The sequence below is a fragment of the Andrographis paniculata genome, unplaced genomic scaffold (genome assembly GCF_009805555.1).
Source record: "Andrographis paniculata isolate CXL003 unplaced genomic scaffold, ASM980555v1 Contig66END, whole genome shotgun sequence".
Lineage (NCBI taxonomy): Eukaryota > Viridiplantae > Streptophyta > Magnoliopsida > Lamiales > Acanthaceae > Andrographis > Andrographis paniculata.
The window spans coordinates 1,290,518-1,433,290 of NW_026137602.1; the positions used below are offsets into that span (position 1 = coordinate 1,290,518).

At 33.0% G+C, this 142,773-nt stretch overlaps 6 protein-coding genes and 1 pseudogene across 11 annotated transcripts; 3 read left to right on the forward strand and 4 right to left on the reverse strand.

Annotated features, from left to right (window-relative positions):
- Positions 1-1,513: 1,513 nt before the first annotated feature.
- On the reverse strand, positions 1,514-3,391 carry LOC127263177 (40S ribosomal protein S14). The gene is made up of 6 exons (XM_051292186.1): positions 3,313-3,391; positions 2,741-2,860; positions 2,614-2,659; positions 2,086-2,171; positions 1,867-1,996; positions 1,514-1,772 (listed from the first exon to the last, which is right to left on the reverse strand). The coding sequence occupies exons 1-6, from the start codon at positions 3,313-3,315 to the stop codon at positions 1,705-1,707; spliced, it is 453 nt and encodes a 150-aa protein (XP_051148143.1). The 5' UTR covers positions 3,316-3,391; the 3' UTR covers positions 1,514-1,704.
- A 118-nt stretch (positions 3,392-3,509) lies between these two features.
- On the forward strand, positions 3,510-5,596 carry LOC127262780 (mitochondrial import inner membrane translocase subunit Tim9). The gene is made up of 2 exons (XM_051291594.1): positions 3,510-3,710; positions 5,180-5,596. Exons 1-2 carry the CDS (start codon positions 3,616-3,618, stop codon positions 5,364-5,366), a joined length of 282 nt encoding a protein of 93 aa, XP_051147551.1. The 5' UTR covers positions 3,510-3,615; the 3' UTR covers positions 5,367-5,596.
- A 44,641-nt stretch (positions 5,597-50,237) lies between these two features.
- LOC127262762 (uncharacterized mitochondrial protein AtMg00810-like) lies at positions 50,238-51,329 on the reverse strand. The gene has a single exon (XM_051291575.1). It carries the CDS (start codon positions 51,327-51,329, stop codon positions 50,238-50,240), a length of 1,092 nt encoding a protein of 363 aa, XP_051147532.1.
- Positions 51,330-63,564: 12,235 nt separating this feature from the next.
- Positions 63,565-66,065, reverse strand: LOC127262763 (protein LONGIFOLIA 2-like; annotated as a pseudogene).
- A 17,675-nt stretch (positions 66,066-83,740) lies between these two features.
- Positions 83,741-95,612, forward strand: LOC127263002 (truncated transcription factor CAULIFLOWER A-like). 5 transcript variants are annotated; one of them, XM_051291907.1, is made up of 9 exons: positions 85,886-86,211; positions 86,294-86,370; positions 86,873-86,954; positions 91,844-91,908; positions 92,013-92,112; positions 93,524-93,565; positions 94,338-94,379; positions 95,029-95,138; positions 95,280-95,612. In XM_051291907.1, exons 1-9 carry the CDS (start codon positions 86,122-86,124, stop codon positions 95,398-95,400), a joined length of 729 nt encoding a protein of 242 aa, XP_051147864.1. In that variant the 5' UTR covers positions 85,886-86,121; the 3' UTR covers positions 95,401-95,612. The 5 variants fall into 5 exon arrangements, with proteins under 5 accessions (XP_051147862.1, XP_051147863.1, XP_051147864.1 ...); XM_051291908.1 differs by having other exon boundaries at positions 85,890-86,177; positions 86,302-86,370; XM_051291905.1 differs by lacking the exons at positions 85,886-86,211; positions 86,294-86,370 and adding an exon at positions 83,741-84,062.
- An 8,980-nt stretch (positions 95,613-104,592) lies between these two features.
- Positions 104,593-106,209, forward strand: LOC127263141 (uncharacterized). Its single transcript, XM_051292119.1, has 3 exons — positions 104,593-104,770; positions 104,892-104,944; positions 105,564-106,209. Exons 1-3 carry the CDS (start codon positions 104,668-104,670, stop codon positions 105,858-105,860), a joined length of 453 nt encoding a protein of 150 aa, XP_051148076.1. The 5' UTR covers positions 104,593-104,667; the 3' UTR covers positions 105,861-106,209.
- A 28,922-nt stretch (positions 106,210-135,131) lies between these two features.
- Positions 135,132-136,444, reverse strand: LOC127263032 (dof zinc finger protein DOF5.4-like). Of its 2 annotated transcripts, XM_051291953.1 has the most exons (2): positions 136,279-136,444; positions 135,132-136,209 (listed from the first exon to the last, which is right to left on the reverse strand). In XM_051291953.1, the coding sequence occupies exons 1-2, from the start codon at positions 136,342-136,344 to the stop codon at positions 135,664-135,666; spliced, it is 612 nt and encodes a 203-aa protein (XP_051147910.1). In that variant the 5' UTR covers positions 136,345-136,444; the 3' UTR covers positions 135,132-135,663. The 2 variants fall into 2 exon arrangements, with proteins under 2 accessions (XP_051147910.1, XP_051147909.1); XM_051291952.1 differs by having other exon boundaries at positions 135,134-136,442.
- Between the last annotated feature and the right edge of the window lie 6,329 nt (positions 136,445-142,773).

Here is a 142,773-nt window from a genome sequence, read left to right on the forward strand (position 1 = left end):
AAATAAGTATTTGTACATGAATCAACAAATGATTATATTTTATATTTAAATAAATGCCAGCGACAGCGACTAAAATTCAGCAAATGGTGTGCTATTATAGTTTTAAACAAAAACATATGCTATATCGTGGATTGGATTGTCTAACAACATGCAATATTATTACAGACAAGATAATATACTCCCTCCATTATGTTATATGTAAATTTTTAAATATTAATATTATATTAAATTGTAGTAAAAAAAAAAACAATAAATACCCGGTATAATATAATATAAAAATAATAACATTTATATAATATTTTACAAATTGAAAAAATATTTATTATGATAAGTAGATAATACAAATTAAGAAATAATAACCTTATTTTGGAATGGACAAAAATGAAAAATAGTAACTTTTCAATAAAAGAGATGAAATATTTGTTAATATAATACAAATACAACACATATTAAAAAAGATACATACCTTTATTAGAAACAATATATACGGCATATAATAATAATGTGTGCTATATATATAATATGCTGAGTTGATGCTGATTTTTTTTAAATTCAGCACTCTAATCATCCCCTAAATAAATATAATACTTCTTCCGTCGCATAAGTAAATATCTATTTGCTTTTTGCACAATTTTAGAAATATTAGTATTATATTAAAATATAATATAAATAAAACAGAAATAACTAAAATAACTATATATGTGATATAAAAATAATAACATTTGTATAATGTATTATAAATTATAAGAGTATTTTTAATATTAAATAAATAATATAGTTACTAAAAAAAATAAATACTTTATTATAAAACGGACTAAAATAAAAAAATAAATACTAGACGAAAAAAGTATAAAAGCATTAGATACCTAAAATAACATTGAATGCTGCAAAAATTGCCCCAAGGAGGCCAGATTAATGTAACCATGAAGAAAATAAATTAAACCCTTAGACTATTGAAATTAAGCAACAATTACATTACTGTGTGCTGAACAGCATGAAATGAACCACAAAAAAAACCCCTATTATAAAAAATATAGTATAATTTATATTAATATAATACAAATAAACACAACTTAAAAAGCATATATCATATGCCTATAAAAACACATATTTTCTTATATCACATTTTAAATATAAACAAATAACTGTCTTATTTCACATACCATACGCTATCAACACTTGTAATTTAAATACCATAGCTGAATCTATCTAATTTAACACAATCAAATTTAAAACTCATACCATCGGGTATCATACAATAATTTAATTTGCAATTATCTCCAAAATTTCTTCAAGACATAAAACTAATCCCAAAACTCATGAGAATGTACCACCCACGAAAATCAACTGCAATTTTATGAATACAGCTGACAAAGTTGAGAGACGATTATAGGGAATTATACGCACCCTTCTGCTGTTAATCCTCCCAAAAGGGCGTACAGTACATTCCCAATTCATAATAATAATAATAATAATAATAATAATAATAATAATAATAATAAACCCCTAATCAGGCAGAAACACTAAAATAAAAACAAAAAAGAAAATTAAGCATTATTACAGGTCCATGAAATTCAATCTCATATTAAGTTCCAATTCAGATTTAAAACATAGAGAAAGTTCCCAAACAATATTACTAAAGCTTGTAACCTCGAAGAAAATAGTGTCCCAACAACTGGAAGCATTCGAAATGGCAAGGAAAGATTAAAGCCTCCTTCCCCTCCTGCCACCCTTTCTTCGGGTGCTGTCAGTAGGAATTGGCGTCACATCCTCTGTAAAGTAATGACAAGAATCAATTACCATGAAAATGTTGCCATGTGAATGAAGAGATAGTATAGATCAAACAAAAATAATCAAATCATATACCTATTCGGCCAATCTTCATTCCAGAACGAGCAAGTGCTCTAAGTGCAGACTGAGCACCAGGGCCTGGGGTTTTAGTCTTATTCCCCCCTGTAGCTCGGAGCTTTATGTGAAGAGCATTAATGCCCAACTCCTGTATGAAGAGTCCAGACCGGTTAGTAAATTTGTGAGATTAGGCATAGACAAGATATCTAAGCTAAAAAAGTCTTGACATCTTACAACCTTGCATCTTTGGGAAACATCTTGCGCTGCGAGCATAGCTGCATACGGAGAAGATTCATCCCTATCAGCCTTCACCTTCATGCCACCTAAATACAAACCACGACCAACATATCAGGAAGTAATTATCAATAATTAATGAGTTCAACAAGAAAGAATCAAGACCAAAGGGGAATCCATAAACTTACTTAAAAACAGTTCATAAAAGAGAATATGAAGCATACAGCATCATCTGTTACACACTAAAAGACAGGAGGGGGCAAATTTGAATAAAAGAACACTTCAAAATCATGTTTGATTGCAGCTCATCAACAATTTTAATCTTGCCTTCAAATTCAAGCCCACAGGTCACAATATGACATTAAAATGAATACAAATGAAATTTATATTAATGAATGTAATAAAATAATTACCCCCCTGTGTGCTCACTTTAGTGTTCACACTATTTCTTACAATCATTCTACTTCAATCCAAAATCTAAATTACCAACACTATAAAATTATTTTTGAACATACAACCACCTTAGAGTACCTGTAATGCGAACCATTGTTTCCCTTCCAGACAAGTCAGTGACATGCTGTGAGCAAAATACCGACATTAGGAATTACTGACAGATCACCACGACGACAACAAGCTTAGCTAGAGGAGCAATACTCACAATGAAAGTATCATTAAATGAAGCAAATATATGCGCCACGCCAAAGACCAATTCTCCATCCCTAGTCGCAGGTCCAAGGGTAACATTCTCTTCCTTGGGCTCTCTGGTCTTTCTCCTCGACTATTAAAGGCAAGATAACAAATTTTTTGTCCATAAGATACACGCAAAAAGCTATATATTACTTCAGGTCGTCCAGGATAGGATAGGGATCTTAAGAAAAAAACTAAAACTTGAAAAATAAAGATGAGAAATGAATGGCACGAAACGGATTTCAATGCAATATAAAGATTTCACATAAAGAGATCAAATTCTCTCACCCAACAAAAATGGCCTTCATTCAAACTGAGATCAATAAAATGCTAAACTTTGCACCAATCCTACGAAAAAAATTCACACAAAAACGGTCTACTGCGTACAAAAACGCATTATGAAGCGAGTAAAACAAATCAACAAACCAAAACAGGCCTGAACATATATTCCACAGAACAAATCAAAATTAAAACCAGATCTTCAAAGCTGCTCCTATGATAAAGAACAGAAACACTAGGTTCTGAAATTTTAGGGAAAAGTACCATGGCTTCAGCTGCGGCGGAGGGCGGCGAGGTTTCTAAGCTACACTGCTGCTGGTCGAATAGCAGAACCCTAATTGCAGCGTCCAAATTTATAGGCAGGTGTTGAGGTGAGTTAATAGTGGGCTTACTTTTTTGGGCTTTAAAAGCCCAATTAAAGCCCAAAAATATTACACTCTCATAAATGAAATTATAGTTAACGTCGGCCGTCCGAGATCTCGTTCCTAGTGCTCCCTCCTAGGGTTTAACAGCCTTCTCCCTCAATCTGAGAGTTGTAGTGAGTAAGCACTCGACAAGGCGATTGAGATGGACAAGAGCATGCTCGGCGACTTGGACGCTCTACCGGAGGAGGATAAGATGCGCATGACCGCCATGATCGACCAGCTCCAAATTCGCGACAGGTATGTGCGGTTTTTCCTAATAGTTTGGGTAATGAAAGGTGGACTCTGATGTCAAATGCGAATTGATTGAGGTAAACGCTTTAGGATCTGTAGAAATTGCGTTCACTTGGACATTGGAGGAAATTTTGAAACTTGACATGATTGAATATGAAGCGGGTGAATGAAACTGTCTCTGTATTTATTGTAATGTAAAACTATTAACTGAGGAATATTTATAAGACATGTTTCATTGGATTGATTTACTGTTTTTGTGTGAAATGGTATATGTGAATTTTTTTTATCTAAACAGGATGAATTGATTGCGTATCTTCGAGTTTCGGAGCTACACAATCCAAACATAATATCTCATTCTATTGATTTGCTTAGATAGGTTGAATATAATCATTTATTTACATAGTTAGGGTGTGTTTGTTTGGGGGTTTGGATTTTGAGTTGGGATTTGAATAGTAAAAGTTTTGAATTTGAATAGTTGTATGATGTGATATAAATAGGTTTTGACGTAATATTTTGAATGTAAAATTGATTTTTAAGTATAATATAAAAAATGAAAAGTAGGTGTTTGGTTTGATGTTTTTGGGGGAAAAAATTGGATGAATAGTGGAAAAAATATTCAATCCCTTGTCTGAGGATTTCATTTTTGAATTTGGATTATGATCCGTAAAATTTTGAATTTTAATAGTCGTATGATATCATACAAATAGGTGATATGCTATGTTTTTCATATAAAGTTGTTTTTTAATATAATATAAAAATTTGAAAATTTATGCTTGATTTGATGTTTTTGGAAGGAAATTTTTGTTGAACAGTAGAAAATCACAGAAAAATCGTCACACAAACACAACCTAAATTAGTTTGCTGAGTTGAGTGCTAATAGTATATGTTTTCATTTTGGATCTGCATACATGCAATCTGAGCAGTCTAAATCTGTAGCTTTACTAAAATTGATTGATTCATAAGCCCTGGGTATAGAATGAAATTTTTTGACTTCACCAAATTCGATTAAGAGAGTCTTTTTTTACTTCATGTAAGAAAAAAAATAGTTGCATTGATTCGCAATTCGTTCCTATGGATGTGTTTGGATAATGCTTCATTTAATTAACCAATTATTTATCATATGTATTTTTACACTACAAAATATAATATAAACACTTATTTTTTATTTAAATATTAAGTACAAAAATCATTTTACATTTGAAAAGTATCAAAAACTTATTTCAATTGAAATTTTTAATATTCGTAAACCATCAAATCACTCCCATATCACATCCAAACGATTGATTTGGATTCTAAATATGTCTTCACATTAGCATTGCATTAATCCTTCGGCTTGTTGAATCCCAGAATATGAAGTGGCTTCCTGTTCTTCCGGAGCCTAGAATTCTATTTCAGTGTATTCTGATGCTTTTTGTCCCCGTAAACAATGTATGATCTCCATGGTGGTGCTGAATGTTTTGTTTTTGATCATGCAGTTTGAGGATGTACAATTCGCTGGTGGAGAGATGCTTTACTGACTGTGTCGACACATTCCGGCGCAAATCTCTCGATAAGCAAGAAGAGACGTGTGTTCGTAGGTGTGCCGAGAAGTTCCTGAAACACTCAATGCGAGTGGGCATGAGATTTGCAGAGCTCAACCAAGGAGCTGCAACACAAGATTAAGTTGTTTTGCGAATTTCGGGCTTTGTTCCCATGCCGGGGGTGCTAATTCATTCCATCAATTTCTGCCTACTTTTGAACTTTGGCGATATATCATTGTTTAGTTTTGAAGATATTTATTTGAACTGGCAGGTCTTTGTTTCTTGTACTTTCTTTACGTTACAAATAAGAACAGAAGTCTCTTTTCTAACACCCTTTTGATACATTGCTTGTATACTATGGTTTCTGACTCATGGATAATGGTTTGTTCACTGGAGTTATATATATACATATACATACTAGTAGCTTGTTGTGCAGTGTAGCGCACATATTTGAATTTGTATTTTAAAAAAGTTATACTTTTACTATAATTTTTTAGGTTAACAAGTAAACAATAGTAGTATCGTGGCATCCAAAAAAAAAAGTTTAAATTGTTCTGTGTTTAGCTAATGATCATATGTCAGTAAAGATAACAAATGTAGAATGCATCGTGTCGTCAACCTAATTTACATGTAACCAATTTTTTGAGCTCATATCTAACTTTTACATTGAGAATTAATATGAATTTAGCTCTTTATTTTACATTAAAATCGAGGGAGTAAAACATGTTTATGTCTATATTGCCAATTTTCTTGTCTCTACGTATGATTTTTAGACCTCAATGTGTTAAATTATGAGTTTTTTTTTGCATTTCGAACCAAATATTGTAGTGGGAAGCTAGATCATATATTCAGTCATTTTAGTGGTGTAACAAAAATGGTCAAAATATACTATAAAATGGAAATTAAAATTGATAGTGAGATTATAGTAAATTTCATTTGTCAAAATGCACTTTCAAAGTAAACCAACACATTTAATAAATAATACATGATGGATGAAAAGCATCAAAAATTATTTGAGCCAATTGACAAATATTGAAAATGAAGTCACAGCATTACTGGTATCGCTCAAAATTGTTGATGACGATCCAATAAAATTAGGTTGTTCGAAATTGACAGGAATTGAATTCTCCGGCCTACTCAAGAAAGTATCCGAATTTGGTCTCGCTGTAAAAATTACCATGCAATATATTCGGGTGAAATAGATCGACAGTTTTAGAGTTATCTAATATGATAAAAATGAATGAAAATTGAATTGGATTGAGGCAATTAGATTGAAATTTTAGGAGCTGGAATGTAACAAAAGGCTAGTACTAAAAGCAACATAAAAAGATAGAAACACAAAGGTGCTATTTGGTTCGAAATGGAGCCAAAATATATGAACAAAAATAAAATTAGAAAGAAGAAAAATTATGACATAGAATAAAAGAAAGAAAGAAAGTAATCTGAAATTTAGATGTGTTGGTAGTTGAAGGATGAGTTGATGATGATCTTTCCTATTTTGGCTCCTTTAAATATTCATGGATTTGTCTTGTTTCCGATGTCTCTCTCAACTCCTCTACTCAACCACTTTGTTCTACAATTTTCTCCACTTTTATTCTTTTAAGAAACTATTAACTCACCTCTCCATCACCCAAGTGGGAGGTTGACAAGGTTCTCATCTGCACACAATTTTGAGCACGGTTGAAATTGTTTGGACTGGTCCATCCACTCTTCAGGGCTGGGCTTCTAATCACCTTCGGAAGCCCAAAAATATTTGAGGGTAACAATTACACAATAGGAGTTGTTGTTTAATCATGTACTTTCCAAAGCCCTATGATAAAAAGAAAGAATTGTTCGGACAGTTTATGAACTTGAAGAAATAGATCTTTCAACACATGGGCATTGGGGCAAGTGAAAAATTGCCTCCTGGACAACAGAATGTACGGCATTTGCAGAAAAATAGTATAGCACCACGGTACACAAATGGTCCAATGGGTGAATACTAAGGGAAGCGGTTTCTTCGGAAACTGCGAAAAATTAAAAATTTTCTTATAATTTTTACGAACAAACATAAAACACAATTCCTGTCCACGTAGAAACAAAATCAAAATCAACTTTCAAAATATATTAAAAATAAGAAACAATGAAAAAGTCATGAAAGCGCAAACAAACACCGTAACACGAAATCCAGTCCGATATCAAGAAGCAGCCAAATAAGACTACTTGCACATGAAGAGGTATAGAATAAAATGTTTTTTCATCAAGCCAGAAAGAAGCAAACAACATGAAAGAAGGTTTCGTGAATGGATGATGCATTATTATTATTATTATTATTATTATTATTATTATTATTATTATTATTAACATCCGTCGATCTGCCACTAACAATGAAAGTGTATAATGAGATACCAGTACTTCGATTGACAAATCTCATACAACTTGCAGTAGTATCTTGTAGTCAAAACAATTAACTACTATTTCACCAGAGCATCTGACAAGCAAACATCCAAAATTTAGAAATCAGAACACAACGAAAAATGCAGACAATTATCAATCTTCAGCCAATTTTAATACCCAATCAACCACAAATCCTCTATAATGAATATGCAAAACAAAGCCCGAGCTAGACGATGAAACCAACTCATGATCTCATATTGTTGGGACTAGGTCAACTCAACACTAGTATGATATTGTCCGCTTTGGGCTGAGCCCGCACGGATTTGTTTTTGGATATCCTTCAAAAGGCCTCATACTAGTGGAGTTCACTTGGGACTTATAAGGTGTGTAATTTTCTTCGCAACTTTCAATGTGGGACTTGGGCTTGCACTCCAACAATCCTCCCCTCAAACCAAGGACCTTCCCTGCCCACTTTATACCGCTTATCACAAAGGGACCTGCTGCCTGACCACCTCAATCGGGACCAACCCAACACCGCCAGGAGACTTTCAACACAAGACACATCCGCAGGTCACGTGGGCGAGCCCACTACCACAACCAATGCCCAATGCCACCCAGTCCACTTCATCATCTAACCAGACTCTGATACCACTGTTGGGACTAGGTCAACTCAACACTAGTATGATATTGTTCGCTTTAGGCTGAGCCGTATGGATTTGTTTTTGGATATCCTCCAAAAGGCATCATCCTAGTAAGGCGGCCCTAGGCCAGGGGTGTTCGCCCATGCCCAATCTAAATATGATCCATTATATATTTATGTTATATATACAATATTTATATATATATATATATATTATTTGATATTAATATACTAGTTGAGAAATATGACCTAATGGTTATATGAGATTTTGGGTTAAACCCATATATCCTCAAAATTTGTAAGTATTTTTTTATGCATTTGACAAAGTTAATATTAATTAATACTATAATTAATATTTTGCATATAAAAATATTAGAAATTTTATTATATTAACTATTTATATTTTATTATAGATAAAAAAATATATTATTTATAAATATTTTTTAGACAAAATTAATATTAATCCTATTATTGATATTTTATCTAAAAATACTAGAAAAAAACTATTTTATCTAATTATTTATATTCTATTATAGGTAAAAAATATATATATACTTCATCTGTCCCTTATATATTTATTTGATTGCTTTTTGCACTGAGTTTTAGGAATTTTAATATTATATTAGGGTGTGATATGAATAAAATAAAAAAGACTAATATAACTTTATTATTAGTATTGTGTGATATAAATGTAATGATATTTGTAATATATTGTAAACTCTAAGAGCATTTTTAATGTTAGTAGAAAGTACCGTTGCTAAAAAAAAATAGATATTTTTTATTGGACGGATCAAAATAGAAAAATGAATAAATTGTTAAGCGAGAAGGACTATATCATTTATAAGGAGTCTTTTATTTTTATTTTTTATTTTTTATTTTTTGCATTAAGAAGAAAATAAGTATTAGACAAAATTATTATTATTCTTATTAGTCAAAATTGTTAATAAACTCTCTTGTTGTTTTGAAATTTAGCATAAATCTTTCTATAATTTATAAATTGCATAACGCGCTGATATAGAAGATAATTTTTCATTTATATTTTTTTGTATGGTATGAGTTTTATATAACATTTGTTAAACTATAAAGGGACGCCATACAATTTTTAAAATACATGAAAATTTTATGCTAAATTTCAAAACTATATGAAAATTATGAGCAATTTTGTCTTATTATTATTATTATTGATATTTTTGCATAAAAATACTAAAAAAAAATATTTTTTATTATTTATATTTTATTATATGTAAAAAAATATTATACATATTTAAGGGCCCTTAATTTTTATTTTACCCCGGACCCTTCAAAAGTCAGGACTGACCTGATGATAAGTATAATTATGCATAGATAATCCAAAATAATATCATAATCCTATCCTGAAACCACAAAATGATCAACCAAGAGGAATCAGTAGAAATCTCATCTAAGAGTCGAAGCATGATTTTAGGCATAATGATAAATATCCATCGGTATAGCCTGCAAGGCCCGGTGACAATTGAACATGCTTTGAGAATCCTAAACTGCGTCCTACAATTGTATTAACCAAGTATGGTGAACTTCTTGCAGGTTGGGGACGGGTAGCTACTACGGCTGGCAAACAGATTATGTCAGGTCGGGTTCGGGTTCAGGTCAGCTTAAACGGGTTATAAAACCCTTGATCTGACCCATTTAATTAAATGGGTTGATATTTGTAATCTTAACCTGACTTTTTATTAATCGGGTCAACCTGAATCTAACTCGTATAACCCGTTTAATCTAAAAATTTTAAATTTTAATTTAAAATTAAAATTTATACTAACAAAATTTTTAAATGCATAATATGTACACATATTAAAGCAAAAAATTATTTATTTATATCATGAAACCGATCTTCAAGAATTGAATTAACAAACACTACATAATAGTACACAACACAATCCTTTATTTTTTATTGTTTATTTTTATAAAATTGGCCATAAATATTGAATTGTATTGATAAAATTTAAAAAATATATTTAAATTTAAAATAATATTAATTAAACGGGTTAGACGGGTTTTTTTCAGGTAAAAAATGTAGACCTTAACCTGACCAATTTAATTAAATGGGTTAAACGGGTTTGACCCAATTATTAATTGGGTCGAAAATCTCAACCCAAACCCAACTATTTCAGGTCAGGTTCGGGTCGGGTTATCAGGTCGAGTTAATTTTTGCCAGCCCTAGTAGCCACACATGGCCGGTAAACGAATCAGGTCAGGCAAGGTTCAGGTTTGGGTCAGCTATAAACAAGTTAGAAAATTTTTGATCTGAATCTAACCCATTTAATTAAACGAGTTTATATTTGCAATCTTAACATAAATTTTTATTAATCGGGTCAACCTGAATCTGATATGTTAAACAGTCTAAAATTTTAAATTTTAATTTTGAATTACAATTTGTACTAACAAAATTTCAAATGCATAATATATATACATATTAAAGCAAAAACTATTTCTTCATATCATTAAAACCGATATTCAAGAGTCGAATTAATAAACACTACGTAATAGTACACAACACAATCCTTTATTTAATCCTAATTTTGTAGAATTTTAGCTTAAATTTTACTTCATCCGTCCGTCTCTAAGTGTCACATTTACATTTTGGGTCATTTAATTAACATTAAAAATATTCTTATATTTGTATAATTTTTGGTACAAATGTCTTTCTATTAGTATTATAAGACATTAGAAGTATTTTTGCAATTTTTTCTTAATTTGTACTATGTTTTGATATAATAATTAATATTCAAATATTAACAAACAAACAGTAAATGAGACCCTCTAGAGCCGGACGGAGGTTGTATTTTATTTTATTCTTATTATTATAAAATTGGTCATGAATATTTGAATTGAATTGAATTGATAAAATTTTAAAAATATATTTAAATTTAAAATAATATTAATTAAACATGTTAGACGGATTATTTTCAGGTTGAAAATTTGGACTTAAATCTGACCCATTTAATTAAATGAGTTAAATGGATCTGACCTAATTATTAATTGGATAAAAAATCTCAACCCAAACCCAATTATTTCGGATTCAGATCAAATTAAGATTATCAGGTCGAGTCAATTTTTGCTAGCCCTACAAAGAAGGCCCTCCATCTACACACTGTTTTTTCATGTCAATTTTATCATCCCACGGGCTCACATCCAAGAGCACTGATGACCATGGTTCGCCGTCTGTGGAATGTTGTCGCAGATTGGCCTTTACCGTTCCAGATACGTCTCGGTGTATCGGTGCAACGTATCGGTCAATATATTTTTTATATATAATTTTTATTTAAAAAATAATAAATTATTAAAATATATCAGATCATATATAATTAATTTTAAAAATATATAACATTAAAAATTATATATAATTTAAAATCTTGTCTAAAAATTATTTTAAATAATATATTTACAATTAGTTATAAATTATTCTAGAATATTAATTTTAATAAAAAACCAATTTGTATAAATTAAATAAAAACCAAATATAATTCAAAATAATTAAATCTATCAATTAAATAAATTAATTAATTAAAATAATCTAATACAAAGTCCAATCCACAAATTAAGTAAATGAATTAATTTTATACTATATTTAAAAAAATTAAATTAATTGATATTAAGTAATTATTTGGGCATTTTCTAAATTTCTTAAAATCTATTTTTCCCCACTCGCATTTCTTCTTCCCCAACCCTACACGAATCTTCTTCTCCAACCCACCCTGTACGATTTTCTTTTCAATTCCTTTTTTCTCCAACTCTCCTTATTCACACACTCCTTTGGGATTCTACGTGCACTCTTACGTGAACCAATACGTACATTCCTACGCGAACGAAGCATCGAAGCAGAAATAAAGACAAACATACCTAGAATGCTAGAAATTAACATTTGAGCAATTTCAGAAAAAATTTAGAAAAATTTGATATTTTCTTCTTGCCGAGTCGGACTGGACTCGGCTGATCCATCGAATCATGCTGATGACTTCCCTGCTTAAACAACATTGCATTGAAGACATGTATGGTTGTTAGAAGACGATGAAATTAAACTAATATTTTCAAAGAGGGAATAGAAAATTCATGATACAACAAAATGAGGAAACACATATCTCATACATTATTTCTTCTCGAAGAAAGCCTTCATTTTTTCATCAGTCTCATCACCAAACAAATCTACATCATCATCATCATCATCATCGCCGTTTTCAGTAACAGTTGTGGCTTGTAATCCACTTTTCATTTCATAAATATGGTCATTAAGCTTCAGGAAATGCAACTAGACTCTAAAAAGTAAAGTCTAAAGCACCATCATTCTATAAATAAAAAGGGCATGGCACCTATTTACATATTTGAACATGGGCATTTCAAGGGGATTTCCATTGAAATTTATGTTAGTTTAATTAATCAATTAATCATATTTGAACTATAATTATTTTTTGATTATCTTATATAATTAAACTAACTCTAAATTGTGGTTCACTTTTCTCCTATTAAGTCCGTCACATTCAAAATATACGTGAGAAGTGACAGAAAAATCGTAATGGACGGTTTTTCTTTTTAATTATAAATACTCTCACATACGGGTTGCTAAACCTACTCTCAGAAAATTAGAATACACCATCGCTATTTGAGAGCCGGGGTTTGGCAATGTCATCCTAGGGTTCCGGGTTCCAAGATTTGACAACATCTTCCTAAGGATTCCAGAGTTTGGCAATACATCTTCCCACGGGTTTGTTTAAATTTCATTATTGGCTTCCGCTAACAATTTGATAATTTTTTTTTGCCTCTGCGTTGCTTTGAATTTTCTTCTCATCAAATTCTCGATCAAGATTCGCTTTAATTTCTTATTTGAAAATATTTTTTTTTTTATTTCCAACAATTTTTTTTGCGATATTTTCTTGATCAAGATCCGATCCTGCCATTTGAGAAAAATTCATTATGTTTTTAGGAAAATTTTGAATTTTATTTTGAAATTAATTTATACAAAATATTAAATTTCTGAATTTTTCCTCTGTTTTCGATGGAGTATTCAGATTCTTCTGTAATATCTTCTGTGCACTTCATATCTGTCTCAACTTGTATGCGCAATTAATTACCTTGAGGAAGCTATTCCGTGTTGAATTTTTTGAGATTAATTCATCGGATCAATGGATGTTTAATTGATCATTTAATCTACTAGAACAGACTTATTTTTACAGATTGATCTGTTTGCTAGATGTTGGTGTGAATTTTCATTATAAATTTGTCTATACATTATATCCGCCTGTCGTTGCGTTTGTATTCGCTTATTTGCAATCCATGTATATGATTATAGAATCGTGATCAATTTGATATCGTAAGATATCATAATATGTCAATCGAATTTGTGTGCATCTTAGTCAGACATGCATGATATGATTAAATATAAATTCAGGTGGTTAATCTTCTCACATCCATGTCCCTGCATGCAATCATATATGCATAGGTATATTTGATTTGCAAGTGAAAACAAATATGAACCAATTTATTCATTATTATTATTATTATTTGTAATCTTGAAATAATTTTCGCATAAGAAATTATTTTAATTCAAATGGCAACTCGATCCGAGAGGACATGTGGATTTCGTGTTGATGTTTGCACCATATATCTCAAAATTTTTAAATCAAATCCGTATCAATGCATATTTTGGTTTATTCATTTATTTATGTTATTATAAATTTTTGCGAACAATCTAGATCCATACTAATCCATATATATATATATATAGATGATGTTAATTGATGAATGTGTGCTGTCAAAAATTGCATATATGCAGTGTTGAAACTTATCAGGAATTTAACCCTAAGCCCAGGATCTACCGTGTTGTCATAATTAAGATAAAAATAAAGCAAATAAATCTAACCTTATTCCATTAGTATAGTCGAATTCAGATCTGCAAACAATGGAGGATTTTGTGTTCTTCAAGCCTATGGCACAATCCCTCATGAGAAAACCGCTAGGGTTTCTGCCGTTACTCCCAAGATGAGATATGGAATGTAATCGATATTGCGTCTAGACCTGGGATCACAACCCTATTTATATCCCTTATTATTAATTGGCCTCATCACTCAATTAATAATTTACCGGGTTTCTACACATTGGAGGCCCGCACTTACTAAACACATTTAAGCTCAATAAATTAATAGATCATTTAATATAGGTTTAATCTAATTGATAACCCAAATAGTTACATTTAACCCACAATTGAATTTTTAATCCAACAATCTCCCACTTGGGTAAATGTACACTGAATTACCTTATGAGCTCATGAATGTTTTTCTATCAGGTCCTTAATGTATATTACCAATCTTATATATAAGTCACGTCAATGCGGATCAAAGCGACCGTCACTGCATTTATCGCAATGGGACCGATCAGTGGTCACAACACCAATATAACCTAAGATTCGATCAAGTGCGGATGCACAACATGGAAATTTCATGTAATGTGATCTTAACATACCTATTTCCAACTGATCCACCTTAACTTTAATTCAGAACAACTAAATACTGAATTAAAACTGAACATTGCACACTGAATATTGAACATTGAATACTAAATTGTGCAGTGTAAACCAAAGTAACTTTAATAGTATTTGAACATTACTAATCAACTCCCACTAAACCGAAGTATGAAAATATGGTTCCACTATCAAACGAGCAATATGCTCATTATAGAACTAATGTGGAAACCCTTTACTAATTAAGCGGATCCGTAATCGTGGAAGTTATATGAATATGTTCAATAACTAATTCATGATATGAAGTCAGACTATTAAGTAAATGGTGATTATTATTATCAAATGATGCACTAGTTCCAATCGATTTTGAATTTTGGAAGAGACAAAACTTTATATTTGAATGAACAATAATAACTGAATTTGTTCAAAATAGAGATCGAAATTAAATTTTGACTGAAGATGGTACCATAAAAAATGTCTCATCCAAATTCAAATAGTAACGAGTACTCAATAATAATTTAACATTGTCAATGACTTCAACTTGAACTTTCTTGTCGTCACCCATATAGATGTATCTTTCAACATGAATTGATTTTGACAATAAAATAATCTTGCATAGACATACTGATGTGTGTTGTTACACCAAAATCCACCCCCAGGTGTGTCTATAAACTGAAATTAAATTAATTTCAAGAGCAAGACTAATAGGACAAACATGTCCTCCAAAATGTCTAACTTAAGTGCCCTCAATTTAGTAGCAATAGTAGACATGTTCATGATGTACTCCCTTATGTTATGTTTGTCGTTATACTTTATGGTAATGAGAAGAGTACGCATTTCTGCCTTATCGCTTTTGGTAAAACGTTTCTTAATTTCGACAAGGAATCCATATCATCATATATTGTACTCCTAAAAATTTATGGAGTGCTTTTCTTAAAGATAATTAGACTTAGGGGTTGGACCTATCCCACTTCTCAAATAACTACGTTCATGAGCAGTGTTTTTCGCCGTATGAGTGAGTTGGTCTATTATTAATGCCAAGTCATGATTCATGCAACCAAATGAATCATAATGAAGCTCAATAATAATGCATTTTCATCCCAAGACACTAAGTGCAACATCAATGATCAATATTTGGATCAATAACATTGATTGCTAGCAGTCATCTTGTTGCAATAATCACATACGGACAATAACTACTGTCAAACAGCAACCAATCTTTGGACTGATTTACCATTCACATAAGTTAAATCCATATAATCGTCCCATACATACTATCGCATATGTATATTTCATTCTGTCAATTACCGACTGCCTTTGGGCCGAAGAATAATCACATGAAGTAAAATACACATAAACACTTACGTTATCAAGAAAAAATCTTATATACGAGAGGTTACTTTGGCAACTTCAAATACTTGATCTTCACCATCAAAACACAGCATGCATTATTAATGAATTTATAATTTTCTTAACTAAATTATAATCAGAATCATGTTCAATATACACGGGTCTGATTCCATAGAAAATAAAGAATGCTTATTAGCAACTGAATGCACATGTCTATAAGCTATTGAATGTTTCGTATGTGAATTTATAAAATAAAGTAGCAATTATATCACAATTTATCGAGCAACATCAGCAAACGTCGTTGGACAAATTACTGACTCGCCAGTGATAAACTTATTTTGACAATTAAATGTAGACAATAAAGTAGTGTGTCAAACAACACTCCATCTTTGGACAGATCTATTATCCACACACAAACAATCAAAATTATCATCACCACATTCAATGTAACTAAACATGTATGTAACTACTTAATGACTGAGTTGCCTTTGGGTCAATCAGGAGCCTTATAAGTCACAAACACAACTTTCTAATACACAAAATAAACTGATTTACACAGCAGAGACTGCTTTGGCAACAAAACTGTTTCAACCAATTCATAAAATATATTATATTATTTATTGCTAATTCAATTCTCCTTAAATAAATCATATATGTATGTCCAATACATATTAAAACTATAACAACAACAATTAATTTATGGATTTATTAAAATAATCAAATAGTCCAAGAAAGTACTAAATGCAGCGGAATCACATACGCAAAAATATGTCACCCAAAGAGACTATAAATTTAATATAATGAATATTTATAGTCGAATTTACACAAATGAATAATGTCGAAAATATATGCTACTGTATCCCAAATTTCATTGGATTATTCAATGAATCACAATGAATATTCTATTATCACAAAAATTAGCGATAAAAAATAAATATGGTCTGCATTGATTATCCACGTAATTGCAACTTCAAGCATAGCATTAATTATTTGTACCAAATTGCCTGATTAGCTGCCAATTAATTGAATAAAATCCAATCTGATTCTATAAAGTACCCAAAAAAAAAAAAAAGATAAAAATAAACCATCGACCTGATGATGGATATGCATGTGCTATTCCAATTGCATGTATATAAACTTATAATTGCATACACATATGTTATACTTGAATTTGATTTTCATGCAATAATTAAAACGAAACTATCAAAAGTTTCAAGTAGCAACAATAAAAGAATAAATTTGAATAAATAAACTAACAGCACCGCCGTTATATACCTAATTGCAATTACAATGCGAATTCGAATCATTCAATTGAATTCCATCTTCCATCCAATCCATATTTCATTTATATAGATATATATATCATCGGCAAACACAAATATAAATACAGCGGCCGATCAGTCAATGCGATAACCCAAAATTAAAAATGCAAGTTTACTTGATTAGACATTAAATAATAGATTTAGATATCTAATATATCAATTAATAATACCAAATGTCCTATCATGATAGCCATAGAGATACACAAAGTGCATCCATATAGTCATATATTTGCACAGAAGAAAATCACACGTCATTGTTCAACTACATTTGAATGCATAGGCACGAATATCAAGATACGAATGTGCTGTTTTATGATCAATCGTCAGTAATAAACTTGAACCTAACTTATTCTTGACAGCCAGCATAAAGCACCAAAGCAATAAATATCATATGAAGAATGTATGCATAAATGAGGAATCACATGATTACTCAGCATCCGCATAGAAACCAAGAGAAATCAACCAAATAAAAATTTACTAGTTCCAATCATGGTTCCTCAGATATGGGTATGTATATCCTTTGCAAATACACAAATGTACATGCAACGGCGGTCCGAAAGTGACGACAATGATGACCCAAAATTTAGTTCCGATTAAATGCCAAGTGATCTAATAGAATATCTCAATAATTCAACACGAAAGAGCTCTGACACCAATTGTTGGAACTTATCAGAAATTTAACCCTAAGCCCAGGATCTACCGTGTTGTCATAATTGAGATAAAAATAAAGCAAAATAAATCTAACCTTTTATTCCATTAGTATAGTCGAGTTTGGATCTGCAAACAATGGAAGGTTTTGTATCCTTCAAGCCTATGGCGCAATCCCTCTTGAGAAAACCGCTAGGGTTTCTGCCGTTACTCCCACGATGAGATATGGAACGTAATGGATATTGCGTTTAGACCTGGGATCATAACCCTATTTATATCCCTTATTATTAATTGGCCTCATCACCCAATTAATAATTTACCGGGTTTCTGCACATTGGAGGCCCGCACTTACTAAACACATTTAAGCCCAATAAATTAATAGATCATTTAATATAGGCTTAATCTGACTGATAACCCAAATAGTTACATTTAACCCACAATTGGATTTTTAATCCAATATGCAGTTCATGTGCATATATATAAACCTGTATTTATTTATTTATTTTAGTTTAGTAATTTTGTTATTCAGTAATTATGATCTGAAAGTAGATTTTTATGTGTTTTGATCATCACCCATCAGACATAAAATGAATTGGATCAATATGAATGTATATTATTGATGCAAGTTCTGCATCTATCCATATGCAGTCATAACTATATATATATATATATATAATAGAATAGCAATTTTGATATAAGCAGATCGACTAACTTTGGTAGTATTAATTGATCTATTATCGAAGTAGTTGCAAGTATGTGAATAATCATATCTATGCAGTTTATATTTATTTTATTGTTATTTTTTATGAATAATCAGAACTACGGATTTATTCTATTATGTTTTATGTTGTGATAGCTAAAATTTGGAAATGGTTTATGTGTATACATTCACAGAGAATTTTCATTTGAAGAAAATAATGTGGTGAATTATAGAAAATGAGCAGATATGATAAAAGTTTGTGGTTGTAGACCCTGAGTAGTTATCATAATTATTTATACTCTTTAACTGGTGAGTTTCCAGGTCGAATACAGGGATTTTAAGTCAGGAATTCTCAAGTCAAGTACAGATTTTATAAAAGCGGCGGAAAATGCAGTAAAAGGACTCTCATTGCAGCGGATCAAAGTTTTAATTCTACGAAAAGCGGTAAGTAAAAGCGGTAAAGTGAGCGGAGGCGAGCGGAGCGGAGGTGAGCGGTGGAGTGCTAGTGATGGTCGAGCGAACGGGACATGAGCGGATAACACAATGTATATATGTATATATATTTAAGCGATAAAGAGTGAAGAAGCGGTGTTGTGTCTGAACTGTGCGTTACTTAATGGCTAGATTTTTCTGGATGAAATGAGCGAGTGGTGATGGTGTTTAAATGGACATATATGTATAATACAGAAGCGGGAGAATGAGCTGATGTAAATATATAAACCAGATTATAGAGAATCCTTATCACTTGTATTTGACCTTAAGGGATTTACAACAAGACTTCAATGACACCCAGAATCGGAACATTATAAGAAAGAAACCCTACTGTCACTAAGCATTTCTGCGACCTAATAGACCACCGTCTATGCCCCATTAATTATTCCAAATTCTGCCTCATTAGTGGCTTTACTCTTCTGTTACCTCTTTTTAATCAAAACTGAATTTAAACCACTAGTTAAGCAGGTCGACAAGGCTCCCACGTACTTAACTACATTGAATTACCTTGAAAATGCTTGTGACAAAAGACAAGACTTAGATAATCAATTTTTCTATGCTCTAAACCAGTGAAGTGAAATTCTTTAAAATCAGGGTTTATATAAGTGTGAAAAAGATGTGAAAGAAATAGAGATGAAGAACTGAATGGTATTTCATTACCTACTAATAAAACTGGAATTTCTAATTCTACAAAGCTGTAGATGAAAGCGATAAACTACACTAAGTAAGGTGTTGGCCAAGGGAGAAGGGGAATCCCCACTCCCTTGGTCATTCCTGTGGAGAACTCCCTTACATGGTTGGAACTCTCGGAAAATAGGAAGACAACTAGAATGCACAGAAAAGAAATCGCTAGTATACTCCAATCGAAGTATATCTATATACAAGTATCTGACCCTATTTATAGCAGGTAGAAATAACAGTTACAAGCAGTTACAAGGCGGTTTCAACTGCTAGGCAGTTAGGCAGTTGATGACGGTTACTCTGTTGGAGCAGTTGTTGGCCATAACTCCTAGTGTGCTCGCTTCGCTTGCATGGGTTTGTAAGGGCGCAGATCTTCCTCGCTTGACGGATGACTGGAGGGCATTAGCGCAGCTAGGCGGGCTTGCTTGTGCTGGCTGGTAATGAAATGACTGTACCGCTGCAGTTGGGACACTTAGTCAATATTTGAGTTGGGTTGCCGTCACTCTGCAGCGGTGGGTGTCTGGGGCGTCGCTTGCGAGCGGGAGAGGTTGCCGATTGCTAGCGGTGGAAGCTGCCGCTTGCCTCTCTTGCCTTAGTTTTATGGGTGATGGACTCACCGCTTGCGAGCGGAGGTGACTGTCGCTTGTGGCATCTGCCTTAGCTTTTCTAGCTCCAAAACACCGCTTAAAAAGGGCAAATATTGTTAATAATCTCAACAAACCAATTCTGGATCATGCCAAGCGATAGAGATCAATAAAGTATGCCATTAACCAACTATTGTGATAATTTTTATACAGAAATTCAAGTAATACGTAGTTTTGTCAAACGGAGAATATGCTTATATTTGGAGTCATCATGATGCAATTAAGTTTGTGAATCAGCATGTTATTTTGATCATATGCGTTTGTTCAAATTCGACTATAATTATTTGGTGTATTAATTTATAGTCTCTTTGGGTGACATATTTTTGCCTGTGTAATTCCACTGCATTTAGTCTTTCTTGGACTACTTGATTATTTTAATAAGTCCAAAAATTAATTGATGTTGTTATGACTTTCGTAAGATATACATATCAATTTTTTAAGGTGAATTTAATTAGCAATAAATATAATATAATATATTTTATGAATTGACTGAAACAATTATATTGTCAAAGCAGTCTCTACTGTGTAGATCAATTTATTTTATATATTAGAAAATTGTGTGTGACTTATAAGGCTGCTGGTTGACCCAAAGACAAGTCAACGATTAAGTAGTTACATACATGTTTGGTGACATTGAATGTGGTGGTGATAATTTGGTTATTTGTGTGTGAATAATAGATCTGCCCAAAGATAGGGTGTTGTTTAACACACTACTTTATTGTCAACATTCGATTGTCAAAATAAGTTTACCACTTGTGAGTCAGTAATTTGTCCAAAGACACTTGTTGATGTTGCTCGATAACTTGTGATAAGATTGTTATTTTATTTTATAAATTCACATACGGAGCAATCAATAGCTTATAGACATGTAAACTTCATATTGCATGTTCATGATGTTGTGATTTATTTTAAATTTTATTTAATTAGGGAATAGCCACAGTATCCTCGATTAATTAAACATTTATTCATGATTTATTTAAAATCACATTAATAGACATTAATTGTAATTATCATGTACAATGTGATGAGATCTACCCATAGGAGTCTTGTTATATTTATATAAGTAATTAGGATAAAATATCAAATTGTATTTCTTAATCTACCCACATGAGTTAAGAAAATGAACACAATCTGATAGTTTTATTGTTAGGTTTTGTTTGAATCTAATTGAGTAAAACTTTAGCCTACAGGCAAGTCTTATGTCTTTAGATTCATGTCTTAACATGTTTACATTGGTAGAACATGTAATTTATTTGTCTCGTTTATTGATGAGCATGCATATTTAATTTTGGAGCGTTTAATCCTATGAATTTCTTTGACATTAAGTGTGATATTTCCAAATTGACTAGTGATCTAAAGGAAAAGGTTTATATGAAACAACATGAGGATTTACCTCTAGTAGTGGAGAAAATTTAGTTTGTAAGCTTAATAAATCCATATATGGATTGAAGCAAGCTTCCTGCCAATGGTATTTGAAATTTCATGATGTTATCTCTTCATTCGGATTTGAAGAAAACGTTATGAATCACTATATATACTAGAAGGTTAGTGAGAGTCGTATTTGCTTCATTGTGTTGTACGTGGATGATATTTTGCTTGCAACTAATGATAAAGGGATGTTATATGAGGTGAAACAATTTCTCTCAAAGAACTTTGATATGAAAGATATGGGAGAAACATTTTATGTCATTGGCATTAAGATCCATAGAGATAGAAATCGAGGCATTTTAGGTTTGTCTCAAGAAGCCTATATCAAGAAAGTTCTAGAAAAATTTAATATGAAAGATTGTTCACTGAGTGTAGCTCCCATTATGAAGGGTGACAGACTCGATTTGAGTCAGTGTCCGAAAAATGACTTTGAAAGGGAACACATGAGAAATATCCCTTATGCTTCAGCAGTAGGAAGTCTTATGTATGTTCAGATTTGCACCAGGCCTGACATAGCATATGTTGTTGCAGTATTAGGGAGATATCAGAGTAATCTGGGTGTTGACCACTGGATAGCAGCAAAGAAAGTGATGAGGTACCTTCAAGGTACGAAGAATTTCATGCTCATAAATAGACAAACTGATGTCTTGGAAGTGATTGGCTACTCCGAATCGAACTATGCTGGCTGCATTGACACTCGAAAATCCACATCGGGTTATGTGTTCATGTTGGCTGGTGGAGCTATCTCTTGGAGAAGTGCGAAGCAGTCTATCACTGCTACTTCCACTATGGAGGCTGAGTTTGTTTCATGTTTCGAGGCTAGCTCGCATGGTGTATAGTTGAAGAGTTTAATATCCGGCTTAGAGTCGTTGACTCTATTTCTAGACCGATTAAGTTGTACTGTGACAACTCTGCTGCGGTGTTTATGGCTAAAAACAATAAGAGTGGGAGTCGAAGTAAACACATCGACATCAAGTATTTAGCCTTAAGAGAACGTGTCAAGGAAAATAAAGTGGTCATTGAACATGTTAGTACAGAGTTGATGGTTGCTGATCCCTTGACTAAAGGCATGCCGCTAAAGAATTTCAAGGATCATGTAGCAACTATGGGACTTGGTTCTACAATGTAGTTTATTTGACCACATTGTTATTTGAGACTCTTATTCAGTTTGATGTTTTCTCGCATTATTATACACATATTTGTTTATTATTGAGAAAACTCGCTTAAGTTTAACCTGAAATAAATATAAGATTTGTTCATTAAGTTGTGAATTTAGTTTGAGATGTTTGATATATCGTGATGCATGAAAGGTAATATTCGTTTATAGAAGACCTACCGCCATGATTTGTATGTAAAGTTTGTCGTTATGTTTTGATGGTCTGAGTGGGCCAAGTGAGAGAATGTTAGTTTAATTAATTAATTAATCATATTTGAATTTTGATTATTTTTAGATTATCTTATATAATTAAACAAACCCTAAATTGTGGCCCACTTTTCTCCCATTAAGTCCATCACATTCAAAATATACGTGAGAAGTGACAGAAAAATCATGATGGACGGTTTTTCTTTTTAATTATAAATACTCTCACATACGGGTTACTAAACCTACTCTCAGAAAATTAGAATACACCATCGCTATTTGAGAGCTAGGGTTTCGCAACGTCATCCTAGGGTTCCAAGATCTGACAACATCTTCCTAAGGATTTCAGAATTTGACAACACCATCTTCCCACGGTTTCAACCTACTGTTTGCTTGAAGAAGAAGATTTCAAGAAAAAATTTAATTTTTAGCAATAGCCGGAGGTTTGTTTAAATTTCATTATTCGCTTCCGCTAACAATTTGATAATTATTTCTAACAATTTAAGATTAAACAACCAAATAAACAAGCCTATGATTCTAGTTTATTAGGCTTGAACTCGAGCTCGAGTTTGAGCTTTACGAGCTAAGCTCGAGCTTGAATTTCAGCCTAATGAGCTAAGCTCGAGCCACTATTTTTGTTTGAATTTTTAACGAGCCGAGCCAAGTCGAGCTTGTACCATTAACAAGTTCGAGTCAAGCTCGAACGACTGATACTCGAGCTCGCTCGGCTTGTTTAACAACTCTACCTGTAATAGATGCTCTTATATAATATGCGAGTATAAAGAAAATATGTGTTTAAGGTAATGAATTTTAATTAATTAATAATAATGAATTATAATATTATTTTGTTATATATTTTTATATGAGTAGTATTGTAGTAATTTTAAAATAAAGATTAATATATATATAATTACAATATGTGTTTAAATATTTTAAATATGATATATTAATAAAGTATTATATAATATGAATATCATTTTGTATAAAATAAAATTTTAAACATTACAAATAAATAAGAAAATGTGTTTATTTATTTATAATTAAAATAAACTAATTTTATAAAAAATAAGAAATTTTAAATATAAATAAAAGTATTTATTTATCGAAAAAAATAAAAATAAAGAGATTTTGAATAAGTCCTACCTTATCTATTATTGTATAAGTTATGAAGTTAATTAAATTAATTTATATTTATTAAATATATTTTAATTTAGTAAATTACCAAAAATATAATATATCAATTGAAATAAAATAAAAAAAAAAATGAATCAACTAAATGAGACGTATATCATTTTTGAAATAAAACTAAATATTAAATTTAATATTAACATACAAATAAATAAATAATACTATACTATATTAATACCCTATATATATTAATTAGTAATATATTATTTGATAGAGTGCGAGTCAGCATCCACCAAACTCCTCAAATGTATATGTGCATACGATATGAATAATCCTCATGCCCTCAAATGTATATATTATACTCCTTTTGTTATATTTTAATTGATTTTTTTTAAATAATTGACAATTTTCTATTTTATGTATGATTTATTAAATTAAAATATATTTAACATATATAAATAAATTACTTAACTACCTAACATATAATATTATTTATCATGCAGGATCATTCAAAATGAATGCCATGGGTCCCATCTAGGAGGGCATTTCGCTGGCCTGCGCACAGCATCTAAAGTTTTGCAGTCAGACTTATTTTGGCCTACCCTACACAAAGCTGCAGATGCCTTTGCCAAATCTTGCGACAAGTGCCAAAGGTTGGGTTCTATCTCGAAGTGGGATGAGATGCCCCAAACTGGAGTCTTGTTTGTGGATATCTTTGATGTATGGAGGATAGACTTTATGGGTCCTTTTCCAAACTCAAATGGATAATTATACATTCTGGTGGCGGTGGATTACGTGAGCAAGTGGGTCGAAGCGTAGGCGCTCCCTGCTAATGATGCTCGATCTGTGATCCGCTTCCTAAAATATACCATATTACCAAGGTTCGGGGTCCCCAAAACGATAATAGGCGATGAAGGCACCCTTTTTGTAAAAAAGACATTGAAAACTTGCCTTCAACAATATAATATTCGTCAACATCTTACTACCCCATATCACCCACAAGCAAGCGGTCAGGTGGAGGTTTCAAATAGAGAGATCAAACACATCCTCCAGACCACAGTAAATAAAAGTTGTAAGAATTGGGCAGAAAAATTGGATGATGCATTGTGGGCATATCGAACAGCCTTCAAAACTCCAATTGGAATGTCTCCATACCGATTTGTGTATGGAAAAGCCTGCCACTTACCTTTGGAACTCGAGCATCATGCGTATTGGGCTATCAAGTATCTAAACTTCGATCTTCTCCCTGCACAGGAGAAGCGCACCAAAAGATTGCTCGATCTGATTGAGTTCCGATATCTTGCATATGTAAGCGCAAAACTCTATAAGGAAAGAATGAAATTCTATCACGACAGGAAGTTGAAGAAGAAAGAATTTGCTGAGGGTTCCAAGGTTCTGTTATACGATACTACGCTCCACTTGTTCCCAGGGAAATTGAGATCATGGTGGACTGGGCCGTATATAGTCAGGCAAGTTCTGCCAAGTGGAGTCATAAGGATAAGCAATGTGGATAACCCCAGAGAAAACGATTCCTTCCTTGTTAATGGAGCGAGACTGAAACCCTATATCGAAGGTCCTATTTTGCAGCAGGCTAGTGCATATATTAATTTGGTGGAGGTTCAGAAACTCGTCCCGTGATAGAATTACAAAGGAAATCCAAAAGCCCAATCTTAAAAACGTCAAATTTATAGCTTTCCTTTACTGCTTCTATAGTTAGAATTTACCGCTTTCATAGACAGATTTTATAATTGTCTTTACCGCTTTCGCAGTTTAAATTTACAGTTTTAGTTATTGCTTTCATTAGGATAGTATTATTGCTTTAAATAGCTAGGATTATTGCTTTTTAGAAGTAGTTTAATGATTCGTTCCTCTAGAAAAAATTAGAATTTTAACTTCTAACCTAAGCCTAACCCAAGCCAGTCATCGCTTCGTTTGTCTCACTCTGATACTTACTGGAAGAGCAGTATCGCTCACCCAGTACCGCTTCCATCACCGCTTGTGCGTCATCCATAGGTATTTAGGAGTATTGCTTTATCCGCTCACCCGCCCCGATAACCCACCCTTTTACCTTTATGTTAGTACAATGGACTAGGTAGCCCTCCGCTTACCCCAGTCAACAACCATTTTTCACTTTTACCCTACAGTAACTTCCTCAAGAAGCTTCAGTAACCGCCATTTCTCCACGCAAAAAGTTTTCAAAATCTCGATTCTTCAACCTATAATATCTCCATTTAAGGTAAGATCTAGGACAACCTTAGTCAATAACTTCGATTTCATGGTTGATTTTCTCTGATTTAACACCGAATAACACATAATCACAAATTATTTTCGCGAAAACTGTATGTTCTTCATTATTGCGAAAATGTTTATATTTTTTATTTATGTGAATCTTGGTTTGTTATCTGCTAGATTTAGATACAATAACTGATATACTTGCTTTGTATGGATCAATTTTACAATAATCTGTATGTTTAACGCTGTTTTGTGATTTTCTCCATTTTTCACAACGAAACACTCACTGTAGTGATCTGTTTCGTTGTGAAGGGGAGGAGTTAGGGTTCAAATCACTGAGATTGTGGAAATGATTTATTGTATATGAATGTTGTTAGCATTTTAGAAGTATTAAAGCAGGATTCATAAATTTCTCAAATTAAACAATAAATCTGAAAACCCTAGGTTCAAAACAAGTCTAGCAAAATAGATCCAGGCAAGCGAGAAGCGTTAGGAAAGGAGTTCGAGAAGGTTGGGGAGAAATTTGAAAAGAGAGTTCAGAGGATTAAATCCACAGACGGGCGGAAAGTGATAACCACAACCTTGGGGGCTGAATTTGTGGAACCAGCACCGCCAGAGGCCTATTACAGAAGGAGGAGGGTACTCGAGCTGACAGAAGACTGGGGGAAGCTCAGAGAATTGAAGTCAGTTCCCTTCAGAAAGTTCATCCTAGAGTTCTTGGAGGATTACCTTAGATTTGAATACACTGAGGAAACAGAGTAAAGGTATCCGGTGAGCGGCTGGTAGTTGGATTACGACGAGCTGAGGGACTACCAGCTGAAAGAGCTTAAAGACAAACTTGTCTGCCATGAGGCTGCAGAGAAGATGAAGGCGTTCAGGAGCGAGAAGATCTCCAAGAAGAACGCTGCCGATGTTGCCAAGGACGTGTTGAGGTCCAAACAATTCGACTTCCTGCATTTTGTAAACGTTGAGGCAGCAACGGCATACGAGAAGGTGAAGGCAATGGGGATCCTCTACTAGAGAGGATTTGACCCCGAGAAGATCTCAGGCCCGCTTGCCGATTGGCTGAGGGAGCGGGGCCTGACCTAGTTGATCAGGAATTCCTGTGATCCAGTGGATGTATCACTGATGAGGGAATTGTATGCGAACTTGAGCCAAGTTGAGAGTCTACGGAATGTATATGTAAGACGAAGATGGGTGGATTGCTCAGCGCGGAAGATCAACTGGGTCCTGGGCTGGGAACACCACAACCCCACCCAAGAGATGGAGGATAGACTGCGGGCAATGGAGACCTGCAGCTCGCTTGAGCTGCAGACGCTATACAGGACCTTCGCCACCACCCCTGAATATGATAAGAGGAACCTTAAATTTGGGTCGGTGGACGAAGAGAAAAAAGAATGGGTGAAGTGGTCGCTGAGCTGAGTGATGATCACCACGCACACCACAGACATCCGTCCTGACTTTCTCCTTGCCCTGCGCTTGATTTTGGAGGAGACAACCGATGTGGATTTGGGCGCGATATCGGAATAGACATCTGGGAAAGAAGAAATGGAGAGAGAACGCTGGGTCACGGGACCCTGATTACAGAGCTATGCTGATGCGCGGATGTCGATCTGCCCACTCCAGCCCCAGAATTGCAAATGAGGCCGCTGCTCCCAGCGGCCTTTCACAAGGCATGACTGGAGTTCAAGGCGTTCGCCCTCATCCCCAAACAAAAAAAGAGGAAAGCACAAACGGCTGCACCCCTCCATCAAAAAGGAAAATGTAGGTTGTGGGGGATGAGGGAAAATAATAAGAGAGGAGGTGACACCCCAAGCCGACCCGGAGGAGGCCGCTACAGGACCCGATTCTGAACGAACCATCTCAAATGAAACTCCCGTCGATGAGGAGGAGGAGTCCCTCCGCTTCACTCAGAAGATAGAGGAGGATCTATTCGGGGCAGAGCTGGCCAGGGGAGATAAGGGGGGAAAAGCCCTGGGAGTGGCCGCTGGTGAGAAGAGGTCAAAACGGAAAGAAGACCCCGCTCCAACGCCTATCAAGAAGCCGAGGGTGAAAGAGGCGCTACGAAAAAATCCAACACCCCCTCGGCGAGCGACAAGGCAGGAGAAGGGGAAGGGGAAAACGGTGGAAGAGGAAGCGCGCAAAGACATGATCTCGCTCTCTAGACTACGGAAGGGGATCACAATCAGAGAACCCACCGTTCAACCTGAAAGACCTTCACTAGCGAGGATAACAATGGTGGGGGTGCCACCCAAGCTGCTTAGTTCGCTGGGCAATGAATCTGTTCCCTTCAACCAGCAGATGGTAGGTAAGCCAATTGCTGCTGGATCAAGCAATAAAACCACACCCGTTAATCAGCCGAGAGTGATGGAGCCTACTACTGCAGGACCAGAGGAGGAGCGGGAGACCGTCATAACCAAATAAACCATCGGTGGGATTGATGTCACAGTGGAGTCTTACAAAGAGTATCCATCCGAGGTCCCCGCTGCCACAACCGCTGAAGCTGCCAATGAAAGCGAAAGGGTTGAGGCAGTCATAAAAAATTTTACCCTTCTGCAGGTGTCTCCACACAGCCCCAGAATGCCAGTAACAACTGGAACACCTGCAGAAACTCTTACTCCGGCCTCAGCAAAATCTGAGAAAACAATCATCGATGAGGAGGAGGATGAAGAGGAAAGACAATTCCGGGAAGAACAAGCTCAGTTGTTCGCTGCAATACAACAGTTAGAACAGAAACGACAACTTGAGCGCCAGAAGAAGAGGAAGATGAAGGTGCTGGCCAAATTGCTCCAGTATTGGAAGCCGCTGACCCAACTCCAGTTACGATTCAGGAAATACTTGGAACGAAAGAAAACAGAGCTGATGGAGTATAAGGCATCGAGGTAACTGGTGTTCCTCAGGGAAGTCACCCCTGAGCCAGCACCCAATTCCTCAAGGAAAGAGGAGCCAGTGGACATCAGTTCAGCTGAGTCGGAGGGACAATCACCAGCATCCGCAAAAGCAGACACATCAGCTTCCCGCGCGACTTTTGACACCTTAGAAAGACGACTGGATGAACTTGACGTAGCCATGCTCAGCCAATACCGGATGACCCAAACATTGATAGATATTTACGCAAGAAATTTGGCTGAGGGATTGGCCACTGGCAGAATGACAAGCGCCGCACTAGAAGCGCGTGTGGAAGCGCTAGAGACTAGAGCTGCAAGCATGGGTGCATCTTTAACAGAGATTTTGAAGGCGTTCTCAGCCATCACCCAACAGAACGCAATCCTTATGGAACAAAAGCTTGACACAACTCGAAGTCTCCAAATGATGGAAGATCTAGTGCAACAGCTTACGAGAAATCTTCGCCAGGGGCGAGGACCCTCGAGCGAGAAAAGAAAATAAAGGAAGGTCCTCCCCCATGTACATAATTTCAGAAATGGCAAGGGCTGTACATAGAACGAATGATCAACGAAACAACAATTTTTGGTAACAAGTGACATTTTTCTTTATTGTATGCCTAACATAATCTAAAGTATGTGTTCTTATTTGAAATGCTTGTGATATCCCGCTGCGTTAGCTCTGTGATTTGTTTTAAAGTAAAGTTAGATAACTTACAAACACCAGACCAAGTAATTGTCCTTCAAACTTTCTCAATAACTCGAAGTCTCCAAATAAAGATTAGTGCCCCATTCGTTTCAATTTTTCCAAACTCAGTAGGGCAAACGAACTTCTGTCTATCGATTTTGTTCACAAGAGATGACTTGAAAAGAGAAATCCTTAAATATAGTTTAAGATACAATATGAGCGAAGCAGGGATGACCTATCATTACAAAGGAGCTGAAAAGGCCTAAGTGCGCGAGAATCAAATAAGATCATGAGCATACACAATGTTTGTTTGAAACTCTTGATCCAAAAAAAAAAAAAATGATTCTCAGCACCCTTCGGCTGAAGGCTTCCTTAATAAAAAATAATCCCTGCTAAGCAAACAAAGTAGATGATACCGGGAGTACTCCATTCATGTTAAATCAAATGACGAGTTTGAATGCTTAAGGATCAATTGTCCCTATTTGAGATTCACCTTACTCCCAATCATGGCACTGATCGTTAGTAATTCTTAACTGCAGTGAACATAATAACTCTATGATCTCATAATTCAGTTTGTTCGAGGACGAACAAAGGTTTAGTGTGAGGAGGTTTGATAAATCCAAATATGAACATATTCTTAGCTTGACAAAACTATGTATTACTTGAATTTCTATATAAAAACCATCACAATAACTGGTTAATGGCATACTTTATTGATCTATATCGCTTGGCATTATCCAGAGTTTGTTTTTTGACATTATTAACAATTTTTGCCATTTTAAGCGGTGTTTTGGTGGCATAAAAGCTAAGGCAGACACCACAAGCGACAGTCACCTCCGCTCACAAGCAGCGATTACATCACCCAGAAAAACTAAAGCAAGAGAGGCAAGCGGTAGCTTCCACCGCTCACAAGCGACAGTCTCTCCCTCTCGCAAGCGACGACCCAGACGCCCACCGCTACAGAGTGACAACAGCCTAACTCAAATATTGACTAAGTATCCCAACTGCAGGGGTACAACCATTCCATCACCAGCCAGCACAAGCAAGCACACCTAGGTGCGCTGATGCCCTCCAGCCCTCTGGCAATAGAGGAAGACCTAAGCCCCTACAATCCTATGCAAGTAAAGTGAGCACCCTAGGAGTTATGGCTAGCAACTGCTTCAACAGAATAACTGCCATCAACCGCCTAACTGCCTAGCGGTTAAAACTGCTTTATAACTATTTGCAACCGTTTCTTTTCACCTACTATAAATAGGGCCAGATATCTGTATGTAAATATACTTCGATTGGAGTATTATAACGATTAAAATTCTCTGCATTCTAGTTGTCTTCCTGTTCTTCGAGAGCTTCAACCCTGTAAGGGAGTTCTCCACAGAAATGGCCAAGGGAGTGGGGATTTCCCTTCTCCCTTGGCCAAGACTTTACTGCTTGCTTACTTAGTGTAACTTTTCTGCTTTCTTTAACAGCTTTGTAGAATTAGCAATTCTAGATTTATTAGTAAAAACTGAAATATCATTTAATTCTTCATCTCTACTTCTTTCACATCTTCTTCACACTTATATAAACTCTGATTTTAAAGAATTTCATTTCACTGGTTTAGAGCATATGAAGAATTGATTAACAAAGCCTTGTCTTTTGTCAAAAGCGTTTTCAAGGTAGTTCAATGTAGTTAAGTATGCGGGAGCCTTATCGACTTGCTTAATTACTGTTTTGAATTCAATTTTGATTAAAAAGAGGTAACATAAGGGTAAAGCCACTAATGAGGTAGAAGTTGGGATAATTAACGGGGCATAGGCGGTGGTCTATTAGGTCACATAAATTCCTAGTGACAGTAGGATTTCTTTCTTATAATATTCTGATTCTGAGTGTCATTGAAGTCTTGTTGTAAATGCCTTAAGGTCAGATTCCAGTGATAAGAATTCTTTATAATTCGGTTTATATATTTACATCATGTCCTTCCCCCCTTTTCGTATTATACATATACCTCTGTTAACACACTAACATCGCTCGCTCACTTCATCCAGGAAAACCTAGCCATTAAGTAACGCACAGTTCATACACAGCACCTCTCTCCCGTTCTCTCTTTTTTTAGGGCCTTACCCTCACTCTCCATCACTTACATATATATATATATGTATATTGTGCCATCCGCTCATGTCCCGTTCACTCGACCATCACTGGCACTTCACCGCTCACCTCCGCTCCACTCGCCTCCGCTCACTTTACCGTTTTTAGTTACTGCTTTCCGTAGAGTAAAAATTTTGGATCTGCTGCAAAGCGGGTCCTTATACTGCATTTTCTCACCGCTTTTACAAGATCTACAGTTGATTTGAAATTCATGACTTAAAATATCTATGTTCGACCTGGACACTCACCAGTAAAAAAGTATAAATAATTGTGATAACTACTTAGGGTCTACAACCGAAATATTTTACTATATCTGACCGCTTTCTGTAGTCATTCACACCTTGATTTTTGAATATAAAATTCTCTGTGAATATATACAAATTACTCATTACAAATGTTATGTTATCAAAAGTTTATTTATCAATGAGTCAATACACGTGACATGTATTCTGTGATTAATGCATTGGCTATTGGTGATGATCTTGGCTCTGATCAGCCAAAAAAATATAAAGAAGCTATGGCGAATAAAGATGCAGAAAATTGGAATATAACAATGAATAAAGAGATACAGTCTCTTGAAAAGAACAAGACTTAGAATTTTGTTGCACTACCAAAAGGGGTGAAGCCAGTAGGTCTTTAAAAGAAATGAGGGAATTCTTGGTGTTGAACCCGCTAGGTTCAATGCGAGACTGGCGGAAAAAGGGTTCTCACAGAAGGAATGAATTGATTATCATGAAGTCTTTTCTCCTGTGCTGAAACACAAAACCATCCGGGTTCTTTTGGCGATGGTGGGTGTTTTTGATATGGAGCTAGAGTAGCTTGATGTAAAAACAATATTCCTTCATGGTAATCTAGAAGAACGAATTTACATGTCTAAATCGGAGGGGTTCGACAGTTCTAAAAGGGACCAAGTATGCTTGTTAAAGAAATCTCTATATCGCTTGAAGCAGTCTCCGAGGCAGTGGTACAAGAGATTTGATTCTTTCATAGTGTCTAATGGTTATACTCGTAATCAATTTGATAACTATAGAGAAGCAGGACGGCTATGGGTTTCTCAAAAAAAGTATATTGAGAAAGTTTTGTAGGCATTCTCTGTTGATCAGTCTAAACCGGTAAGTACTCATTTGGCGGCACACTTTAAACTTCATCGGAGCACTATACCAACTACAGATGAAGAGGATCGGATCTCTCTTATGCGGTTAGTGTGGTGAGCAAGTTTATGGCTAATCCAGGTAAAGCTCACTAGGGAGCTGTAAAGTGGATCTTGCGATATCTTAAAGAAGCGTCTGATATTTGTCTGGTATATGATGATAAAGGCCATGGTGATGGTTTGGTTGGTTATGTAGACTCTTATTACGGGGTTGACTTGGTGAAACAAAAATCACTGACTTGCTTTATCTTCACTCTGTTTGGGTGTCTAGTCAATTGAAAGTCTACTTTACAACCTACGGTTGCACTGTTGACGACTGAGGCGGAATACATGTCAATGAATGAAGGTATTAAGAAGGGTATACATGGTTTGGTGCAGAGTTTGGGTCTAAAGGTGAAGAAGCCGATGTTATTCTGTGATAGTCAGAGTGCTTTGAGTTTGGCTAAGAATCCGGTGTATTACGAGAGAACCAAACATATTGATGTAAGGTTGAATTTTATTCGTGATGTTCTGGAGGAAAACAGGTTTTCTATTCAGAAAATAACTACATAACAGAATCCTGCTGATATGCTGACAAAGGCGCTACCAACAGAGAAGTTCGAGCATCTGGTAGGAAGGAGACGACTGAGAGATACTGACGAACCTTTGGCGGTTGGATAAACTCCAAGTCAAGGTGGAGATTGTTGAAATGTGATTTGGATTTAGCGGTCTACCCAAGCCAAAACCAAAACGAAAAGGTTGTTTTAATTGACAGAGTTTTTTTTGGCCCATCCTAATTAATGACAAATGGGCTTAGCGTTTAGGGTTTTTTGGAGGTGCTTATAAATAGATAGCTATGGTTCCTACCCGTAAAACAATGATTGTAACTCTCTGAATCACTATAATAAAGTCTCTCCAGTTCCTGCCCGTGGACGTAGGTTGATACACTGTCACCAAACCTCGTAAAACATCTGTATTCTTTATTTGTTATTTTTCTCGTGATCACATAACAACTACAGAGGTTAGGCGGTGTTGTGATTAGGACATCATCAGGGAGAAGATGATTCCTAGTTTAGGTGTTTCGTTAGAAAATAATGAATTTGATTTCAAATTGCATTTCAAAATACATGATCGTTGCAGTAGAAGCAACCGCACAAGTCTCTTCATCCACTCGGATGTTTTCTTTTTCAATTTTCATCTCTGTAGCATCATAGTATATCTTTTGGTGTTTCTGGAATTGGGATAGTAATAATTTTGTGATATAAACTAGTATTTGATTATGATATTTTGAATATAATTTCTTATTATTATTTTGCATGAAATATTAAATAAAAAATTAGACTATGTATGATGCGATGATTTGAGAGACAAAATTAGGTTACTTCTAATGCATAGTGATCGAAAAGACAACCAAACAAGTGACAACCACTAAACCTTGCTGTTGTGAACATCATATACTAGAGCTAATAATTGTCCTAACAAATATATGGAACTCTTTTCATTTACCTGAGTTGGATGGCATGTGTTTAAGGTGTTAGTGTTTGTTGGAGATTTAGGATATATAGTGCAAATGAATTTTGACAAGGACACTGGAATTAGACTTTTCTTTTAGTGAACTTTAACAACGATCATTATTCCTCATTTCAGGAACTAGATTCTTGGAGTGTGATAAAATGTGTCGCTTGGTGTTGCACATAAGGCTTCTTATATGCTCATTCTTGATTGGTCCTTCCTATCGTCGTACTGCAGAAAATTGTTTTCCGGTTCTATCGTCTTAATGCGACAGTATGGCGATATGATGGCTATATGAAGAATTGTATGGCCAGGTTTTGGTTATGGATGTATCTTAATTAGAGAGGGGTGATGACTACGGTTTCAAGTGATGCTTGATTCATTTTCATGAAAATTGTGTTACTTTAGCTCCAATAACTTGTTTCGTATATGTCCTGCCTTAGGTATATGTTTGGTATATAGCTGCATGAGGCCATCATGTTAGATTCTTTTAACACAGGTTCCATGTCAAGGCTTCTTTCAGCCATTTCTCGATTTTCTCTGATTTTTACTTCAAAAATTGTACTCGCCTCAACCATATCCGAATTTTGGAGTCACTTTAGTGATTAGCTCCAAAAATGGAGAATTTCATTTCAGTATATTTTGAAGTTAAAAAATGTGGATTGTGTTGACGTAATTCAATTGGGTTAGTATATTTTTATCCAACTTCAAGGAAAAAAGATCTTAATCAAAGTAATGAAATTTAATTCATGAAGGATAGAAACGGTATAGAAGTGATAGGACATACATTTGATGCCCGACCTAGTAAGTTAAAAACCTCAAGAATTCATTATTGTATCTAAAATCGTAACTAAGTAAAATAAAATATTGATAAGCTTAATAGCAAGAATTTAGAAGCCACATATTAATTCCAAAGATTTAATTTGAAATCAAGTGCAATGAGTCACCCACTTACATGTTGAAAGCAAAAATGAAAAATAAAAATTTTCAATGTTAAAGAGATATACTGAAAATGCAAGTAAAAGTTGTTTTTGGAGAATGATATAAGGGCTTTTATATAGATTTCGAGAGAAAGGTAAATTGTATTAATTATAATTAAATTGGCAATATATTTTCATGAAAAATATATTTTTACACAATTGATTACTACACGATTTTCATAAAAATATACTATCAAATCTCAATAATGACAATATATTTTTAGAAAATGTATTTTTAAGATTGTTATTAATAGCAATATATTTTCAAAAAGTGATGTAAATAATTATGTTAGTTCTTACATAAGCAATGACAATATATTCCGTAACCAATTATATCATGTATCTTCCATCATTTGAGTTTGTATATGTAATACCTTACAGGAAGTTCGCCGGAACGTGCCGGAATCTGAACTGGAGTCAAACAATTTTAATTGGAGCTTAATTTATTTTGGATTTTTAGTTTAAAAAAAAAAATTTAAGTAAAATTGACTTTGGGTAATTTTGGACCCAAGTGGGGTAAATTAAATGATATAGGCCCAAATCTATTTTTTAAAAAAGCATAGAGAATAGAGGGAAGACTCTAATACCGTGTCGCATACAGAATGACCGATTCATCTAAAAATTCAAATTATTAGAAAAACGCAACAATTAATTATTTATTAAAAAACGGGAGTCCCGAACACTTTGCATTTACAGTCTGCACACTTTGCATTTACAGATTGCAGAAGAAATTAAATTGTAAAACCTTATATGTTTTAAGTGCTCATGTGCACATGACTTCTTTGGAAGGATTCTTTGATTAATAGATGAAATTTTCATTTTAGGTAGTTCAAAACTTGCTTAGTTGCTTAGTTCAAATATGAGGTTAAACTAACAAGGAAGCTGAAGTCATTGTATTCAAACAAATATTTTTTTGTACTTAGCTTTAAATTTGTTGTTTTTTTTTTTTTGCAGTTGGAAACAAGATACAAAGAATTTGAGGGAATTGCCGATATGCAAAATATTGAATTCCCTGCAAAATATTATGTGTTACTTTTTTTCTTCTTTTATAAATAGTAATTTATCTGAAAAAAATAAATGAAATCCAAAATATCTATAAAGTATATTAAAAATAAAATTATAACAACTTATTTTTATATAATATAATTAAAAAGTAAAATATAAATTAATTATAAAAGATCTATATCAAAAAAATTTATTCTATTGTTAAATATAATACGATGAAAAATTACTTATTTAATGTTATATACTAAATTTTAGTTTTTTTTTCTAAAAAACACATTAATGTTTTTTAAAAAAACCTATAAATTTAAAAAAAAAAAAAAAGAGAAAAAAAGAAAAGGCACAAAGGTGGTTCCACACCCTTGTGTTATATATATATATATAGAGGATAGGATAATAAATCAATTAAAAGAGTGGAAAAAGATGTAAGGAAAAAAAAAAAAAAAAAAAGGGTAGGGTCAATAACAAAATTTCTGAAATTTTATTGAAGGAAAATTTTTTTCATCAATCAATTACATCTGTTTCAAAAGAATTACTACTTATATATGTAAAATTTTTTATAAAATAAATAAAAAAATATGAAAATAATAATACTACTACTAATAATAATATAGATATATAATAAAGTATGTATATTTATATAATCTAGAGAGAGAAATGAAGAGACGATAGAGAGAGAGGGAGATATTGAGATAAAATTCATTACCTTCATTAGTCAATCATTGTTTAATACATGGCAACATAATATTTTAACTACTATCAAAATGTAAGACACTTATTGTTAATTAATTGACACGTATATATTATAATATTCTCCCTTAAGTGTCATTAATTGCAATGAATACGCTTCGTTAAAACCTTACTAAGAAAAAATTCAGTGGGACAAAAATACTAGTGAAGGAAAAAGAGTATGTCATTCATGCATTAAAAATTCTCCCCTGATGTGGACATTATTTGAATTCTGGCTCCCCTTTATGTGAATATCACTTGAAATCCCGTAGTCGACGCATCCCAATGTTCTTCACCAATTTTTCGAATGTTGCAGTCGGTAAAACCTTGGTCAATAAATCTGCTAAATTCTGGTTCGATCAATTCTGCTGCACATCTATTTTACTATTTTTCTGGAGATCGTGAGTAAAGAAAAATTTCGGTGAAACATGTTCCGTTCTATCTCCCTTGATATATCCCCCTTTCAGTTGCGTTATACAAGCTGCATTATCTTCATATAAAATAGTAAGAGGATTATTATTTTCACATTTCAAATCAAAATTCTGTAAAATATGGTGAATCATTGATCTTAGTCAAACACACTCTCGACTAGCCTCATGAATTGCTATTATTTCTGCATGATTTGAAGATGTGGCGGTTAATGTTTGTTTAGTGGATCTCCAAGATACCACTGTACCACCACAAGTATATATATAGCCAGTCCGAGACTTGACTTTATGCGGGTCAGAAAGATACCCAACATCTACATATCGAATCAATTCATGCCGAGATCTTTTTGGATATAATAGACCGAGATCAATAGATCCTTGGAGATAACAAAAAATATGTTTGATTCTTTTCCAATGTCGTTGTGTTGGCATTGCACTAAATCTAGCCAATAAATTTACAACAAATGGTATATCCGGTCTAGTAATGTTAGCCAGATACATTAGTGCACCAATAGCACTTAAATACGGTACTTCAAGACCAAGTGCTTCCACATTCTCCTCTTTTGGTCTAAAAGAATCTTTAATAGGATCGAGAGTTCTAACGACCATTGCAGTACTTAATGAATGTGTTTTATCCATTGCAAATCGTTTCAATACCTTCTGGGTATATGCAGATTGATATATCAAAATTTCATTTTCCAGATGTTCAATTGGTAGACCAAGACAAAATTTTGTTCTCCCGAAATCTTTAATTTCAAACTTCCTTTCAAATATTCAATAGCTTTTTGGACCTCTCCAGGAGTTCCAATTAAATTCAAGTCATCCACATAAACAGCTATTATCATAAAATTTCTCTCATATTTCTTTATAAAAACACACGGGCAAGTAGAATCATTGTCATATCCCTCTTTTAATAATGATGCACTGAGACGATTATACCACATGTGACCAGATTGTTTGAACTCATACAAAGACTTTTGTAATTTAATAGAATAACATTCTTTTGGCTTTGATTTGTATGCATCAGGCATACTAAATCCTTCAGGAATTTTTATGTAAATATCACTATCCAATGAGCCATATAAATATGCAGTTACAACGTCCATCAAACACATATCCAAATTTCAATGTACTGCCAAACTGACAATATATCGAAATGTTATTCCATCTATTACTTGAGAATATGTTTCATTAAAATCAACTCCAAGTCTTTGTGAAAAACCTTGAGCAACAAGTCTTGCTTTATATCTGACAATTTCATTAGTCTCAATTCACTTTCGAAAAAATACCCATTTATAGCCAACAGGCTTAACACCTTCAGGTGTTTGAACGATGGTTTCAAAAACTTTCCGTTTTGCCAGTGAATTTAATTTAGATTGGATCGCATCTTTTCATTTTGGTCAATTATTCTTTTCCGACATTCATCAACTGATCTAGATTCTGGATCCTCGTCATTTTCCATTAGATCAAATGCTACATTATATACAAAAGCATTATCCATAATTGTATCATTTCGGTTCCAATGCTTTCCAGTAGTAACATAATTTATTGAATTTTCAATAATTTCATTCTTTTCATAAGAAATTCTATTAGGATTAACATCCTCAGCAAGTTTATCATGATGAATTTCTTCAGAAATCTTATCCATATTACTACATGTTTTTTGAGGGTTTTGATTAACATTCAAATCCTCAATCTTTTCATTTGTTCTTCTTTTCTTTCGAAGATTTTTATCTTTGGAACCTATAGTTCTGCCACGTTTTAGGCATGCATTTGATTCATTAGCACTTTTTATTTTGTCTCTAGGAACAACAATTTTAGCAGGTACATTTTCAGCAGCTATATAAGATCTAGTGACCCTGCAGGCGTCACAAAAAACATCAGGCAACTGATTTGCTATTCGTTGCAAATGTAAAATTCTTTGCACCTCTAATTCACTTTGACCTGTACGAGGATCAAGAAAACTGAATAGTATTTTTCAAGTAATTTTTTTTTTTTCAGTTGATCAATTTCTCCCCCTAATGTCGGGAAATACGACTCGTCAAAATGACAATAAAAAAATGAGCGGTAAACGAATCACCGTTAATGGTTCAAGATATTTAATGATAGATGGTGATTCGTATCCGACATATATCTTCAATCCCCGTTGGGGGCCCATTTTTGTATATTGGGGCGGTGCAATTAGTACATAAACTACGCACCCAAAAGTTCTCAAATGTGAAATATTAGGCTTTTTATTGTACACCAATTGTTCTGGGGAGTAGCTATGATAGCTTGTCTGTCTTAATTTGATCAGTTTTGCTGCATGCATTATTGCATATCCCCAAGCAGAGATAGGAAGTTTGGATTGCATCAACATAGGTCTTGCAATTAATTGCAGTCTTTTTATAAGTGATTCAGCTAGACCATTTTGAGTATGTACATGAGGTACATGGCGTTTGATGTCAATTCCAATAGACATGCAATAATCATCAAACATCTTGGATGAAAATTCACCAGCATTATCAAGATGAATTTTCTTTATTGGGTGATCTGAAAACTGAGCTCGTAATTTAATTATTTGAGAAAACAACCTCACAAATGCCAAATTGCGGGTGGATAATAAGCAAACATGCGACCATCTAGTAGATGCATCGATAAGTACCATAAAATATCGAAATGGTCCGCATTGTGGATCTACAGACCCACATATATCACCCTGAATTTGTTCTAAAAATGAAGGGGATTCAGTTCTCACTTTTGCTGGTGATGGTCTAGTTATTAACTTCCCTTTTGAGCAAACAACACATTTAACCTCATTTGTATTTAATACCCTTTGATTTTTCTAGTTATGGCAATGGTTATTCTCAATAATTTGTCTCATCATAGTATTACCTGGATGCCCAAACCGGTCATGCCAATTCATAAAATTTGTAGACTTCTGGTCTACCAAATATGTTTCAACCGCATTAATCTTTGTGTAATATATCCCGGAAGACAATGGAGACAATTTTTAATATATATTTATGTCCATCAATGAATTTTGTAATCAACATAAATTCATTATTTGCCTCACTTGATGTCTCAATATGATATAAATTTCTGCGAATATCATTAAAACTCAACAAATTTCTTTGGGATTTGCTAGAATATAATGCATTTTGGATATCAAGTTTTACTCATTCGGGGAGAAATATTATTGCTCTTTTAGAGCCCTCAATTAATTTCGCACAACCACTTATAGTATTCACCTCAATTTTCTCAACTTCAGGTTAGTGAAATATTTCTTATATTTCAGAATGGTGTGCGTTGATGCACTATCAATGAGACATGAATTGTCTTTTATATTATTCATTATAGCATCCTCAGCATTCATATTTCTTCTTCTGAGAGAAATATAAGAATAAATATATCAGAAAATTGGAGAAAATACATAGTTGTCATACCATTTCAAAATATATGGAGCAAAAACTACATGTGTTACAAAAATATATACACATGTCTATATGCATACTATTATATCGCATTTCCAGGATTTTTATAGTATCCACCTTTAGGGTGTACTAGAAAATCAGATACATCTAACTGTGTATTATCAGTATATTTATCACCCCCACTACCACTGGCAATGTTCTCCGAGAAATTAATTTATGGGGGATTGACATTTTCCGGTGCTTTAACATCTTCAGTTACTTTGTTTTTCTATTTCAGAGAATTTTGGTACAACTCAATGAAATAAGAATTGGAATGACAATTTTTGAACCAATGTCCTGTCATTCCACAACGATAACATTTATCCTCGATTTTCTTTGAACTCTGACCAATATTATTTTGAGGCCGCTTTAGAGGCCTATTTGGTTCCTGTTCATCAAAATATCCCTGACGGTAGTATTGCGAAACAAACCTGCCACGACAACGTCCATGGTCGGCTCCGCGCCCACGACTCATTCCGCATCCACAACTAAATACACGTCCACTGCCTTGTCCGCAACCTAGTCCGCGGTAGAATCTAGGCATATTATTCAAACACTGAGTCGGATTCACTTAAGGGAATGGACTTGCACCAGTTGGCCTCGATTCGTGATTTTTTAATAATAATTCGTTATTCTGTTCAGCAGCAAGGAGACAAGTAATAAGATCATAATATTTATTAAAACCTTTTTAGGAGACAAGTAATAAGATCATAATATTTATTAATACCTTTTTCTCGATATTGTTGCTGTAAAACTATATTAGAGGCATGAAACATGGTGAACGTTTTTTCCAACATATCCCTATTAGAAAATATTTTCTCCACAAAATCTTAACTAGGACATGATTTTGAACATCATAGAATTATAATCAGTAACTGTTTTAAAATCTTGCAAACGCAAATGTTGCTATGCGTGTTTTGCTTTTGGCAATATGATAGATTTTAAGTGTCCAAACCTATCTTTCAAAATTTTCCATAATTCAAATGGATCTTTCACCATTAAATATTTCATTTTCGGGGCATCGTCAATATGATGACGCAAAAAAATCATTGTCTTTGCATATTCTTGATTTGTGCATTCATTTTCACTAATTATTGTTTAATTATTGTTTTCAAAAGCCCCATGGATTCGAGGTGTATCTCGACATTTATTACCCACGACATATAATTACTTCCAGTAATTGCCAGTGGGGGAAATTCAAATTCTGTTATATTAGACATGGTTAAAAGAAAATAAATAAACTTACTAGAAACTTCACAACCTTTCGAGTAACCTAAAACAAAAAATACAACAACAAAAAAATACGCTATCTTTATATGCACTTCCTCGGCAAAACTTCGTGCTGATAACGTTTTATAAATTATATAACAAACTATGAAAATACTACTACTACTAATAATATAGATATTGTAATATATTTATAGATATATAATAAAGTATGTTTATATATATAACCTAGAGAGAGAAATGAAGAGACGATAGAGAGAGGGAGATATTGAGATAAAATTTCATCTCTTTATCATAATAACCATGAGCTACATATAGTCATTCACTACCTTCATTAGTCATCATTGTTTAATATATGGCAACATAATATTTTAACAACTATCAAAATGTAAGACACTTATTGCTAATTAATTGACACGTATATATTATAATATTTACTGATTTTGTAGACTTTATATGGGGTTCCACTTGTTTGGACTTTAATTTGACATTTATAAATGGCCGAACAAAGTATGATATTAAATTTTTTATCATTCAAATTATTTTTATTGCATGCCGCCCATCAATACCGCTATTATATTAATATATATTGTTTTGTAGATAAATATTTTTTTAATAAAAAATAAAATAAAAAATTTGTATAGACTACATAGGATTTTATAATCAATTGATGCAATTCATATTTATGTTAAAAATATAGACTAAAACTTATTTTTACATACATGGATTACAATTTTGGAACTAAAACTATATATATCACGATGAAATGTGTTTCTTTCTTACAAATTTCATATATCAATTTTTTTCTTATTTTTATAATTTTAAATTTTTATTGTTATTTTTAATCTAAACAAAGCCCAAGTTTGGAGGTTTAAGGGATGATTTGTTTTGTAAGTAGCCATTGTTATAAATTACATATAAGCAATAATTTTTTAAAAAAATAATATATTGTGTTGGAGGTAACAGATCACAGGAACACACTAAAAATATATTAAACATACGTCTTTGTTTTATTAATAATTCAGAGCAATCTTATATAGGCATTTAAGCAAGTAGATTAAAATAATTAAACAAATTGATGTAGAGAAATAGGGATAAAGTTAACATCTTCTGACTTTGTTATTGACTCCTCAACCATTTCCTATTTTAGTTTTTACCTACTTGACTCTTTGAATCATTCTCAACACTCCCCCTTGATTCAAATGAGGTAATGTACAAGCAAGCTTTAAGATCTTCAAGCTTTGCTTTTGGAAGTGTTTTTGTAAATAGACCAGCTAACTGATCATCAGATTTGCAGAAGCTACCACTATTCTTCCATTTGCAATTAGCTCTCGAATGTAGTGATGCTCAATCTTTATGTGTTTTGTTCTTCCATGCATGGCCGGGGTTTAGCTATGGCTAAGGCAGATACATTGTCACAAAACATGATTGTAACTTTTTTTTGTTCCTGATATAAATTGTTGAGTAATTTTGTCAGTCACACTGTTTGACACCCCGCTGCTGTGATCGCTACAAACTCTCTTTCGGTAGATGATAGTGCCACCGTGGGTTGTTTCTTTGACGTCCATGAAATTGGACCTGAACCAAGAGTGAAACAATTTCCTGTTGTACCTTTTCTATCATCCTGAGCTCCCACCCAATCACTGTCTGTGTAACCTGTTAGCTCCAGTTTTCTTTCCTTCGCCACATACCATACTCCTAGATTTCTTGTTCCAGCGACATATCAGAGAACTCTTTTCGCCGCACCAAGATGTTGTTTTGTGGGTTTATGCATGAATCTTGAGATTAAACCCACTGGAAAAGCAAGATCTGGTCAGTTGTGAGTTAAATAGATGAGTTTTCCAACTAAGCTCCTAAATGTTCTTGCTTCCGCCAATCCAATTCCATCGTTGGGTGTCAATTTCTCATTTACATTCATTGGAGTCTCTACAACATTACACCGCTTCATACCAAATTTCTGCAGAAGATAATTGGCATATTTTTGTTGGGAAAAAAATATGCTATTATTGGTTTGAGTAATTTCTAAACCAAGAAAGTAACTGGGCGTCCCCAAGTCTGTCATCTCAAATATATGCATCATATCATTCTTGAAGTCATTAATAAGCTGCATAGATGAACCGGTATAGATAATGTCATCAACATATAGGCTAACCAGTACCACATCAAACATACCTTCATGCCTGATATATAGAGTTGGTTCATTTGGGCTTCTTTGAAATTCATTTTTATGAAAGAATCCATCAATTTTACTATACCAAGCTCGTGGAGCTTGTTTCAAGCCGTATAAATCTTTTCTCAACTCGTACACTTTATCTTCATGTTTAGGAATCACGAACCCTTTTGGTTGCTGCACATAAACTTCCTCTTGCAAGTCCCCATTTAGGAATGCGGATTTGACATCAAATTGGAAAACTGTCCACATATATATAGCCGCAACAACAAGAATTAGTCTTACAGTTTCAATGTGGGCCACTGAAGAAAATGTCTCACAATAGTCGACTCAGTATTCCTACACATAACCACGCGCCACTAACCTTGCTTTATGCCGCTGAATACTTTCATATGAATGATATTTAATCTTGAATATCCATTTCAGACTGATGGTTTCTTTCCTTATGGTAGATCCATTTTCTCTATGGCTAGCAATTCTTCATTCATTGTCTGCTTTCATACATCACTTTGCGTTGCAGATTCAATGCATTTTGGTTCTTCTGTAACCAGTGTGAATGTACAGGTCTCAACATTATCAACCTTATCACATTGATCGGATGCCTCCTCACCACTTTCATCATCATCACCACTTTCAATCTGAACTCTGCGTTTAGGAATTAAACCACGAGCACTTCTGGGCAGCTGCTATTGAGAAGTCTTTTCAACCATTTGACCTTTTTTTAGGATTTGGTGTGGTGCTGCTACTACCTTATGCTGGAGGGTTCTTGCTTAGATCATGATCTTCTTCCTGCTCTTCAAAGGGAATCATTTTCTGGATGGAAGTTTGTGTTGCACCATCTCTTTCAAACGACAAGTTCTCATTAAATTGAACATTTTGACTAATTACTATTTGTTATTTTTCTAGATCAAACAGTTTGTATGCCTTTGAATTTGAGTTGTAACCAACGAATAGTGGTCATCATAGCATAACATAAAGAGGCAAAAATGAGAAGATGATTAACTGATGGTTTAAACTCATACCAGGCTTCAAAAGGTGTCTTGTTCCATACTGCTTTCGTCGGAGATATGTTGATTAAGTAAATAGCAATAGCGATTGCTTTAGCCCAGAAGTCATTTGCCAAGTTCTTCGCAGTAATCATAGAACGAACCATTTCCACTATGGTTCTATTTTTGCGCTCTGCTATGCCATTTTGCTCTGGAGTATAAGGAGCTGTAAGGTCCCTTTTAATTCCATATGCTTCACAGAATTTATTGAATTCCGTTGAACAAAATTCTCCTCCTCTGCCAGTCCTCAAAACCTTAATTTTTTGACTAATCTGGTTCTCTGTTAATGATTTGAACTTCTTAAAGCATTTAAAGGATTCAGATTTGCAAGTGAGAAAGTATACCCAACACATTCTTGATAAGTCATCAATAAAAAGTAGAAAATACTTCCTACCAGCATGTGATTTTTTTTTCATTGGACCACAAATATCAGCATGGACTAATGCTAGTTTTTCTCCAGCTCTTTTTTATTGTCCTATAGGGAAAGATCTCCTTGCTTGCTTCCCTAAGGCGCATCCATGACATACATGTGTTAGTTCCTTGACATTTGGTAAGCCTTTTACCATTCCCTTGTTTGCAAGTAACTGTAGTCCCTTGAGGTTGAGATGACCATATGGTCCCATAATTCAAATTCACTGAAATTGTTGCTCATCATTCTATACTCTCCTATATAGAAAGGTTATAGGAAACATTTTATTTCCACTCATTTTGGCTTCCAAAAGCACTTCAACAATTTTTTTTTCTTGACCATGCAAACATTTTGTTCAAATGTCACAGGTTATCCAGAGTCAACCGACTGTCCTACGCTTATCAAATTATGAGCTAAACCTCGTAGTTAACATTCTTAATTAGCTTTGTTTGCCCACCAATGTTGATAGCAACAGTTCCTTTTCCTTCAATTTGAACTTGTTTATCATCCCCAAGTTTGACATGTGATTTATGTGTCTCGTCGAGTTCTTTGAATTTTCCCTTATCACCTGTCAAGTGGTTTGAGCATGCACTCTCAAGAAACCAGACTTCATTAGAGAAGGTTTGAGGGCCTATCTTCGCCATGAATAAGTAGTCTTCTTCTCTTGTGTATTGCACTTGCGTATCTTTACTCTATCAATCTTTTTCTTTTGTCCGTACTTGTTGCAGTAGGTGCATGGTTCTTTACTCCAACAGTCATTCGCTTTATACCCATAACGTTTCCAATGAGTGCATTGAATCATATTCATCCATCCATGCCCCCTTCCTCAAGACGTAACACTACCTTTGCACTAGTTTGATGCTACACATGTTTGCTCCCCCTGCATTTGGAAGGCTTGTTCTTCTTCTTTTTGTGCAGTTCTGTTAATTTTGACTTCATGTGTTTGTAAAGAGCCCATGAGTTCATCCACTGTGAAAGTGGATAGATCTTTAGACTCATCTATTGTTGTAACTACATGATCATAGGGGGTAAGCTCCTTAAGATTTTGGACACAACAGTAACATTTTCCACATTCTCACCATATGCTCTCATTTGATTGACAATAGCCGAAATCCTAGCAAGATAGTCTTGTATCGCCTTATTAGGTTTCATGATTGTTGTTTCAAAATCTCTTATGAGGTATTGCAGTTTTACTGTAATTACCTTTGCAGATCCTTGATATTCAATTTTGAGGATATCCCATACGTTCTTTGTTGAAGTTGCAGTTGCAATCCGTGAAAAAATTGCTTCATCGACGGCTTACTGAATGAGAAATAAGGCTTTTGCATCTCTCTTGACTGCTTCCTTATCATCTTTATTTGTTGCAGAGAGTCCATTATCAACAAATTCCCACAGATCTTGTGACCTGAACAAGGTCTTCATTTTGATATTCCAAAACTCATATGTATCACCTTTGAAGATGAGGATTTGTAGTTAGGAAGCATTCATACTGCTTGACGCCATTTTCAATAGGCTAATTGAGGAGCCTAAGTTTGCAAGCTTGGCTCTGATACCAGAAATGTTGGAGGTACAGATCACAAGAACACACCAAGATTATATTAAACAAACGTCTCTGTTTTATTGATAATTCAGAGCAACCTTACATAGGTATTTTAACAGGTAGATTAAAATAATTAAATAAATTGATGCAGAAAAATAGGGATAAAACTAACAACTTTGTTATTGACTCCTCAACCACTTTCTATTTTTAGTAGTTACCTACTTTGATTCTTTGAATCATTCTCAACATATTGTACATTAATTTTAAAATTCTTGAAAAAGAAAAAAAATAAAAATAAAAATAATTTCATGCAGATATTATGGTCAACTTAATTATATTTTTATTGTGGGGGTTTAGGATTGAGTTTACTATTTTAATTTTTTTCTTAAATTATTAAGTCAGATATTTTTTTTATTCATTATATTATATTGAAATTTAATAGCTACATTGTGTGTGTTTAATTGTATTTTAAATATTTTTTGTTGTGTTTAGACATGTTAAATTACTTTTAAAAGAATTATATTAAATATTTATTTAAGATATTATATAAAATTACATTAATAATTGTTTAAGTATATTATAGCAAATAATAATTATTTTTATATAAAAATTAAATTTAATAATTATTTAATTATATTATAGAAAACAATAATAATAATTTATTTATTTTTTTACTACCAATATATATTTTTAAAATAATACTTCTAAAGAAAAAGCAAACAAAAAATAAAACAAGAAGTAAGGAAACATAGCTCGCCAACATGATATATATATATGAAATTTTCTCTTTTTTTTTTTTTTGTTTTAGTTTGATAAAATTTGATTTAGATTTTTTATTTAAATAATATTTAATAAAATATTTTGTGGGAGAAGAAATAACTTTTTTTTTTTTTTTTGGAAACACGTAAGGTGTATTTGTTTTGTATTTTTATTTGAAAAAAGTGTTTGCACAATTTTTTTTTAATACGACTTCTAATATATATTTTATCCACTCATAAAAGTCAATATTTAATATAAAATATTATTTTTATATTACCGACATGATTACTTATACTTTATACATATATAAAAGAAAATTCAAATCAAAATACTAAACAAACCAACCCACCCTCTATATAAGAAAGTTTGAGAAATTTAAGATAGAAAAACATTAGAAATTGAGATGAAGAATCACAATATTTTTCCTCTCACAACCCATAAAACAGAGTATCCAAACCCCTATTGGGCCGGCCCACTAAAATATGGATAGTCTGACCCAAAACTATGATATGATAGTAAATTAATGTTAAAATATTTTTAATTTTGAAACTAAACTGTTGTCCTCAATCAGTCCACTTAAAGCATAACTTAGATAAATTAAACATTTATTATAGGGCGTCTTTATTCTATCGTTTCTTTTACGAGAGTTCAAATACTGAAGCATAACTATATTTTTTTTTTTCAAAAAATGCAGAGTTCAAATACTAAAAATATATGGTTTAAAGATTAAAGAATATCTCAAAAAATTGTATATTTAATACTATAAAAATAGTAGTATTTACAGATATTATTTTTTATATTAAATATACAATTTGATTCAGAGTTTGGACTGGATGCGCTTGTAGCTAGCTATATCGATCAGAGAGACAAGACGGATAATGATGTGCCATTGAAGATTTGGCATAGACGAATGAAACGGAAAACCTTGAAGAATAATAACAAGAAGAAAACGGCAATGACGATCTCATCAGAAGATAAAGATAGGTGTGGTTGATCTCCACTTCCAATCTGTGGGGCTTTGGGGAGGATAGGTGTTTGGTTAGCAATGGTTTGAGCAACAATCCTAGCAGCTGCTTCAGCAGCAGCTTGTGTTACATCATCTGCTACATATGTGGCTGAAGAGGTATGGCTATTGGCGTCGTCGTCCATCTGAGGAGCAACGGTAGCTCAGCTGAGCTCTGATACCATGACGAATTACAGAGCAAAAAGAAGAAGCACAGAGAAGAACATAACACTCCGATGTTGCAGCAAGGTAAAATTTTGTATATCCAATCCATTAATTGGTACACAGATTATATACAATTGATTCTGACAAATTCCTAACAAACTCTGTGTAAAATTGTAGTGGTAGTAGAGATTACATGAGAGAGAATAACATAACGATGATTCCAGACAACTCTGTGGGTTAGACTGTGGTTGAATTGGCTGATCAAATTATTAGTCCATCAAGGTGGAGCCCAATCAGTTACGAATCCATCTTCTTCTTTTTTCACTCCCCCCTCAAGAGAAACTTGGATTGAGGAGCCCAAGTTCATCTTAACATGAAACTTTTGAAGAGCTGCAGAAGACAAAGGTTTAGTGAAGGTGTCAGCTAGTTGATGGTGGGAAGGCACAAATGTAGGTTCGATGAGTCCAGATTGGAAGTGACTCCGAACAAAGTGACAGTCTATATCAATGTGTTTGGTTTTCTCGTGATGCACCGGATTGTGAACCATATGAATGGTGGATTGATTGTCACAGTAAAGTGGTATGGGCAGGGACACCTGAATGAGAAAATCCCTGAGGAGATAGGTGAGCCAAAGTAGTTCAGACACAGTAGAAGCTAATGCACAATATTCGGCTTCGGCGGAGGATTTAGAGTCTGTGGGTTGCTTTTTTGTCTTCCAAGAAATAAGACAAGAGCCCAGACATATGCAGTAACCAATGAGAGATTTTATGGTATCTAAGCAACATCCCCAGTCAGCATCCGAGTAGGCAGCCAAATTGAGATCCCCAGTAGAAGGAAAAAGAAGTTCAAGATACTTGGTACCTTTGAGATATTTGAGAATCCTTTGCACAACCTTCCAATGTAGGGATATCGGGGATGCCATGAATTGAGAGAGTTGTTGCACAACGTAGAAAATGTTCGGCCTAGTCATTGTGAGATAGAGCAAGCGACCAACAATGCGTCTGTAGTTTTCTGGATTTGGTAAAGGATCACCCTTATCATGCTGTAATTTGCATCCAATAGTGAAAGGTGTGGCACAAGGAGTGGCATCACGAAGACCAGCTTCATCAAGGATGTCATCAATGAACTTCTGTTGAGAGACACTGGGACCAGCAGGTGTGTTTGTGATCTGGATACCAAGGAACAGATCAGACTCTCCAAGATTTTTAATAGTAAACTCCTGATAAAAGGAATTCCTTGACTGCTGTGATTTCCACAAAGTCAGTGCCGGTGAGAAGAATGTCATCAACATATACCAACAAAGCAATAATGCAGTGACGATGAGATAAAGTGAACAAACAATGATCGAATGTGGATTGTTGAAAGCCATACTCAACAATCTTAGCAGAAAATTGCTTGTACCATTGCCTAGGAGCTTGCTTGAGTCAGTAGAGGGATTTGTTCAGCTTGCATACTTTCCCTGGAGATATGTGACTTCCTTGAGGTGGTGTCATATAAACTTCTTCTTCAAGGTAGCCATGCAGGAATGCATTGTTCACATCAAGTTGGTGAACTTTCCAATGCTTGGTGGAAGCTATTGCCAAGAACATCCTCACTGTCACACTTTTAGCAACCGGTGCAAATGATTCTTTATAATCTTTCCCTGGAATCTGTAAGTATCCTTTTGCGATAAGCGGAGCTTTTAATTTTTGCACTCCTCTATCAGCATTTCTCTTAATTCTATACACCCATTTATAGGAGATTGGTTTTGTTCCTTTGGGCAATGTAGTGACTTCCCACGTATTGTTCTTGTGTAAAGCTTCAAGTTCTTCCTCCATAGCGGCTCTCCAGCCAGCATCTTTGTAAGCCTGCACAAAGGATGTTGGTTCCTGCATATCAACAGTAAAGGCACTATGCCAAATACATAAAGATGATGAGTTAGAGCTAGAAAGCAGGATGGCAAGAGGGCTAACATAATCTGTCATCCAGGTTGGTTTTCTGATTTGTCTTTTGGGTCTAGCTGGAGTGGATGGGAAAGAATTAGAGGCTGGATCAGGTAGGACTTCTTGGATTGATTAAGTCAATATAGGGGTAGATATGGGGTTGTTGGTTGTGGAATCAGGGAAGGAGGATGGTGTGTTTAGGTAGATGGGTGATGAAGATGATGTAACTGGTGGCAATGTTTTAGGTTCTGTGTTTTGGCTGTAGTTGGATTTGGTGTTGGTTGTAGAGTGGGTGTGCCTAATGGGTGACTAAAGGGAAGCTGGTTTGGATATATTAGATCAGTGTTTGGCTGAGGAATTGCAGGATTAACAGCAGATTGGTAAGGAAACTCATTTTCACAGAAAACAACGTCTCTAGCAGTAAGACACCTTTTTCTTTCTATATTATAGAGCTTAAAACCCTTTTGGCCGACTGGGAAACCAAGAAACAAACACTTGTAGACTCTTGGGTCAAGTTTGGTTCTAGTAGGTTTATTATTGACAGCATAACACAAACATCCAAATACTCTTAGATTGAATAGATCAGGCTTGGTAATGTAAAGTTTTTCATAAGGGGTAGACCAACCAAGAACAGAATATGGTAGTCTGTTAAGAATATAAGTAACATATAGGAGGGCTTCGCCCCAAAATCTTGATGGCAAGTTTGCTTGAAATAGCAAGGCTCTAGTTAATTGAAGAAAGTGTTTGTGTTTTATTTTAGCTTTACCATTATGTTGTGGGCTGTAAGGGCAGGAATGATGATGCATGATGCCAAATCTTTGATATATCATTTTGCAATGCTGGTTTAGAAATTCAGAATCGTTATCAGTCCTGATTCTTTTTATGGTGTGATTGAAATGAGTTTGGACATAGAGGATAAAGGTTTCAATAATTTGAAAAACATTTTGCTTGTTTGGTATGAGGTATGTCCAAGTATCTCTTGAGTGGTCATCCACAATGGTTAAGAAATAGTGACATCCACTCATGGTCGGTGTTATGTAAGGTCCCCATAAGTCCATATGCACAAGTTCAAAATTACATATGGCATAAGAGACGCTTCCATTAAAGGAAAACCTAGCTTGTTTAGCCTTGTGACAAATGTCGCATGGTTTACATTTAAAAACAATGGACATAGGTAAGTGCTTAAGAGTATCATCTGAGTCATGTCCAAACCTTCTATGCCAAAGTAGAGATTCTTCTCTTGAGGTGAGGACGGAGGTAAGGTGATTGGTAGGGAAGAATTTTTTGGTTAAAATGTAAAGGTTGTTTTCTTGTTTCCCAATGGCCAAAACTTGGTTAGAGCTCAGGTCCTTAATTTCACAGATGTCAGATAAAAAGGTGAGTTTGCAGACAGATTGTTTAAGTAAAGCACTTACAGATAAAAGATTGTATTTAAAGGCAGAAAGGTAATATACTTCATTTAATATGATATGAGAACTTAGCTTGACAGTTCCTGCATAAGAAACAGTTAAAATGATCCATTGGGACATAAAAATTTTGGGCTTTGAGGCTAAAGGCTTTAAGGTTTCAAACAACTTATCATTTATGCATATATGGCAAGTAGCTCCACTGTTAATTAGCTAAGAATCACTATCCAAATATGCAGAGTCAAAAGATAGTGTATTACCTGAGAACTCAATAACCGAGTTGGTGCAAGCAATTGGTGAATCTGGGGATTTGCTCATCAGCAGCTTCTGGACTTCAGCTTTCACCAAGGCAGTAATATCTGGACAACTTTTGAAGACCATATCAGGCTTTGAACTAACTCCTTTCATTTTTAAGACTGTGTTGGCAAAGTCATTTCTCTTTTCAACCATCTATTTGTACCAAAGAGGTATTCCATTTAGCTTAAAGTAAGTCTTCTTAGTGTGTCCTTTCTTTTTGCAATATTCATAAATGGACGTTTTCTTTTCTGTCTGCAATCTTTCTTATCAATAAACCTCTTATTTTGTGTTCTTTTGTTGTCTACTAGGAATGCATTATGCTCTGCAGCAATATGAATATCTTTCTGCTTTTCAACTTGGATGATTAGCGAGTAAGCTTTGCTCATACTTGGTAATGGATCCATTATCAGAATTTGCTCTTTTGCAGCCTCGTACCTTTCATTTAATCCAGTGAGGAACTGGATTAGAATATCCCTTTCTTGTTTATCCAGTATCTTATGGCTTGTAAATGGTGCACTCCAGTGGTGGATCGATGGTGAGTAGCTCCTCCCACAGCTCCTGCAGTTTGGTGACATAGGTGGCAATGGAGTCATCCCCTTGTTTTAAGGAGCTAATAGACCTTTTGAGTTGATAAATGAGAGAGCCATTTGATTGCCCGTATTTTTCTTTTAGGCTCTCCCATAAGGATTTGGCAATTGGGATGAAAATAAAGGCTCCTTGTAGCTCAGGTATGATGGAGTTGATGATCCATGCTCTGATAAAGGCATCAACTTCAATCCAAGCTTCATACTCTATGGTTCCTTCTATAGGTCTCGATTGTTTGCTTGTGAGAAATCCACTCCCGCCTTTAGCAACAAAAGCGTTCCACAACCTGTGGCTCCAATAGAAATAGTTTGTTCCATTGAAAGGAACATAAGATAAAGATATGTGTGGTTGATCTCCACTTCCAATCTGTAGGGCTTTGGGGAGGATAGGTGTTTGGTTAGCAATGGTTGAGCAGCAATCCTAGCAGCTGCTTCAGAAGCAGCTTGTGTTACATTATCTGCTACATATGTGGCTGAAGAGGCATGGCTATTGACGTCGTCATCTATTTGAGGACCAACGGTAGCTTAGCTGAGCTCTAATACCATGAAGAATTACAGAGCAAAAAGAAAAAGCACATAGAAGAACAGAACACTTAGATGCAGCAGCAAGGTAAAATTTTGTATATCCAATCCATTAATTGATAAACATATTATATACAATTGATTTTGAAAAATTCCTAACAAACTTTGTGTAAAATTGTAGTGGTAGCAGAGATTACATGAGAGAGAATAACATAACAATGATTCCAGACAATTCTGTAGGTTGGACTGTGGTTGAATTGGATGATCAAATTATTAGCCCATAAAGGTGGAGCCCAATCAGTTACGTATCTATCTTCTTCTTCTTTCATAAACTCGCCGGAGTTTCTTGATTTTGGCCCTCGCCGTTTATGCGTTTATGGACGTCCCGTCGCCGATTGCTGTTCTTCATCCTCCTGCCCATCCCAAAAAACCCCTAATCAGAACTAGTCACTACCGGAAAATGCCTCACCGGCAGCGGAGGGTTTGGAACGACAATTTCGTGGACCCATAAATTCTGGCCAAGTCCATCATTTAACCGCCAAACATATATTGCAAGTGTAATTTTTGTCCCAAATAACCATTGAACCGTCCTGCGTCTCAAAACAGTCCTTAATCGCCGGCGGCCGCTTACGATCCACATCGCCTCCTCTGGTTCCGGCAATCTAGGCGGTCTCAGGTCGATCAAATGGTTTCAATGAGTTTGTAGGGTCTCAAAACCCAAGAGTGGTGCTGCCCATTACCTCTCATTGCCGCCATATCGATGCCGGAGAGGACTTGAGCCAAGGGAGGCCGTCACCGCCGTCGTTTCCTCTCCAACAGCTACTGTCGTAGCCCTGATGGGACATCAGACTAGGGCCCCCCACTCATTCTTGCCAGTGTTCGAGGTGGAAGTTCGTTTGCAGATGTAGTTACGCGTGTTTCGTCGGAGTTTCGATTGACGTGGATGGCTCCTTCTTATTCATGGAAGGGCCTCGACCAGCTTCTGTGGGGCTTGGCATAACTTCGATGATGGTCCTTGTCTCCGGTTTTTTACAATGGAGACGACGAGGTACTTCTAGACTTCTACCATTCGACGTATCATTAAAAATTGAAGATTGATCAAGTACATTAATATCATTGCATGTACCTGGTGCTCCGAAAAATGAATGTCAAATCCATAAATCATACGATGCCACAACTTGTAATGTGATAGTTGGTTTGCCATGATCTCCACGTGAAAATTGGTCTTTCCAAGCAGTTTGACAATTTTTCCACTCCCAGTGCATGCAATCAATACTTCTCATTATTCATGGAAAACCACGTGCAACATACAACATACAACCATGATCTTCACAATGTATTTAAAAAAAATAAAATTAACCAAGACAAAATTATATTGATTTTATTTAACAAGACATAATATATAAATAATATAATAATATATAACTTATAGAGTGTGTAAATTTTTCTATATGAAATAAATAATATAATAATAATACTGATGTGAAATAATAATAAAAAATGTATTTAAAAAATGTAAATAAATTACAATAATAAAGTAATTGAAAATAAATTTGATGATACATAATAATAGTGATGTGATATAATAATGCAAATATGTTTAAAGCTACTTTAGTACAATAATAAATTATGATGTGATATAACTATACAAGCGTGTTCAAAGCTACCTAGTAAAATAGTAAATTATGATGTGATCTAACAATACAAATATAGTCAAACTTATCTAGTGCAATAATAAATTATGATGTGATCTAACAATACAATTAATTAAACTCACGTAGACAAAAATTAAAATGACTAATCACTACTACAATGATTAAAAAAATATGATGTTACATAACAATGCATTTAAAAAAAAAAAATTAAACAAGATAAGATTATATTGATTTGATTTAAGAAGACATAATATATATATAAATAATACTTCCTCCGTCCCAAAAGTATGGCCTTATTGTATTGGATACGAGATTTAAGGAATATTTGATATTATATTGGTAGTTGGTAGAAAATAAGGATAAATGATTTTTTTGCCCTTGTGAGTATATTAGTGTAAAAAGTAGTGACAATTGTGTAATAATAATGAAAAAGTAGGGATACTTTTATGGTGATATGGTTATTTTTGCAAAAGAAACTATTGTTTTGAGACGGACAAAAATGGTAACAAGACTATTGTTTTGGAACGGAGGGAGTATAATAATATAGTATAACTTGTAAAGTGTGAAAATTTTTCTATAAATATGCTTTCATTTTACAAATGAAAACACACAAGCTTTCAAAAATCTTCATTTTTCTAAGTCACAATATTTTCTCCCACTACTCTACCTTCAAATTTTAACAATGGAGCCAACTCTCAAGAATCTTTTAATTCGCACAAGCCTTTTTCATTTCAAAGTTTTACGAACATGCTTGGAAATCAAGAAAGTTCAAAAAACTTTTTCAACTCTAATGTTCGTCAAAATTTTCAAACCTTTATCCCAAATTTCTACGCTTTATCATATTCTTCTATTCCTCCACACTACTATTATCCTCAAATTTTTCAATCTTTTGGAGGTCTATTGTATTCTCAAAACTTTCAATCATCTGGAAGTTATTTTAATCCTCAAAATTTTCAATCATTTCAAGGTTCATTTCATCCTCCATTGATGGGTTTTATGAAAAATACACGAATGGAAAGTCTTCATGAATTTTGAACACAAGTCAATCAACAAGATGAAGAAGATGTACAAATCATTGCTTCAACGACAGAGACAAAAAGAAAGTGAACTCGTGAAGAATATTTATTTTTTATTAGTAGATGACTTAACACAAGCAAAGATGCAGTAATAGGCACTGATAAAAAATGTACTACTTTTTGGAAAAAAATTTCAATATTTTAATGATAACAAATCTGAAACAGGAGTGCCAAGAAATATTAACCAATGCAAGAATCGTTGGCAAAAGATAAATAAAGCCATTTAAAAAAAATTGAATGCTTTCAAGCTAACCAACAAAAAATGAGTGGAGAATCTATTGATGATGTCTTGAATAAGACACATCAAATATTCTGCAGATTGTAAGACAACATTTAGTTATGAACACGTTTGGTGAGAATTAAAACTTGAACCAAAATGGAGTACTAGTCACTGTGGTACAAATGTTATACATGAAGCATATGATGACAGTGGAGTTGGCCCAAAGAGAACTGAAGTTAACGAAGATGGTGGACTCATCTAATTCAAGTCCAACAACACCACATAGTGATGGAGTGGAAGAATCTCCCTCAATTCGTCCTCCGGGTGTCAAAGCGTGTAAAAATAAAGGCAAATGGACACTGAAGAAATCTTCGAATTCACTTTCCTCCGATGACTTTGAAGAGCTACGAGCTCAAAGTAAAGAAGTTGCATCACAATTCGCTCATATGACACAACTGAATGAAGAAAAATCAAAAGCAGCGAGCGTATTGCAAAAATGAAACTCTATCGAACACTAATGGAGAAAAATAATTTAACGGAACAAGATATGCTTGTTAAAGCTAAATTGTTCGAAGAATTGTTTTAAATATTGTTTGGATTATATGTATTTTGTTCTATATTATTCAAATTATCTTCTTGTTTATTTTATATCAATATCTTATTATCAATTATATATGTATAATTAACTATAAATTAAATATATTTTATTGTTTAATACTCCCACCGTCTCATATCTATATATCAATTTGTTTTTTGCGCGGAGTTTTAAAAATATTAGTATTATATTATGATGTAGTAAAAATAAAAGTAAAAAGACTAAACTAATCTTATTAGTATTGTATAATATAAAGGTAGTGACATTTGTGTAATATATTGTAAATTGGAAGGATATTTATAATGTTAGGTAGATAGTACAATTACTAAAAAAAAAGAAATAGATACTTTGTTATGAGACGGACCAAAATAGAAAAATGAATAGATTGTCAAAGGACGGAGGAAATATACTTTTATATTATTTAGTTATTTTAAAATTTATAATTATATTTTATTAAATAAATTAAATTATTTTTATTAATATTAATTTTTTTCATAATATCAAATAATATTTGTATTTATATATTTTAAAATTTAAATTAATAAAGTATACTCCATCCGTCCCACTTCTCATGTCCACCTTTCCATTTTCGTTTGTCCCACTTATTTTGTCAAGTATTAGAAAAGAATTACTTTATTAATTTAAATTTTCGTTCGTCCCACTTATTTTGTCACTTTCTTTTTTTGGAAAAGAATATACACTTTAATCTTATTTTAAAAGTTTAATTTATAATTTTTTAATTTTAATTATACTAATCAATTATCTTTATCTTAATCTATAATTATTTGTATTATACGATATTTATTTTTACTAATATATTTTTAATTATTTACTAATTATACCCCTTCTAAATTCTCGTGTCTACGGTAAAGTGGACAAAATATCCAGGTGGTAGAGAGTATTTATTTTGTAAAGTATAAAATTTTATAAATTATAAAAAATGTTACCAAATTTGAATATAATTACAAATTTAATATATATTAACAAAACTATTTTATATACATATATAATATGATATGTCATGTGTCCCAAATTAATTGAGCACATGACATAAAAAGTAGAAACCTCTGTCTAAGCGTCTTTTTAGCAAATATCTCTTATTTTTTTCTTTTATTTTTAAACAAAATAATAACATGTGCCGATGGTCTTATGCTTTTAGATGTCTATCAAACAACAAAGGAGAAACAAATATGAACAAATGATATTGAATCAATTCAATCTCAAATTGCAATATATATAATTTCTGAAAAAGTGAAACTTCAAAATAAAAACAGAACAAACAATCAATGGCCTGAATAGACAAGTATTAGAAAAGAATTACTCCCTGAAATTGGTTCTCAATTCCACAATCAATTAAGTCTACCATGTTTCAAAAAAAATATTCACGGCCGACGGTCAGCGACTCCGGGCAGCAGCGACCTCTGGCGAACAAATAAATGTGTGCATACAATATTAGCAATTGAGACTTTCTCCGGCCGACAACAACGACAATGGTGAATTTCCTTCAAGCATTTCTTCAAGATGATCGAAGTCACTTTTGGGTTGGCTCATACTCAACACTTTCTGGTGTAGTGAATGACTCGATAAAGAAGATTATTTTCTAACCGCCTCCTAACAAACCCCAAGCTTACCGAATCCGGCCTATTGGAGCCTACCTCGACTAATCAACGAATCTTTCGAAGAGCTCACAAAGATCACGGAGAAGAATAAAAGATTGACGATAAGAGCGGTTGAAACTAACAACAATAAAGGAAGAAACCCCCCAAGTTGACACACGCATAAAAGAGAGAACTCAAATAAAACTATTGATAGTTAGAAATCACATGCGTTAAATGTTCATGTTATATGCGATATTCGATTGATTTTGATTGGATTCTGCCTAATTTATATGCGTATTGTTTATTTGTTGTGTGCAGAAGACAAATATCAAACTTGGTGTAATTGGCAGAAAAAAATAAAGAAAAATTCAAATTTGCACCACCTAATTAGTCATGGTCATGAATAAATATACTCTCCTGACATGGGAATTGCCCAAAAACCCAACTACAAAATAATTAGGGAAAAAATTAAATACAAGGGGGAGGGATCACACGTTTCAAAGACAAAATGACTAGAGCAGATACGCGCAGGAGTAGGAGACTGACAGACTCATAAATCGCGCAGGAGCAAATCGATAGAAAAGATTTTTCCTCCCACTATGATTTTATCTTTCGCTATTGTTCTTTGTTATTTGATTATGGAGTAGATACTTTTCTGGTTTGAGGGATGATAATGTTTTAGTTCTTTTGTTTTGGAGATTCTTAATTTTCTTTATAAAAGTTCTTCTTTATTATCAATATTTGTTTAATTATGAGAATAACGTTTGTGATTGTTAGATTGATTGAATATTTTGGTATTGATATTTGAATTAGTATGATAATCTAAAGTTAATTCAGATAGGATATCCGTAATTGTATTCGCACTTGAATAGGTGACAACCGGGTTGAATAGTTTCTTCCCGGGGGTTAGACAATCAAACATAATTGCTCCTCTTAGGTAGTAATTGTTTTGAATTGGGTTTTTCTAAATTAGAATGCGATTATGCAATAATTCCTATGGGCGTACCTAGGTTATTTTTAGCTTAATTAAGGGTAGTTAACGGTCGACCTTAATTACCTACGTTGTAAGGAAGAATTGGTTGTCAGAGCTTGTTGATAACTATAACCAATTTATTGATACTTTAATAAGAACTAACTTTATTTAATCAATGATAAAACACAAGTGTCATAACTATATCATCCCTTGAGCCAGACATCCCCTTAATAGCTAGTTTTCCCTTAATTTAATTGCCTTCTTATTTTATTTTCATTAGATAATAAAAGAAAATTTCCCCCAATTATTTATTTCATTAAAACACGAAAGAGTGGATCACACAATCCCTGTGGAGACGATCCATTCTCCTATATTACATTAAATTGTGATAACGGAATAGGTGAAATATTTGATTGACCACGCGACAGGTCAACTATGGATAGATGAAAATTGTTGTCGGAGTTCACATGCACGCTCCGCTAAAAGTTGACAGTGCAAACTTTAACCCGCGCATGTGGGGTCCACGTGTTGCCTTTCGCCGCCATTTTTCGGTGGTCGGCCGATGTTTCAGCAAGGATTCCGACGATATAGGAGGTATCGACCGGTGATAATCAGAAGTGAAAGAAATAGTGTGAGCAACATACGATTTAGATCAACTCCAACCCACTGTATAAAGTGAAAAAATTGTAAGGAGGGGCTCTAACCCATCCCAAATTCCTCAATTTTGCAGTTATGTACAATGTTACTCTATTTATGGAGTAACACTGTACTTCCACTCCAAAATTTTTATGATATTTTGTGGAGTTGTTTGTATTTTTGTTATTTTTTGGATGTATTATATAATTTTATTTTTTAGAAGATGATATATAATTTTATATTTTAAAAAGTTATATGTAATTTTATTTTCTTGAAAAATAATGTATAATTTTATTTTTTAAAAGTGATATATAATTTTATTTTTTGGAAAGTGATATATAATTTTTGTTAAATAAATATAAATTATATATGTATGGATTATAATGTAAATATAAATTAAAATTGGGGTATAATTTATAAATATGAAAAATTATATAAAATAATATAAAAGAAGAATATATAAACAATATATAGAGAGTAAAAATTAAAATTTAAGATTAAAATAAAATTATTATAGATCAACTGCACGCAAAAATGAAAGTAGATGGTTGGGGATGTCTTATTCAGTTGTAAAGAAAATTTTGTCCCTGTTAATTTTAGGTGAAAAGCTACTTATTAATAATAAAGTCAAATAATGATAAAAAATAAAGATAAAATAAATATAAATATTTCAAAATTTCATATATTTTATTTTTTAGAATATGATATATAATTTTATTTTTTTGAAAAATAATGTATAATTTTATTTTTTTTAAAAGTGATAGTATAATTTTAATTTTTGAAAAGTGATATAGAATTTTAGTTTTTTTAAAAAATAATGTATAATTTTATTTTTAAAATTAATATATGATTTTACTTTTCGGAAAGTAATATAATTTTATTTTTTTAAAGATACGTGTACTTTGATTTTATAAAAATATATGTATAATTTTTTATTTTAAATAGTTATTTATCTTGATAGCATTTAATTATTTATTTAAAGTTATTTTATTTGTAATATTTATTAATTATAAATGTTAATTTTAATATATGTAATTTTTAAATAAAATATAAATTATATGTGTATGGATTATAATGTAAAAATAATTAAAGTTGGGGTATAATTTATAAATATGAAAAGTTATATAAAATTATATAAAAATATATATATATGGAATATACTTTTTGGAGTAAAAATTGAAATTTATGATTGGAGTAAAAATACTGTAGATCAACTGCGTTTGTACTGTAGCAACTGCAAAAATGGAGCGACGGATTGGAGATGGCCTAATGAGAGAGAGTGGCTACATTAGTATATTTATGGGTGTGTTTCTTTAAGGGGATTTGGGAAAATTTGGGTTTGGATTTGGTTTTTATTTGAATTTTGGGATATGTTTGAATTTTGATGTTTTTTTTGTGTTTAAGTTTGGTTGGGGTTTGGAGAGTTTTGATGTATATTGATTTGATGGATAATGAATAAAATAATATAAATGTGTATTAAGTTTAATTTATAAAATTTATATTGTATGATTTGATTATAAATTTATATTATGCCCAACATATATATTTAAATTTTTATTTATTTATATTATAGAAAATTTAATTTATACTCCTTCTGTCCGGCTAGAAGTATACATATTTCATTTTTGGAACATTCAATTACAAAGTAAAAATTTCATTAAATACCTCATTTTTTTCCACAAATATCCTTCCTTTACATCACATCGTTACTTTTACTCCAAAAAATAAGAGCAAAAATGTTATTACACTACTTTATTTCTTAAACTCCGAGCCAAAAGTAAATATATACTTTGTATGTGGACGAAGGGAGTATTAAATTATACACCCTCCGTCCCACGTTAGATGTCTCTGTCACTGTAGAAATGAGAATTTAGGATAAATATATTTACTAGATAATTAAGAATTTATCAGTAAAAAAAATTATCCTATAATATAAATAATTATAAAGATAAATAATTAGTTTAATTAAAAATTAAAAAATTTTAAATTAAAAAATTTAAAATGAAATCAAAGTGTCTAATCATTTTAAAAAAAAAAAATGAAAATGACATAAAATATAGGAAGAACAAAATCTGCAATATAATTATGATAAGTGGGACGGAGAAAGTAAAAGCAGGAGGTCAGACATGCCGGCCTAACCGTCGTCGTCCGGCGGAGTCCCGAACGATCTCGTTAACCAGATCCTTGAATATCAGCCGTTCGATCCCCAGCGCCGCGCTGGAGATCCCATCGCGGGTATCCTTCCTCCACTGATGTGCCACGTCCATGCACAAGATGTTTTGCCATCTCACGTCCTCCTCGTTGCTGCATTCCATGTTCTTTGCCCGGATTGCCCTGATTTCCGAGCAAACTTGTCGTCTCAGCAGGAGGCTTGCCAAGGGGAATTTATCAGGGTGGCCAGAGGTGACCAATAATAATTCTCGGGAAAGAATCTCATTGACAGTGTCAAAGACGAGTTTCCGGTGGAGATAATGGCTACTATCGATGTTTGATTTTGATATTGCAGGAGTGCTTCTCCCCATCTTCCTTTTTTCGCTCCAATGCCGAAAACACCTCAGGACCTATCGGATTGTCGGAGGAGTGAATATGGAAACTCGTCAGAAGCCCCGAAGCCATTAGAATTTTCGAGATGTATTCATGATCGGGGTCGCAGCCAGCAGTCTCTATGTAAGAATCCAAACAACAATGAGTCTGAGATGAAAGCGTTTTTAGGTGAGACAGTTAATTAATATAGTATCAGAGTCGGAAAGTCCCGTGTTCGAGTCCATTGCCACTCATTCATTGTCAAATAAATGACTGCGTATTATTTTTAAAGTTAAGTTCTTAGACGAGATGATCATTTAATAGATGGTAAGCAAAGATATATATATATATATATATACCTTGGAGGAGGGTTGTCCGAACATCCTTTATCGGAGAAGGCGAATCGTCGTGGCATGCTATGTTGTCGAGGACAGAGATGGGACTCGAATGCCCCTCCAAGCCAAACTCTGCCAACTTACAGTCACTTGGAAGTGAAGTAGATGACTTCTGAAGACAACTAACGAATGTGTTAGCAAAAGAAGGCGAAATCATCATCGGACATAGACACAAACTACGTACCTCTCCAGATATCATCATCATCGCCGGAACAGAATTCTTCGCGGAGGCAGTATTTTTGGAGCTCCAAACCATGTTTTGGTTTCCTCGGAGGAGATTTGAATTAATCTTGGATAAGGTGTTGAGCTTGCTCGACCGATGATTGCTTTCTGGAGAATTGCAGTTGCATTGCGTCGGGGATTTAGTCGAATTGACAAAAGTGGGCTGCCGGGGCGTAATTCTTTTGACCTGAAGTTTCTTTTGTTGCATTCCCGGGCTGATGGATTCTGCAGAATTCTTTCTACATCCAAATCTAGTAGTATTCTGATGATCTCTTACCAAATGTTGCGTTAATCTCGCAACACCCTTAAAACCTCGATGATCATTTACCACTTTCTTATTCGAGAACTCATTGTCCCGAAGCTGTTTCGTTGTGCCAGATTTCCTCGCCGGCTTCATTATAATGATTGGAGATTCACGATGTGTCGATAACCCATTGATGTTGGAACTTTGGGTTGCATGCGGCTTCTTCTTCTTCTCCGGAACTGGAAGTGCTTCCAATCCCATGAGCTTTGCCACGACGCTCGGAGGCCTCGATTGCCGTCCTTGCACCTCCTCCTCATCCTTGAAGAAGCCTTTACTCGAATCCAAAGAAAACCGAGGTGGGGCATCTCCCGAGATCAAATGCGACGACGACGATGCATCCTTGGCATGGCACGACATTGACCGCGACAGCACTTGAGGAGGTTCTTCGGTAACATTGGTGCCAATCATCATCCTTCGCCTCCTCGCATCCATTTTGCAATGATATTCGTCGCCGATGATCTGCCGCGGCGATTCTCGACTAGCTCTTGTGTACATTGAAGAATCCTTCACCAAGTCTCGGAGATCAACGCTGCCGCCGGAGTTTTTTTGGCTGATCGCCGGTTCCGTCGCCGGAGATTCAGGGAATATTATCCGATCAAACGACGCCGTCTCTAATGGAGCGGCTCTGTTGTACTTGTAGTCGAGCGACAACAAGGAAGAAGAGGAGAAGGAAGAAGGCCGGGACAGTTGGGATAAGGTTCTATGTTTGTCAGAAAGCTTCCCCTGCACAACACAAGGAATTCTTGTATATATTTCAGATTCAAACACGAAATTCAACAAGAAAAAATCTCGTTAAATCACTTCTTACACACGAAAATCTCCCCAAATCATCGCCGCTGCCGGTAAATCTTCCTGCAAATTAAAAACCGAGAGAAACAATGGTGGGTTTTGTATCGAATTAAGAAATAGCATGCATGTTTATTTATACATTATATGTAATGTCGAAAATCGAATTCATATGATAACAGCAGTGGATATCAAAATCAACCAATTTCAGGTAATAAAATTACTCACGGGGGGAATGCCTTTTAGCGCTGTGGCCAACAACGTCAGCGATAAGATTGTGACGGTCGAAGAGGTGGAAGATGGCAGTCATACATCCTCCTACTCCTATTTGCTTCTCGAAATCACGATCCTCGTCGGTCAGGCTGAGAGAATGTAATAATCTGGCAGCCATATATGTTTCTCTTCTTCGATCACCAATCCTCCCTCAACTCAGATTCAGACCAAATAACACGCCCATTCATTCCATGATTGCTCCAAAAAGCCCAAAGAATCAGCGAAGAAGTTAAATTAGGACAGTAGCTGAGATGGATTTATTTAAGGTCCGTCCCGGAATGAAGCAGCCAGCCATGTGCGAAAGAAACTACTTTATAGTTTATTGGGGACTTGGAAGAGGTCGATGGAGGGAGAGAGAAACGAGAATGTGTGTCTGCGCGGTGCATGTGAGCGTACGTGTCAGGTCAGGTCAATGAGGTATTACATAACATGGGAGGGAGTGATTAGGACAGCGCATAAGCTCTCGAGGTATACATACTGCAGAATACTATCAACTCAATCAATAGGATTGGCTCAGTAGTGTGGAGATCGACCTATGCTCGTAAGGTCATGGGTTCAAACCTTCAATATTTCACGTTATTTGTCACGCTGGGTATTAAGTTAGACCGGAAGTTTACCCCGTGCGCTTTCGGATAACGGAGGTAGTAATAAGATTCATCTCCTATCAACGTAAAATAGTAAGATTCCTCTTTCTCTCGGCTTTTAATTTGCTTTCTAGTGTTTTATTGACTTTGATTTTACTTTTTTTAGTTTATCCGTGACACTATCTCATTTCTTACCGTCTTTTTTAGATATTAAGTGATAGTGACCATCGTAATTTGCTTTCTAGTATTTTATTGGCTTTGATTTTATTTTTCTACTTTATCCATATCGCTATCTCAATTTTTATTGTCTTCCCTAGACACGTGGCTATCGTGAGAGTTATCGATCCATCAAATTTTTTAATCGAAGATAGACCTGTGATAAATTATTATAAGTGTGAGTTAGCGATCATTTAATCATCACGAGACCATAATTAGAATTCGAGATTGTCAACAAATAATATCAATAATTATGAAAAGAGTCCAAAGTTTCCATATTATTTACTTTCATATGGATCTTTAAATTTGTTTTCTTTCCACTAGTTTACTTGCTTAAATTGTTTTCTTATTTTTTATATTTTCTAGTTTAGATGTTATCTTTTACATTGTTTTCTTGTTTTCTAATATTTCATGTCTTCTACCCGCAAGTACCTTTATATAAAAGCTTTGTTTATCATTGTAAGGACACACCACATGACATGGATGTCCGGACGTCAAAATTCACAATTTCAAAACCTCCTATCGGACGAGCTTCGAGAACCCGAGAGAAAGCATGCGTTGACAAATTACAAAGTTTGATAATAAAGATTGAAAGTTTGGGAGCGATTGAAGCCCATATTGCAATGACTAAAGACTTTCCGATGTTGGAGCTTGCAACGCCTCAATCGAACAACTAATGAAAAAGTTGTACAAACCTAGGAGTATGCTAAAAGAGAGAATTTAATATGTAATTTATATAAAACCTAGGATTGCACAAGCATTAGTTAGGGGACCATCTCTTGGGACATTTATATATATATAACAGGTAATGTCACATGCCTCTCACATCAATGGGGACCATTAGGTTAGTTGTTTCACTTTGAGAGATTTTTCCATCCCAAATGAGGAAACATATCAACCATCCCCTTTCCCTGCTCCTATAATTAAGTTCCCTTGGATGCTTTGTATTACACACGAAACAAAATTATATGTTAATGAATATTGATCATTTATGATCATTTTCTTTTATGGAAAGTTATGTTTAATAGCAATATTTTCTATTTTATTCTAATATTTCATGGAATGCTATTTCGTGACATGTTTGACACGGCTTGACTATGTATAATTTTTCCTAAATTATAATTTTCTTAGCCACAACGTTCAATAGAACCAATGGTTCTTAATATAGATATAAGAAAATAGAATAAAGAAGACAAGATATTGTAGAGAATATAAATTAACATGAATGATAACCAACTATGAGAATAAGTCTCGGACCTGAAATCAACTTGTTAATATACAAATAATAGGCTAGATACAAATGATTGGAAACCACGAACCGATGAAATCACTCCAAAGACCCGATTTGACAGAATGGGAGGTAAAGAAGAAAGGATAGTGCAGAGAATGAGAATTAATATGGATGATAACCAACCACGAGAATAACTCTCGGACTTGAAATCAAACCAGAGATTAGAACATAAACAATATGCTAAATCCCACTGCAAAGGATTGGAAGCTACGAATCAATGGAACACTCCAAAGACCCGATTTGACATATCTAAGTGGGAGGAAATCACATCCTAGCACTCGAAAAATATTGAAATGGAACAATAAAGAAATTTTATTCAAGATTCACTCTACTCTATTACAATGATAGACAAAGACATTATATAGAGGTGCTTTAGGAAAATAAAAGACAACAAATAATAAATTAAACAAATCAAAAGGTAAGTCTAACTATAAGGAAACAAATAATAAGGAAAGTTATATGGAATTATACTATATTGAAACTTATAAAAGGTAATATATAATAAGGTAACTTTGAGATTTTTCTGTAACTATTTGTTGTCTTAGTCTTGAAGTCCTGGTTCTTATAATCCTGGCCTCGAGATGACTTAGTTGGATGACCTTTGTGTCAGATACAAAAGAACTGTAATGTCTAACAAGTTCATGTTCAATAATCGTTTTTCTGAGCTTGGACGGCCGCATCAATGCTCTATAGGGTTTAGTTTCAAAATTCGGATTTGATTATAAAGCCTTAAGTTCGTGACATTTGGGGAAGGTAGAAGAGCTCTCCAAAGTGTCGACCGAAGTGGTGCCTTCGTGGATGATGGTCCGATGCTAGAAGAGTATCGGGTCGTGCTTACGTTAGTACTTACTTGGGTTTGCTTTCAATTATCCTTTTTTCTCACTTTATTAGTTCCGTTTAGTTAATTCGTTCTTTTATTGCCTAATTAGTTCTGTTTAGTTGTTTGTTCTTTCTCGTTGTTTATTAGTTAGTTCTGTTTAGTTAGTTTATTTCGTGTCTTGTGTAATTGATCAATTTTGGTCCATACATATATTATTTAATTTTTGTATTAGAGTAGTTTGATCAATATACACTATTTTTATTTCAAAAATTTCAAAACAGAATTTTCCTTGATATCTTTTTTTTTTTTTTATCCATTCCTCTAGTTGCTTAGTAGAGTTTTTTATTGCACATCCTTGACATAAATTTGATCTCAAGTTTTGTCTTTGCTTGGCCTTCTAGCGTAGACGATTTTATCTTCTATGATTCCTAGTGTACAACATGCATCATACATCCATATGCATTATATGAACTCAAGCTTGTGACTTTGTTGACGGTGATTTTAATTGTACGCTTCATGCTCTCTCTTGAGTTTTGCGAGTTTATTCTTGTTTGAGTTTTGCAAATTTGTTCTTGTTTGAGTTTTGTAATTTTGGTGTTGTTTGAATTTTGCAAGTTTGTGGGTTGTTGAGTTCGTTGTTGCTAAAAGTGAAGTTGAATTAATTTTGAGTTGGATGTTATTGGGAAAGTGTAAGGAGTTGTTGTTGATGTATTGTTTTGCCTAGGCCTCATAATATTGCCATGAAAAAGTAAAAACAAAAACAAAACAAAAAAAACAAAAAAAAAAACAAAACAAAATTTTGTCGTGAAAAAAAAAACAAAAAAAAAACAAAAGACTAAAAAAAATTGAGCGGGAGGACTAGAGCAACTTTTGTCGATAATCTTGTTTGAGTTATAGTTTTCGCATACAAGCTCGCTTTTTCGCGTATGATATGTCATTGGAAAGCTTGTGAAGTGGGGAAAAAGATATATTCATCAGTTTTTGTGATTTTGTAATTGATGTTGATTATTCAGTTTTGGTTTTGGAGTTTGGATTGATTTTGTGCTTGTCATATTCATTTGGCACATTTTAAAAGGGGTTATGTATTGTGGTGATTTGGTGGTTGTTGAGATCTAAATCAGCTTGTGTTTGTTATTGAATTGCATAGTTCTGGCATTTGTGTATTGTGTTTGTTTGGTCATTCGTCCGTAATTGAATAAGCTTGGTTCTTTGCATTGCATGATTGACACTATCTTGAGCTTTCTTTGATTGAGTCGTGTTTAAAGTTTCTTGTCCACTTTAAACGCGTACGTCACTCAGGTTCCACCTTTACAACTCCATTAAGGCACACTTTAAAAGTTTGGAAACTCTACCCATTTGTCGAGAGGTGTACATGAGTGTGCGTGAGGATTACATATATTAGTTTGTTTTGGTGCAGGTATGGCTTCATTGGACTATATCTTGGTTGCGATAAATAAGCAAAGCAAGGATATGCGAGACGAGTTAGGCGGAAAGATGGATAGCATGACATCTCGTGTGGATCAACAAGGTCGAGAGATACATGACCTATGGAGTCAAGTTGATCATGTTCGAGATGACATAGATGATGTTTTGGATGCTCGGATGAAGGCTTATGCAGAGGCCTTGTTAAGGAAGGTTGATCAAAATATGGAAAGAAACTCGATGAGGTTTACGATAAGGTTAATAATCTTGAAGAAAGGGGAAGTCATAGTGATGCTAGACATGAAGAAATGTACCTTGGCAAGCAACCTATGGGCTCAACAATTTTTCTACCATATCGATCTATCCAAGTTGATGATTTTGGCGAAATGCGTCATACTAGTCCAAGGCCTACACCTATCTAAGGACGACAAGGAAGACGGGTTGGTACCAAAGAGTTGCTTAATGAATTTGACTTGGAAGAGGATATCTATGACCGAAGGAGCCGAGGTTGAGTTAATGAGGTTGATGACAACATACAATCCATCAAGTTCTCCACCACCTTTCGTAGGATCGGCTGATCCTAATGAGTTTCTTGAGTAGAAAAGAAAAGTTAAAATGATGTTTGCATGTCATAATTACTCGAAGCGCAAGAAAATTCAGCTTGTTGTTGTGGAGTTTAAGGGGTATGCTCTTGTTTGGTGGGAGAAGGTACAAGCTGATATTGTAAGGTCCGGAATGTCTCCGATTGGATATGGGCATCCTTTACTCGAGCTATGCATGTACATTTTGTGCCCCCACATTATCGGGTGGATCTCCTTCAGAAAATTCAGTTTTTAGTCCAAGGTAGCAAGAAGGTTGAGCAGCAATACAAGGAAATGGAGATGTTTATGATGCGGGCTCAACTTGTGGAAGATTATGAAGTCACCATATATTGGTTTCTCAAAGGGCTGAGGCGTTACATTATGGTTCAAGTGGATATGTATCCTTACAATTCTAATTTGAAACATGTCCAATTTGCTACCAAGATTGAATCTCATGGAAAGCTAGGAGAAAATGTGACCTTTGGAAAAGGATCACCAAATTTCAACAAGTTTGGGGGTAATACGGGATCGCCAAAATTATGGCCCAAATGAGATGATAAGCACACGACCAAGAATGAGCCGCTTAAGGTGGTTAAGCGTGATGAACAAAGGAAAATCAACAAGGATGATTCACCGAACAGAGTAAAGAATGTCAGATGCTTTAAGTGCAAAAGAAAAGGTCATTACGCCAATGCATGCCCTAATGTGCGAACTGTTGTGCTTTGTGAGAATGGGAACTATGTACTTTTGTCGAATGATGAGGGTGAAGATTGGGTACATGAGGTTGAGGCAAATGATGATGAAGCAATCCAAGAGACCAAAGAGCAAGTTGAAGAAAATTCATCGGGGGAGTCTCTAGTGGTTTTGCGAATGCTTGGTGCTGTTTCCAAGGAGTCTGAAAAATTTGTTGATCAGGTTAAGGAGCAACGGGAGAATTTCTTCCATTTTCGGTGTAAGATTGGTGGGAAGCAAGCGTCAATGATCATTGATAATGGAAGTTACACCAATGTCATAAGTTGGTATGTGATAGACAAGCTTGGACTCCAAACTATCAAGCATCTGACTTCGTAACATCTTCAATGGATGAACTCTAGTGGAGATATGAAGATTACTAGGCAAGCCAAAGTTCCAATTTCAATGGGTCATTACAGAGAGGACATCCTTTGTGATGTTACTCCGATGACCGCATGCCATGTGCTTCTTGGCCGACCATGGCAATCCGATAAAGGAATTATCTATGATGGCAAGACTAACAAAGTTAGATTTTATGACAAGGACTACAAGGTAATGATTCTTTCTTTGCCATTCAAAGAGGTTCGAAAAGATCAAGAAAGTTTACGGAGGAAGATGCAAGAAGCTGAAAGCCTTAAAAGAGCTAAAGGAAAAAAATATCCAAAGAGGAAAAGATAGAGTCTACTGCTAAGGGTTCCAACATCCTTCTTTTACTTACCGGATTTTAACGAGAAGTTGGTGACCTAGATCATCAAAAAAGGAGTGTTTTATGTCGTTATGCAAAGATTTATTTCATTCTTATAAAGATAATCTACTCACTAATTTTCTCATTTCCTTTGCTAGGATGCTTGAAGAGATAAATGATGTATATCTGGAGGAACTACCAAAAGGACTACCATCCTTTCACGGGATAGAGCATCAAATTGACTTTGTACCCCGTGCTTCGATTCTAAATTGTCCTCCGTATCGGTGCAACCTAGATGAGAATAAAGAGAATTAAAAAACAAGTCTAAGACCTTCTTGAGAAAGGATGGTTCGGGAGAGCTTATCACTATGTGTTGTTCTTGTTATCATTGTCCCCAAAAAGGATGAAACTTAGAGGATATGTGTGGATTATAGAGCGGTGAATGCAATTACAATTAAGTATCGACACCTAATCCCGCGCATTGATGACTTGCTTGATGATATCAATGGAGCGAGAATTTTCTCCAAGATTGACCTTCGGAGTGGATACCACCAGATTCGTATGCAATCCGGCATGCGTGGAAAACGGCATTTAAAACCAAGCTAGATTTGATGGTTGGTAATGCCATGGTCTAACTAATGCTCCTAGTATTTTCATGCATTTAATGAATCATGTTCTACGTGCTTTCATCGGTAAATTTGTTGTACTCTACTTTGATTATATTCTTGTCTACAATAAAAGTGAAGAGGAACATGTGGAGCATGTGCAAATTGTCTTTCAACGGTTAAGGATAGAACAACTCTATGCTAATTTTAAAAAGTACATATTCCACACAAAGAAGTTGTTTTCCTTGGGTTTGTAGTTAGCGAAGATGGCTTGAAGGTTGATGAAACAAAAGTAAAGGAAACTAAAGAATGGACACTTCCAATGAATGTGGAAGAAATTATGAGGTTTTTGAGAATGTGTGGATTTTTTTGGAGGTTTGTGTCTGGTTTTTGCTTAATCGCTGCTACTCTCACGTCCTTGCTAAAAAAAAGGTCTCTTTTAAATGGGAACAAGCACACCAAGAAGCGTTTAAGACATTGAAAGCAAAGCTTACTCAAGCACCAATACTTGTGCTACCAAATTTTGAGAAGACCTTTGAGCTTGAGTGTGAGCTTCGGGAAAAAACATGGGTGTATGTTTTCTTCAAGAAGGTCGACCCATAGCCTATCATAGTGAGAAATTTGGAGGGGCTACCTTAAATTACTCTAAATATGACAAGGAGTTGTATGAGGTGGTACGGGCTTTAAAGACATGACAAAAAATTTTTATGCCACGAGAGTTTGTGATACACCGATCATGAGACCTTGAAGCACTTGAGGGGGCAACAACAACTAAATCAAAGGCACGCACGATAGGTATTTTATTGAGTCATTTCCATACACCATCAAGTACAAAAAGGGAAAGAATAATCTTTTTTTCGGCAAAAAAGCAAAATTTCCCCTTGTGGTTTGCGAATATTGCTTAAAACCCCCTATGGTCTTAAAATTCCAATTTACCTATCTATGGTTTAAAAAACGTTGCATACTCGCCCTCACACTCAAAATTGGATTGACGGTAACTTTTTTAATATTGACCGTTATGCCCTAACTCTTTCTTCATTATACACACATCCATACATGTTGTAACAACATACATACATACTATAACATACGCCACAACTATTTCGTCTTCCTCAGTCCTCACCGCCGCTGCCGCCGACCTGAGACTCCTCCACTGCTCTATTCGCCTAGCTTCACCAGTTTAATTGGTTGTTTGCATAGTGATTTTAGTGTCCTGTTGTTTCTTCTTAAAGTATATTCTCCTAAATTTCTCATAATACTATAAACAATCTAATTGTGGTTATCAATTAATTTTATTAATTAATCCTCTCCTAATTATATGCACATATTTAAACGTATATATATATATGAATGTACATATATGATTGAGGAGAGGGAAAAAGAGGGAGGTGGTCTGAGTTAATTTATTGAGTTAAAATAAGTCATATCACTCTTTAAGCCTATTCAGCCTGAAATTGAATCAATTTTGTTTGATTTGTTTGGTGTTTGAGACAATTGGGTGTATAGTTTTGGTTGTTTGATGTTGTTCATTCAGCTATGTTTGAATCGATGGCGCCTCATCAACCATGAAATCTTATCTCTTCATTCTCACACACTAAGTGTTCGATAAATTGATTCAACCAAATCATGTGTTGATTTTCACAATCTGATTATGTGGGTTCGACTTCATGTGTTTATTCCTCTCTCCAGCAATGGCGACCCACGCTGGTGTGCTCAAGGTTGGTAAGAAAGGTAGCAATAAAGGAGCTTGTTTCTGGTGCGGCGTGCGTCAAAAAGAATAAGAAGATTTTAGATCTTGACTTTTAGTCAAATTAATATTATGAAGGTATTTTTGTAATTTGACCCCTGTTATATATTATTTTTTTTTATACCAATTGCACTTCAGGTGCATTTTTACCATCTTTGTTAAATATTAACGGAAAGGATATTTTTTGCAACGTTTTCAAAACCACAGATAGGTAAATTGCAATTGTAGAACCATAGGGGGTTTTCAGCCAATTTCGCAAACCACATGGGGATTTTTTGCTATTTTACCTATTTTCTCGGATACACTATCACGCAGGTATGCTTAAGTTTCATACGTGTCCAAGCATTTATTAAGATTTGAGTATGTTAAGAAATTATACCACACTGATGAAGATTTCAAAGATGTGTATGCTTTGTGTGAATTGCATGGGCATGATAAGTATTGCAGACACGAGGGATTTTTGTATTACGATAATCGACTTTGTATCCCAAGATGTTCTATTCGGGAGTTACTAATACAAGAAGTTCACGATGGTGACATGATGGGCCACTTTAGGAAGAATACTACAATAGAAGCTCTTGGAGAGCAATTTTATTGGCCTGAAATGCGTAAGCAAGTTGCAGATTATATTTCTCGATGCGTGTCATGCCTCTAGGCCAAGTCAACACTTAAGCCACATGGACTCTACATGCCTCTTCCACCCCCTGAGAGACCTTGGATTGATATTAGTATGGATTTTGTATTGATTTTACCTAGAACTCCACGTGCTAAAGATTCTATTTTTTTTTTATGGTTGATAGGTTTTCCAAGATGACGCATTTCATTCCTTGTGCAAAGACAAGTGATGCCCATCACATCGCCAAACTGTTTTCCAAGGAGACAATACACCTTCATGGAGTGCCAAGGTCTATTGTTTGAGATCATGATGCAAAGTTTGTGAGTTACTTTTGGAAATTATTGTGGCACGAAATTGATACTATTCTTTTCTCCACATCCTATCACCCCAAAACTGACGGACAAACAGATGCGATAAATCGGGTGTTGGGTAATCTCCTTAGAATTAAGTGAATTCACATGGTAAAAATTGGGATGAATGTCTTCCTTACATTAAATTTGCATACAATAGACATACCCACACAACCAAACACATGTCACCGTTTAAAGTAGTTTATGGAATGAACCCACTAACGCTTACTGATCTTTTACAATTTTCTAGCAATAAGTTCTTAAAGGTTAATGGTAGGGAACGAGAGAGACATATAAAGGAACTTCATAAGAATGTCAAAGAAAGTATAGAAAAATCTACGGAGGTATATGCTAATTACGCTAACCGCAGCCCTAAAGCTGTAATATTGCATCCCGGAGATTGGATTTGGGTTCACATGAGAAAGGAAAGGTTTCCCGCAAGGCGACGTACTAAGCTATCACCCCGATGAGATGGGTCATTACGAGTGCTTGAAAGAATTAATGATAATGCATACCTTTTGGAACTTCCGGATGAATATGGTATTAATCCTACTTTTAATATTGCAGATTTATCACTCCATGATCGAGCCGATGAGGAATCACAACGGTTGATGGCTCAACCTTCTGAAGGGGGAGAGGATGACATTGATGCAAAAATATCGGGACTTGCGATTCCGCATTTTCCAATCGGACCAGTCTCCCGAGCTCGAGCGAAAGCTTGCATTGAAAAATTACAAGACTTGATAAAAAAATTTAGAGAATTGGAGCCCAACCGACGGATTATGTTACAACATGCAAGGACTTGATGGAAAGCCTAGGGCGAGTGTCATGGTTGTAAAAGTTACATTGGAGCTTGCAACGCCTCAATCGGACAACTAACGGAAAAGTTGTACAAACCTAGAAGTTTGCTAAAATAGAGGATTTAATATATAATTATACAAATCTAGGTTTGCACATGCTCAAGTTGGGGGACTGTCATGGACCGAATTGATCAATTACACAAGATACGGAATAAACTACTAAGCAAGACTAACTAATAAAGCAATAAGAAAGAACAAGCTACTAAACGGAACTAATTACGCTAGAAAAAAGAAACAAACTAACTAAACGGAACGAATAAAGCAAGAAAAGAGATAATCGAAACAGAAGCAAACCTAAGTAAGTACTAACATAAGCACGACCCGATACCCTTCTAGCATCGAACCATCCTCCACGAAGGCACCACTTCGGTTGACACTTTAAAGAGCTCTTCCACCTTCCCCAAATGCCACGAACTTGAGGCTTTATACTCAAACCCGAATTGTGAAACTAAACCCCATGAAGCATGCAATAGAATTGCATTCCATAAAATATTAGACTAAAAGAGATAGTATTGGTATCAAGCATAACTTTCCATAAAGAAAATGATCATAAATGATCAAATATTCATAAAAATATATTTCTTTGGTGTGTCTTACCGATCACCCTAAGAGTCCTATTTCTTTGGTGAGATGGGTTTTGTATAAGTAATCTCCCAATGAGTGACACCTAGCTAATGGTCCCCCCCTCTGCATGTGAGAAACACGTGAGATAGACTTATATATATAAGTGGTCCCAAAGGATAGTATCCCCCACTTGTGTCATGGACCGAATTGATCAATTACACAGAACACAGAATACACTACTAAGCGGAACTAACTATTAAAGCAAGAACAAAGAACAAACTACTAAACAGAACTAACTACGCAAAAAAAAAAAGTAACGATATAACTAAACGGAATGAATAAAGCAAGAAAAAAAATAATTGAAAGAGAAACAAACATAAGTAAGTACTAACGTAAGCACGACTCGATACCTTTCTAGCATCGAACCGTCCTCTACGAAGACACCACCTTGGTCGACATTTTTGAGAGCTCATTCACCTTCCCCAAATGCCACGAAATTAAGGCTTTATACTAATACCCTAATTTTGAAACTAAACCCCATGGAGCATGCAATGAAATTACATTCCATAAAATATTAGACTAAAAAAGAAAGTATTTCTATTAAGCATAGCTTTCCATAAAAGAAAATGATCATATATGATCAAATAGTCATTAAAATATAAATTTGTACGGTGTGTCTTACAAAGGAACTAAAGGTACCAATTTACAGGAGTGGGGGAAGGAGAAAGTAGATATATTTTATAATGTGGGATGAATGTAATCTCTTAATGAGTGATAAATAGCCTAATGGTCCCCTCCTTGCATATGAGAGTCATCATGTGAGGTTCTATATTATATAGAAGTGGTCCCAAGGGATGGTCCCCATTTAATGCATGTCCAATCCTAGGTTTATGTAAATTACATATTAAATCCTATATTTTAGCATACTCCTAAGTCTACACAACTTTTCTCTTATTTGTCCAATTAAGGCGTTGCAAGCTCCAACCTCAGCATCCATCGACAAGTCTTCGGCTATTGCAACATGGGCTTTAATTACTTCTCAGCTTTCAAACTTCATCATCAAACTTTGTAATTTTTCAACACGCTTTCTCTTAGGTTCTCGAATCTCATCCGATTGGAGGTTTTGAAACTGTGAATCTTGATGTTCGTACATCCATGTCAACTTGTTACCAGACTTGAGTCTAAGATATTAGGTTTTTCTTATTTGAAAGAATTATATGTAACTGACCCTGATTTCTCCGATATATTTGCTAAATGTAATTCACTTGCATTTGAAAAATATCGTGTACATGATGGGTATTTGTTGTGATAAAATAAATTGTGCATCCTAGATACTCTTTGAGAGTTTTGTTTATTTGAGAAAGTCATTATGGGGGTTTGATGGTACGTTGGTAGGAACAAGACAATTAATTTTCTACAGGAACACATTTTTTGGCCACGAATGAAAGCCGAAGTTGAAGCCACAATTTGTCGGTGTACAATATGCCTCTCTTCGACGTCTACTGTTCATCCACATGGTTTGTATACTTTTCTACCTATTCTTGAATCCCCTTGGGTTATATTTCTATGGATTTCATATTATGTTTGCCTAAGAGTAGGTCTGGTAAAGATTCAATATTTGTTGTGGTTGATCGATTTTAAAAAATGGCATATTTTATTACATACACAAAAAACATTGATGTTTCTCATGTTGCTTCAGTATTTTTCAAAGAGGTTCTTAGATTGCATGGTGTTCCGCAATCCATTGTTTCTGATAGGGATTCTCAATTTTTAAGCTATTGTTTTAAAACACTTTAGGCTAAATTAGGTACAAATGTAATGTTTTCCACATCACACCACCCACAAATTGATGGTCAAACTGAAGTTGTTAATCGAGCTATGGGTAGCTTGTTATGTGCCTTAGTTAATGAGAATTTGAAGAGTTGGGAAGAATGTTCAGCTTATGCTGAATTTCCATATAACCGTATGAGTCATAGCTCTACGAATTGTTCTCTATTTGAGGTTGTTTACGGTTTTAACCCATTAACTCATCTTCATCTTATGCTATTACCATGAAATTAGCTTGTTAGTTTTGATCGAAGAAAAAAACCTAAATTTGTCTAACAACTTCATTCACAAGTTTGAGATAACCTACGAAAGACAGCTGATAAATACCCAAAACAAGCTAACCGTGGGCGCAAGAAGGTTGTATTCAAGATAACAGATTGGGTTTGGCTACACTTAAGGAATGAAAGATTTCCAGAATTTCGAAAGTCAAAACTTACTCCCCGTGGCGATGGTTATTTCGAGTGTTGGAATGCATTCATGATAATGTCTACAAACTTGAAATTCTTTAATAATCTTTCAAAATTAGGGATTCTCTTGTTCTTTCAATTCTGATTTTTGGAGTTCCTATTGAAGTAGTGTCAGGTGAGGGCTAAGTAGTCTCCAAACATCATTTTTAAATTGATTCTCTACGAAAAATCTTCGAGTCAATGCAATGATGGATTCTTTGAAATTGACAAGCTCGGCTTCGAGTGATGGGATCCAACGGGCATTTGAATCCTTGAAGATTGGAAGTCCGCATCATATGATGTAGGAGACGATGAAGTTATTCTGCCGAACAACAAAACTTCTTCAAGAAAAGGGAGATGATATGGTCGTCCAAAGGCCACCTAAACCACTTAGACTAATTACCCGAAGCCTAGTTCTCACGTGGTGCTTATCCGATCAACCATGTGGATCGAGAATCCAAATTATCCGTTGTTATTCCTTGTTTGGTTTAGAGATTTTGTGTTGCGTGTTACTTAGTTCTCGCGCGGTGCCTATCCGATCAACCTTGTGAATCGAGAGCCCAAAGTATCCTTCTATCCATATCCTTTTCATCCCTATCCTTCCACCAAATTCCACATCTTTCTTTTTCTTTATTCCCTGTGGTTTGCGAGTTTCTGAATCATTGGGTTGCATTTGCATCACAATAGTTCGGAATATAGGTGAAAGAAGGGAGAATAAAAAGGAAAAAATGGTGCATAATGTGAATTAACATGAATGATAACCAACCATGAGAATAAGTGTCGGACCTGAAATAAAAAATATAGTTAAAACACAAACAATAGAAGATGATTTCCTAACTATATTCTTTTGCATGGTGAGGAGGTTTTATGCAATATTTTTGAAAGTATAAGGGGGGCATCATGCAATTTTTAAAGTAAAATGGGGATTTACGCTGAGTTTCGAAACCAATAAGAGGTTTTATTGAACGTTTTTCAAAGTTAAATGGAGCGCCATGCAATTGTTTAAGTAAGGAAGGATTTACGCTGAGTTTTGAAACCACAAAAAAGTTATGAGCAATTTTGCCTAAAATTTTTTATACTCCGTCCGTCCATATCTATCTATCTATTTGCTTTTTGCACAAAGTTTTAGAAATATTAGTATTATATTGGGATGTGGTAGAAATAAAAGTTAAAAAAACAAAAGTAACCTTATTAGTATTGTATGATATAAAGGTAATGACATTTGTGAATATATTGTAAATTTGAATGATATTTGTAATATTAGGTAGATAGTACAATAACTAAAAAAAATGAATATTTTGTTATGGGACGAATCAAAATAGAAAATAGGATAGATGGTTAAAGAACAGATTGAAGTATTACCAACATAATTTCTTATACCCATAATAAAAGAAATAAATTCATCAAAAAATGAAATATGAAACATGTTAATTTTTACCTTTTAATTTGTACTATTCAATTAGTACTATTGTTAATAAAAATAATATTCCATTGGTCTATATTATTTATGTCATTTCGTAGCTAGGGAGATTAAGCAATAATACTTCCTCTGTCCTTATTATATATATATATATTTGTAATATATTATAGCTAAGGAGATTAAGCAATAATACTTCATCTGTTCTTATTATATATATATATATTTGTAATATATTATACATTTTTTATTAGTTAGTGAGAATATGTAAAATGATTTTAATATATATATTTTTTCTTATAAGTACAAAATAATAAATATTTTTGTAAAAATTAAAAATATTTTGATATCTGTATATAATTTTTTTTTACTAGAATATAAAATAAATATTTTTGAATAGGACGTGCAAAAATAATACAAAAATCCATTGAGTTGAAACGAAAAAAAGTAATATTTTAATATAAAAATAAAGTAGATAAAAAATAGCATGCATTTATTATAAAAATTATTGAAAAATTAATAAAAGATAATGATCAATTAATTATTATATATTAAAATATAAATAATGAAATTGTGAATGTATAACAGAAAAAGGAACTCAAATAAATATTCCGAGCAAACAAAGAATTTAAAAAATAATTATTCAAATTTAAAATCCAAAATACAAATAGAATATCCAAAAAGAAAAAAATGGTAATACAAAAAGGTATATATTCAACTAAAAATTGGTAATGCTAAATTTCCTTAAGGGTTAAAATGTAGTATTGACACTCTCCCATAACATTATTAATATTATTTTTCTGAATTGTCGTTAAAAATATACTTATTTTATATATTAAAAAAAAATTATTTTTATTATTTAAATTTAACAAATAATGACTTTTTTTTTTTTTTTTCTTACTCCACTTTTTATTATGTTTTTAATAAAACTTACTCTCCACACTATCCAAATGTATCATTTCTAATAAATTAAAAAATAATAATATTTTATTAATTTTTAAAAGTGAATAAAATAGTTTTAATATTTTGTCCATTTTAATTTAATGTATACATATTTATAATTTATATAAAAATTTAAAATATATTGGTATTAATGTGTAATTAGATTTTACTGTAACAGAGAATTAATATTTTTGAATGAAAGAGACAAAATAGTAAAAATAGTATTTTCAGCTAAGAAAAAACTGAATATAATATAGTTTTTATTTAAGATTTTTTTTAAGGGTAAACTGTTTTTTTAGTCCGTAACTGAACCATTTATCATTTTAGTCCCGTAGGTAGAGTCTGTCGCAAACTAGTCCCATATGTGAAAAATTTTCGCTATTTTAGTCCTCTGACGTCGGAGACACCCGCGTGGCTCACCGGAAGCTATGTGTCCGCCAGGTGGATTTTATTATTATTTTTTTATTTTTCTATTTTTTTTTAAAAAAAAATTGATTTTAAACTTATTTTTAATTGTATTTGCTTTTTTAATTTTTTTTTATTCAGTCCAATTGAAAAAAAAAAATTAAAATAATAAAAAATAAAATCCACGTGTCCGTCAGGTGTCGCTGATCTGGCGGAACACTTGGCGGACACGTGGCTTCCGGCGAGCCAAGCGAGCGTCTCCGGCGTCGGATAACTAAAACAACAAAAAAATTTTTACTTATAAGACTAGTTTGTGACAGACTTACCGAACTAAAATGACAAGGAAGTCTAGTTACTGGATTAAAAAACACTTTACCTTTTTTTTAATATTAAAATATTACTCCATTTATCCACTTGAAAAATAAATATTTATTTTTTATACTAAATTAATAAATATTCTATTTTAATGATAGTTAAGGATAATTTTTTATCGTAAAAATCCTTATGATATATAAAATTAATGTTAGAATATTAATATATAAATAAATATATATATGAAATTATTTGTAATGTGTATTGAAAAAAATATTAAGAAAATAAATAATTTATAGGATTATTTAAATAATACTACTTCCGTACTGCCACATATGATCCTTTTTTGGTACGACCCGCCCTTTTCCATTTTTAGTAAACTTATCACTCTTAAATATACTTAACAAATATAAATCAATTTAATTAAACTTCTAACATCTTATACGTAGGACCTATTCAAAATTCCTTTATTTCTATTTCTCTCATCAATTAACAAATATTTTTATCTACTTTTAAAACTCCTTATTTTTTATAAAACTAATTTATGGTAACGATAATAAATAAATATATTATTTTATTCATTTGTATTGTATAAAATTTTATTGTTTACAAAATGATATATATGGTGCATATATTTTATTGAGATATAATTCTTAAAATATTAAGGATGTGTTCGGTTGAGAGATTTGGTCCAAATCTCACTATTCATCCAAAATTCCCCCCCCCCCCCAAAAAACATCAAATGAAACATCTATTTTTTATTTTTTATATTATACTAAAAATCAATTTTACATTCAAAACATCACATCATCACCTATTTATATCACATCATACAACTATTCAAATTCAAAATTTTACTATTCAAATCCCAACTCAAAATTCAAACATCCAAACAAACACACCCTTAAAATACTAACAATACTACACATATAAAAAATAATAAAATATTATTTTAATTTATTATTAATAACTTAATAATATATACACATATAAAAAATAATAAAATATTATTTTAATTTATTATTAATAACTTAATAATATATAAAATACCATATCCTGACGAAAAACTTCATCGAGAGTAAAAAATAACAAAATATATAATTATTTTTTTAATATTTTCATCTAAACAAATTTACATAAATTAAGCTAAAGAGGGACCAGGGAGTAGCAATAGGTACGAGGGTAGGAAAGGAATTTAACACCAAATGACGGCTCACATGAAAGAATAATCTACACGTACAAACAACAAAGGCTGAGAAGATCCGATGACACGCGTCGCGTATCGCACCGCTCAAAATCTCTTGAGCCAACCATGAATCGACAGCGGCTGTGACGAAACCGCCGTGGTATTACAAAACCACCATCACAGTGCATCTAACGATTGTTTATGTTTCCGAATGCGCAAACACACACACACACGCGTCCAACAATTCCAAAAATCTTCTCTTCTCTCTCACCCTGCGCAGATTTTGATTTGATTTTTGTCTTCCTTGTTTTCCGGTGGTAGGATGGGGAGGGGAAGGGTGGAGCTGAAGAGAATTGAGAATAAGGTGAACCAGCAGGTGACCTTCTCCAAGAGACGATCTGGACTGCTGAAGAAAGCGCGCGAGATCTCCTTGCTCTGCGACGCTGACGTCGGATTGGTGATTTTCTCCACAAAAGGAAAGCTCTTTGAGTACGCGACCGATTCGTGGTGAGTAAAATTTGGGGTTTTGCGTTGTTTTACCTTCGGTTTTTCGTACTGCGCAGGCGTTAGATTTGTTGTATGTTATTTTTTGTTCATGAAATGGTTGCTTTGTTTGTTTGCGTTTCGACACCGGTTGGAATTTGTTGCTGATTTTTTTTGTTGGGTGTTTTATTTTTTATTTTTTTGTTTTTTTTTTTTAGCCTTGTTTTTCAGAATTTGTGCAGACTTAGAATAATAGTTTTATCATTCTACTTATTATTATTATTATTATTATTATTATTATTATTATTATTATTTTTCATGCAAACTATTATCCTTTAAGATATTCACCTGTTTTTATGTTCTGATTTTTTAATATATTCTAAGTCTTCTCTTGAATATTAATCTATGCAGCAGTGAAAAGTGAAGAATTATCATCTGAGGTGTTAAAATGAAGTTTTACTTTCCCATTATCCAAATCTTATCATTATTTTGCTTGGTAAAATAAGAGGCTACATTCAAGTTCTTGCAAATACATTTTCGATCAATCACATAATGATAAAGCTCTATTTTGCATTTTACAGACCCTGATTTAGGAATCAAATCTTAATCATTAAAACTAAGGTTGTGTTTCTTTTGAGTTAAGACTTGCTCGTTCGGTTCCGAACCCCCGGTTCGAACCGTCCGTTTCTGATTTGTGAACCGGCGGTTTCGGTTTGAACCGAAATCGGGCTCAAACCGAACCGAAATCGTCAATCCGACGGTTCGATTTCGATTTGTGTTTGAGCCAAACTGTAAACCGCCGATTTACGGTTTGAACCGGCGGTTTATGCCTGCCCAAACCGGCGGTTCGGGTTTGAACCGCCGGTTTGGAACCGAATTGAACCGGCGGTTTGGATGAGTTTATCTTTTTAAAATGAACGGTCAAGATTAATTTATGCAGATCCGACTGCCTATATTTGATGAAACAAACCGGTGGTTTGAACCGAAACCGGCGGTGTTGACGGTTTTTTTTTTTTTTAAATAATTCTAATAGTATGATTTAATTTAAAAATTAACTTATTAAATAATTGTATACATTATAATTGTATTCTTAATTCTTAATTAATAAATTGATAAATAATTATTTTATAAAAATGAAGTATTATTTATATAACTCTTTTACAAAAATACAAAGATTCAGTAAATTAAAATCGAAATCAAAATTAATAGTAAAAATTAATATTAAGAAAAAATCAGAAAAAAAAGTAATATAAATCGGCGGTTCAAACTGTAATTGGCGATTTTTAAACTGAAATCGTCGGTTTATAAACCGTAATTGAAACCGTCAAATTGTAATCGAAATCGTCATTCGGACGGTTCGATTTCGGTTTGAAATTCTGACAAATCGTAACCGGCGATTTGAACCGTTTAGGCAAATCTATTTTGAGTGGTTTGAGAGAAATTTGGTTTGAGTTTGGATTGAGTTTGAATTTTAGGTTAAGTTTGATTTTTTGTGTTCCTTCGGTGTTATAGGTTTGATAGTTATTAATTATATAGTTATTAATTATATTAAATTAAATAAATTTAGGGTGTGTTTGTTTGGGTATCTGGAGTTTGAGTTGGAATTTGAATAATAAAAATTTTGAATTTTAATAGTTGTATGATGTGATATAAATAGACGTTGATGCGAATTAAAATTAATTTTTAATATAATATAAAAATAAAAGAATTGGTGTTTGATTTAATATTTTAGAGAAAAAAAATAGGAAGAATAGTGAACTTTAAAATCCAATTTCCCTGACAAACACACCCTTAATTTATTATTTTTAATTATTAATATATTAAAAAAATAAGACAAAAACCACCGATTTAACCCAAAAAAATTCTCCTACCGCCGCCGCCGCACCTCCCCTTCTTCTCCCTTTTTCATTTTCTTCTTCTTTCTCTTCTTTTCCCTCCTGCTCATTTTATTCTTCGTCCCCTTTTCTCCCTTCTTTTTTTTTTTCGATTCTCCCTTCTTCTTCCTCCTCTTCTTCTCCCGTGTACTAGTGGACCTTCAGCCGTCATTACAGTTTGGGCGTCCGCCCTTCCGCCATCGTCGAGCATGTTGCGGGAATCATTCCGTCGCCGTCGCACGAAACCTATTCAAAAGGCTTGTGGGTATGCTTTGTCTCGTGAACGGATTTGTGTTGGGGTTGGCTGTGTGTCATAAATTCAATTTTTATTTTAAACAAAAATAAAAAATAAAAAAATCGCTAATTGAAGGGTGTGTTCAGGCCTACAGGATAGGGCGCAGAGATGGTCGGATTAGGCATGGTTTCGCGCCTCTCTCACCCTCTACAGTCTTTGTACAGTAAGTTCGGCGGAAATTAGACAAAAGAAACACACCCTAACTAACAAGTGTTAGCCAATTCGTATCCTTAAATTGTGTTTGGTTTGTGTTTTGCTTTTGAGATTTGAATTAAGTAATGTTTTTATGAGAAAAATAATCTATTTTCATATAAAATTATAAGGACTGTATATTAAAGAAATAGAAAAAAAGAAAAAAAAGAAAGAAAGAACCGAGCTTGAACATAAAAAATAATGGTTCTCTTTTTCAAATGAATGTCTCCTCCTATGTTAGTGTGTAGCTTTTATCATCTGCACTAAGCATTGTTTCTAAAGCTGAACATAAAATATGATATATTGTTTTCCAAAATTTTCTCTCAAAAAATAGTTGAAACAAATATAGAGGCTGCATAGTTTGAACTAGAAAGGCAATAAACTGACATCTGAATCTTCAGACAAGTTGAACTGTATTCATAATATAGCTTGGAGCAACACCTTAATATTTGATCTTTAATGTCTTTTTGCAGCATGGATAGAATCCTTGAACGCTATCAAGCACATGTGGGCGTTGACAGGCCAACGAGAGCATCGGATCATCTTGAATCACCGGTAATAATTTTCTTGGAAAGATTGAATCTGTATGAGTGATATTTGGATTAACCAGCATAAAAGATTTAATATCCTCTAAACCTTCGTAATTCCTAACTCTTACATAAATTATATTTGAAATTTTGTTCTGGACAGACTAACATTCTTGTTCTAGATAGTTTATGAATCCTTCAAGTTAGCATTCTAGTCTTCAATTTAACTATCCTTTTAGCATAAATAATGAATCATCAGTGCCCTTAACTAATCTAGCTCTTCCAGTCGTGTTAGTTTCCCTATCATCATGATTCTTAGAGATTTCAGTTGCAGGCTTTGCAAACTCTGTATATAATTCCTCCCTTTCATATATAAGCAGCGGCACAAGAACTGCTGGTATATATATTTTTTGTTCTGCTACCAGTTCATAGAGGTTTCCTCCATGGTTCATTGTTGGCTGACCTTAGGATTTGCTTTCCCTTGGAACAAGTTTCAAAGAGTGACTATCTCTTATACTATATGTTGGAGTGTGTGCGACAGGGAGGAGTGTGATGCCGAGGATCCTCTCCCGTTGGAGTTAATCCAAAATAAATGCTTAAATGTGATACGTAGTAAAATATGAATATTTATTGAATAGGGAAAATAGCAAAAGAACGGAATATCTTCCCCCGTTGGAGTTAATCCAAAATAAATGCTTAAATGTGATACGTAGTAAAATATGAATCTTTATTGAATAGGGAAAATAAGGTTGATTTCCAAAACCCTAGATGATCACTAAGATTTGTTGACTCTAACATATTTAAAGACTTTCTTATTGGGCCCTAATGGCCCAATAATCTTATTATTAGACCTAATAAATTAATTAAATATAAATTATAAAATACTTAATTTAATAAAGTGCTACCAACAAATTAAAAGTGCTACTATCAACTTAAAGTGGGTTGATTCCCTTTGATCGACCGCGAGTAAACTACTAGCAGTCGATCCTCCCGACATTGCCGGGATTCATCGGTATAATTGCCTCCCCCGTGAAAACGCCTTGTCCCCAAGGCGGAGAGTTAAAAATTGTTGTTGGAGCTCCTCCTAAGTGAATCACGCTGTGCCTTGTTATTCCAAACCAGGCCACCAAACAAGAACTTCTGGCTCCCCATTTAAACCCAGCTGCTCCACTAAAATCTCGTTTGGTGAACAGCCTGGCGGGAGCCCTATATCCACGTATAAACCTTCTATAATATTATGTCAAACCCAGGAGACCATGAATTCCCCAAGCCGAAGTTAGAGTAGGTTATGTTTGAACTGCACACACCTTTCCCGGATCCATAACGACCCCTATAGTGGAAACAACATGATTTAAACACTCCACCTCCATATATCCGAATGGACATTTTTTCTTGTTCTCCGTAAATTGAGTCGTCTGAAACAACTCCATCACAAACATCAAATGCCTTATGTGTTCATCTCATGTATGGCTATATACCAATATGTCGTCAAAGAAAACGAGTAAAATCTTACGCAGATACAGTCAGAATAGATCATTCATCGCAAACTGGAATGTCTCCACTGTATTAGTGACCCCAAAAGGCATTACTAAGAACTTATAGTGTCTGTTGTGCGTGCAAAACACCGTCTTTGGTACATCTTCCTCTTGAACTCGAATTTGGTGGTACCCAAAATGTAGGTCTATCCTTGAAAAGACCATTGATTCAACTAGCCATCTAAAATTTGATGAAGTGTTGGAATTGGATTTCACCTTTTTCAACTCACGAAAATAATACGAAATCTCCTTTCATCTTTCTTCTTTAATAATAGCACTGGACTCGGGAATTGGTTTGAACTTGGGTGAATGATCCCTATTGTCAACATCTTTTTCACCATGCGTCAAATCTTATGCTTGCAAGTGACCATAACGATAAGGCCATACGGATATCATACCAGAACCTTATTGGAATTTTATACGATGATCATTCTCGCATCTTGGTGGTGATCTTCCCGACTCCTCAAACCTGTTTGGATACTATTCCGATACTTTCTTGCGATCCACCCGGCTTGCACTGTTGGCTAACATTGTTGATATGGCTCATCGGGTCTCTACGCAACTCACCGGTTCCGTCACTAAGCCCAATAGGGTTGGCTCTCCCTGAAGGGTCATAAGATCCTTTCCATGGTTATATGTCACAGTAATAGTTTCCTAATTGACTTGTACGCCGCCCAAAGTTTGCAGCCACGCAACTCCTAATATGACATCCACACTAACAAGCGAAAATGTATAACGATATCCCCACCAATTCTTGCGACACGAATTTATGACTCGCACAACCATCTAAAAATATTGCCACTTGTATTCCATTGAGCATTTCATAAACCCTAATAGCTTGTGTACCCGTGAAGTCCGCTAGTGAATACAAGAATAGGGATATATCCTGATGCGAACTTGCCTATGACGACAATTCGGATCGAATTCCACGGGAATAAGTAATAATAATATTGGAAAGACTTGGATAGAATAAGGGATGGATGGATATATATATATATTAATGGAGATAACCTGGATTCTCTTGAATTGAGACGTAGTCGGAAAGGCAACATGAGAGATCAAGCTCACGTCTCACAATCCTCTAAACAAACCGACAATACAAGCTAAGGCACAAATAGTTCCAGTACTATTCGAGAGACCACGACTTGTTTCAAATCACTTGAATGCACAAGAATCGGTCTTGATATAAAAATCAATTTATAAAATATCTTTGTTGAAATGAATAATCCTTACAATGATAATCATGGGACCTTTTATAGAGGAGCCATGAAAATTAATACAAGAAAGTGCACTCCTAGAGGAAATAAAATCATATAGATTATAATCCCATGATTATTGGTAATCCCTTAATCTATGGAATTCCTTCAATTAGGAGATATTGATTTATGGGATCCCTTCAATTAGGGATAGTAATTTAGGGGAGGTCCGATGCCTTGTAAGATGCTCATGGCCTTATGGTTTGGGATTTGTGGTCCAATTCCAGAAGAATGCATGGTTTATTTTCATCCTCAGTGTAGAATTCAGCAATGGCATCCACTTGAAGTTTGGCACACTTTGTAATTGCCAATTGAAATTTACGGGCTCGGCTCCTAGTGATTGGTCCAGGAGGACTATGATTGAGTCAGATTCCATCACGATGGTCACATGATATCTACTGTGTTCCCCCTCTGTCCCCCTATCTCTAATTCCTGACAACTTACTATCTCCATCATCCACTTGTTCTACCCCGGGGTCCCACGACTTCCCTTCGTCCATGATTAGCGTATGTATCTGTTTCATTGGGCACGCATAAGTCGGTCTGTAGGGATGTTTGCATCGATCACACCATGATGAATCATCGTGCCTGGATCAAAAGTTGCATAACCAATTCAACGCCCTTCCTTCCATGGCCATCCTTACTAATAGTACTTGACGATTCCCTATGACATCGTGTAGTCAAAACTGATGCTTTGCCTTTCCGATCCAACTGATTCTATCAGCACCATTAAATATTGGCAGCGTTATATTTGAAATTGCTACTGGGTTTGCGATGGCTAGCGGTTGGCCTTCTGTCGGTGGCGCGCTAGGTTTGTGCCTATTAATCACAATCGAGGATCCTGTGGGGTCATTGGCCATAATCGTAGGACGGTTAGTACCACCCTGCAAGGTTGCCATCAACTCATGAATTGCTTAGTCATCTGGTTTTGTATAGCCCCTATCTAAGTTTGCATCCGAGTCTGCGCTGTCTTAACCACATCCACTTGTTGTCGCGTCTCCTCATGTGCTGCAACCAAGGCAGTTACGTTATTTTCTAACGCGTTGATACGGTTGTCCAAATAAAAATTGGATGTTTGATTTGATGTTTTTGGAAGGAAAAGAAAGTTAGAATAGTAAAATCAGAAGTAAAATCTTACAAATCTTTATTGAATTGAGAAAATAGCAAAACAACGGAATATCTTTCGTCCCAACCAAAAGAGCTTTCAAATTTGCTCTTACAACATTCTTTTTGTCCAACAACCTTTTCATCTAATAACCAAATAAGAAGGAGAGTATTAAAAATCCAACAAGTTCGTTAAAATCTCATTTGATTTTTGCCAAATAACACTTGGATGATATATCCATTCAAATAGACACAATCTAACTACAATGTCATAATATTTAAAATAATAAAAAATTATTTTCCTTAAGCTCATAAACTAGTTTATAGAAAAATTAGAGTTTCAAACTCATTTCACAATTTCTATAATTTTCAACTTAAAATACCATATAATAATTTTCGCATAAGCCTCAAAGAATATTATAATCAACTTTTTAAAAAGAAATTAGCAAAATCTAATACTTTTAGAACAAATCCATTTGAAAAATATCATATGGACTCAACAAATGAGTTTAAAAATTATAACATATCATTTATCTAAATTTAATCTTACTCACCTTAAAAGAAGAGACCAAATGGAGAAGAAAATCGGCCTATTTCATTTTTAGGCCCAAAATGGGCCAAATCAAAACTCATATACTACCACACTCAAATTAAACCTCTTTAACACTTTAAAATATCACAAATGTCCAAATAAATTAAGCCCAAAATAAAATTGTCCGACTACCGGCGAACTTCTGGCAATTATTTTTACGGGGTATTACAATATAATTTATGGTATATTGGCGAGGCAAGCCAATTATGAATAAAAGTACGTCCAAGTTCCGAAAATTTATGAGTGAAGTGGAACCGTACTGAATATAGGAAGAGTATCAAATTCAAGATTAACAAACTCGATTCTCAAGTTAATTTTTGTCATTCCAACTTGCCAATTCCATGCATCCAAATTGCAGGAAATTCTATATATTTCACCTTCCATTGTGACAATAAATCATAGTAGCGTTCCAAAAATGTACCTTTGGGCAGCGAAGTTGCAGTTTAGAGCATGCAAAGGTCAAGGCCCGAATGGAAGCTTTGCAGAGAAACGAAAGGTCTGGATTATTTTCCTTGTCTAGTTCCACTTTATTATATATATTATATAGGCAAAGCATTCCAGCTTATCTTACGTACTAATCTTCCTCTCCTAATCAAGCAGGAACATTATGGGAGATGACTTGGATTCCTTAACTCTGAGGGAGCTGCAAAACTTGGAACATCAAGTTTGTGGATCTCTTAAAAGGATCAGGTCTCGCATGGTCAGTACTAATTAATTGTAGTTGTTATTTGTATTTTTAGATCACATGCTGATTATAATACTAGCTCTTTTCGTATTTGAAGTGAGCATGTCATATACTTGAAGACTCATAATTATAATTGAATATGGTATTATGAAAACAGCATATCATGCATCTGTAGACACCATATTTAGATACAAATACATAAGCAATATCTTCGTAATAGTTTTACTATTGAACAGACTATTTTAATACTAATCAACATCTTGTTTATTTTTAGATCAGGTATCCTATCCTATATATAGTTATTCAACATATCCAATAATTATAGTCAACAATTTATACACTAACATACACTTAGGGGGGGGTGTTTTGATGATTTTTGGGTTTGTTTTTATATTTTGGAGGTTTTTTGGATTTGCACTTTTGTGTGTGTGTGTGTATGTGTTAAATGAGAAGGAGATGGTATGTGGATGGATTTTGAGAATGTGATTATTGTGTAAGTTGGTTGATGATGCTAAAATAAAGAAAAAGCATGTAGTGAAGTATTTTGAACACTATATATCAATAAGCATTTATTTGATTATGGTTTGGAATTGTTTTGAATTGAAATGTTTATTTGAGTTTTTGTTTAAATAATATGTGATATTTTGTGAAACAAAATATAATATTTTTATTGAAAACTATAAAAAATAATAGTATTGATTTCAATTTAAAATTATAAAAGAACAAATCAAAAAATATTCGATACATTAATTTTATAGATAATAAATTTTGATATAATAGAGATGACTATATGTATATACCTACATATGGTCAACATAATTCAATTTAGTAAAAAATGGAAAGCTTAGAGTATATATTTATTTAAGAAAGAAAAATATAGATGAAATTGTAACTATACAATAAATGTTAAAAATATATGAGATAAATAATTAAAATATGGGAAAGGGAATTTTATGTGAGATGAATAATTTTAGAATGTGGATAAGGGAATTTTGACAGCATAATACACTCTTGGTCCTAACTCAAATATCTTTTACTTTTTTTTTTTTTGTTTTCTTTTTTTTTTTTTTTTTTTTTTTTTAAATTGAAAAGTAACCTCATTTTACCTTTGACAAAATGATAGAATATCATATAAGAATTTAATATATTGAATTAAAGATTATTTCAAAATCAACATCTTGCTGATTTTTCATCATTAACACGAAATTTGCCTTCATTATCATGGATGTGTTGAGTTTTTATTTTATTTTTCTTAGATATAATGTTTTAAATCTAATAGACGTTAAGTGTGATATTTTTAAGAGAAATATCTTATACTAATATATTGCAAGGTACAAAAGTAAAATTAAAAAATGAAAACATGCACACCTATATGATTCTTTAGGTCGTTAATTTTTGATACGTATAATTTTTCTTTATCTCACAGAACCAACAAATGCATGAAGCCATTTCTGAGTTGCAGAAGCAGGTGAGAATCAGTTAACCCTTTCTATGAGTTTAAATATTTTCACCATGCAAAGCTTGTATACGAAAATTACGTCTGTTTTTTTTTTTTTTTTTATATTATTAGTATTATTAAATTGTGCAGTTAATTACAATAAGGCATGCTTACTTCCCTTAATTAATTAAGATTTGTCCTTACACTTTTAACTTTCTGTAACTGATAGAATGTAATAGGTGCATAAATTATATGAAACGGTGGTTAGAGTGTTGATTAAATCAAATGGTACTATGCTGATTCGATTCTGTAACATATAATCAAGAAAGATTCTATATAACACAATACATAATTGTATCATATAAAAGCATGTTGTATTGAATTTAATAATATACTCTATGTGGAAGTATATCACGTGCTTTCAATATATGTGCTATGTGGAATAATATTACGTGTTGGCAATATATGTGCTATATGAAACTATATCATATGCTGTCAAATATATACTATTTGTCTTGATTATATATGTTGATTGAGTCAAATGAATACAATATTTATTTGACCGAATCGGCACCCTAACCGGTCCGGTCATATAGAGATTGAAAACTGATCCCCATTATATGGATCTAGATTTGAATTTAGTAAAAGTAAAATTGTTCATTACTTCCTTATGGTTTCGAAGCTCAGCTTAAATTCCCTATTTACTTTAAAAATTTTATATCGCCCCCTAATACTTTGACAAGGCTGTTCTTATTATTACTTCAACATCATATTGTAATAGTACCGAACTTTTCTATTTCAGGATAAGGCACTGCAGGATCAGAACAATTTGCTCGCAAGAAAGGTATCATCTCATTTAGTTAACACAATTGCTAGTTTTCATATAAAGACAGTGTTAGCTAGGGCTGTAAGTCTGAATCAATATAAGAAAAGGAGGTTTTTTAATATTTACAATATGCAATCGAATTAGGAATTTCGAGTTATTTATTTATTTATTTAACTTTTTGACTATATTGGATATTGGTTCATATTGATTTTGAGTTCTAAAAAACCCTCAATTTACCTGATTTGAAAAAAATAAAATAAATTAGAAGGCAGATCCGATTTGATGCAATGTAGTAAAGATATTGTATATGTTTATTATATATGCTGATTTAGACAAATAATTTATTTAAGTGTATTGAAATATTAAGTGTTATAAGCTGTTTTGAAAGAAATTTTGTTTTATGATGTAATAATTTTGTTTTAAAATAATGATTAGATATGATGCTTGAATGATAAAAATGAGCATTGAATTCGATAATTTTTTGTAGAAAATCAATTTAGCAAATTCTAGGAAAATGACAATCTATAGTAATTATCCGATACAAGGAGAGTTTCATTTGATTGATACAAACAATGCAAGTTATTTAAGAATGTCTTTGAAGGTTTGACATCAATGTCCTAAACTGAGCTGAGCTGAACTATATATATATATATAAATATATCTAAAGCAGAAAAAGGAGAAAGAGACAGAATCATCATCCGCCACTCCAGAAGAGCAAAACAATTCAAGACCATCATGTTTTGATTTGCTGCAGCCTATGAACACTCTGAATTTCAGGTTCGTAATAATATTCGACACATGAATATTTACATGTATAGCTATAAAAATAATAAAAATTAAATAAATCAAGCCTCGGTTTGAATTGAATATTTTACTTCCACATCTATGCATACATAATCATCTTTGTTTGGTGTACAGTGAAACAGTTGAAGCTCAAAGCAGCAGCGCAGAGCAAGTGGAAGGAACCACTATTCCCCTCCAAAATCAACCCTCTGATTTGGAATTGGTTCCATGGATGTTACATCGATCTGGTGAGTAATATATGGCTGTTGAACCAGTATTTGATTTGATTTGATTTGTGTCGTGGCTTAGATTGTTCTATTGAACTTCAAAATATGTATGTATGTCTGTAAGCATATAAGTATCCATGTTGAGGAAATTCTCCTCCCATGAGATTGTTTTATTGAACTTGAAATATTGGAAGGGAGATCATACCTGTTTTAGAATGAACTAATGAAATATTTTGTACAAGTCTCTTATTTTTACTCGGCAAAAGTATTATATATTATATGAGAGTTGTGTTAAATTATTAACTTTTGTGAGTGAATAGAGTATATATATTATACGGTCTCTCCGTCCAGTTAGAAAGTATAAATATTTTTATTTTGAAACGTCTAATTACAAAGTAAATATTTCATTTGCAAAGGTATGCTTAATTATAATATTATATTATATAAAACCAATAAAATATAATTTAAATGTAAAATATATATATATATATATTTAATATTAAAAAAAAAAATACAACAGTAAGTCACAATACATCCGTCGTTGCCATAATATTATGTGAGAATTGATCTTACGAAGGGTAATCTCGTTGGACTACATGAAGTCTTTGAATAACCTAACGAATTTGCTAACGTAAGAGTTAAACGAAGATCAACTTTTGAAGTTGCTTAGAGGAATAAGTTTGAAAAACCAAAACTGAGAATAACTATAGTAGACACCTAACCTTGAAGAGTGAAAATCCCACAAATTTGGTTCAATAGGAAAACTAAATTACATAAGTTCACGTTACAACACTTTGAAGATATGTTTTCCACCATTCCTCGATAATGAAAAGAGCAAACAGCGAGTGTTGATTATCCTGTTAGTAGTGAAGGCTAAGCGTTGAACTTTAATGACTCCCTATTGATCATAGGCAACATAATATTTTTGAGAAGTCACTTATGCAAGTGCGAAGTGGGGACCGCTTTAAGTAAAGTATTTATGAAGACAAAAATATTTTTCATGACCCAAAATGAACAAATGTGAGAATAGACGAGAGGTCAGGTGTTAACTTTCGATAATGTTCTTTAGGTGAACGTTGTGGCGGAATAGTTCTAGACAAAGTTCACTCTAGGTTGCCTGTGTACCTGACGAGATTGAAAAATGAAGGTTCAAAGTTAAAAATTATATTGCCCTATGTGATAACATCTCTTTGAAGAGAATTGTGTCATTGCAACTTAACCATTTTCTTATCTCTACTCATATGGAAAATTGTAGGAATTCTCATTTTAAAAATTTAAGAAATCAAATAATAATTAATATTTAATCTATTCTGAAATCAAATTAAGGCGATATTAATAAATAGGGAATGAAACCTGAAAAACTTTTTCCATATTATGTGAGGTTTGATTGTTGCCTAATTAAAATTTAAAATTTCATGTGTGTATATATATATATATTTGACATTTGATGATGTGTGATATTTTCTTTTTTGTTTTTTTTTAATATTTTTTGTGAGCCCCACTATTTATTTACTATTATTTTTTTATTTACATTATATTAAACTATTTGCTTGGTTATATGTATATGTAAGTTTCTTTAATATTTTAGTTTGAAGTGTGTTTTTGTATATGAGGTATGAAAAAATATTTTGGTAGTATAATAATTAATATTTTATTTATTATTATTATTATTATTATTATTATTATTATTATTATTATTATTATTATTTGTGAGTAAGTAGAGTATATCTATTAGGTATAGTGTGTGAACATATGTATTAATGAGAATCAAAAGTATTATTAGATGAATACACTCTTTGTATTTCGATTTTTGCTATATTTTTTATTTAAAATAATAATTTAGTGTAATATAAAAAAATATTGATATGATATTTAAATAAAAACAAATAAATATATAACTAGCGGGTAATCCGTATTATGCACGAGTATTTTATATTCTAAATTATAGAGTGAAAAATATCAAAAGTACAATATACCATCTATATCGTATATAATTAAATTCTGTTTCCAATATACTGTAGATTTTGCTACGGTAGGAAAGCATATCATTAATTTTGGTGTGGTAGCAGTATATAGTATGTTCACTATATATTACGATACTAATATATACCTATATTCAGTATATATAGGTATTCTAACGAATTTCCGATAAGTTCGTCAGAGCTTCGAAATATTGGAATGTCACATAATTCGGAGATGAACATCGTTTTATTTTTGAAAACATTGTTCCACAAACCGGAGACACTACAGGGCATATTTATTTTTACGGAGAAACGTTCCATCTCGGTTCAACGTGATTGAAAAAGAAGAAGAAAAAGGGTAGGGAGGAGGAAGGAAACGAAGAACAAAAAATTGGAGGAAGAAGAAGGTGCACGACGGCAAAGATTGTTTATTTTAGGGTTTGGTTTGTTTAAGTTAGGATTGATTTTTTTTTTATTATTTAAATTATTATATAGAAATTAAAAAAAATACTATTAATTAAAAGAAATTGAAGATATTTTAATTATGGATTTAGAAACCTCTTATACTAATAAAAATTTTAAAAAATATTATTATATAAAATTATTTTAGAATTTCCAAGACTCATAGTACGACTTCGGAATAGAATTGAAATCTTTTATTTTTTAAAATTTTAAATATATTACTTTTAAAATTTTCGAGACTTATTTTAAATATTAAAATATTATATTTAAGAGATAGCACTTACCATGGAATAAGTTCAGACTTTCTATACTTTTAAAATATCTAATAAAAAATCATATTTTATAAAGTTTCAGAATTTTCGAGTGCCATAGTGTTGGCTTCGAAAGGAGACTTAGAATTTCTATACTTTTTAAATGTTAAAAAATAAAAAATATAATCATGTTTCGAAATTTCTGAGTCCCATATAGTGTTGGTTTCGGAATGGACTCGGAATATTTGTACTTCTTAAATATTAAAAATATCAAATATAATAAACCTACAGAATTTCTAAGTTTCATAATGCTGGCTTAAGAATGGACTAAGAATTTATATATTATTTAAATATTAAAAATATTAAATACTCATTTTATCCTAACTGAAAGTACTATTTTTACAATTCTTTATACTAAAAAATATTTAATTCTTATTATAGTAAAAGTAACTATGTACTAATACCAAAATACCCTTTAATTTTTACAAAAATTATAAATATATCATTACACATATAATTAATTTATAAATAAAGTAAAAATAATAAAAAAATCAAAATTATCTTATACACTTCCACTAATTAAAAAAATATTATTATTTATTAATCTACTATCAAATACTAAATGGCCATTTGAATTGAGATAGAAAGTATAATAAAGCTTCAAAATTTCCGAGTCCTAAAGACCGGTCATGGAATGGACTCGGAACATTCGAAGTTATATAATTTAATATTATTTAAAATGTATTATCGTAGTTTCGAAATAGATTCCAAAGTTATTTTTTAAGGCAATTGCCATTTTTCTCGTAGTGATTTGAGATGCAAATTGCCTGAAATTACTTTCTTTTTTTTTTCTTTTACTTTGATTTCTTGTTTAAATTCCTTTAAAAAAACTCACCAACAATATTATCAAGATTTATTTACTTTGAGAGATTATGACATAAAATATTATTTTATCTAATTTAATCACGTATTTAAAGCCCTTAGCGAAGAGATCGGGTGTTGTCCCATACTGATAGACTAAAAATTTGTTATATTAATTTATTTTATTAAATTATATAATTAATGTAATGATATATAATCACATTTACATGGGTGAACCCAATCCTCTCCCAAGCCCTTATTGATTAACCTCCTACACTAATATGCTAATTAAAAATAATTAATTTTATGTAGAGGTAGGATTAATTTATCCCAATAATATTTATACTAAAATTTATATTATCCTTTATATAATCAAATAAAGTAAATATCATATTAATTAATCCTATAATTATATAATTTATTAAAATAATTCTACGAATTATAATATCACTCTTCAAAATAAACACACATTTAATTTATTCTACATGTATCGTTTCACTTACCGTTTAAGATTGTTTTATTTAAATAATCAATTTCTCATGACAAAAATAATTATTATTTTTATTTATATTCTAAATGCTAGCTTTTAAATTTAATTATTAATTTATTATTATTCTTATATTTATTTATAAAATTTAATTTTCCATCCCACGAAATCCAATAATATCTTAAAATCTTAAAATGTTATTTTATATATCATCTCTTTCACTAAAACAATATTATTTTTTCCTAATCTACTACACGTAAGTATATAAAATTCTCAAGTGGAAGAAATAGTCTCGTAATGAAAGGTAATCTATTTAGGATTTGTTTGATTGTTATTTGAAATTGATTAAAAATAAAATGTTAAATTTATATATTTTTTTTATTTAAATAATTTTTAATATGATATTTTATATATAAAAAAATAATATATTTTTATTTAAAACTAAGAATAAATAATATTAATTCTAATTTAAAATTATAAAAAAGCAAACCCTTGTAGTAGACAAATTTGTAATCATAATTTTATAGATCAAATCCTATTTATGTTTTCATATTAAGTTTATCACACAAGTCTTGCCTAGTATGCATCGTTTATTTGACTAGTTTCGTTTGAAAGGCTTTACATTTGATTTATACAATATATATTTATTATACATAACATACTGTACACACTCAAAATTAATTGGATCAGTTCAATACAAGTGCAGTCCAAACTTCGGGAGATTCGCGGCCCAACAGAAGATTCAGATCAACAAATGAATCTGCGAATTCGACCAACTCAGTGATCAAGTCAGCTCAGCTGTAGAAGCAGCCCAATTGAAGCTAGCAAGCAAACAAACAAGACATGATTAATTTCAGTCTTTTTTTTTTAAAGCTTTTTTTCAAGAACAATGTAATATTTTATCCGTTTTTTTTTTTCATTAATTTGAGTTTTTTTTTTTTTTTTTTTTTTTTCTTCAGCTTCATTCTTGTTTTATTATTCGGATATCACGAGATATTCCAGATCCTTTCGTGAGGAGGCCGGGGGAACCCTTCGAACAAATCAATTCCGACAGTCTTTCCGGTTAAGCCGTCGGTAACAATTTTTTACGACAACAAAATTGGCACGTCTTGTGGGACACCAACATCTCGCGACTTTTGCATGCAACTTCGAAAGAGAATTTATGGCACCGACAACTGCAGAGATGTTTCAAAACAAAGGAATCGTCGGCGATAAATCGTCATCCCGGCCTGCACCTGAATTTTTTCCACATTATGAGGCGTCCACAACTGTTGGAAGGTTAGATCAGATTATCAACCTTCGTGCTAGCTTACTTCAAGAGAAAATTCGGGAGGAAATTCGGTCATCCCTTCACGGATCCACCCTGGATTTATCTCGATACATTACTGACATTCTGAAATTCGCTATTCAGAATGAGTTTGCGCTGCTTTTGGAGGAAGAAACTCAAAAAAATAAGACCATGAAGGTCAATTCCAGGCAACTAGAGATCTGGTCTCCCACGGGCCTTACAACCATCTTCGCAGCAGATCTGACCTCCCAAGCACTTAAGTATGACCATGTTACTTTGTTCGGTAGGGCTGTAGAATTTGAAGAACCTCCGATCACCACCTACAATATATTGTTATACAAATTTATATAATATGCTATGTTATATACTATACAACCTCTGTCCGTAATAAAAGTATAATTTGTTTTTCGCACGTAAATTTTTTAATATTAGTATTATATTGATTTTTAATAAAAAAAAAAAGAAAGAGAAAAATGCCCTTATTAATATGATATAATATAAAAGTAATAATATTTGTGTAATATATTATAAGTTGTAAACGTATTTATTATTTTAGATAAACATTAAAATTACTAAATTGGAAAATAATACCTTTGGGACAAAAAATAGAAAATAGTATCCTCTTATGAGACAGAGAGAGTATTAACTTTTGTTATGTAAATTATATATTATGTTATGGTGTATAATTATTTATTGTGCTGAAATTAAAATATATTATATAATATATAATTATATAATATATTACCAACACTACAATAAAATACCATTTTTGTAACGAGATTTTTTCGTCTTTAAATTCATTTTTTCCGTTACTAATGATATTAGAGACGGAATTAATGATGGAATTACGTTAGCTACGTGATCTTTAGTGACGGAATTCCGTTATAAATATACTATTTTTTTAAGTGCAAATATGTATTTTATATTATATTAAGATATGTTGTCATATATATGTTATTATTTTTATGAACATACACTGATTGAGTCAGTCAATACATACGCCGAAGCCATTACTAATATATTTATATATATTGAGATACTTTTTGACCGTGTGCTGTTATTACATGTCAAGTGTACACACGACTTTGACTGTGTTGAGTCTACCATGTCTACCAAGCTCGTCGATACAGAAGAGAATAGCATAGATGGTATTTCCCTATCAAAGTAAATTTATAAATTAATTTTATTTATTAATAGTTTATGTTCTTTCATTCAATTATTAATTTACTTTTGTTTTCATTTTTATTCTTATTTACTAAGATAATAAATATCCTATATTTTATTCTTGACTTACTAAACTTAATTAAGAATATTTTAGATTTTTATCTTATACTGTATAAATTTTATGTTCAAAATTTTGGACATAAATTTTAATATAGTTGTATATATATACATTTTATAATAAAATAAAAATAATATAATTTTTTACTAAAAAAATAAATAAATAACTTTTTTTGATAATAGCCCAAAATGAAAAGTGTGGATAGACTTGATAGACTACAAAATTCTTTTGGCCCTGTAAACTTATTACAGAAAAACTTCAAAAATTATATTACATTCATAATGGAAATAAGAGTGTATAAATGGATATTATATATATTCGAAAAATTATAACAATTTAAGGGGTATTTACCTTGAAGGATTGTATTATAATACTAAGGATTATTTCAATAAATTAAATAATCAAATGATTAATTATTATAATGTTTACTTGATAATGTTAAACAATAGATAAAATTATATATGTCTACTTTGTTAGATTATATGATATGATTATTTATTTTTATTCAAAATACCCTCTATAATCATATTATAAATTAAATAATTTGTTTTCTACATTTTTTTCCTTTTTAAATATAGTAATATAATATATAATAATTCATTAAAATTTAATTGTGATACCACTATGATATGTATATAATTTGATATAATGTTTTTTTTATTATAAAGTGAATTTATTTAATTTTATCTTAAAATTATAAATTAGGTATTAACAATATAATATATCACGTTCTTATCACTTTATATTTTGTTGATTAAGATAAAAAAAATAAATATATATAATTACTTTTCAAATGAATTCAAAATAAATCTTTAGTAAATTTAAATATATATTATTATTATTATTATTATATTCATATAAAATAATTCTAATATTTTTTAGCTATAATTTTTGTCAAATAAATTATTAAAAATACTTATTTTTCTAACAAAGTTATTTCAACAAACTCATATTACTATAGTGCAAGTCATTGATATTTTCATACATTCAAATATGTTCGATACTTATATATATAGTTGATGAATTACTACAAAAATCAGAAGTTACTGTGTGCGCAAAAAAGAACAGCGAACTACACAAAGAACTGTACGGAAAAAAAACTACCTAGAGTAAAGGAAGTGGAATGAATAGGATAGAAAAAAGATCAAGAGTCACAGTAGTTTAGTAATTTTATTAAATTTTATTAAATAATATTAGGGTGTTGGATTAGATTAATAATCTTCTAAATGGATATTAGTGTATCGCGCCTGCGATTATCTCAGACCCAAATATATTAAAGTAAATATAGTATTAGAATTGATAAAATAATATTATCCGACCTAATCATTTAAAGTAAATGCCCCTTAATGTAATGGATATGATCAAATAATAAAGGCATAATCAAAATAATATAAATGTAATATAAATCTAAATAACTAAAATATATCAATAGGCACAATGCAGATGGACAAACGTCAATAAATAGAGAAATTAGAACGTGACATTTGAATTCATGATTGTTAATCTCAGGGGTGACAATTCGGGATGACGCGGTATTTTTTCGTATCGGCCCGACCCAACCTGATTTCAAAGCAGGCCGTATAGCCACGGCCCAGTTTTAAATCGGGCCCGAACAGCTAGGCCCAAGCATGACTCGATTTGAAACCGGGGCAACTTGTTTTATTTTTATTTTAAATTGTTTTTTTAATTTTTTGAATTTAAAAATAATTTGATAAAAATTTTATTTAAATTATTTAAGTGGAAATTGTAAACAACTTTATCATTAAACAACATCTAAAATTTTGTTATTATTTCGTAGTATATATATATATAAAAATATATTAAATATTAATTTTAAAATATCGGGTCGGACCAGGCACGGCTCAACTTTCATAGGCCTGGGCACGGCTCCATTTATTGGCGTGCCGGGCCAAGCATGGTCCGAAAAAATTTGGATCTATTTTTGGAGACCAAAACATGATTTTTTTGTGCCAAGTTTAGACTGGATTTTCGGGTCGTACCTATTTTCGCCACTAGTTAAACTCATGATTAATCTTCATTGTCGACTTCCCACTTAACAGATTCGTAAATTAAATCATATCTAACAACTTTTGTATATATTTGAGACAGCCTCAGTCACAATTAAAGAAAACATTTTGGCTTTGTTTACTTGTGGGATTTTATAATTAATTTTACTACTTCATATTTTTTTTTCTTAAAAAATTATATTCAAATACCAATTTTTAATTTATTTGATTACACTAAACTAAAACAAAAACTTTGAGAGAGAGGCATGCAGATGCAGTGCAGGCAAAAGGAAGAACAGGCAGTGGCACATGGGCTTACCCTTTTTATCTTTTACCCGACAATTGTGAATATACCCATAAAATTCACTTCAACTTTTTGCCTTATAACAATCTTCTAATAATAATATTACCACTTCGAGTTTTCCCACGTACGTACGTTCGAGCCCTCATTTCTGAAAACCCTAATTTAAACAAAACTATTTCTTGGAACTCAAGATTTGACTAAATTATATATATTAGTTAGATTCTACTATTTCAAATCTCTCTCTACCCCCCCCCCCCCCCCCCCCCCCCCTTCTATAATATATTTATATATGTGGAATTAAACGTCAAACAGACAACAAAAGATTCACTAATTAAGGCTGCTGCTGCTGCTGCTTCTGCAGACGAAAGAGTAATAAAGGATCGGAGTAGCAGAAATGATGATGATGGCGACAAGATTCAACCAAACGGTTTATATGATTTCCATCATCTTTTTAATTGTGCTAATGGCAAACTCAATTAATTCGCAAGCTCGTCCGGGTAATTAATTAAATTTTATTTTATCCTCTCAAAATTTGTCACTTTCAACATATTATTTATTCTTTAATTAAATTTGCTGATTCGTGGCTATGCTTATTTTTTCGCCTTGTGTGTGTTGCAGTGATTAAGGATACGAGTGGAAAGGGATTTGCATTGTACGGAAATCGAAATGAGGTTAGTTTGAATAGTTAAGCTAAGGTAGCTCTAAATAGAATATTAGGGTTTGTTTTTTTTGTGTTTTGTAGATCAACTGTATGTGTTCATTTTAATTCACTACAAGAAAATATCAATTTTGTATCCTTTCTAAATCTACTTTTTTTTTTTCGTTACTAATGATATTAGAGATAAATTTAGAGATAAAATTACGTTAACTACGTGATTTTTAGAAAAAAAATTCCGTTACAAATATACTTATTTTTTTTTTTTGCAGTGAGTATATATATATATACCTTTTTTTATTAAAACTGTGAGATTTAAATAATAAATATGAAAATAAATGATTGGTATAAAAGTACTCTCTTGGTTTTCAAACAAATGACCCAATGTATTTATTACTTCTTATTTAATATAATAATATTTAATTAGTTAATAACACTGAATCATGATATAGTATTATATTGGATTTATCACACGTTATTTAAGATGCTAGTTTCGTCACTATTCACATCCTCATTTAAAATTAATTAGTTGATAAAAAAAAGAAAATAAAGTGCATAAATTTGATGAGTAGGGATAGTTTTGATTCTTAGAAAGCAAGATCCCTATATATATATATATATAAAATTAAATGCAGGAAATTGTTGATGCTAATAAAACCCTAGCTGAGGCTGAGACATCCGGATCCGGAATAAGGAGTTTGATATCGATAGAGTTGGCCATGGCACGAAAGGCGAGGAGGAGAAATGATCAAATTAGAAACCACCAAAAAACGGCATCAAAAGAATCACCATTGTCAGTAGAAGAAGGAGAAGGAGGTGGTCAAAACTGGGGCAGAAATCGTGGCGGTGTCCGACTCCAAGCTAAAGACAGCTTCATGGCGTTTAGTGCTGATTATCATACGGCAAGGCAGCATCCACCTACAAATAATTAACTACTGGAGGATGCATGCTTTTAATTTCTCTAATTCTCTAACTATATATATATATATATATATGAAGGAGAGAGTGAGAGAATAATTTTCCACAATTTTGATATATATAATGCATTTTATTATTATTATTATTTTTTTTGGATGACGTGGGAACCCCCGCCGAGCCTAATACCCTGCAAATCAGGCCCGACGGGAAAGTCACACTAGGCGAACTATGTGTGGCAGATGACCTGAGGCATCGGGAGTAATGCATTTTATTATTTTGTTTGCATGTATCGTCGATCAAGGTGTAGATCAGATGTGAGGGATTCGATATATTTAGGTTTTTGGTTTGATTTTTGTTAAAGTTTAATTTAGATTAATTTATCTTAGCCAAATCAAAATATATATGGGGTTGAGACTTTTGATCAGCACATGAAATATAATTTGACAGCGTATATATCTAATTATAAGTCATGGGCTGCATCTATACGAGTTTGGTATAAAGGACACGGGCAATCTGACCACCATACAAAGAGAGAGTCAAGAATTAAAGAAGAATTTCAATCTGGATGAACAAAAGTTGATGCCCAATTATGTGCCTTACTATAGAGTTTCTTGGATCCAACCATACTTCCCACATATCAGTCATTTGGGACATGCTATGAAGTTTGGAATAAGGTTGCTTCCATTTACAGTAATGATATTCAACCTACTATGATGTAGTCTCTAGTCTCGTTTTATTTAAAGATCACACGCTTGATCTTCCTACTTATGTGAGTAAACTGAAAGCTATTCGACAGGAGTTTCGTCCCCTAATTTCTACCGGTTCTGCAAATCCAGAGGTTGCTTGGGACAAATTCTTTTCCGTATTAGCGCTTGTTCACCTTAAGCCTGAATTTGATCATGTTCGAGACCAAATACCAAGAGGTGACATTGTACCCACACGGGATGATGTTCTTGTTCGACTAGTATGACTCTCCTTTAGCAGCAACACCCTTGTGGCTACCTCATATACTAATACTCTTGATAGCTCAGCCTTGGTGTCTCAAAATTCTAGCTCCGGTAATCGTGGTGGGCGAAGAAATCAAGATCATAGTGGGAGTCGTCCACAATGTAGTTATTGTCACAAGATGGGCCATACACGAGAACGTTGCTTCAAATTACATGGACAACCCCCTCACTCGACAAATGTTGTTACTACTAATTCGCCTGGAAATTCATCTGACAATATTACTTTACGTGGAGAAGATTATGTTGCATTCCTTCAGTATCAAGTATTTCAGCAGTCATCCTCCATCAGTACTGCCGAGTCACCTGATACCCATACTCCCGTCATTGGCGTCTCTCAGACTTCTCTTGGTCCATGGGTTCTAGATTTAGGTGCAACTGATCATGTATCTGGTAATCCCTCATTATTTTCTACTTTTCATCCATCAAATTCACTAAATCATGTTACTTTTGCTAATGGTGATAAAGCTTACCCTCAAGTTGTTGGTAAAGCATGTCCATCACCTAATTTACCTCTTAATTATGTTATTTTTATGTCCCTCAAAGTCCATTTAATCTCATATTTGTTAGTCGTCTCACTAGAGATCTAGATTGTTCAATCTTACTAACTAGTGATTCTCTTGTTATTCAGGATCGCAACATGGGGCGGACAATTGGTACCGGACGTGAGTCTCATGGGCTATATTACCTAAACGAGTCCCCTCGCAATACCTCTACCGTTGCTATATCATCTATTGAGTCTCCCGAATTGTTCCACCAACAATTAGGTCATCCCAATCTTTCTAAATTAAAGTTTTTTTTTTCTAATTTTTCGTCACTATGTTCGTTACCATGTGAGTCATGTGAGCTTGGAAATTAGTCTCATACTTTCTTTCCCATCGATAGTCGAGCATCTGAGCCCTTTGCACTGGTTCACTCTGATATTTGAGGGCCTTGTCGTACTACTTCAACCCTTGGTTTTCAATATTTTGTAACATTTATTGATAATTTTTCTCGAGGTACTTGGGTTTATTTAATGAAAAATCGATCTGAATTACTTTCTATATTCAAAAAATTTTGTGCTGAAATTCATACACAATTTAATACATCTATCAAGGTTTTAATAAGTGATAATGGTAAAAAGTATTTTTCTCACTCATTTAGTGATTTTGTCTCATCTTAAAGAATTATTCATCAGTCATCGTGTCCTTCCACTCCCCAACAAAATGGAGTGGCTGCGCGTGAGAACCGTCATCTAATAGAAACAGCTCGCACTCACCTCATACATTATAATGTCTCATTTCATTTTTGGGTTGATTATATTCTTACAGCATGTTTCATCATCAATCGTCTTCCATATGCTATCTTAGAACATAAGATTCCCATAACATGTCTTCAACCTAACAGTGTATTTGGTTGTATGTGCTTTGTTCATGACCATTCCTCTGGATTGGAAAAATTACGTCCTCGATCCATCAAATTTATTTTACTTGGGTACTCTCGAGTTCAAAAAGGATATAAATGTTATTCTCCTCTCACTCGTCGATATCACCTTAATGCAGATGTCACATTCTTTGAGTCATCACCATACTTTACAGTGTCATCATCTCCATCGTCAATACCTGTGACTCCATTTCCAATTATCCTCATTCCCAAGCCTTTTCTTCAAGTCTATAGTCGCCATACATGGCAGCGTCGTAACATACCTACTCCACCACCACCTGCGCCTATTGATGACTCATATTCAGTTCCATCGCCTTCCCTGGTTGCGACTCCTCAGTCACCTGTCGTCCCACGTCGAAGTACACGGTCCACTCGTAATCCGAATTCTATTTATAATTTTTTTAGTTATCACCGTTTATCTCCTTCCATGTGCAGTGTTGTGACTGCTTTATACTCTATCACTGTTCATCGCTCTTGGCGTGAGGCTTTGGGTCATTTAGGGTGGTGTCAGGCTATGATGGAGGAAATGTCTGCTTTGCATGCTAACAATACTTGAGAATTGGTTCCGTTACCGCCAGGAAAGACTTCCGTAGCTTTCCGATGGGTTTATGCAGCCAAATTGGACCTGATGGTCGCATTGATCGACTTAAAACTCAACTTGTTGCAAAGGGCTTTAGTTAAGTGTCTGGAGAGGATTACACTTGAACCTTCTCTCCCGTTGCCAAAATATCATATGTTCATCTTTTTCTTTCGATGACAGGAACACGTGGTTGCCTCCTTCATCAGTTTGACAATAAAAATGCATTTTTGCATAGTGAGCTTAAAGAAGAGGCATATATGGAGCAACCTTTTGATTTTGTTGCTCATGGGGAGTCTGGTCTTGTATATCTCCTTCATCGTTCACTCTATGGCTTGAAACAGTCTCCATGGGTGTGGTTTGGACATTTCAGTCTTGCTATTAAAGAATTTGGTATAACACAATGTTCGTCTGAACATACCGTATTCTTCAACCATAATTTAGAAGGGCGATGTGTTTACTTAATTATTTATGTTGATGATATTGTCATTACTGGAGATAATATGTATGATATTACAAACTTAAAGGAGCATTTACACAATCATTTTCAAAGCAGAGACTTGGGATCACTACAGTACTTTTTAGAAATTGACATTGCCCAATCGAAGAATGGCATTATCCTATCTCAGAGAAAAATATGTTCTTGATATGTTAGAAGAAACAGGTATAAATGAATGTAAGGTTGTGGATTTCCCTATGGATCCAAATACAAAATTGCTTCCAAGACAGTGGGAGCCATTGACTGATATTGATGTTGGATAATATAAAACGCTGGTTGGAAAACTTAGTTATCTCACTATCACCCGACCAGATATATCATTTGTGGTAAGTGTAGTGAGTCAATTCATGCAGTCTCCATATGACTCTCATTGGAAAACACTTATGCGTATTTTGCGGTATATTATAGGGTCTTCCGGGAAAGGATTACTTTATACAAATCATGGTCAATCTGAAATCGTTGGATATTCAGATGTTGATTGGGCGGGGTCTCCAATCGATAGGTGTTCTACCTCTGGTTATTGCGTATTTATTGGAGGCAATTTGATATCTTGGAAAAGTAAGAAACAAGATGTGGTTGCGCGCTCTAGTACTGAAGCTGAATATCGTGCTATGACTTTAGCTACATGTGAGCTTCTCTGGATTAAACAATTACTTTGTGAACCTAATATATGTTATGTGACGAAGATGAAGTTATGGTGTGATAACCAAGAAGCACTACACATTGCATCAAATCCAGTATTTCATGAACGAACGAAACATATCGAAATAGATTGTCACTTCGTTAAAGAGAAAGTATTATCTGGATATATAGATACTAAATATGTGCCTTCAAATGATCAACTTGCAGACATATTCACGAAAGCTCTGAGAGGTCCTAGATCTCAGTCTATCTGCAATAAGCTTGGATCGTATGATTTGTACGCTCTAGCTTGAGGGGGAGTATTAGATTTATTAAAATCATATCCATATCTATATCTATATCCATATCCATATCTTATCCATATCCATGATTTAGTTAGTTATGATAGATTTTCTAATTTTCAATATATATATAGTTTTCCCTTTCTTTTTTTTTTTGGAATAATATAATTTTATTTCCCTCTATTTCTCTAGAAGTTAATTATGTTGACGGAAGTAACACGGGCCCTCACATGACACTGTTATAAAACTTTAGCCATGACTTTAACTCATTTCGGTGAAGCCCTAGCACAAATCGACCATCGGCATTTGAAATCGAGCTCAATTGAAGGCTGGATTCAGCAATTTCTAGCAAATGTTTTGCGAGAATGAGCTTGATTTTTCATCCCGTACCAATCTCTTAAAAAATCTGCGGATTTCGGAGTCTCTGGTTGAGGATATTCTCAGGTTGGTGTGTACATGTGGTACCAAGCTCGCATTGCTTACCTCCTGAGAAGCACAAGTATACCTAGGAGGAAATACAAAGCTTACCTCCAACTATGCGATAATTTCATTTGATTTTATTTATTTTTTTAATTTTTGTTATTGAATCTACAATATTTCATTTGATATGTGTGTTGTACCTACTTTTCATAGTTTTCGCGTTTGTAGTCGTACTCATCACCACCTCACCTGTTAGGTTGGCTTTGGCCGATTGGCAATGTTGGTGATTATGTGTGTTATGTGTTTTGAGTTTTGGATTGTTGTTGCTTTATCCTAAGTTGCAGTATTGGTGAATTGCGTTGGTGTAATGTATGTTGTTTGAAATTTTGTTGTACTTTGCGGAATTTTTCTTGAGTCTTTTTTTCCGAATCGATGTTGTTCATTAAATGTATTTGAAACGAGAGTTGTTTAGTTTATGAAAATTGGCTTCGGTTGTTATTGATTGAAGCTATGCTGTGGTAGTAATGTATTGCTTGAGTTATTATTGTTTGTATTCAATTTTATTTTATTTTTTGATCGGATTGTTTGTATGAAACATGATCAACAGTTTGTATTTAGCAGCTTGTGTATACATCAATGATGTTGAAATGATAAGTTATGTTTTTTGTATGGGTTATTTATTGTGATACACATCTACCCATGTTAGCTAGGTTATTTATCGTATCAACAGAGCTGCAGTTCATTTAATAGCTTTAATTGAAAATTATAAAAATTTAAATTAGATTATTATTTAACATAATATACATAAATATTTGATATAATATTTGAAATTAAAAAATAATATAATATAAAAATATAAATAACCATCTAATTTGATATTTCAAAACAAAAATAATAATAAAGTTACAACACACCTTATAATTTCCTACATTGGATTTAAAAAAGAAAATATATTTAGAAGTTCGCTTACTTTTTTTTTTTTAATTTTATAATATTTTTATATTTTAAAAATTCTAGATTTTTTCATAAAATGATATTATATTTATTTTTCATATACAAATATCACATTAAATAATTTTTAAATTTTAACTTTAAAAACCAAAATTGATTAGCACACACAATAAGTAAACAAAATAAGACCCTTTTTTTTATAGTTATATTTGAATTTTCTTTTTAATACAATTATGATGATATCATATAAAAATATATTACTTTTTATTATAAAAATTTTAATTATGTACAAACTTATCGGAATTAAAATTAAATTTAATCTTTGAATAATATTTTGTTATGATATTTTAATAAAATAAAATAATATATTTTTATTAAAAATATATATATACTGACCAAATGATGTTGGTTTATGTTTGAAATGAAAACCATGTACACCCCATATTTTAAAGTAAAAGATAATATTTTGTATGATAAATATAAAATGACTTTACAGCTCTACTTGTTAAGATTATGTCCAATCTATTGCATAGAATGAATTAATTTTTTCTGGCTATTTCTATGTATTGGATCTGAAAGATGAGAATTCACTTGATCTTTCACCCCTACTCTTAGGAAGACATTTTATGTCTACAGTCGATGATCTTTCACCCCTACTCTTAGGAAGACATTTTATGTCTACAGTCGATGTTAAGATTGATGTGAAGAAGGAACTTTCACAATGGAGTTTGATGGAGAAACTATTGTTAGAAAATTATTATATCGCAAGAATGTCAAATAATTATCAAAAAATAAAATTCAATATAAAAATAATTTATCGAAATAAATTTGATAATCATGTCAAGTTTATCGAAATAAATTCGATAATCTCAATAATTTCATCGAAATAAATTTGAAAATCAATTTATTGAAATAATATGTTATCGCAATTGAATGAAATAAATTCAATAATCACATTGAGTCAATGTGAAATCTCTCTAATTTATCTAATAAATTCGACAATCAAAATATTTTATTGAAATAAATTCGATAATCAATAACAATTTATTGAAATAAATTCGATAATCGCAATACTTTATCAAAATAAATTTGATATCACGACAATTTTATCAAAATATATTCTATAATCACGACAATTTTATCGAAATAAATTCGGTAATCAATTTATCAAAATAAATTCGATAATTTTAATAATTTTATCGAAATAAATTGAATAATGAATTTATAATTTATCAAAATAAATTTGATAATTACATCGAGTTGAGGTATACCATCTCTTCATAAAAACGAATACGCCCCGTTAGTGCCTTCGGTTTGTAGCGCAACGTTCCCAAAGATAAAACGACATTCGTCTCTGAATCAGGTGGCACCCAAATATTTTGGAGCTCCCGCGAACTAAAATGAGGTAAACTGGAGCTATCTCGGGAGGTTTGAACATGAGTGAAAGTGACTAAAATATTAACTAGAAACTCACCGGAAATATTGGCAGAAACTTAGATAGGTAGAGAGGGAGAGAAGAGAGCTCTCTCTTAGATAGTATGGTGGAAGAATGGGTCAAGAGGGCCTTTTATAGGCACTCCACCCCTCAGGAAATAAATTTTCCGAGTCGAAACCGTCCACGTTTAATGGTCAGTAACCGCCGGTCATAATTTCGGTAACGTCCGGGCAGGTGATACGCTCACCTGTGGCTTACCGGAATTTATATGCCTAACCACATTATCAATAATCACCATACAAACCACATGCATTTTAACTCACCGAATAATCGGTTCCGGAAATTATGAATTTAATTTAAAATTAATTACATTGATTAAATAATTAACCGATTTTCCAACAACCCCTCACATGAGTGGAAATATCCAGTAATTAGGACAACACATAACTCAGTTCCAAGTATATCGATACATCGGGATTGGTAGCTTGTAGCTTTGAACATTCTTTAGTCAATAATATTGTATGTATCAGTGGCCTAATGGACACGATGCATTGAATTATACCACATTTATGTACATTTTAGTTAATAATATTGACATGTCACTATCTCAGCCTCATTTTGTTCTCACGTTTTGATCCGTTTCGGCCATGGATCACATTTTTTGATTCATAAATGTTTCATTTGAAGCAGTCCTCACTTCACACTTATATAGGTAATCCTATCTTAAAGTGTTCAACTATACTCTTAGGATTATTAAGAGTTAGTGACTCAACCTCACCACTTTGCACTTTGTAACACTCGTAGCTTTTAGAGAATGGTGATTGAGTGTTCGTGCCGAACTATTACAGCTTAGTTTTCCCATTGAACCAAAGCTTGGGATCTCCAAGTGATTTGGTTGGATTACCACTATAATTGTGTCTTAATTCTTTAATTTCATATCCATTCCCTTTCGCAGTTTATACATTTGATCACGATGTAATCTTTTGGTTAGCGGATCCGCAATGTTTTCCTATTGACCTATAGTCAACATTCATAACCCTTCTAGTGATCAATTGTCTCACAATATTATGTATTTATTGGATATGTCAGGATTTACCATTGTAAATTCCATTCTTAGCCTTTGTTTTTTGCAGTTTGGCTATCACAGTATATCATTACCAGAGGTACTAGTTCTTTTCCAAAATGGATCGAGCTTTACAAGTTTATTTCGTGGATTTTCACGAAATTGCTCCACCTCCGGTCATAAAGACAGATCCGCTTGTAGACAATGAATATTTCGTGTCAGATATCCCATTAATTAGCATCACAGTACCCTTCAAGTACTGGAAGATATCTCGTGTAGTGTATGCAAAAAGCCGAGAGTATATTTTCAATCCCTCAAGACTCTTACTAGCTCTACATGACCTATCGCTTTCTCCGTAATTTTCTTGAGAGACGGCGCTTACACCCTCACACTTCAAATATTTGTATGAAGGTTTCTTGTCCTTTCAAAATTTATAAGGAGTTTTATCCTTACTTTTGAGTGGAATTTTATATAGAATATAATTTGCAGTAAGAACTGCCCTCCACAATTTTTGAGTAATTATGAATAAATCAACAAGGCATTCATGCGTTCCGTAACGCCATTCGATTATGGTGAGTATCATACATAATTACACATTTGTCTCTCCAATAATTTTGAACTGCCTTAATATTATAGCTTAGTTGATTCGTTGTCTTATTATTATTATTATTTTTAAGGCATTATTGCTTTTCTATTTTCCTTTAACAGGTAAAGGTAACTATATCTCGTGCAATCATTTATTAAGGTGATTAATATTTTTTTTCACCCTCAAATATGCACATCTTTTAAATCACACATATTAGTGTGAATGAAATCCAATAGCTTCATTTTTTTTTTTTCTACTAAAGAAAACAGTGTTAACCATTTTTGTCTTCATCCAAACTTCACACTTAGTTTGAGTGTTAACTTTTAAATATTTAGTAAATTAAAATTTACTAATCTTTTATAGCATTTAGATTAGTATTACCCAATCTACAACGTCATAAATTGGCACACTCAAAACAACATTTAGTTCCGTCCAACCCGCATATGCCGACACCGGATGCGCCTACACTCGAATTTTCAACAACATCCATGATGTTGACAATTTGATCGAGTGACGATATTCTCGCAATATAGCAAAGTATTCGTTTTTACGATTGTCAGAAAATTATTAGATCGCGAGAATATCAACTAATTATCGAAAAATAAAATTCGATAATCACATCATGTTTATCGAAATAAATTCGAGAATCAATTTATCAAAATAATCGATTATCCCAATTGATCAAAATAAATACGATAATCACGTCGAGTCGAGGTGGAACCTCTCTCTAATTTATCAAAATAAATTTGATAATCAAAATATTTTATCGAAATAAATTCGATAATCAATAAAAATTTACCGAAATAAATTTGATAATCACAATACTTTATCGAAATAAATTTGATAATCAATAATAATTTATCGAAATAAATTTGATATCACAAAAATTTTATCGAAATAAATTCGATGATCTTAATAATTTTATTGAAATAAATTGATAATCAATTTATCAAAATAAATTCAATAATCACGTCGAGTCGAGCTATAACCTCTCTCCGTAAAAACGAATACGCCGCAGTAGTGCCTCCGGTTCGTGGCGTAACATTCCTAAAGATAAAACGATTTTCGTCTCTGAATCAGGTGGCAACCAAATATTTTGGAGCTTTGGCGAACTAAATGAGGTGAACTCGAGCTACGTTGGGAGGTTTGAACATGAGTGAAAGTGACCGGAGTATTAACCGGAAACTCGCCGAAAATATTGTCCGAAACTTAGAGAGGTGGAGAGGGAGAGAAGAGAGCTCTCTCTCTCTTAGATGGTGCGGTGGAAGAATGCACTCCACCCCTCGGAAAATAAATTTTCCGAGTCAAAACCGTCCGCGTTTAATGGACGGTAACCGCCGGTCATAATTTCAATAACGTTCGACCATAAACACCAAACTTAATTTCGGTCATAAATATATTATTTGAATTTTGAATTTCAAATAATTATTTATCATATATGCATGGTGCGCACGCATGTGGCTTACCGGTATTTATATGCCTAATCACACTATCAATAACTACCATACAGATCACATGCATTTCAACTCAACGAATAATTGTTTCCGAAAATTATAAATTTAATTTAAAATTAAATTTAATCGATTAAATAATTAACCGATTTTCTAATAATTATTAAGTTTAACAATTTTATGCCATGAAATATCCTGCAGATACTGACTCGTTGTTTTCTATAGATGTTATTGAGCCTGACATGCAAGATAGTCTTGAGCTGAGAGCCTCTGATGCGTTCGAAGTGGTGTTACCGAATCAACTAGGTTTTTAGAAGGCTCATGACCCCATGACAGATACTATATTGCAAAAGATACTGCATGCTTTAGGAGTTGTTCATCTTACTCCACAAAGGTATGAACTCGCTCCATTATTTTTACCTAAAACTTATCAGCGTTTGTTACCGTCTATAGTGCAGGAACCAGAGTTGAACTTGGAATCATTTTTAGATCATTTGAAGTATGCCTACTTGAGAGAGAAAGAGACTTTGTCGGTGATCATATCATCACATCTTACATCCGACCAAGAGCTCAGCTTAATCCAAGTTCTGAAGAATCACAATGAGGCTCTAGGATGGACGACTGCAAATATCAAAGATATATTTAACTCACAAGATTACACTTGACAAAAGATCAAAACCAGTCCGACAAGCATAAAGGCAGCTCAATTCAATAATGGCTGAAGTGGTGAAGAAGAAATTCTTGAAGCTTCTAGATGCTGGCATAATCTATCCGATTGCTGATAGCCAGTGGGTGAGTCCTATCCAAATGGTGCCGAAGAAGACAAGGATAACCATGAAGGAGAATCAATATGATGAGATGGTTCTTGTTCGGAACCAAATAGGATGGTAGCAATGTGTTGATTATCGTAGGGTTAATGTTGTAACCTAAAAAGGATCATTTTTCTATTCCTTATATTTACCATATAACCGAAAAGTTAGTTAGTCGTGCTTACTATTGTTTTTTAGATGGATTTTCAGGATACTTCCATATAGCAATAGCACCAGAGGATCATGAGAAAACGATATTCACATGTTCTTTTGGTATTTTTGCGGACAAGAGGATGCCGTTCGGATTATACAATGCCCCTGCAACCTTCCAGAGATGTATGCTAATTATTTTCTCTGAGTATACTGAGAAAATCATTGAAATATTTATGGATGATTTCAACATTTATGGTGATATTTTTGAAAATTGTTTTGATAACTTGGCTTTGATCTTGAAAATATGTTGTGAGGTTAATTTGGTGTTAAAGTGGGAGAAGTGTCAATTTATGGTCAATCAAGGTGTGGTTTTAGGTCACGTTGTTTCTTCTAGGGGCATAGAAGTAGATAAAACAAAGGTTGGTTTTATTTCTACTCTGCCTTACCTCACTTATGTTCGAGAAGTGTGCTCATTTTGGGTCATATAGGTTTTTACAGAAGGTTCATAGAGGATTTTTCAAAGATTGCATCACTGTTATTCGAGTTGATTTAAAAGAGAGTCTCGTTTGAATTCAGTGAGCCATGTAAGCAAGCCTTCGATCAGTTGAAAAAATGTTTGATCACCCCGCCAGTCATGCAACCTCCAAATCGGAATTTTCCCTTTGAAGTGATGTGTGACGCAAGCGATATGGCAATGGGAGCTGATTTAGGTTAACGAGAAATAAAGATGTCTTATGACGTTTATTATGAGAAAGAATTACTTGCCGTCGTATTTACTTTAAAAAAGTTTTGGTCTTATCTTTTAGGTTCTAAAGTTATTGTCTTTTCTGATCATGCAGCATTACGGTATTTGATGACCAAGAAGGAAGGTAAACCGAGATCAATACGATGGTTGTTACTCCTTCAATAGTTCGATATGAAAATCCGAGACAAGAAAGGATCTAAAAAATTTGTAGCAAATCACTTGAGTCGACTCTCAATCATTGTGGAGAATGACTTGCCATTGAAGGAGATATCTCCTGATGAAAAATTACTTGCTTTGAGTATTTCTATTCCTTGGTATGCTGATTTAATGAACTATCTTGTTACTAATCAGTTTCCTACAGGCTGACCTAAAGCGAAGAAAGACAAGTTGAAGAGCGATGCAAAATAGTACATGTTGAATAACCCTTATTTTTGGAGACGATGTGCAGATCAAGTCATAAGACGATGCGTTGAGGAAAGTGAGTTCCACTCCATCATTACATTATGTCATATACTCGCGTGTGAAGGACATTTTGGAGCTCAAAGAACTAAAAGAAGGGTGTTGGATGGTGGATTCTACTGGCCTACAGTGTTTAAAGATGTTGCAAAAAAGGGTTTAACCCCACACAAATGGTGCAATATCTTACCCAATTAATACCAAAGAAAATTTCCAGGTAATTGGAAGAGACACGAGGTTCACTTAAAACCCAATTTCCTTAGACCTTTTTATAGTCTTTTTGACAGAATTTCCTTGGAAAATTTAAAGCACAATAAATAACAACAAAATAACCAAAATACCAGAGCAAAATAAAGAACACCAAATTTAACGAGGTTCGGAAAAATTATGTCTACGTCCTCGGACCCCAACCAAAATTATATTATAAGAGGAAATAAGAAATACAACACAGTTAGAAGAAGATGATTGTGTTGTGGGATGATCTTCTACAATGGGTGAGGGCTCAATTTATAGAATTGAGATTCACCCTCAGCCAATCTTCTAAACGATATAGGATGGAAAGAACCAACAATATTTGACTTTTCTTTCATCAAATCTCCACCTTGGCGATTTCCAAATCCCATCCAAAGAATTTTTCTTCAAACTTTCCCATCATGCAGTTTGGTTGGGCCTTTAAATGCATTTTTCAATGCCAACTTCAAATTCTTAAAAAATTTATCAAGTTCAAACAATGTTCGGACTTGATACACGTTACACATTTTGTCAACATATCGACAGAATTCTCGGTGGCCTTAATATTTTGCAGCATAACTCCATCTTCTTCAATTATTTCCCACACAAAATGGTACTGTACATCAATATGTTTTGTTCTGGAATGATATAGTTGGTTCTTTACTAAGTGAATAGCACTTTGGCTGTCACAAAACACCGTAATGTGTTTTTTATGGACTCCAAAGTCATTAAGTAATCCCTGTAACCAGATTTCCTTCTTAACAGCCTCAGTTATGGCCATATATTTTGCCTCTATTGTTAATAGAGCAACTGTACACTATAAGGTCGACTTCCAACTAACTGATGCGTTTGCAAGAGTAAACATATAACCAATAGTTGATCTTCGTTTATCCAAATCTTCTGCATAGTTTGAATCGTAGTACCCAACTATATATTGACCAGTATCATCATTTCTTTGAAACATTAATCCAAAATCTAAAGTTCTCAGGATATACCTTAGAATCCATTTCACGGCTTGCCTTTGCCTGGATCATGCATATACCTGCTCACTATCCTGACTGTATGTGAAATGTCAGGTCTCGTGCACACTATCGCATAGATCAAGCTACCGACCGCATTTGAATAAAGAACCTTTGACATGTAGTCACGTTCCTCTTTCGTTTTCAGACACTGTGAAGCGCTAAGTTTGAAATGAGAAGCAAGTGGTGTACTCACAGGTTTGGTTTTGTCAGTCATACCAAATCATTGTAGTACTTTCTTCAAATATTGCTTATGGGTCAAGCACAATGTGCCTCTCTTCTTGTCTTTCGTTATTTCCGTGCCGAGAATCTTCTTTGGTTCACTAAGATCTTTCATTTCGAACTCCTTGCTGAGTTGAGACTTCAACCTACTTATTTCTCCTCTATATTTCGAAGCAATTAGCATGTCATCTACATAGAGAAAAACATAGAGAAAAAGATAAATAAACAATCCATTAGGTATCTTATGAAAATACACACAGTGATCGAAATTACTCTTGGTGTACTTCTAGCTAGTCATGAATTGATCTAATCGTCTATACCACTGCCTTAGAGATTGTTTCAATCCATACAACGATTTGCTCAACTTCTATACCCAATCTTCTTTTCCAGCAACTTTTAATTCTTCGGTTTGAATCATGTAGATTTTGTCCTCCAAATCACCGTGTAAGAACGTTGGCTTTATATCCATTTGAACTAGTTCCAAATCTTACTGCGGTACCAAGGCCAACAAAATACGAGTAGAGAAATGTTTTCCAACAGGAGAAAATACCTCATTGTAATCAATTCCCTTATTTTGAGCATAACATTTGGCTACCAATCTTGCCTTCTTTCCTTTCAGTAGCTGAGCGAGCTTCCATGTGAGATTTGCTTCAAGAGAATGCATTTATTCTCGTCCATGGCTTTTCTTTGTTAGAACAATGCACTGCATCAAGAAACATTTGTGGAATACCTTCTTCAATAATAGGAAATGCATAGACCACCATACTTTAGAATCGAGCAAGTTTTTGAATTTATTTTCTTGGCCTCCTAACTGTAATTGGTAAATCTTGTTGTTGTTGAGGTTCTTGAGTTAAAACCTCTTCTATGGGCTCTTCTGTGCATGGATCATCATCTTCCATTGGTTGACCATCTATTGGTTTGTCATAGGTGCCAGAAACTTCACCTGTTCGGGAGAACTCTCCACCTGCGGAGAAGTACCATCCATTTTTTGCTCGGTTGTTTTATTAAATATTGTTGATTCGTTGAAGGCAGCATCCCTACTAAGAATCACCTTTCTCATATTTGGGCACCATAGGCGATATCCTTTTACACCAGATAATATCTCCATGTATAGCTTTTCTCGCCCTTGGATCCAGCTTTGATTCTTTTACGTGATAATATACGATGGATCCAAACACACATAAAGAATCATAATCATTAGCAGGTTAGCCAAATCATACCTCCAAATGTGTCTTTCCTGTAAGAGCAGCTGATGGTAGTCGATTGATCAAATGGCTTGCATACGCGACCACTTTAGCCCAGAATTGTTTGCCCCAATTAGCATTGGACATCATACACCGAACTTTCTCCAACAAGGTCCGGTTCATGCGCTCAGCCACCTCATTTTGTTGTGGCGTGTCCTGAACTGTGAAATGTCGGGAGATGCCTTCCTTCTTGCAAGTATCGAAAAAAGGTCATTTCGATATTCCGTACCATTGTCATATCAAAGCACTTTAACCTTCCTCCCGGTCTGGTTCTTCATCATTTTTTTCCAATCGAGGAATTTTCTGAAAGCTTCATCTTTAGTTCGCATGGGATATACCCATATTATCCTGGAGAAGTCATCAACAAATGTTATAAAATAATGCCTTCCTCCCAGAGAAACTGTCTAGGTTGGTCTCCATATGTCTGAGTGAATGTAATCCATAATGCCTATAGTGTTATGGATTGATGTTTCAAACTTCACCCGCGTCGTAGAAATCAAGTTTGCACATCTTTTCACCTTTTAATAATCCTTACTTTGCTAGAGTCTGCAAGGATTTTTCCCCAGCATGCTCAAGCCTCATGTGCCAGAGCTTGGTCATCTCTTCTTCTTTATCTGTTTCTGATACTGCTGCTACTATGCCAACCACTGTGTTTCCATGAAAGTGATACATGTTACTTTTCCTTATACCTTCCATGACGACAAGTACTCCTAAGATCACTTTCAGAATCTCATTCTGAATGTTGATAGAATGGCCTTTAGATTTCAAGACTCCCACTGATATGAGATTTTTGGCGAATTTCAGTATGTACCGAACCTCTGTCAGGACTTTAATTGTTCCATCGTGATTCTTCAGATAAACTGAACCAACTCCAGTTATCTGGCAAGGTTGGTTGTCAACTAGGTAGAAAACTCTACCGTCAATGTTTTCAAGATTGAAAAACCACTCCTTCTTGTAACATATGTAGAATAAGCATCTTGAGTCCAGCAACCAGTCGCCACTGCAGATCACTGATGAAGCACAGGCTAACGAATAATTTGATTCATTATTATCAACAACACATGCTTCAGCTACTGTTTTCCCCTTTTTATTTTGTATCTTGGGACTGCGAATCTGAAGTTGATTTTTCACCAAACTTTTCCACCATTCCTACTCCAAAGTTTGATTAAAAAAAAATACACAATAAACAAAGGCAGCTTAACCAAAATGCTTTTCTAATGTGGAAGATCATATTAACTGCGACCACATAGCATACTAAGCATCCAAGGCTCTGATATCAATTGTTGCAAAAAACGAGTAAGCCCCACACAAACGGCGAAATATCATTCCCAATTAATACCGAAGAAAATTCGCAAATAATTAGAGGAGACACAAGGGTCACTTAAAACCAACTTTTCTTAGACCTTTTATAGTATTTTTGAAATAATTTCCCCAGAAAAATTAAAGCACAATAAATAACCGCAAAATAAACAAAACACTAGAGCAAAATAAAAAACACCAAATTTAACGAGGTTTAGAAAAATTATGCCTACGTCCTCGGACCCCAACCAAAATTATATTATAAGAGAAGATAAGAAATACAATACAATTAGAAGAAGAAGATTGTGTTGTGGGATGATCTTCTACAATGGGTGAGGGCTCAATTTATAGAATTGAAATTCACTCCCACTCAATCTTTTAAACGATGTGGGATGAAAAGAGCCAATAATATTTGACTTTTCTTTAATCAGATGCCCATTCAATCTATAAGTCATGTGACAAATGCCAGCATGTGGGTAATTTATCTTCTCGAGCATAAATGCTCCAGGTACCAATTATTTTTTTTGTGATATTAGACGCATGGGGTATTGATTTTATGGGTCCATTTCCACTTTTTCATGAATTTTTATATATTATACTTGTTGATTATGTCTCGAAGTGGGTGGAAGCAAAAGTCACCCAGACTAATAACTCAAATTGGTTGCAGATTTCATATGGAGTAATATTTTTGCTCGTTTTGGAATGCCAAGAGCCATCGTGAGCGACAAAGGCACCATTTTTGCAATAAGGTGATATTGGCATTGTTCAAGAAATGTATTACACAAGGTGTCTACATCCTACCATCCATAAACGAATGGTCAAGCTGAGGTGTAGAATATAGGGAGATCAAATCAATTTTGGAGAAGACTGTTCGACCTGGATGGAAATATTGGAGTCTTCGACTACCAGACGCTTTGTGGGCATACCGTACTGCCTACAAGTCACCCATTGGTATCTCTCCATACAGGTTAGTTTTCGGTAAGCCTTGTCATTTACCTGTTGAACTCGAGCATCGGGCGTTTTGGGCTATTAAGCAATTAATATGAATTTTGACGAGGCGGGAGCCATAGAAAGTTGCAGTTGTAGGAATTAAAGGAAATTTGGAATGAAGCATACGAAAAAGACGAAGGCTTTTAATAATCGGAAAATCTCCAGGAAAAGTTTTGAAGTTTGTCAGAAAGTTCTCTTCCATTCTAAGCTTAAACATTTTCCAAATAAGTTGTGTTCTCGTTGAATTGGTCCATTCGTTATTTCTAATGTTTTTCCTTTTGGCATAGTGGAAATCCAAACTATGAAATCAGATAAAAAAAATCCATTTTCAATAGTCATAGCTTGATCCCATATTGGGATGGATTTCAACCTGCAATGGTTGTGTGGATTGTTCTTGACAATCCATTTGCCAATTGAAAATTTCATGAAAATAATGTCTAGCCAAGGACGTTAAAGAAATGCATTATTGGGAGCCAACCCAAATCTCCTTCATGTTTTGTAAATTATTGTTATTATTATTATTATTATATATTTTTTTATTTTTGTGTATAATAATTTTATTTTTGCTTGATTTAAAAAAATTGCGTTAATTTTAGCATGCCCAGAGCGGTTTTAGGTGGGATAAAAGGAAAATGTTCAGAAGTTTACATTAATTTAAGCATAGACATGCTAAATTCTAGAAGATAGCCTTAATTTATTTATTTATTTTTTTTTTATAACAGAAGGTAGCCTTAATTGATCATGTATATGCTCGTTTTTATGCTAAAAAAAAAGAAATTTTGAAATTTAACAACTTTTGGGGGGAAAAAATAAGTTACAGGTTGTAAACCTAAATTTTAGTGTAATTTTCCAAAACAATTCCCCCAGCCATCATGCGTGTCTGTTTGCCTCTCTTTTCTTCTTCTGTACACTCGCGATTTCTCCTCCACCGCACTACTACCCCAACCGCTGCTACGTTCCGCTGCTACATTCCGTTGCGCCTGCATCCACAACCGACCGGCGGCCCTGTTCTAGCCTCAAGTCCTCTTCAACAGCCATTCCTCAGTCGACGCCACCACCGTCGGGCTCCATCCGCCGCCTCCGCTAGCCACTCCTCCGCCCTAGCATCTTGGTAGCGCAATCAAATTTTCCTTCTCTTCTTTCTTGATGTAAAACCGCCGTGAAGCCTCTTTTTCTCTTTATTATTATTATTTTATTTTTTGCTTCACATTTTTTCCCCTTTTCCTCTTTATTATTTTTGCTTTTGCTTCACAATTTTATTTTTTTTTTGTGTCAAATCCCAATTTTATACTTCAAATATTGACTTATCCAAATTTCCTCTAAGCATGCAGTGGCGGAACTAGAATTTAATAATAGGGGGCCAATTTTTTTAAATAACCCAATTGATTTATTGTTAGATAATTTTATTCTTCGATATGTCATCTATTGAAAACTTTGCAAAATAACAATTTACAACAACATCAACAACATATTGCAATAGTTTCTTTGGTATTGCTTGAAATCCATAAGTAAAATTATTTGTTTCATTCTCCTATGTATTTTTTGGGGGGTTTCCTAATATTTTTTACTATTCTTTATTTTTTTCATTTATAAAAGTCCATTATTATTTTTCATAGGGAAAAAATCAATTTTGGTCCAATTATAATTGAAATTGATCAATTTTTGTTCCAATATAAAAAAACTCATCAATTTTGGTCTCAATATAAACTATTTTAATCAATTTTGGTCCAAATATAAATTATTTTAATCAATTTTAATTTCACCGTTTAAAAATTATCGAAAATTGCTGACGTTGACGCTGATCTGGACAAAACACGGTCTGTATAATAGAACACACCCGTGTTGTCACTGTAAGAACATGTTGAATCAGAGTACACGGCCGTGTACATTCTTACAGCCTGTCATTTAATGGTGAAAGTACAAGAGTTTATTTCTTGCGTAGTCTCTTGGATCTTCTACACAAGAATCATAGATCAAGATTGGACTTAACAGATTAGAGAGAATCATTGAAGGATCTATTCTAATGAAGAAAGAAAACCCTTGAACTTGCCCCTTTTTTCTTATCATCTTCTATATATATACATATATACATATATATATGTGTGTTTATAGATATGTATCTTCTGATTTGCATATATATAGACTTTAATAAAGCTTAGGTTTTCAGGATAGTTTTTACAAATCAAAGCTTGAAGTAAAAATTAAAACCTAGAAAAGTAATGAGGTAGTTAAAAGCAGTGTTGAAGTTTTCGAATCGAATTTAGTTTCTCGTTCTTCTGAAATTAAATCAAATCAAAATTCTCGAAAATTATAGTTCAAAATAGCCTTCTTTTTTTTTCACCAAAAGCTACAATTTTTATCGATCAAATTATGCCAATTAATTCAATCCCAGTTTCTCAAATCTCCAAATCAATCTTCTTGAACTTGTAATTCATTGATTAATTAACATACATCGAGGAGCTCAAGCTCGATCAAAAATCAAATCATCAATGGCATCATCAAGCAGCGACAACTATTCGAACCCTTCCTGTGCAGCCTGCAAATTCCTCCGCCAAAAATGTCTATCGGGTTGCATCTTCGCGCCGTACTTTCCACCGGAAGAGTCGACAAAATTCTCAAAGAAATCCCACACAGCAGTGTACTTTCATCATTAACTAACAGACATGTTGTAGGAATTTAAACGGCCGTGTATAATGGAACATGGCCGTGTACTTTGATTCATCATATTTTTATTGTGACAACACGGGCATATTCTATTATATACGGCTGTGTTTTATCCAAATTAGCATACACGTCATTTTCCTTAGATCCACGTACAGCAATTGAGATTAAAATTGATTAAAATAATTTATATTGGAACCAAAATTTGATAAGTTTTTTATATTGAGACTAAAATTGATTAATTTAATTTTTTTTCTTTTTATATTATACTCATTGGCAGATGTACGTGGGGGCAAAAGGGGGAGGGGGTGCACCCTTAAGTGCATTTTTATTATATATATATATATTTATTTATACATAATTGTAAAAATAGTGTTAAAGAATATATAAAATGCGTTTGTTTTGAGTTTTGAATTTTAGCTTTATGTCTTAAATAGCAAAATTTTAAATTATTTATATCAAATAAAAAAATTCAAATTTAAAGGGTTTGTTTGATTGTGATTTGAAATGGGGTATTGATTTGAATGTTTTGTTTACATAGTATTTTGATATGATGTTTTATGATAAAAAAATAATATATTTTTATTAAAAGCTATGTCAAGTAAATAGTATTGATTTTGATTTGAAATAGTAAAATAACAATAAAAAATTATTATTATTTAAAACCTAAATTTAAAATTCAAAATCCAAACAAACAAACATATAAATTTTAGGGCATTTTGATTTAAATCCCTATCAAATAAAATACATTTAATTTCAGTCTCTGCAGGTTATATTAAGACATTGCACTCCCTACTTTTGTAAACAGTTTACAGATAACTCTTTACTACCCATTTTGCCCATGAAATGATGAGTTTATGTAACGGATATATTATATACTCATGTTGAGTTTACGTAAACTTACATTCTCTACTTATGTACTCTAAAATTGTCATGATATACAAATTTAATTACAAAGTGATTTACCTTGGTTTATTATTTATATACTATAACCGGTTACAAAATAACACACAAAAAAAAAAAAAAAAGAAAAAAAAAATTGAGCCTAAAAAATACACATGATTTTAATCATCTTTTCTTTAGAAACCTTTCTTCTCTTACCGTCATCCTTGAAATCATCACCATCACTGCATTGGAAGGTTTTTTTTTTTTTTTTTATCAAAGATCAACCGAGATGATAAAACAAAAATGTGCACAGTCTCATCAAAATATCAAAAATGCTTTTCTCTCCCAAACAAAATTCTAAGAATTAAGTTAAAGCTTTTGTACCTGGTACAATCAATATTTTAGTTTTATTCTTTTGGATTTGTGGTGTACTCTAATCTCTTTGCTTCGTGCCTCTGTCTAATTTGTACAAGCCTTGGTGCCAGCCAAACTTACTTCGGCATCGTAATGCACAATCGTTTCAAATATAGGTTATGCTGATGTGCTTTAAATTGTAAATAACTTTATTGTATATAGAAGTATCTTTGTTTTTATTTTGTTATGTTTAATGTTGCAGTAAAATGGTTGAGATATCAGGTGGGTGGAGTTCGATTTTTTTTTTTTTCAAACACCATTGGTGCCTATTTCTCATGTGAAGTGATTTTTTGAAGCATTGAATGTGTTTGTTGATATCTCTATCACATTGTTGGTTGTTCCTATATCTATTTTGTCAATTTATACATATTTTGTTTGCTTTTACTATTGTGCGTAAATGCCTCTATATGCTTTTGGTTACAACAAAATATATATAATGTGTGCTTTGGTTTTCAATTGACATTCTTCTATAAGAAAATTACATATCTGTATAGTTACATTATAAACTTGAATCGGTGTTGAATATACTTTTGTAAATTTATATATTTTTTTCAAATAGTGTTAGGCCTAAGGTGAGAGCTACTATTGTGGGTCACTAATATGTACGTTTCGTGATAGTTACAACACGAAAACTTATCCGCCTAGTAGATAAACTAACAAAATCGATGATGTCAAAATATGTCGAGCAAAAATTGTTGTGAAGATTTTATCAAGAGACCCTGAAGGGCTGTCTAGTATCATTTATCAGATTCATGTGTAAATTTTTATGCATGAATTGGGAAAAATTGAGGTTTGAAGTATAAGATTGTCAACTTTGAATAGTTTAGTCATTGATGTTATATTTTGCCAAATTTGGGTAGTTAGTCATTGAAACATTTTCGATAGAAACTTAAATACCTGTGTTTATAAAATTAATACCCACATAGCAATACAAATATTTCTATACGCAACGACAGAAGTAATTAATATACTTTGATTCACAAATTTTTATGGTTGGATGTCGAGAAATCCATAAGTTTAAACCACATACCCCCAATTATAATATTTTTTTAATTCATTTAATTAAGTTATATACTTCTGAATTGAATGGATGTACTTGTACTAAGGAATAGAATGTATAATTATCTTTATACATATTCAACGAATAATAAAAAGATATGTACTCACCAAATTATTTTGAAAGCACTGATGGACATGTTCCATGTACACATCAATGACCAAAGGTTTCTCATACTGTGGAATGGTCAAATATGTCTCGTACATAAGATTTACTTTATATATCTTTAACACATTTTTTCTTATTTGGAGTTTCTTCGTACTCCAAAAAATGTTTGTAAGGACAATCACAGTTCATATAATATCATACACCATCAGTTATACACTAACTCCAAAATATCTATTACTATGGTTCATCACATGATATGTTATGTCATAGATATATCTTAAGTGACATTCTTATCCACCCTTGAAGTACATGGTTAGGTGATCCTATAAGTACTTTCAAAAGTATTTGTTGATGCACATTAACATCTGACAATATGAGGGTGATGAAATCATCTCGTAATCATTCGATCCAGCAAGAATCAATGACAAATTCTCGATAATTACTTAAATACCCCGGTTGACAAAAAAATACTTGTATACGAATATGAATGCTTCCATACACAAATACACAACCTCTTCATTGGATATGTACACCTCTAGTCATAATAAATATACCCCAAACACGTAACATAATACTTGTATTTTTATTGTAACAACTCCATCGAAAAAAATTAAATACCCGCATAAATAAATATGATTTATATAATATAATTTCAGGTAAACGATGAGGGTATACTATGGTTATGTTATACCATAACGAGTATTTAGGGGACATAAAAGACCTCAAGTATTACATAGAATTTAATAAACAAATATCATGTGTAATATACAATCGCTGTTAATAAGTATTACTCATAGTCATATTTTATATAATTAATATAAAATGTAATATACTTTTGTTGTAAATTCACATACCCTTGAATTTACTTTGGGCAAATTAGTTTTTACTGATGCGTACACCATTATAATATTTGTGTACAATCAGAAATATACAAGATAATTTCATCTAAATTATACATCATTCGATAGTGGTCTCGTACACAGACCTACATTCAATTATAATCTTCCAAAAACAAAAAGATATTCCAAATACGAGAGACATCTGAAATACATACGATAAAGCTTTTTTGCAACTTACCTCACATTTGCTCGAATTTCTCCTGACACTCGTTCATCATAGACATAACCTATTTTCGGTTGGAATCAACCATCCCATAAAAAAAAAATGACATTGTCTAGTGCACCAAACTATTCCACTACTCGACTGTATTGTTATTTATTTTCGATAGACACCACTACAAAGAAACAACATTTAACATTATCTTATATACAATTACATTAAATAAATATTAAGGTTCACAGATGAATAGTCATAGTATATATCAACAAAAAAAAAAGTATTTACAAACAAATACAATATACAATATCAGACAACGTGAGTATTAGATTAACAAATATAGGTACATTTAACCGGGAAAAGGCACCCCGTGAAAATATCAACGTATACTAGCATGAAATCAAAATAGCTCCCATAAAGTTTTTTCCTATATATACATTCCTCACAATAGATCATAATGAATATAAAATTAACAACTACTACTACCATAATCTTGTAATAGGGCAACAAAACCCATTTTCAAGAAAAAAAAAAAAAAAAAAGAAAGAACATCCATCGATTACAACAATTATTTAGAAAAATAAAGTTACTTATAATATCAAATATTTGTGAAGATGATCAATTATGTCTGAGTTCTGATCTTCATCTTCAATTGAACGTGGGTGAAATCGGTATTTGGCCAAGGATGATCTTCCACCATAAACCTTGAAATACTACTGTAATTAACTACAAAATTATTGCATCAAAAGAACATCGCAGTCTACAATCAAACCTTCATCGCCTTACCCGTTTCTTTCGCGCGAAATAAACCTAATTATTGAGATTTGGGTTCAAAATTGTTTGTTTGTCACTCTTGCGCAAAAAAAAAAAAAAAAAAACCTAATGATTAAGATTTGGGTTCAAAATCGTCTGCTTGTCCCTCTTGCGTGAAAAAAAAAAAAAAAAAAAAAAAAAAAAAAAACCAAACACAAAATCAGCAGACATAATTGATAAAAAAATCTTACATGTTTCTCTCTCGCGCGTGAAAAAATCTAAAACACGAAATCAATAAAAGTAACTGATAGACGTGATTTTAGTTTCGGACGAGGGGTAAAATAGGAAAAATGAGAGGGCTAAGAGTTAATCGCAAAAAACTTTGAAAATGGGGAAGTGCAGTATATACAAGTTATGAATGGGGACTAAATTTAAAGTTGAAAATAAAGATGGGTATTTTAGTCCAATTATCCGTAAAATTTTAGCACATACTTAATTTATTCAAATTATTTTTTATATTATATAAATATATTATGTATATATGTAATAAAAAAAAATTACATGGTGGGGTGGGGGAAGGGGCTGCACCCCTTGCCCCCACATGGATCTGCACCTATAGCTATGAGCATGCTTAAATTGAAGCGATAATTTAAAATTTTTGCAATAATCTTTTTTTTTTTGTCAAAAAAAAAAAAAAAGAAAAACAAACAAACAATAAAAACTATACAAAATTATGATCTATAGATACAATTAATAAAAAATAAAAATAAAAATAAAAATAAAAATTGAACAAACAATAAGTTCATAAAAAATATAATTAATACCTATTTTTTATATATTATCATTTGGGGGCCACATATATATGTCTATATATATGCACTCTCTTTTTAGGTTAATATATCATTTCTATTTTATGCAAATATTCAAACATGGTATGAGAACCTATTTTTCTTCTAGGATAGACAACGCTACTAATCCTTATTGCTTTTGCCGCCAACGCCGGCGCGTGGCAGCTGCACACGCCTCCGACGCAGATCGACGTCGTATCCCTCCGGCAACTGCCACCTTCCCACCGCGTCCGGCGGTTTCCGTCCGTCGTCTCATGCTTCGATCTCCGATATCCTAGTATGGTCGATTTTGCCATATGACTTGAGTTTATTTTGCAACAGTTACTGGGTTGGCTTGTCAAGTCTGATTTTATACACGATTCTTTTGTGCGCCATACTATTCTTGATTTTCTCGCTTCATAGTATGGCTCTTAATATGGATCGTATAGACGCTTCCGGGATTACTGTTATTCTTTCTGGTGATAATTATGATTTGTGGGCTGAATCTATGAAGAGTTTCTTAATTGGTAAAAGATTATGGCGCTATGTTACTGGCAACTTTTCTGCACCGGTTGCTCCTGTTGTCACTTCTACGACGCCCCTCAACAATAAGGATCTCACGGACTATCGGAATGCCTTGGATGAGTGGAATAGTAAGAACCACATTATTCTTACTTCTGGTATATCCGATCTACAGACCTACCTTCATCGACACTTTGACATGAGGAGTCTTGGTCAGCTCCGCTATTTTCTTGGACTTGAGATTTATGATGCTCCAGATGGCATATATTTATCTCAGGCGAAATATGCATCTGATCTCATATCTCGTTCAAGTCTGACTAATAGCCAGATTGCATCTACCTCTCTCGAGGGGAACTGTCGACTTGCTCCTTTCGACGGCACTCCATTAGAGGATCCCTCCCGCTATCGGCAGTTAGTGGGATCCCTGATATACTTGACGGTCACTCGCCCGGACATAGCTTATGCAGTTCATGTTGTTACTCAGTTCATGATTAATCCCCGGACAGTTCACTATGTTGCTGTGTTGCGCATCCTTCGTTATGTCAAGGGAACACTCCTACACGGTCTTCATTTTTCTCCTGACTCTCTATTGGTTTTTTCAGGTTTCTCTGATGCTGATTGGGCAGGTGATCCGACTGATCGTCGCTCTATCACATGTTATTGTTTTTTTCTTATGAGCTCTCTTGTTTCTTGGCTGAGCAAAAAACAAACTCTCGTTTCTCGCTCCAGTGCAGAGTCTGAGTATCGTACTCTTGCGGATTCGACTTCAAAGTTCATTTGGCTTCGTCAGCTTCTTTCTGATCTCGGGGTTCCTCTACCGTCTTCAACTTCCCTCCATTGTGACAGCATAAGCGCAATTCAAATCTCCAATAATGATGTCTTTCCCGAGCGCACCAAGCATATTGAAATTGATTGTCACTTTCTTTATCAGCATGTTCGTGCAGGTACTATTCATCTATCTTCTGTCTCTTCCGAGGATCAAACTGCGGATATCTTCACTAAATCTCTCTTCCGAGGCTGGTTCTCCACATTATTGAGCAAACTCAAGTTAGTTTCTACTTTACCACTTTGAGTTTGAAGAGGGTGTTAACATATTTTTTATATATTGTTATTTGGGATCCACATATATATACGTATACATATGCACTCTCTTTTTAAGTTAATATACAATTTCTATTTTTTGCAAATATTCATGCACTACCTATTAAAGAATAATTTTGCATTTAAAATGTTTAATTACATTAAAACTCAACCCAAAACTCACACATCCATGCAAACACGTACATAATTCCAAAATTGAAAATGTATGCAGACAGAATTTACTGAAAATATGAATATATGATTTGGAAGAGTTGTATGAACCAACAAAACCATTCCATCCTCTATCGTACTTCTATTTATTGAAAAGACCTGTCACAAAAATAATAAATATCTTTTCAATAAATATTAGTTGAAGAAACAGGCAAATATTAAATGTATGCTTTTAAAGCAATTCAATTCCTTATTTATTACTCTCTCAGTTCAGATACCGTTTCTGTTACACTGTAGACACAGTATTTTAGGAGAAGTGTAATTAGAAGATAATTAAGAATGTATTAGTGAAAATAATTATCCTATAATATAAATAATTATAAATTAAGATTAAGATAACTAATTAGTTTAATTAAAATTTAAAAAAAAAATTAAAAAATTTAAAATGAGATTAAAATGTGTAATCATTTTCCAAAAAAAAAAGTGACATAGTATGGGGGACGAACAGAAACGACAACGTTGGATATAATATTTGGGACACAATTCAATTATCAACTGCATCATATCACAACGTAAAATAACTTTTTCAAAAAGATATAATAATAATAACAATAATAATAAATTAAATCCTCTTACGGGTTTGTTCCTTTTTACCCAAAACTTTGGTATATACTATTTTCCAAAACTTTGGTTTATACTATTTGAACTATGCGTTTTTTTAAAAAAAAAAATTTTTTTTCTCAAAACATACTATTATACATTATTTTAATATCAAATTCAATCAAATTTTTTTCAAATTCATTAAAAATAAACTACCCTAAGTTTTTATATTAAAAAAATACTCCCTTTTAAGAGTATTAGATTGTATAGTTAATTAGTATGATTTAATTTACGTAATATTTATAATATAGTATTATTTTAATTAATTCTTTATTGGGTAAAGAAAGTAAAAACTAAAAAAATATTTATTTAAATTTTTTTATATGGAATATTTTATATATTGGAATTAATTTTTAAAAATATTGTAAAATTATAAATTAATATGAATAATATAATAAAAAATAATTAAATTAAATTTAAAATTTTAAAATCAATTAATAATAAAAATAAAGTGCAATTTTTAATTTAAAAAAATATACATATATTTTATATAAAATTCTTCAAACTTTTTACTCTTAAAAGTACTTAAACTGATTTTTATCCATATTAAAAAATTAAAGACATAAATTGAACTAAGTCATATACAGGCCGAATGCCAGGGGATTGTGCAACCATTGTAACTTATTTTTCGATTTCGAAGGCCAGACGCAGGGAACTTCCCGCAGTTAACTGCACGATTAAAGTAGCCTAACAGGTGGAGGTTAATAACGTGTCCGAAGAGGGCGCCTATTTATATTATACTCTCGTTACAGTCTGGGTTGTGTTTGGTACGAGATTTAAGAAAATATTGATATTATATTGATAGTGGATAAAAAGTACGGATAAAAAACTTTTTTGCCTTTGTGAGTGTATTAGTATAAAAAGTAGTGACAATTGTGTAATAATAATGAAAAAATAAGAATAGTTTTACAGTGATATAGTTATTTATGAAAATGAGACTATTGTTTTGAGAAGAACAAAAATGCTAAACAAGACTATTGTATTGGCATGAATGGAGTATTAAACGATTATTTAAATTTAATTTCATAATTAAAAACTCAATTTCCCATTTATTTCTTGATGAATATATTAAATTTAAATTCTAAATTTACTTTTCGATTTGTTTACATAAAAAATCATATCAATATCGTTTTTATTTAATATTACATTAAAATTTATTTAATATTTAAAATTTGAAATATTATGTTAAAAATATATTTATATTACATCAAATAATTATTATAATTTAAAATTTTATTATTTATAACACATAGATATAATTAATTTTTTATTTTTTTTATAAGACATAAAATTTAATCGAAGTCCTACTCTTCACTAATTTGTCTTTCTAAAATATAAAATCAATTATTTATGATTTAAAAACAAAATTTTATGATTAAAAACAAAATTTTATGATTTAAGACTACTATCAAACGAATCACGTATAAGTATTAGTAAAAATATAGTTAAATTTTTAATATAAGTAATTAATTTTTTATTATTATTCAAAAAAAAGAGGCTAATTTTATACGAAAAAAAAAAAAAAAAAAGGCTAATTTTATACTACGAAAAAAAAAAAAAACAGGACTAATTGCATTTGCATGGGATGGAGGTAGTAAGTAAAAAACAGGCAAAATTGTCCCTTTTCGAAACTCAACGTAAATTCCTCTCTACTTTAAAAATAAAAATTACATGATGTCCCCTTATACTTTAAAAAAATATTGCATAAAACTACTTCGTGGTTTCGAAACTCAGCATAAATTCCCATTTTACTTTAAAAAATTGTATGACGCTCACTTATACTTTCAAAAATATTACATAAAACCCCCTGCCATGCAAGACATATAGATAGAAAATCATCTTATCTTCTTATCACAAGAGGAAAGTTTCATGATGGTAAGATTTAATGCAACGTTTTTTAAAATATAAGGGTATCATGCAATTTTTAAAGTATAAGAAGATTTTACGCTGAATTTTAAAACCACGTGGGAGTTATAACCAATTTTACCAAAAACACAGTAAAATTATGTATGTAAGAAATCATAATGTGAATATATATTAGTGTGTGGAGTGTAAAATAAAACAATAAATTAAAAAGAAAAAAGAAAAAAAAAAAAGCAGGGTGTTACTGCAATTAAATGAAATCTAGGGGAAGTAACCAAGGGGCTGATCATTGATGATCCAGTGGTGTTGACTCCAGTATGATGGATCAACGCCAGCTGTTAGATCAAACTGCCCTTGATCGCGGCCACCGCCGTCGTCTCCCCATACCAGCGCCGCCGCTAGCTCCTCATCCGCCGCCGCCGCAACAGTATTCTCCACCACCGATGCCTTATTTGCAGGCTCCAACTGCGTTTGAATGTCGCCGACTAAGAAATCAATAACCTCTTCCGACGAGGCCATAAGGCTTGAGAAGCTTCCGATCTCAGTCGCCAGAATCTCGCCGCCGTTCTCCGGCGGCTGGCGATCGAAGCTGCCATTTGCTCCAAAAACCGCCGCCGCTGCCGTGGCGGTTAAGCTGGAGTTATCAGGCTTACTTGTCGATTTGGTTAATTCTATGGCGGAATCTATAGCAGTAACGGTCTTACACTTGGAACGCTTGTTCTTCCGGCATCCTCCGCCGACAGGTACGTTGCGGAGGACGCCGCCGTTTGTCCAGTACCGCCGGCAGCTCTTGCAGAAGTGGCGCGGCTGCGACAGATTGTAGTTATTATAGTAGCAAAATTTGGTGTTGAGCGAGTCACAGCGCGGACACTTTACCGCATGGTGGTTGTGCAGCCGCCGCCTCCTCTCTCCACCGTCGCCGCCGCCGCCGATCGCCTGCATATCTCAAATTCCAAAACCCTTTCCCACCATGTATGTACTCAACTCAACTCAACAACAGTCTCAGATCAGATTTCCCTCTGACAAACAAATGTCCCATAGTAATTGTACTTTACCAAATTATACTATTGAAAATGACTAAAATGCTCAAAATCCACTATATGAATTACCGAAAACGCCCTTGATCACTAGGAATGTGGTGGCAATTGTGAGTGTTCGTTTAATGATGGCGACAAATCGTAGCCGTCGGATGAGGGAGGGAGTCCGACGGCGACAGAAAGCGAAAAGTGTAGGGTCTGGGGAGAGAGAAATATCGCTGCCACTGATGAGAAGCTGTCGAGTTGTCGGCCAATAGGAGGGACCCACGTGTCAGGTATAATGGTACGTACGTTGCCACGTTAGTCTATTGTTTGGTTACTGCGCCATTTTTATTTACTATTACAATTATATTTGCTCCGTATATTTATGATATATACCTATTTTTATTTTAAATTGTTTAATTATAAATTAATTATTTAAAAATATTTTATATTTTAAATAAATATTTTTACTTTATTATAATATTATTGTTTCTATATTAAAGAATAAAGATAAAATTATCTTTATATTACATCCGTCCTATAAAAGGAATAATATTTGCTTTTGTACATATATATTTTTTAATATTAATATTATATTGGTTTATATTTTTTAATATTAATATTATATTGGTTTATAGTATAAAATATATAAATTTTTATTAGATTGTGTGATAAAAAAAATAATGGTATTTGTATAATATATTGAAAGTCGTAAGGGTATTAATTATGTTAGGTAGATAGTATAATAACTAAATTAGGAAATGATATCTTTTTTTTGGGCAGACAAAAATGGAAAATGATTTCTTATGGGACGGAGGGAATATTATTTTAACTACTCATTATAATTAAAATATTATTATTTTTTAAATTCCGCATTAAAAAATACTTTTTCCATCCATCAAATTTAATCTCATTTTTTCTTTTCGTCCGTTCGTCAAACTTGTCTCATTATTAATTTTGATAAAATCAAATATTTAACATTTAACTATTAGCCTCAATTCAACACTTTTTATCATAATTGTCACTACTTTTATTGCATCATCCATCTTCATTTTATTTAATTACTAACTACAATCCGGGTATCTTCCTGATCTTATAATTCAGGAGGATCCTGAAAAAATTACAGTCATCGGATAGAGATATTAATCAATTGTTGCAATTATATGCATGGATAGATATGTAATTCGATTCGTATAATAAATAAAACAATTATTAATTTTAACATTAATCAAGAGAACACAAATATATGTAGATATTTGTCGTGCTTATTATATGTTTCAGTTCACAACAAAAAAAAATGAAAAAAAGAAAGGAGAACTACACATTATCTTCCGAAGTTGATCGAAGAAAACATATAGTTAAGAACTCAGAGCATGGAACAAGATAGAAAAAAATGATGAGTATTCTGGTGAGTTCCAGTATGCTGTAGGCGAAGATGACGTTCTAGAAAATGCGGAATTTGATAAATCTTTTCTATTTTTAATCTATCGCGAAAGTAACGTACTGATGAATTTTTATTACATCATATCTCTATCTTCGGAACATCATATCTCTATCTTCGGAACATCATATCTTAAAGATACATACATCATAATCATATTATTTATTCAGCATATTAGTATTTGCACACATAAATTATTGAATCAATAGCCGAAACAGTAGGTGAATTGCAGGCTTCCAATAGTTTCTAAGGGTGTGTTTGTTTGGGGGTTTGGATTTTGGATTGGGATTTAAATAGTAAAAATTCTGAATTTGAATAGTTTTATGATGTGATATAAATAGATGTTGATGTGATGTTTTGAATGTAAAATTGATTTTTAGTATAATATAAAAAATAAAAAATAGGTGTTTGATTTGATATTTTTGGGGGAAAAAAATATAATGAATAGTAGAAATCCAAACAAATCCCTCAAACAAACACACCCTAATAGTACAATGAGATACATTAAACTTATCCGAATTGTTGAATCCAGTAGTTGTGGTTTGCATTATTTTCTTGGGACAATTTTAGATTTTATTATTTTTTGTAAAAATTATGTAGGTATTCACTTAAAACCGATACGTTTTGTAACAAAATTTAATTGATGCGTGAAATCATATTTTGAACCGATAAGGTAAGGAATATAATACTTTATCCAAATTTAAAATGGTTGAATTATACTAATTTGGTCTTAAAATTAAGGTTAGCCTCTTAAAATTACATTTTAGTTTAAATAGTCTCAAAATTAAATCATATCAATTTTTTTCATTATTTAAATGCCTAAAAAATATAAAATATTTATCCAGTCAGCGTAAGAAATGAAGGTAAGTAATTTAATTACTCAATATTCGCGCTGGAGCGATATCATAATATTGTATTTTGTAAACCATATTATATTAAAATAAACAACATATATTATAACTGTGCATATCATTTGATTTTTTAAGTGACAACTACTGGACCAATGCATCTTTTTCAAGTTCTAATGCATGTACAAATTATATTGTAGATATGCACATGGATGAAAAATTTTCGTGCGAAAACAAATGTAAAGAAAGGGAAAAAGTGATCATCATGATATGCAATACATTCATATTGCTGCAATAAAAAAGGTTACAAAAATAGTTGTAGAGTTGACCTCAATAATAAACGAACATGATAAGAGGAGAGGATGTTGCAGCACTATCATACATATAAATATAATGAAAAATATATCTAACATAGTCCAACATTTAAACTTAACTAATACATCATAACTATGCAATATATAAATCATATATATAAATCATAATTGTACGTGCAACATTCGTATATGCAATTTACATCATTTATATCTAATATATATATCATATCTATTGAAGTTATATATCATACTTATAAACATAATGGTGAAATATATATATCTATCTAACATAGTTTATCATTTAAATCTGATCAATATATCATAGCTATACGATATATAAACAATAAATATGAATCATAACCTGAAATAAAAAAATGTGCATAATAAGAGTCTATCATGAGTTAAACAACATATGTGTTTTGAATATATATCGTAAGTGTGCAAAGATTAACATAAAGGTCTTTAGGAATAACTGTACATATATTTTTTTTTTCTAAAGAGACTAATCAAGAATGCGCATTTACGCACAATTACTGTAAAAAATTATGCAGTACTAGAGACGTCGTCATTGGTGGTCCGAAATGGATGAGAGGAGAAATGAAGTCTCTGCATGATAAAATTATGGTTGGTAAATAAATTGGGGGTGAAACGGGTGAAAGGATTATATAATTAATTGTTATTTTATTTACAATAAATAATCCACAGATTAAAAAGATACACCATAATGTATTTATGAAACTATCATTTCAGTAAATTATATATGAAATGTATTTCATGATAAAACATCATAATAGCGATATTTAAGACATTATCTATGATAACATACATCATTATATTTTGGGTAAATTATATAACACCCCCTTGTGTTTTAGTAAAAATACACAAAACACCGTGTGTTTTATTTATTGCGTCCCCTGTGTTAATGTAAATTTTGCACAAAACATCTTCTTTGTGCAAAAAAAGACCTAAATTACGCAAGTTGTATACAAATAAAAAACGTAAAATATTTTAAATAAAATTTTAATTAAATAAATAATTGATCAAACATTTATTTTTATAGTTTTTGTAAAAATAAGATAACAATTTATCTCCAAAAAAACTATAAAGTAAGGATTAATCAATTATTTAGTTATTTATTTTATTAAAAAAATATTATTTAAGATATTTTACGTTTTTATTTGTATAAAATTTGTGTAATTTAGGTTTTTATTTAGAATCAATCATCAGTTTTGGACAAGGAGAGTGTTTCGTGCAAACTTTACATTAACACAAAGAGGTTTCATGCAATAAATAAAACAAAAGGTGTTTTGTGCATTTTTACTAAAATACAAGGGGATGTTATATAATTTACCCTTATATTTTGAATGTGTACAATTTAGGAAGTAATTATTTGTAAACATTTCTATTTTTAATTAGGGTTGTTTCTATTCTTAATTAGAATTGACTTTCTGAATATATACGAAGTAGATAAGATAATTTATTCTTTTTAATCAAAGATCATTGAATTATTTTAAAATGCCTAAAACACCCCCGATTAAAATCAACCGTTGGATTGACAATTAAATTAATCGAATGGTTCAAATAAATTCAAGACTGTTCTAAATTGTATATAACATAAGGAGGATACTAGTATTCTACTAAATCTCCAAAAATACTTCTAACTATTGTTTTATTTTTTCAATAAAATATTTATTTATTTTAATCTCTACACTGATTCTAAATGGGCTAATTTTTGCCGACAGAAAGAATATTTGTTTTTAAATTGGATAGATAATAATACTTACATGTTGTGTTTCTATATGTATATATAATTTCTTACCCAAAATTTAATTGGGCTATATTCACGAAATATAGTAAATATATTCTCTCATCTCAAAAATTACGAATTTTAATAAATATATTATTATATAAATGGATCATAATATATTAAAATACTTTTAAAAATACATAAATAAATCGGACAATTGGATTAAAATCTCTACCCCTATTTTAATGTTTAAATTCAGCCCCCACCCACACTCTTCACACACTGCACTTCCCACTTTTTAATAAATATTAGCATTAACTCCCCATCCCCAATCTCAATTACAATATTGTCCTTCTCTCTCCCAAAAATCTAATTTATCATTTTAGGTATTCTTCTCTCTTTATTAGGTTATTTCCGCGCATAAGAACTTCCATCCAGACTTCTATTTTATTTGTGCGTGATCGATGGCGATGACGAATCTATATTTCAATCTTTAAGTTTATTTCGTACGAAAAAAACATTGGTAAGAGGAAGTTTTGATCTTGAATGTTCTTTGTTGTAATAATTTTGTTGGTTGATTTTAGTGGTGTGTTAGGGCTAACGACCGATCCTACCTACGTTTAATTGAAGACAAAGATTGAAACTCTGGTATGATCAATAATTTTTACTATTATTTCACCAATCCTTTGGTGATTGTGCTCTGTTAGAAATTATTGCGCAAATAATTTCTCGTACAATATCTGTCCAAAAGACGGTTTGAATCACATTAGGTGAAAAAAATATAAAAATATGGTAGTGGTGGTCGCCTAGGATATAACCGACAAAATTGCAATGAGGCTTTATCTTAGGTATTTTTTATTCCTCATCATATGATTGAATTTTATTTTATTTTGGATGATTGTACATTGAACGGATATCTTTGTATGAGACCACTATTGAATGATTTCAAAATTAGATGACATTCCCCTTATATTTTTCGGTGTAGACAACTAATATGTGAGAGTATGTATTATTACAAATTAATTGCAAATTAGTTGTATCCATAGGTATGTGAATTCACAACGAAAATGTATTACAAATTATTATAGTTGTATAAAATATGACCAATGATAACAAATATCAACGACGAAAATACACTAGATATAAAGCTTGGTTAATTAAATTAAGCGTAACACCTGAGGTCTTTTGTGTCCCCAAAGTATTTCTTATAGTATATAATATAACCCACAATGTGTTTTCACCATTTATTTCAAATTGCATTGACATTGAATACGGGTAGGTATTTAATTTTTGAACTGAGTTGTTATAGTGACAATACGGGTATTCTATGAAGTTTAAAAAATGTATTCATTAATACCAGAGGTATACATAGTACGAGTAAGCTGGTGTATCTTTGTGTATGGAAGTATTCATATTCATGCATAGGTATTATTAATGTGAACACGGGTGTTCAACTAACAAGGCCAAGATTTATCAATGATTGTTGTTGGATCAAACAATTATGAGTTAATATATATATCCACTTTCTTCGCAGTGAGTGAGCAGCAATGAATACTTCCACGACGCATACAAAGAACCTATCCATACATTCAATGGTGAATGAAGAATGTCACTTATAATAGATATGAAATAAAATATGTTGAGATGACCCACGGTAATAGATATATTAAAGTCACTTCATAATTGATGACATCATACGTTCTTTGTAACATGATTGTCCGTCCAAGCATTTATGAGAGTGAGAAGTAACACTAAACGAAAGTGAATAAACTGAAAGGGATAAAAAATATTATTAATAAGACATATTGGACTTTCTCATATTGTAAGGAACATATTAGTCATTAATGTGGATTTTTCATCTGTCCATCGGTGCTTTCAGAACAATTTGGTGAGTACACATTTTCTGACTGTACGTCGATTACGGATAAAGCTATTTAGAGATCATATTCCTTCGTATGAGTGGATTCGATTAGTTCAAAGGTATATAAATTTGAAATAAAGG

Coding starts and splice junctions, on each gene's coding strand:
- LOC127262762 (XM_051291575.1), bottom strand. CDS start 51,329: ATGGCTTTCAACAATCCACATTCGATCATTGTTTGTTCACTTTATCTC.
- LOC127263177 (XM_051292186.1), bottom strand. Junction 1,997..2,085: donor ATGTTTCCCAAAGATGCAAG/GTTGTAAGATGT, acceptor CTCTTCATACAG/GAGTTGGGCATTAATGCTCT. Junction 1,773..1,866: donor AATGAAGATTGGCCGAATAG/GTATATGATTTG, acceptor ATTACTTTACAG/AGGATGTGACGCCAATTCCT.
- LOC127262780 (XM_051291594.1), top strand. CDS start 3,616: ATGGACAAGAGCATGCTCGGCGACTTGGACGCTCTACCGGAGGAGGAT. Junction 3,711..5,179: donor CAGCTCCAAATTCGCGACAG/GTATGTGCGGTT, acceptor TTGATCATGCAG/TTTGAGGATGTACAATTCGC.
- LOC127263032 (XM_051291952.1), bottom strand. CDS start 136,344: ATGCAGGCGATCGGCGGCGGCGGCGACGGTGGAGAGAGGAGGCGGCGG.
- LOC127263141 (XM_051292119.1), top strand. CDS start 104,668: ATGATGATGATGGCGACAAGATTCAACCAAACGGTTTATATGATTTCC. Junction 104,771..104,891: donor TAATTCGCAAGCTCGTCCGG/GTAATTAATTAA, acceptor TGTGTGTTGCAG/TGATTAAGGATACGAGTGGA. Junction 104,945..105,563: donor TGTACGGAAATCGAAATGAG/GTTAGTTTGAAT, acceptor AATTAAATGCAG/GAAATTGTTGATGCTAATAA.
- LOC127263002 (XM_051291905.1), top strand. CDS start 83,878: ATGGGGAGGGGAAGGGTGGAGCTGAAGAGAATTGAGAATAAGGTGAAC. Junction 92,113..93,523: donor AAAGGATCAGGTCTCGCATG/GTCAGTACTAAT, acceptor TTTATCTCACAG/AACCAACAAATGCATGAAGC. Junction 93,566..94,337: donor TTTCTGAGTTGCAGAAGCAG/GTGAGAATCAGT, acceptor TTTCTATTTCAG/GATAAGGCACTGCAGGATCA.